The sequence below is a fragment of the Rhinichthys klamathensis genome, unplaced genomic scaffold, assembly GCF_029890125.1.
Source record: "Rhinichthys klamathensis goyatoka isolate OS25496 unplaced genomic scaffold, OSU_Roscu_1.1 h1tg000784l_1, whole genome shotgun sequence".
NCBI lineage: Eukaryota > Metazoa > Chordata > Actinopteri > Cypriniformes > Leuciscidae > Rhinichthys > Rhinichthys klamathensis.
The window spans coordinates 353,892-478,119 of NW_026607181.1; the positions used below are offsets into that span (position 1 = coordinate 353,892).

Here is a 124,228-nt window from a genome sequence, read left to right on the forward strand (position 1 = left end):
GCTTAACTAATCAGTAAGTAATGTAGGACTAAGATAGTTTCTTATTAGGTAATCAATAATTACTTAATGAGATTGGCATCATTAAGAACTCTTTATTAAGAATATTTTATTTATACTCTTTATTTATATTAATGAACTCTTACATTAAGAATCTCTTGAAGATTGTCTTTTTTTTACTCAGAACATGGTCATAAAATGCACCAGTAATACTCAAGTACCGACCTGGTAAGTAATGCATTTCATGACTATATTCAGAGTAAACATGATGACTGATTACGTCTCAGACACACACTTATGTTATTTATAATTTGTCAATAAGTTAATAGTTATTAATGAGGCTAATATCATGAAGTAATTATTTATTACCTAACAAGGAACTATCTCCTAAATTTGATATTACTTACTGATTAGTTAAGCTTGTTTCTATATTAGTTAATAGCTGAAGTGTTAATGTACTACTCATCAGTCCTGCATTACTTCCTGCATAGTTACTTATTAATGATGGATCATTATTATTATTATTATAAAGTGTTACCCAGAATAATCCAAAATATATATATATATATTTTACATTCTTTGTATTTTGTGCAGAACTGTATCAAGATTCTTAAATTACTCTAAGTAAATGCATACAGACAATTTCACTCAATTATTTACCAATGATTTTATTTATCAGAACAGAGTCATCTAGAATTATCACTTCATCATCACTGTTTTCAAGGAGAACAGAGGCGTCCATAAAACAGAATGACATTGGAGGGATTATGCCGGATGAAGAAAAGGAAAGGGTGGTCTGCAATAAAGGTTTTTGGGGGAGTGGATGAGGGCATTGAGGTTGTCATTGAGAGGACGACAGCGGTGGCTGCAGCCGCTTCGGTTCCTGCCTCGTTGACTTCAACAAAGGCTTTATGGATCACTTTCGACACCACCAGGTCTTTGTTGGAGGACATGCCTGAAAGATTCACCTTCCGCGGGTCAAACACATCCTCCATTCCCATGCTGATCAGAAAGCGTTCCATGTCGTAGGTTTCTAGCACCTTAAATTTGGGCAGAGACACTTCAACCTCCTGTAGGATCATCTTGCTGGGTTTGGTCCACTCCATGAGCTTCTCGTAGGTCAGTGCCTTTTCAAGCTGGATAATAAAGTGAGATATTGTTAATGTGTGTCTATTTGCATAAACTGGGGTCTGTTTGTACAGCGTCAATTATGTGACAATTGCAATGCAAGTCATGGAAACAGTAACTTGAATAAACCTCATCAATGGCTTGGATATTATGCAGTATTAACCCTGTAAAACCTGATATATTAAATCATGTATATTGCAATTGGAACAGTTTATTAACATTTGCACAAAACATTTGTAAAAAAAATTGCATCTAAAAATCTACAAAAAAAGGTACAGTATCATATTTGATCTACCAGGCTTTTATGGCTATATAGTATGATATAGTGAGAATATGGAGGAAAAAACAGCTAAATTATATTCACAGGCCAAAACTGAGCAAATATATGCAATTTGGTGCAGATGCTGATATTTATATGGCCAAAAAGTAAGATGAAATTCTGATAGCTTGTAATGTAAATAAATTAGATATCTTTATGAGATCTTTCTCACGGTATATAGCAGACTACTGACATAAAGTGCATTTAAAGGGCACCTATTATGCCCCTTTTCACAACATGTCCCCAGAGTGTGTAAGTGAAGTTTTAGCTAAAAATTTCCAACAGATACTTTTTTACAGCATGTTTAAATTGTCACTTTTTTGGGCTCAGAAAAACACACCGTTTTAAGGGCCGTACACACCGGGACGAATATCAGCGCGCGTTATTCGCCAGCGTTTTTCAACGGGTTTTTTGTGTTCACACCCAAGCGATTTTCGCTGACGATGAGCCGAGTGAACATGCAAATTCATTCCCTGACATTAGATGGCGCTTAAAGGTATTGTAGGTAGGAATTTTTAAAAAAACTTTTTGCCAAATTTGTTTAAACTTTCTATATATATCAATGCATAATTAAAATATAAGTACTCTGGAAAAGAGAGTATAAAAATCGAGTGTCTGTAGTCCTCTCAGGGCTGTAATAAACACAGCTACTTATCTCCATTCACTTCCACCCCCTCCATTCTGGGCTCCTTCCAAAACCACGCCCCCAAAACACATGAACGCGCGATGCCGACAGCTCACAGCTGGAGGACGCGCTTACTAGCGCCCAGCGGAGAGGAGCAGTGCATGTAGTGACATCATGTCAGACTCACATGTAATAAAATACCTAACTTTATCATTATGAATATAAACAACTAACATGGCTATTAGTACTCACTATCAAGCTAGCATATCGATACTGGTAAAGTTTAAAATATATTGAGTTTGATTCGTTAACGAGCTAGTAACATAAAGCAAAGCTAAAAACAGGTTGCATTGATACACGTTTTCCCATTACAATCAGTTACACTGTGATGAAGGTGAATTTCGTGTAAGATTCATAACATATACGCCGTGTTTTGCATGTAATTGTGTCTCTTACTAGTCTCTTGCCCTCCTCGAGTCAAACGAGTGCGCGCATGTGGGCAGCGCATGTAGCAGCGTGGGTGTTGCCATGGTTGCGAGAGAGTGACAGTCGCCTAAGCCAATCCATTGTTTCGTCCCGGAAGGAAATAATGAGCTGTGTTTAGTGCAGATTAAACGGTCTAGAGTCACTCGATTTTTATACTCTTTTTATCAGAGTACTTACATTTTAATTATGCATTGATATATATAGAAAGTTTAAACAAATTTGGGAAAAAGTTTTTTAGACCAAAAACGACCTACCCTACCTTTAAAGTAACACTATGTAGTTTTTCAACCTTCATAATATATTTCCAAGACCCTTGTGATGGTACATCGACTTAAAATAAGTTAAATGACACGTCTGCCATAGCCTGACGTGGTCTGTATCGCTTTTACTGGCACTATGTAACTTCGGGTTTCGGGTAGGAACCCGTGCACAAAAAGAACTACAAAATTCGACTGCTTTACGGCATACGTCACTTCCCCCACCACTTCCTCAAATTGTCTGTGGCCATTGCAGACATCCCAAGTCTCCCGGGAGTCTCCTGCGTCTCCCTGATGCCCGCAAATTAGTTCAGATCTGCCGGAATCTAGAGCGCGCATGCGAGACAAAACATACTGCGCGCATAACATACATAGCGCGAGCACGGGAGAGAGAGAGAGAGCGAGACGAGAGACCTTGCGAGTGTGCCTCACGAAAGCTAGTCAACCCGCCACCAGCCCCCCCCCCCGTCAACAATCCAGTCACCAAGATATACCTCCCTGAAATGACTTCTTGCAGGTTGGATGTCTGCCATTGTTGATTCCAAAGCCGGTGCTGGATAAACAGCGAGCGTGCGCGTGCGACAGTAGGCTGCGGAACGCTAAATTATTTACGACAGCAGTAATGGACAATTCTGCTTCCAACCTGTAGGGCGACCGCTGAGGAAAAATCACATGGTGTTGCTTTAATGTAAAACAGAAATAGTCCTATTTTGTAGTCGCTGTCGCGTTTGTCATATAGTTCTTTATGTTCCGACACCAACGAGACCAGCAGCTCTACATTCATCTTGCCTCGCATCTTCCTCGTCTTATTTCTTCCCGGCAGTGTAGACCATAGATATCCATAATAAAGGCCATTGGCCAGCAGCGCGGATGAGACATCTAGCCTTTATTATGGATATCTATGGTGTTGACACTACTTGGCGCATCTTCTTCGCCATTACGTATGTGTGCTCGGCAAGACCATTTTGTGTTTGAGCGCCCCCAAGTTGTGTTTTACTGTTACTTCAGAAGCTCCAGACATGTGAGCAAAAGCGCCAATCTCATTGATCCGATCAATGACGTGACGCATCAAACCCAAAAAACGAACCCGAGGCGTTTTTTAAAAAATGACGCTTTTGCGCGTGGCGTTTTGCGCGTCGGTGGGCACACTCACATTGGCGCCCTTTGTTTAGTCACAAGGCGTTAAACGTCAGCGTCCTGGTTTGAACAGGCCTTTAGGCTACGTTTTCACATAGCCGGGTATTTAGAGAAACATATATCCCCCCCCCCTCCCCCCTCCCCCCGCCGTTTTCAATAATAACATCGTGCACACAACCTCCATAAATACGCCGCGAGCGCCATCATAACTATGCCAAACCTATGGGCGGCAGTGTAGGGAGAAGGATAAAGCCGTTTCTCCCAGTTGACACGGCAACACATAACCGGCATTTTCAGAAATCTCCACTTTGGCCGGAGTTTTTAGAAATAATCGTATTCTGTGATTAAAACGGGGTTTTCGTGTAAATGAGAGGCCAAACCGCAGGGAAATATCTGCGTTTTCCCTTCGTGTAAATGGGGCCTTAGTGTGTATCCCTTTAAATGCAAATGAGCAGCTGCTGCCGGCCGAGAGGGCGGAGCCTCATGAGGTCGCGCTCCGTGTCAGGACAATCTCATCTCAAGGAATGATTATCAAAACATAAACTCTCAGTAGCGGTGTTCATTTCGACCCAGAGTGGGACAATAATGCAAAGAGCCAGAGAATATGCTGTATGTAGAACAGATATAGTCTAGTTTACCGTAAAACTTCAAATAATAGCCGAGTCCCAAATAGACGCCTGTCTCTTTTACACGCCTGGTGTGGCTGCAGGTTTGGGTAAATAAAGGCCGGTCTCAAATAGAGGCCGGGTCTGTTTTTTAGTTTCGGGTTGTATTTAATCTTCTAAAACCGTCAGATCGTCCACTTTTTGGCGGCTGCCAAAGCAATTTTTTTGTCCCTCCAAAGCCTTTTTTGATCGGTGAGTGATGTAGAATAGAATATGCGCTTGACAGGCCGCTTGACAGGGCGTGTTACGAGAGAGAGAAAGAAAGAGAGAGAGAGAGAGAGAGAGCGCCCCGGCCGCGCGCGCGCACTCTCACGTCTTCAAACAACACGAGCGCTGTCTTCTCTCTCCCTCGCGCATATTAATCAAAATCAATTGACGCGATAGTTAAAGGTCGGAAGACCGCAGTTTCACGTGGAGCATTTGGAGATTTTTAGAGATTAGAGACAGGCCTATACACTCAATGAACAACATCTCAACACTAAATTATAAAGGCCTGTCTCATATAGAGCTGGTAAGTCCCGCCCCTTCCGCTTACCCCGCTGGACCTCTAGGTTGAAAAAATCGTCAATGCAAGTGAATGAGAGAAAATAATTATTTTCTAATCCCGTTTGAATTTTGCAATGAATGTGAACATACACTCACCGGCCACTTTATTAGGTACCCCATGCTAGTAACGGGTTGGACCCCCTTTTGCCTTCAGAACTGCCTCAATTCTTCGTGGCATAGATTCAACAAGGTGCTGGAAGCATTCCTCAGGGAGTTTGGTCCATATTGACATGATGGCATCACACAGTTGCCGCAGATTTGTCGGCTGCACATCCATGATGCGAATCTCCCGTTCCACCACATCCCAAATATGCTCTATTGGGTTGAGATCTGGTGACTGTGGAGGCCATTTTAGTACAGTGAACTCATTGTCATGTTCAAGAAACCAATTTGAAATGATTAGAGCTTTGTGACATGGTGGAAGTAGCCATCAGAGGATGGGTACATGGTGGCCATAAAGGGATGGACATGGTCAGAAACAATGCTCAGGTAGGCCGTGGCATTTAAACGATGCCCAATTGGCACTAAGGGGCCTAAAGTGTGCCAGGAAAACATCCCCCACACCATTACACCACCACCACCAGCCTGCACAGTGGTAACAAGGCATGATGGTTCCATGTTCTCATTCTGTTTACGCCAAATTCTGACTCTAACATCTGAATGTCTCAACAGAAATCGAGACTCATCAGACCAGGCAACATTTTTGCCTCTTTTTCCTATTTGTAGTGGAGATGAGTGGTACCCGGTGGAGTCTTCTGCTGTTGTAGCCCATCCGCCTCAAGGTTGTGCGTGTTGTGGCTTCACAAATGCTTTGCTGCATACCTCGGTTGTAACGAGTGGTTATTTCAGTCACTGTTGCCCTTCTATCAGCTCGAACCAGTCTGGCCATTCTCCTCTGACCTCTGGCATCAACAAGGCATTTCCGCCCACAGAACTGCCGCTCACTGGATGTTTTTTTCTTTTTCGGACCATTCTCTGTAAACCCTAGAGATGGTTGTGCGTGAAAATCCCAGTAGATTAGCAGTTTCTGAAATACTCAGACCAGCCCTTCTGGCACCAACAATCATGCCACGTTCAAAGTCACTCAAATCACCTTTCTTCCCCATACTGATGCTCGGTTTGAACTGCAGGAGATTGTCTTGACCATGTCTACATGCCTAAATGCACTGAGTTGCCGCCATGTGATTGGCTGCTTAGAAATTAAGTGTTAACGAGCAGTTGGACAGGTGTACCTAATAAAGTGGCCGGTGAGTGTATGTTGTGTGTGAATTTTTTATATAAATTTTCGTGTAGCCTAAAGAATGCTACAATTTAGCGGGTAGAATTTTCATACGGTTAGACTTTGTGTGAGAGCACTTTGTGGACTACAACTCTTCGCTGCTTTCGACGCGTTTGATATACGTCACCACCACTAGCACACGGATCCCGCTAAACATGCCTTTGTTTGAATGGTGACATTTGGGTACAAAACACACAGGCATCTCGATCTAATTCCTTAGATTATCGCACCGTGATTTGTGGAGGGAAAATGTGTTATGCGGTGACATCACATGTGCGACGTGTAGTCTTTCTCGTTATGTCTATTCCACAACTGCTAGCCAAAGAATCATACAATATACTGTCAAACTCATTACATGAGAAATTATATAAAAAAAATTCACAGACAACATATGTTCACATTCATGGCACAATTCAAACGGGATCAGAAAATAATTATTTTCTCTCATTCACTTGCATTGATGCTTTTTTAACCTAGAGGTCCACTTGGAGTTTTACGGATGGGCGGGACTTACCAGCTCTATAGACGCCTGTCTCAAATACAAGCCGGTTGAGTTCGACGATTTGGGAAAATAAAAGCCCGGGCTACTATTTGAAGTTTTACGGTAATTACGGTGATAACTTATTTTTCCATCTTGCTTTTATACACTATTAGTACAAGCCTGTTGTAGCAGACCGCGTCCGAATATGGCCAAAAATATACTGATGAGTTCAATGAAGTGTATTGTAACTTACATCACACAAAAGTTGAAGTGCAAGTTTTTCTCCAGAAAATCACTGTAAGAGCTGAATAAGAGTAAATGAAGACTACTATGTCCAAAAACAAAACACCTCAATCGCTTTAGAAGACATTCTTGTCTACAGGCTGCTCCGGCCAAGGAGGCAGCGATTGAAGACTCTGCTTGCCTTGCCACAGACATCACTCTTAAATGTCCTACATGCCGTGTAATGGCCACTGAGGCCATTGCTGAACTCCCTGCCTGTTTTGACACGGCCCTAGAGGCCAACCCTGACCTTATGCTCTTTGTTCCAGTTCTGTCTGATTTGTTCTGGTGGTCTTCTGCTCTGCCGTGGTGGTCAACAGCTCCACCGTTACCGCTGTGGTGGTCTTCAGCACCGCCAGCTCTGCCGTGGAGGTTACCAGCCCCGTCTGTCCTGCTGTGGTGGTCTTCTGCTCCACTGTGGGAGTCACACCTATGTCACACCTGTCAGCTGAAGCACCAGTGATAGCCACAAGAGGCCACTCTTACTGTCTCCTTGATCATATCATGAACCACAATTCCCATAACCCCTTGCCTGGACTAATCGTGTTCTGATTACTTGCACCTGTGTGTTATTATCTCGTTTATCTCGCTTTTCTGGTTTCCTGTGTAATAGTTTTAGATCTTCTGGTTTTCTGGATGTTCCTGTTTGCCTGTGTTTTCTTCCCTGTTGTTATCTGGATTGTTTGCCTTGTGGTTTCAATCATTTGCCTGTCTTATGGATTGCGATTCTGGATTGCCCCAATAAACAGCTGCATTTGAATCCTCAACCTTTGTGTCTCTGAGCAGTTTGTGACAACAGCACTCTTTATAGGGTTAAACGGCAATTCGAAATAATGAAACAATGCACCATACTAGCAGAATCTGTGCTGTCTCACCTTCTGAAGGCCAGTGGTGTCGTCTTCAATTTTATTAGGAAGGATGATCAACATACTGAGATTCTTCCCGACATACGGCAGCTCCAGAACCTGACTGTTGATCTCTGGGATGGAGGCCAGAGGAAACTTCTCCTCTTGATGCATCATCTTCACTGGTTTAGTTCGATTCTGCCAGTTATCAGTGAAAACACATTATAACCTCTCATATTCCCTGACTGTTACTGCACAAACAATTTAAAATACGGCAGAAAAAAACAAGAGCATGAAATAAACTTTGACTTCTGTTGCAGAATTTTCACTGGTTTAGTTTGAATCTGCCAAACATCAGTGGAAACACTTTAATTCTCACCTTGTTCAGCTTAAACTGCCCATCTCTGGTGGATTCCTTTGAGAATTTCTTTTCCCAGTTTCCCTTGAAGTAGATGGCATTAACCAAAACCAGTTTCGTCATCTCATTAATGATTCGCGGTGGAACCAAGTCCTTGATCTTCTCTAAAATACAAATGGACAAATTGTTTACTTCGATCAGTGATTTAATTGATTTTCATAGGCCCACGTGAATTGACTGAATCTCTAACACTCTATTGTTATTTAAGTCTAAATAAAAATAAAACACCATTAAAGCATCTGTCTCAAAGTTCTTATGGAATAAAGTTCTTATGACCTTAATGGCCAAATAAAAACCGCATTAAAGTCAAAACTTTAACCTCCAAATAACTTTATAGCTCAACTCAGGAACCCATAAAGCTGAATATGGTCTTTAAAATAACATTTTGCTGAACATAAAAAGAAGCCAAAATACATCAAAGAATTATTTGTAGAGTAAGTTCATGCTGGATTTCACCTTGTGTTTTTTTCTCCACCCATTTGTTGATGTTGACACGAGCAGCCTCTGGTTTGCTCTTGAAGTCCACCTTCTCCAGTCCGGCTTCATAGTAGCTTTTTGCGTCATTGAGGAATTTCTGTAACACAGCAAACCGATTGAGGTGCAAACGATATTAGAGCCGAGAACATTTCCAGAACCTCCAGTGAATAAACCGATTCTTACCTCAACAAACTGGTAGGATTGCTCTCCGTAGAGGCGGTTGGCAAGACTCAACGCATACGGGACTCCTGGTTTGTTCAGCTCACTCATGAACTTTTTGAAGCTGGAATGAATTTGGTCCACTGAATCATGATGTCCTGGAGTCGCGGCATTGGGTTTTAGAGGGTTTTTAAAGCCCAAGACCTACACAGCATTATTATGGGTATAGAATGAATATATGTTTATCATATGAACTCTAAATGCTGGGTTGTTTCAACCCATGTTTGGGTCAAATATAGACAACCCCAACTATTTTAAAAATGTTTAAATTTAGATCCAAATTCAAACCCATTTTTTTAAATTCAGTTTTTAACCCAACAGTTAGCTTTGTCCATATTTTATACAAACATGGGTAGAAACAACCCAGAATTTTTAGAGTTAGTATTAAAAACAAGATATAATAGTTTAAAATACTGAACATGATGATGCATCAAACACACACATATAGCCTATATATTCACTTTGAATTACTGGTCATAAAACATACATAAGTGTGAGATCACCTTAATCATCTGAGCTGCTGTGTTTTCTCTTGCACCGAGCGACACCATGGCCAGAGCCGAGGAGATACTGACAGGAGAGTAGAACACATTTCCTGATGCGTTTCCTCCGCTGATCTTCTTGAACAGGTCGAGGGAGAACTGTGTGTTTGCAGCAGACAAATGCTCCATATTCACAAGCTGAGCAAGAAAAAGCAGTAGTTTTATCAACAGCAGATTTGAAGGTCTTTTTCATCATGACACATAATCTGTTTTAATCAAATGGTATGACTGTGTGGGCTACCAAACATAAAAGTACCCTCAAAAGAGCATTACCTAGAGTAGTCGGCAGAAATGATGAAGTGTCCCAGCGTGTCTGAGGAGAATGAATCTCTGGTTATGGATTTCATTCTAATAAATGATGTCTCACCCTAAAACGCCCAGGTTTTAAGCCCAATCAGTTTGTAACATTCCCAGTAATTATTAAACTGGTGTTAATCCACCTGGATCAGCATAAGACTTAGATTGTGTGATTCATTCTTCATTTGTTTATCATAAGCAAAATATAAGTGTAATTAAAGTGTAAGAAACTAACCTGAACTTAAGAAATATAAATGATAATTGTATTAGTCATTCTTAATCATAATGTGTGTACAACCCCATAATGGATTAGCTGATGACGGTTGGAAGTAAGTGTCACTGTGAGACCTTTAAAAAAAAACATAATAAAAACTAAAGTAATTAAAAATAATGATCCTCATCACCACACTCCCAAAGTATAATGCTTGTCTAAACAACGTTTGAGTTACAATTATTAGCACTTAATGATTGTGATCTTAGTCTTTACTAAGGTGTTCGTGTCAGTTGGTTGGTAAAACAAGGTCATGTGTTGTGCATATGTGTATCATGAAATGCCTTTTCTTAATCATAATATAAATATAAACCAAGTTTAATAATTAATGTGATTGTGTATTTATTTATCAGCTAATATGTGAATTATATATATGATAGAAAGGTAACATTTCAAAATAGACTTTAATGGAAACAGAAGTAGAAATACACATACACGAAACAATAACCGACAAAGGACTGAACAGATCAGGGAGTAAATGTACATGGGCTGCATCTGAAAACTGATAAGTGCTGCCTTCAGAGGACACATCCCAAGGTCGGAAGGCCTTTTAGCCGGTTAGTTTCACTTCCTGTCTCCTGAGATCCCTTCCTCTGATCGATTTTTGAAGGCAGCATAGATGTATCCTTCATCGCCTTGATATCCCAGAATCCTGTGCTTTCCAGTCTGTATCTGCCTATTTATACCTTGTCTGTTTCATTCACTGTCATGGAATCCTTGTTTAATGTCAGCTGCACTTCAGAGATCTATTCCTGTTTATTTTCTTGTTTAGGATGGCTTTTGTATGGATTTTGACCCTTTGCCTGTATGACCTATGATTACGGATTACCCTATTATATTGCACTTGGATCTATCTGTTTGTGTGTGTCTCGTGACAGAAGGATTCCATTAAGATGATGTACAGATCCAGCAGTACAGGTATTCGTTTTCTTCCCCCTAGAACTGGAGAGGAGAGGAGGGGACGACTCAGTAATCTGACGAATCGGGCCGCAAACTAGCTTTATGCTATATGCCCTATGTACACAGCATCGGTTGTCTATGTGTAACAATGCTTAGTGTATTGTCCCTGTTAAATAAACAAATAAAATAAAATAAATAAATAAAAATCTACGTCAGCAGGGCCAGTCGGTGGGTGGTCTATCTCAGCTATTTTGGACTCTCTCAAGAGGCATGGGGTATAATGATGCAGTATTGAAGGATCTTCTTAATAACTGCCTTGATGAACCTTTGCCTCAGTGGGATATGAAGGGACTTGAAATCCTGGACTATTGGGGTTTCACTAGCTACCTACACCATCGCAGTCAATGGGCAACACCAGCTACGCCCGTCTCTCCAGGCAAGATGGACGCCATGCCCTTGCAAGAGACTGTAGCACCTCCAGAGGTTGGTCGAAGACGCTGCAGCGCTCCCAGAGGTGGAGATCATGATGCCACCGTCCAGCCATCAGAAACGGAGGAGGAGGAGGAAGCAAGCATCCACTGTCTCTCAAGGCCCGGAGAACATCACCGAGCAGTCCGCTGTGGTTCCGGAGGCCGTCCCCGAGCAGCCTGCTATCGTCCACGAGGGCCCGACTTCTGGGATCTCCAGTCCAGTGGCCCAGGAGGACCCAACTTCGGGGGTCTCAAGTCCGGTGGTCCGGGAGGACCCAACTTCGGGGGTCTCAAGTCTGGTGGTCCGGGAGGACCCGACTTCGGGGGTCTCAAGTCCGGTGGTCTGGGAGGACCCGACTTTGGGGTTCTAAAGTCCGGTGGTCTGGGAGGACCCAACTTCGGGGGTCTCAAGTCCGGTGGTCCAGGAGGACCCAACTTCGGGTGTTTCAAGTCCGGTGGTCCAGGAGGACCCGAGTTCGGGGATCTCAAGTCCGGTGGTCTGGGAGGACCCGACTTCGGGGGTCTCAAGTCCGGTGGTCCAGGAGGACCCAACTTCGGGTGTCTCAAGTCCGGTGGTCCAGGAGGACCCGACTTCGGGGGTCTCAAGTGCGGTGGTCTGGGAGGATCCAACTTCGGTTGTTCCAGAGCTGTCCACTCTCCCTGTTGCAACCCCAGTGGGGGCCAAAGAGACTGCCACACCGCCACACTCTCGTAAGCGGAGGAGGAAGGCGTCTCCTATTCCACTCCACTCCTATTCCCCAAGGGCGTCGCCCTGCCGGCTCCGCTCCAGTGTCTCGCCCTGCCGGCGCCGCCCCAGCACCTCGCCCTGCTGGCACCACCCCAGCACCTCGTCCAGCAGGCGCCGCCCCAGCGCCTCGCTCTTCCAGCGCCGCCCCAGCGCATCGCCCTGCCGGCACCGTGTAATGTGTAATGGCAGTAATGTCACCGTGTCTGGTTGGTGTTCCCTGGGTGTCCACTAGTGGTCTCTTCCCCTTACCGTCACCACCACATCAGGAACTGCATTTCCCATAATCCTTTGTCTGTACTTATTACTGTTCATTGCACACAGCTGTTCCCACTCACATTGTTTGTATCTGCCTATTTATACCATGTCTGTTTTATTCACTGTCATGAAATCCTTGTTTAATGTCAGCTGAGATCTATTCCTGTTTGTTTTCATGTTTTGGACTGCTTTTGTATGGATTTTGACCCTTTGCCTGGATGACCTATGATTATGGATTACCCTATTAAATTGCACTTGGATCTATCTCTTTGTGTGCGTGTCATGACAGTTTTCCACATATGATGTCATTTCTACCGAGAAATTACTATTGTAGTCATTTAGTATTAGTTTTCACCAAAGCTCGCTCTATTTTGCTGTAGATCATTAAGGCGAGACACTACAGGTGAATAGGGTAAAATTTTAATATAATAGATATCACCATGAAACTTCCTCAGTTGATTACTTACACAAGTATATAAAAAAAATGTATTACAAGTTTGTGAAATTTGTATGTTTAATTTAGCAAATTAGGCATTATCTCATTAAATATGTGGGATTTTGCATATATTTTCGGTAGAAAGATCTGAATATTATGATAAAGCCAAGGTGCAAAATTCTTTTTTCATTTGTTTACACACAAGATGAAAAAAAAAGTTCAGAGGGATTTCAGGATATATGCTTTCATTACCTAGGAAATCAAAATATACTGTCCATAGCCTTAAATCGATTTTCGCCAATTTTTTTTATTAAAATGTCACATAAATCAGGCCAGGAATGATTTATTAACAAATCCCTCTGAAAATATCTTCAGAATACTGCTAAGTGTATAACTGAAAACTAAGTTTGGTGTACATAGGTGCTACATAGGCTGAGATGTTTGTACTGGAGAATGACAAACTCATTTTGAGAAAAAGGCATTTAAAGATTTAAGTAGGGAATTTAATACATTTCTATTGGAAAAAAAAATGCTCAAAAACAGAATAAATGATCAGGCCCTTAGTAATAATATAATATATTATATTTCAAGCTCATGAAAACTGATTACTTAATAACATGGGAGGCATATAAGGCCTACAACTGCAGTAACTCAATGAATAGGCTATATGCACGCATAAGTTCCGCATTTGACGCAAGGATGCTCGTCAGTTTCCGGTTGGGGAGATTAAAGCGGAGGAAAACCAAGGAAAATGGGATTATGGCAGAGTCTTCAAAATTTACTGTCCTCCCGTCTTTGAAACGAAACTTTCATACGTTTAGATGTAATTTTATATATAGTTATGTTTATTTAATATAATTTTAAAAAGAAGCATAAACACAACGAGGTGTATCTGTTTTGTCAGTTTTTGTGACTAACGCTTCTTTAGTATAACCATGGAGTATACAATTCAATATAAATTCTCGGTATTGCATTGGACTCTATGATCGGCGGAAGTTATCGAGCATCCTTGACCTTCACCGGAAATACCGCCGTGCATAGAGCCCATTAACATCAAGGGGGTAATCCATCGACCAGAAGTTGAAGCCGGCCGGGTGCCGCCATGTTGTAGCAGAACTTCACTTGTGTTAGCATTTCCATTGACTCCCATTCATTTTGGCGTCACTTTGACAGCGAATAACTTTACATCTGAGGCGTTTAAAGACTCCATTTGTCCATTATTTATTTCTAAAGAAACACGACAATGTATAAAGGGCTCCATTACCTTCTATGTTACATTATGGCCCTGTAGAAACAGATTTAGTAAAAATAGGCTAACGATTGCGTCATAACCACTCGACTCTCTGTCGCGCTGTACAGAAATGACCGTACAGACAGGAGGAGAAGCTCGCAGGCAATCGGGGGGACGTCCCGTCAAGGGAGAAGCCCATAGATAATGAGTCCATAAAAGCAACGGAATACTTACTCCTGCTCACTCACGCCAAAGAACTCTTTGCTCAAGTTCCCCGTCTCTGCAAGATTAACGTTGGCAATTTTCACGCACAGCTACTAGAAGATTAACGTCTGTCAGACAGGTTGCTCACGTCATCAAGCTTAGTTTGAGTCGGTTTGAGTCTGCGCGTCAGGAACGGAAGTGCTCAGAAATCGCTAAAAATGGGCTTCAACTGTCTCAACTGAGTTCCAATGAGATGGCTCTGTCCACTTCTTATACTGTCTATGATTAACATTGGCAGAGTAAACCACGTGATGCGTCTGAGCGAATCACGTTAGCAGAAACCAGCAGTAGCCAATGAGATTTCGTCATTAGCTTTAAATCACCCTTTGGACATTCACGATTGGTTACTGATATAAAGGAAATCCCCATATTTGGGTTACATAGCGTTGTGCAGGAGACTTAGAGCTTTACAACGATACCGGTCATGACAGACTTCAGTAAACAGACGGAAAGCGGCATGACGCGTTGGAATGCTAACTTCTTGGTAAATTCGGGAGAAACTTACTGCCGCAAGTAAACAAAATGTAATAAAATAAACATCTTAATGTATATTTTCAACGTTTTCTTTATAGCAGCTTGAAAGAACACATATTGAAGGAGTAAACTAGCCCAAAATCTCAAAACTGATCACTCCATGAAAATTCGATGTTTTTGCCTGCCGTGTCTCGCCTTAAACCATAACACAGCCTCAGAAGTCTGTGCGAAATCAGTTTCGTGAGGTACCTTCGTATGCAAACGCTGCCTGCAAAGTCATTGCCTGATAGGGCAGCAAGGCAACAAGTCAGCTGCCTACGTTTTCGGATGCAGCTGTAAGGCCTGCTAATTCGATCCAAGGGCGGCATTCAAATTAGCGGTGAAGGTCACATGCGCGTTCCGTCTCTTCCAATGGCAAAGGGATATTTAATTAAATGCAATACTTTTTATCTAATGTATTAACTCGTTTCATCTGACTCCATAGAATGAAAGTGTTTTAATGATATCTGTGCATCATTAAGTATACGTTAATGTTTGACTATTCGTTTTAACTCCAATGAAAATAAAGTCAAAGTCTGTTAGAATAATCAAATATAACAATTTATTATGTCAGGTAAAAGTATTATGCCAATTTCATAATCAGTTCAAATATCATCAATACAAAACATCAAATACCCTGGAATACAGAGAATAGATGCAAACCCAACATATTAAGAAATAGACTACATGAGCTAATGGTCTCGGTGACCCTCATCTCACGGGCTATCTGCAATACAGAAAAAGCCACGACTCCTTGCTGCATTCCATTAAATAGCCAGAACTTCTTTTCAATGGTAATTTGCATTCAGGTTACACCTTATTTGGGGGGTAGGGGAGAAAGGCCATTTGTTCACCTTCTTTGTGCCAGTTTCTCTAAACTTCTAAAAAACCTTATTACCTTTTGTTTTACTTATTTGGAATGAGACATTTGTACCACTCATTCCTGAGACATTTCAAATGATACCAAACATAATACTCAATGATAATCATTCACATCAAACCATACATATATTCTTATGTGTGTTTTAGGTGATCTGTATGAAGGGGAAGGAGTGGGGGATGAGGGGAAGAAATGTAGATTAGGATGATTCAGAGGTGAGACCTTTGTCTCCGGGGAAGAGGGGGGAAGCCAAATGTTAATTTGCCAAGGTCCTTTGTCTCAATAGACCATGTGGTCAGATATTTTCTCTTCAACAAGTTTTACGGTCTTACACAGCCATGGTGTGCTTCTCAATATCCCTCCTCGTCTCCTCTCACCTCCGTCCTCCATCCTATGACCCGGAAACCAATCAAGCTCAGCCATCTTGAAGGACATCTCAACTCTCTAATTGGACCACAAGGATCGAGGAGTCTTCCTGAGGAGTCATGAGCGAGGATACACAGCTGTATCATATGCGGAAGTGTGTTATCAACTAAACGTGATGCACGTATGTATTCTCCTCCCTCTTCACATCGATCACAATCATTTTAATTTATACTTTGCCTTTGCAGTTTATATAAACCACACATCTCACACTGTGGCGGAGCCAGGGGGTGGCCAGGGGTGGCCATGGCCACCCTTGGCTTAAGCTTGGCCACCCCTTTGGCCACCCCTCTCACAACTGCTGTTTCTGTCTCGCTCTAATTTTTACAAGAATTTTGTTTTTAAAACACAGAACCGTCGCTTTAAGACCACAAAAAACGTGAGACTTTTCAGACGCGCACTCCAACTTCACCTCAGCGCCAGGCGCAAGTCAAACGAGTGCGGAGATGTACGGGTACCGAATGAGCTTGAGCAGTGATCGGAGCATAGTAAATATAGATTCGATGTTTCTCAACTGGTGGGTTGTGAGACCGTTTTGAGTGAGTCGCATATGTCCAGTCAAAGAAACAACAACGTAATTCTCTTTCTACTTTTATTATGAAAGATCTGTGTGAAAGCTTGTGACACTTCTGTCAGATGCGGAGAAAAGCGCGTTGTCCTGAATCAGTAACTGTGGTAAGATGAGATGTTGTAAGGTCAACAAATGTCAGTAAAACTAACTTTCCTGTCCTGACAGCCGTTGTACTGTACTTGCACATCACGCGCAATGTGGCGTGCTGTAGCAGTAATTCTGTCGTCAATTAGCTAACTCAATAAATAATCAAAAAGGCGATCAAATCTGTGTCAAAACTGCATGCATGCATGTATTTGTTATATATGCGTCACATATGTCTCGACTAAAATATTCTGCCATGTGAAATCACAATTTAAGGCACAAACTGACAGGCTATGTGATTTTTTTTAATGTTCAATTAAATGTGAGCACTGTGCATTTGTAAGCCACTAGAAGATAGGCGGTAATTTTGCGTTAATTTGTAAAGGCAAAACAAAAAATTATCATTTTTAAATACATAAAATAACTAATTTTACATTCTGGTATTTATGTGCTGTTTACTTACGCCTTGTTCACATTCTTGGACATAGAGATTCAAAAGAGATGTTTTCCCCCCTTTTTAATTTAGGTATGATAGAACGGATTAGATTCTTTATTTTGACAACTAATATAGAAAGTTGAAGAGTTAATTGATTATATAAAATTCAATGAAGGTTAAATAATCTTCGAACTACAGTAGTTATCTGCATGTCTCATCCATGAAGGTGCAACTGAGCAAGTTGAACTTTATCTATAGTGTGTTTACTCTTTATTAATATGCCTGGAGGTAGTAAGTAGCTAATAATAATAATAAAAAAGATCAAATTCACTCAGTATTCCATGATTCCTTCACTACTATCTCAATTACAATTAAGTACAAATGAACTGTATTCAGTTGTGTAGGAAGGCACTAAAACAGTCCAATACATTATTTAAACTAATTTTTATGTTAAAATAATTAAGATTTATATGCCACCCCAGACTGTTCGCTGGCCCTTGCCTGGCCACCCCTATGAAAAAATCCTGGCTCCGCCACTGATCTCACATATTTCAACAGGGTATCTTTCTTTATTATTTATTATGAATTTCTTAAATAAACAAACTTTTAGCTGCCTTGTCTTGGTCCCTCTCTCGGTTCGAGGGAAGCAGTTGTTAGAATAAATATGGGTTGATTCTGTCCGTAAAATTTTGCTGCAGTTGATCGTCCTGGTTCTCGTCGTTGTCGTCGGGCTCCTCAATAAAAAATCATACATGGGAGGGTGCTGGCGGTGAGTCCGGTGGAGAGTAATCCTCCACAACTGAGTTCAAACTGACATTAAGATCTGCCTCCATATTGTTAGCAACACTTCCAACGATCCAATCTATTACAGATGGCCGAAATCAAGGCCGCCCAATTATTTTTTCTCATTTCAGAAGCCGTTTCAATCAGATTTACGTCACAACAGGGAAAAAAGGATAATCGCAACTTCCGTTTCATGCCGACATTAAGCTTTCATCTCACACTGCAAGACGCAACGTGCAGAAGTGAAATGCATTGATCTAACAGCATCTAAAATGTATAAAATTGCAAGGGGAAGGAGTACAGTGAGAAGTGTCTGCTCTCCGCTTACTCATTTTCCACCATAATGGTTCACGTTCTGGAGCCAGAGCCTGTTCTCAGGCCTGTTGCGTGTTTCCACAGACTTGACCAACGAATGTTGATGTAACGCTGCCAGTGCTACGCGTTGTTTACCTGAAAACAGTATTGTTGAATTTTTCAGTAATAGAACATTTCTTATAAAGGCGTGAATAAGTGCTGAAGTAGTGGGAGAGTTTTTCTTAATAAATATGTCATGAATTCACACACCATTGAATTTATGTAGGCTAATACAAAATCTTTTTCAACATGATAATAACACTATACATTCTCTCATGGTTAAAATGCTTCAGTCGACAAGTATTTCACCGGACCTCAACACTTTTGAGCACCTGTGTGGGAATTTGTAGAGACAAGGTCATCATCCAAGAGTAAACAGAATAGATGTGAAAATTTGTTGTGAACTTGTACACTCAATGCCAAGAAAATTATGGAGGACAGAACTATATATAAGTGGCATACAAAAAAAAACTAAATGTTGAACAGATTAATAAAAAAAAAAAAGATCGTTCTTTGTATCTTGTACAGAACTGTCTCAAGATTCTGAAATGACCCTGTGAAAGTAAATGCATACAGACAATTTCACTCAATTATTTACTAATGCCTTTTTTATTTGAAGAACAGAGTCATCTAGAATTATGTCATCATCACTATCTTCAAGGAGAACAGAGGCGTCCATAAAACAGAATGACATTGGAGGGATTATGTCGGATGAAGAAAAGGAAAGGGTGATCTGCAATAAAGGTTTTTGGGGGAGTGGATGGGGGCCTTGCGCATCCAAAAGACACGACGGTGGCGGTGGCAGCAGCCGCTTCAGTTCCTTTCTCATTTACTTCAACAAAGGCTTTATGGATCACGTCCGACAGCACCAGGTCGTTGTTGGAGGACATGCCTGAAAGATTCACCTTCTCCTCGTCAAACACATCCTCCATTCCCATGCTGATCAGAAGACTCTTCATGTCGTAGGTTTCCTCCATCTTAAATTTGGGCAGATACACTTGAACTTCCTGTAGGATCATCTTGCTGGGTTTGGTCCACTCCATGAGCTTCTCGTAGGTCAGTGCCTTTTCAAGCTGGATAATAAAGTGAGATATTGTTAATGTGTGTCTATTTGCATAAACTGGGGTCTGTTTGTACAGCATCAATGATGTGATGATTTTTTTCTTTGTGTTTGGAAAGTTTGGCAACAAAATGCAAGTTATGGAGACAGTTTATTGACAGGCTAAGCAAAAATATGTAATTTGATGCAGATGCTGCAATTTATATGGCCAAAAGGCAAAATTAAATTCTGATAGCTTGTACTGTAAATCAATTAAATCTTTATAACTGTATAGCAGATGACATACAACACATATAATATCAGCTATATCTGCCAATAATATGTCTTAGTAAGATGCTATTTAAGTGCTTAGTTTTATGATCAAAGCTCTGTAGTTTTAAAACAGATAATGCAATACAATGATGATTGAGATCAACAAATAAACACTCATCAAAAGCCTGATAGATCATATTTTATACTAAAATATGATTTTTCAAAAATATTATTCATGGATAATCAAGTAAACCTAAGTTGCTTCAGTCCAGTAAGTGTTCATCAAAATAATGTAAAAGTTATTCTTACGTGTACTTTATAAATATCAGAAACGATTTCACAGTAAAAACACATGTGAAGCACGAGCAAAGGTGGACGTCTTTACAAAAAGGCCTTTAACTTGCTAAAAAAATAAAATAAAATAAAAACTATCAATCTGTGCTGTCTCACCTTCTGAAGGCCAGTGGTGTCGTCTTCCATCTCGTTAGGAAGGATGATCAACATACTGAGATTCTTCCCGTCATACGGCAGCTCCAGAACCTGACTGTTGATCTCTGGGATGAAGGCCAGAGGAAACTTCTCCTCCTGATGCATCATCTTCACTGGCTTAGTTTGATTCTGCCAAACATCAATGGAAACACTTTTTAACTGCTCTTTTCGTGACTGTATATATATATATATATATATATATATAAGCATGAAATCCCACCTTGTTCAGCTTAAACTGCCCATCTCTGGTGAATTCTTTTTTGAATTTCTTCTCCCAGTTTCCTTTGAAGTAAATGGCGTTCACCAAGACTATTCTCGTCATCTCATCAATGACTCCCTTTGGCACCAAGTCCTTGATCTTCTCTAAAATACAAATACAAAGTTCTGGGATGAAACTCTATATGGCGCAGGCTAATAGGTCCTTTATCTCACCTGTTCATAATCATATCGCTATCTATAGGGCGCAGCTGATTGGTTCCTGCTGTATCAGTAGCCAATGAGCTCTCTACTTAACCATCAAATCCTTGGGTAGCATTTGCCTTAGCAGTGCAGTGCACTTTCAGAAACCTCCACCTTCCCCAGCTCCACCTGTATTGATCTGCTACGGGTAATTCATGTACACTATATTGTACAGAAGCAGCATGTCTTACTTGCTCACAGCAGCGTGTCGTGTGTGTATGGCAGTAGCAAGTCCCGTACTTGCTCTGCCGCAGAAATACATACCAAACATAAAGCATTGTCATTCCCATTAGCATGCTAATCACTCCGAGAGTTGTCATGACAGAAATGGAAATTGTCCGCTTTGAGCAGTGATTTGAATTGATTCTCATAGGTCTAAATTAGTAACAAAGTTCGGAAGAAGCACGTTCAGATCATCTACTCAATGAGCGCGAGAGGAGGCTTATATATACAGAGCCGACTTACCTCTGTTCCACAACAGACTCAGTTTTGCCAGCGTCCCTCTTCCACCCCAAACTCCTCACTCATGATTATTCCCATCCCAGCCAGGGATGAGTGGGAGTGCTCTGAGTTTGGGCCAATTTAGGAGGTCGGAGCCCTCTCCTTGGACAGCACTCCAAATACGCATATTTTATACTACACTACCGTTCAAAAGTTTGGGGTCAGTGAGAATTTTATTTTTATTTTTTGGAGGAAAGAAATCAATACTTTTATTTATCAAGGACAGTAAAGACATTTATAATGTTACAAAAGATTCTATTTCAAACAAATGCTGTTCTTTTGAACTTCCTATTCATCAAAGAATCCTAAAAAAACTGTTTCAACATTGATAATAATAATAAATGTTTCTTGAGCATCAAATCCTCATATTATACTGATTTGTGAAGGATCATTTGACACTGAAGACACTGACACTGGTGATGCTGAAAATTCAGCTTTGATCACAGGAATAAATTACACTTTACTATATATTCACACAGAAAACAGCTGATTTACACTGGAATAATATTTAATACTATAACTGATTTTTGTTGTATTTTTAATCAAATAAGCGCAGCCATGGTTAGCAGAAGAGAATTCTTTTAAAAGTATTTAAAATCGTACCGACCCCAAACTTTTGAACGGTAGTGTATATCTTTTTATATGTAATTGTGAACACTGTATTGTTAACTAAGTATAAATCAAAAAACACTATTAAAGTGTTTGTCTCAAAGTTCTTATGGAAATGTAAACTTTACGGCCAAAAAAAAAAAAAGTCCACTAAAGTTCAAACTTTAACCTCCAAAAAAACTAAATAGCTCAACTTAATATCTCATGCTGAACATGGTCCTTAAAAAAACATTTAGCTGAACTTAAAAAGCAGCAAAAACACAGAAAATTATTTGTAGAGTAAGTTTATGCTGGATTTCACCTTGTGTTTTTTTCTCCACCCATTTGTTGATGTTGACACGAGCAGCCTCTGGTTTGCTCTTGAAGTCCACCTTCTCCAGTCCGGCTTCATAGTAGCTTTTTGCGTCATTGAGGAATTTCTGTTACACAGCAAACCGATTGAGGTACAAATGATATTAGAGTTGAGAACATTTCCAGAAACTTGTCCTTTAATAACAAAACAAAACTTTGGATCATTTGGTTCGATTCTTACCTCAACAAACTGGTAGGATTGCTCTCCGTAGAGGCGGTTGGCAAGACTCAACGCATACGGGACTCCTGGTTTGTTCAGCTCACTCATGAACTTTTTGAAGCTGGAATGAATTTGGTCCACTGAATCATGATGTCCTGGAGTCGCGGCATCAGGTTTGAGAGGGTTTTTAAAGCACAAGACCTACACAGCATTATTATGGGTAGAATTAATAAAGATAACCTCACTATTCTGATAAATTAATTCAGCAGTAAAATACAGCATATAATAGTTTAAAATACTGAGCATGATGTTGCATCAAACACACATATAGCCTAAAATATACATTTTAAATTCTGAACTACTGGTCATAAAACATATACCTAAGTGTGAGATCACCTTAATCATCTGAGCTGCTGTGTTTCCTCTTGCACCGAGCGACACCATGGCCAGAGCCGAGGAGATGCTGACAGGAGAGTAGAACACATTTCCTGATGCGTTTCCTCCGCTGATCTTCTTGAACAGGTCGAGGGAGAACTGTGTGTTTGCTGCAGTCAAATGTTCCATTTTCACAAGCTGAGCAAGAAATAGCAATAGTTTTATCAACAGCAGATTTGATAATCTACTTCACACGATCTAGTTCTATTAGATCTGTTTTAATCAAATGTTATTACTGTGTTGGTTACCATTTAAATCGCATATATAAAAGTAAAGCATTACCTAGAGTAGTCTGCAGAAATGATGAAGTTGCCCAGCGTGTCTGACGAGAATGAATCTCTGGTTATGGGTGTCGTTCTAATAAATACTGGCTCACCCTAAAACACCCAGGCTTTAAGCCAATCAGGAAATCAGCTTGTAACATACCCTTTAATTATTCAACTGATGTTTGTGGATGTTTATCCACCTGGAACAGCATCAGACTTAAATTGAGTGATTCATTCTGATTTGTTTATCATAAGTAAAAAAATAAAGCTGTGTGTATAGCTGAAGAAACTAAACCGAACACAAGAAAAATTAATGATAATTGTATTAATCAAAATGTGTGTACAACTCAATAATGGATTAGCTGATGACAGTTGGAAGTAGGTGTCACTGTGAGACTTTTACAAAACAATAAAAATATAATAGAAATAATGATCCTTATCACCACACAGTACAAGTACAAATGCTTGTCTTAACAACATTTGAGTTACAATTATAAATATTACAAATATTAATTCATTTAGTGATTGTGATCTGTGATTTTACTAAGGTATTCATAAAAATAATAATTCATCACATTTATATAGCGCTTTTCTGGACACTCAAAGCGCTTCACATAGAAGGGGGAATCTCCTCAACCACCACCAATGTGCAGCATCCACCTGGATGACCTTTATAAATTAAATAGATAAGATAAAGAGATTAGATAAAATACATTTAATTAAAAATAGTTTTTCATTGTCATAATTCACAATTTGAATTTATGTATACAGTGCAACAGCAAAAACGAAAAACTAAATGTTACATTAGTTTAGAGTTTTATATACATATAAATAACTACAGAACACTAAACCAGCTGATTTAACCTCTTAACCTGTCATTTGCCATTGCATGTTTAAAACAATAATATCTTAGTAAAAACCTAAAGTAATATTGCCAAACTATATATCATTTGAAAGCTTAAAATCTCTAGTTTTCATATTTGGTGGCTGTTATCTAAAATAATTTACAGAGGAGCAGAAATTTATAAATTTGCAACAAGAATATTTCATATTAATTAGGAGTATTTAGCCCTTTTTTTGAAATAACAATAAATATGAAAAATCATGAAAGATTGGTAGAAACCTCAGTTTGTTTTCATGCCATGAGTTCAAAAGATAACACCAATTCCATTTTATGAGAAAAAAATGTCTGAAAATACTTTAAATATAAAGAAAAATTTATGGATTCTCGATTTGTGATGCGGCTGCGAGCTATAACGCTATAACGTAGTCTTTATGCATTTATTAGAGGTTTAATTCCAATCAAATACTGCCAAACCACCCATACTACTTCTGAATAGGATGTCTACTTCATAAATTGTATGAAAATTATGGAAATACATGGTTCAGATCACTCAAAACATATGAAAATGGAGGCGCCCTTATATGGGCAGTAATGGAGTCTGGTGTTCACCTAGTGAAAAAGTTGGGTACTGCGCCCGAATAAAATCTTACTGAAAGCTCATTTTTTGAGATATCAACCTAAAATTTGGAATACAACATTGTCTTTAATTTTCTTGCAGTTTTAGAGTAAATTATATTTTGTAATATATTTTATATAAAATATTAATCATTATATTTTTACATTACACAATTTCATAAACTCAAACTTATATAACTTTTTTTCTGTTTCATTTTTTATAATTTCTAGACTTCTACAATAATCTGGAAAATGTCTTCTTTAAAACAAGACCAGCCATAGGTCTATATTCCAAAGCATTCCTGAATTACAACCATTTAAGTTTGGATAGTGATTTTTATGTCTATGCAAAAAAAAGGGGGGTGACATTAACCTTACAGCTTACAGAAAAACAGATCCATTCAGAATGTAAAACAATCGTTCACTTTGAAATAAATTGTTGGTATGTTTTAGCTTACCTCAAGGGCATCCAAGATGTAGGTGTCTTTGTTTCCGCAGTAGTTTCAATTTTGATAATTTTTGGTCAAACCGTTCTTGTCTGTCAGTCATATAATGCAGGTCTATGGTCACCACCTCAAAGGGCATGCACAGAGAAGTCCAAATTAAACATGATTTAATGACTCGTAAATGTAAGTACACATTGATGGCCTAAGACACGAAACGAGCGGTTTGTGTGAGAAAACGAACAGTATTTATATCGTTTTTACCTCTTGTCCAAGTGATCTGAGGGCGCGGGCGCTTCGGTCTGCGCAAGCGCCGGAAAGCGACGGAAGTGATCTCTCCCATAAATTGGGAATTTGTGAAAACTCACCACTCCCGGATGAGTTCGCGTGAGCATACGTAATTGTTTTCTTTTACGACGGTTTAAACATCCCGGATAAGCGCAAATAAGTACCATTTTAATTAGCCGTCTTACCTACATAGACAGTAAAAGAAATGGACACAGCGACCCCATAGACTTCAACGGAGAAAAGTGAAGTCAATTAGAAGCACTCACTTCCTGATTGCCAAGTGCACTGCGCAGGCTCAAACTGTCACGATACAAAAGGGGAGAGAGAACTCAAATGCAGCATAAGGATTTATTTAACAAAAGAAAACAAAACACAAAGCAAAAACCCACAAGGGGGAAAAAACATAATCGAAGAAACATGAACAAAAACTGAATACGCAAAACAAACACCGACTAAAAACACGCAGACCAAACCAGGAAACATCTGACAATGAACCGACAAAGACTGCAAACAAGAGGAGACTTAAAAAGGGAACAAATCAAGAGGGGACAGGTGGAACAACTCAAACACTAATCAGATAACGAGGGGGAGGGATCAACAATCAAAACAGCACATGGCACAACATAACAAACACCCATGTGCAACACAAGACAGGACAGGCATGTGACATAACCCCCTCCCTACGGAGCGGCTACCAGACGCTCCATCAGGCTAGGGCGGGGCAGGAAGGAAACATCAGGGTGGAACGGAAGGGACTGATTGGAGGGACTGAAGGGATAGACCAGGGCGGGACGGGAGGAACAGACCAGGGCGGGACAGGAACATCGGGCGGCCAGGGCGAAAAAGAGAGTCCATAGGGCGGTGAGGGAGAAACACAGAGTCCATCGGGCGGCCAGGGCGGCGAAGAGCCCTCGGGCGGCCAGGGCGGCGAAGAGCCCTCGGGCGGCCAGGGCGGCGAAGAGCCCTCGGGCGGCCAGGGCGGCGAAGAGCCCTCGGGCGGCCAGGGCGGCGAAGAGCCCTCGGGCGGCCAGGGCGGCGAAGAGCCCTCGGGCGGCCAGGGCGGCGAAGAGCCCTCGGGCGGCCAGGGCGGCGAAGAGCCCTCGGGCGGCCAGGGCGGCGAAGAGCCCTCGGGCGGCCAGGGCGGCGAAGAGCCCTCGGGCGGCCAGGGCGGCGAAGAGCCCTCGGGCGGCCAGGGCGGAGAAGAGCCCTCGGGCGGCCAGGGCGGCGAAGACCCCTCGGGCGGCCAGGGCGGAGCAGACCCCTCGGGCGGCCAGGGCGGAGCAGACCCCTCGGGCGGCCAGGGTGGAGCAGACCCCTCGGGTGGCCAGGGCGGAGCAGATCTTTCAGGAACAGACACCGGCTCGGGAACAGACACTAGAACAAAAACAGTCACAAAGACAGACACAAACACAGACACAAAAACTGGGTCCGGAACCGACATGAGCTCCGGCTCAGGAACAGGCACTGGCTCTGCCTCCGGCTCAGGAACAGGCACTGGCTCTGCCTCCGGCTCCGGCTCAGGAACAGGCACTGGCTCTGCCTCCGGCTCAGGAACAGGCACTGGCTCTGCCTCCGGCTCAGGAACAGGCACTGGCTCAGGAACAGACACTAGGTTCAGCTCCGAAACACCGGACACCGGCTTCTCCAATATCCGAGCCAGCCGCTCCAGATAGTCCTGGCTCAGGAAGGCAGACGGGATGTGGACAGTCTCTCGCTGGGCAGACGGGACGTGGACAGTCTCTCGCTGGGCAGACGGGACGTGGACAGTCTCTCGCTGGGCAGACGGGACGTGGACAGTCTCTCGCTGGGCAGACGGGACGTGGACAGTCTCTCGCTGGGCAGACGGGACGTGGACAGTCTCTCGCTGCGCAGACGGGACGTGGACGGTCTCTGGATTGGCCTCCAGGAGAATGGCGGGCTGCTGAGGACCGGCTTCCGGGCACTCAGGGAGGTTGGAGATCTTTCCCCTACTCCGCCGTCTCTGATGGCGACGTGCCGATTTGGTGCTGGATGAGATCGTCGGTGGATGATCGAGGAGTGACCGAAGCGGAGAGTGGTTCTGGAGCTCACCTCTGGCACCTTCCCTCCTGCGACCTCCACGGTTCCCCCCCGAAACCTTGGCCAAACGCTCCGACTCCTCCCTTTGACTGGCCATAAAAGCGAGAGCCTGAAAAATGTTCATTCTACCGGGTCCGTTGGAGGCCGGAGTCATTCCGTCATGCCAGATCCTGGAAAATTGAGTAGATCCAAAAGTTGCGATGGTATAGTCCGGGCAGTCCAAAAGATCGTCATCCATGCAATCGTCGACCTCCATCTCTGTCCCAGTGTGATACCCATACTGCTGAGTCCTCCAAAGTGGTCGGTTCATTCTGTCACGATACAAAAGGGGAGAGAGAATTCAAATGCAACATAAGGATTTATTTAACAAAACAAAACAAAACACAAAGCAAAAACCCACAAGGGGGAAAAACCATAATCGAAGAAACATGAACAAAAACTGATTACGCAAAACAAACACCGACTAAAAACACGCAGACCAAACCAGGAAACATCTGACAATGAACCAACAAAGACTGCAAACAAGAGGAGACTTAAAAAGGGAACAAATCAAGAGGGGACAGGTGGAACAACTCAAACACTAATCAGATAACGAGGGGGAGGGATCAACAATCAAAACAGCACATGGCACAACATAACAAACACCCATGTGCAACACAAGACAGGACAGGCATGTGACACAAACTGAGCTTGACGACGTAGATGTGACGTGAGCAACCTGTCTCACAGTTGTACGTCTTCTAGTAGCTGTGCCAAGAGGAATCTGAATCATTCCCTTCCGAATCTTGCAGAGCCGGAGAGCGTGAGTATTAGCTGTCCATGAGCAGCAGGAGCAACTTTATGACTCTCTATGGGCTTCTCCCTTGACTTTATGCCTCCACATCCCTCCGATTGCCTGCGAGCTTCTCCTCCTGTCTATACGGAAAATGTTCTACTGCGCGATAGAGAGTCGCGTGTTATGACGCAATCGTTAGCCTATTTTTACAAAAACTGCTTCAACGGGGCCACAACGTAAGATACAAGGTAATGGAGCCTTTTATACATTTTCGTGTTTCTTTAGAAATAAACAATGGACAAATGGAGTCTTTAAACGGCTCAGATGTAAAGTTATTCGCTGTCAAAGTGACTCCAAAATGAATGGGAGTCAATGGAGTGCTAACAGCAGGTGAAGGCTTGTTAGCCAATGGCGGCCCCTGGGGAGACTTGAGTTTCCGGCTGGTGGATTACCCCCTTGCTTACCTACAATCTCTGTTCTGTGTCATTGGGACTTCCGGCAAGATGGCGAGCTAGGCGCAGATGTTTTGCTGAGCTCTGGCAGAACTATTTCAATTTATACTTTTTATTGCCACCTTCTCATTAACCAGTCTCAGAAACTTAAGTGACCAATTAAACACATTACTATTGCATTAATTTGTTTTTGATACGCTCTAAATTGAAAGAGTAAACTTTGACGGGAACATGGCCCATTCAGCAAACAGAGCCCAAAGTGTACCCATGGAAATGGATCATAATCACGGACGAGAGAACCCAAAGGAAAGACGACGGGATGCTTCTCACATTACTCCAACCAAAACTCCTCAAAAAAAGGTAAAACCAGACGAGTGTGAAATCTCCAATGCAGCTTTGCTGCAGGCGATTAACTCCTTAAAGACCAGATTCGAATCTCAAGATAGAACGCTGGAAGACATCGCAGACAAAATGAGACAAAACAGCGTCATGATTGTGAACATCTCCAAATCAGTAGAGTTTAATGCAGCGGAGATTAAGGAATACAAGCAAAAATATGTCGTCTTGGAAAAGAAAACCGCAGTTCTCAAAAAGTCTAATGAGGATTTAAGGTTGAAAACGTCCAAGCTTGAGCGTTATAAGCAGAGATGGAATTTTCATATTAAAGGGATGAAAGAGCATGTTGACGAGGATGCACGGAAAGAGGTGACTGAACTCTTGAGTACCATAGCCCCACATCTGGCACAGAAGCTGGAAGATGTCGTTGACTCAGTTCACCGGATTGGAAAAAAAGAGAGTGGAAGACACCGTCAAATGATTGTTCAGTTCACCATGCATAAATATAGAGACGAATTCTGGAAGATTACAAAGAACTCGCAGTTGTGCACTGAACGTGGAATCAGGTTCGCGGAGGATCTGTCAGCCGAGGACCGGAGTTCTCGTGCAGCTCTTTGGTCGCTCATCCAAGAAGCCAGAAGCGCCGGAAAGAAGGCGTACTATCGCGGTCCTTTGGGATACATCGTCGGCCGTTTAATCTCAACTACAAATCAAAGCGTGGGCTGATTACTGCCATGAAACAATGAAGAGGCTGTAAGTTATAAGAACTGGATATGAAACTTATCTGCCAGAGCATCAGTTAATTTTTTTATTTTTTTTTTATTTAGTGTTAAATTCTAATAACCAGTTATTCTATCCCCAATAGGGTTTGTTGTTTTTTCTTGTTCTATGTTTAAACTTAATAGCTGCATTTCTTTTCTTCCACTAAATGTTAGAGGTCTAAGAGACAGTACAAAAAGAAAAGCTACATTTTTGTTTTGTAAAGAAAGAAAAGCTCAATGTGTTCTTTTACAGGAAACTCATTCATGTGGCAGTGATCGTACTTTTTGGTCTAATCAGTGGGGTGAACCAGTTTTATTTGCTCAGGGCACAGCTCGCTCAGGAGGTGTCGCTTTTCTGTTTAACAACTTTCCTGGGAAACTTGTTGAGTCAAGATCTAGCTTGAATGGACATTGGTTATTTTGCATTCAAAAAATTGAAAATTGTTACATTGTCTTAGGAAATGTGTATGGTTATAATAATTTATCCCAAAACAAATCTTTAATTTCAGAAATGACACTGATGTTAGAGGAAATGAAAACAAAGTATGCTACTGATTTTATTATATTGGGTGGTGACTTTTATATGGTGTATGATGAGTGGTTAGATAGGTCGCCAACTAAATATAATGTAAATCATTACAATTTATTATTATCAAACTTTTGTTATAATCAAGGTTTAATAGATCCCTGGCGTGAGTCAAACCCCTATCTAAGACAGTTTTCTTGGTTTAAACCTGATGCTTCTTGCAAGTCCCGAATTGATTTTTGGTTAATTTCTCATAGTTTTTTGCCTTATCAAACTATATCTAGTATATCGGCAGCTCCCCTAACAGATCACTGTTCAATTAAATTGATGATATATCATAAAATAAACCTTTCCGTAACAAGGGTTATTGGAAGTTTAACTCTAACCTTCTCGGAAATTAAGATTATATGAAATTGGTTAAAGATACTGTTTTAAATATTTTGAATGATAATAGCCTGGTTTCCTGGACAAGTAAATGGGAATTCTTTAAATACAAAGTTCGACAGTTATCTATCTCTTATAGTAAACAGCTAAACAAATTGTATACTTTAAAAGAGAACTCTGTTTTTAAAGACATAAATGAATATTCTAACAAAACAATTTTAACGGTGGATGATAGATCAAGATTGTTATTTTTGCAATCACAGTTGGATGAAATCTATATGAGAAAAGCTAAGGGAGCATACATTAGATCAAGAGCTAAGTGGATGGAAAAAGGGGAGAAAAGCGGCAAGAAAGAAACTCTGTTAAAACTTTAATTATTAATGGGACAGAGTGTTCTAATTATTAATGGGACAGAGTGTTCTAATTATTAATGGGACAGAGTGTTCTAATTCACAACTGATAGCTAAAGAAATCACCAACTTTTATCAGGATTTATATTCTTCATCCTCTTCAATATTAGACCCTAATTCCCTCTTTGAAAAAAATTGGAGAATTTGTCCCTCATATAGATGATCAATTCAAAATGATATGTGATGCAGATTTAACAATTAAAGAGCTTGATTCTGCTGTTACGTGTCTGTCATTGGATAAATCACCTGGCCCAGATGGTATTACGTCTAATTTTTATCGCCATTTTTGGGATTTATTAAGGGAATTTCTTTTTGCAGTTTTTCAGGAAATTACTAAAACCGTGGTTTTGCCTAATTCAATGAGACAAGGCCTAATCACAATTATTCCCAAACCAGGGAAAGACTCTAGATTGTTGGACAATTTGCAACCTATAACTTTGCTAAACACTGACTATAAATTACTAACCCACATATATAATAATCGCTTGAAACTTGGTTTATCCAAAATTATTGGGGAGACACAAACTGGATTCATTAGAGGCCGATCTATACAGAACAACATCCGTTTGGTTTTGGAATTGCTGGAATATAATCAAGAAATATGGATGATGGGGTTATTTTATTTTTAGATTTTTATAAAGCCTTTGATATGTTAGAACATTCGTTTATTTTTAAATATTTGAAAATGTATGGGTTTGGTGAAATTTTTTGTAATATTATTCAGTTATTTTACACAAATACCAATAGTTCAGTGGCCCTACCAACAGGTACTTCACCCAGATTTGACATCAAGAGAGGAGTTAAACAAGGTCGCCCCGTATCACCCTCATTGTTTATTCTGGCCACAGAGATGTTGGCTCTCTTAATTAAAACTTCAAGTATTGAAAAATTAAATGTATTTGGAAAGGAAATTATACTTAGTCAATTGGCTGACTATACAACATTATTTTTAAAAGGTCTTGACCAGGTTCCTAAAGTAATTGAGATAGTTAGCTATTTTTCTAAATTCTCAGGTTTAAAGCTTAATATTGCCAAATGTGAAATTATTACCATACGTGAATGCCCTCTTAAAAGTGGATATAATATTCCGATCAAGTCGACTGTCAAATATTTAGGCATAAACATTTCTAAGGATGAAGTCATAATGGAAAAGCAAAACGTCTGGAACAGATGGAATGAATGCAAAGGCAGGCTTGATGCATAGATGCAAAGGGATTTGTCTATCTTTGGAAGGATTTATTTAACTAAAATGGAAAGTCTTTCTAGGTGTATCTATCCTGCATCTTGTTTCTCTATTTCTAATAGAGCTATTAAGACCATTAATGAAATGAATTTCAATTATATATGGAGAAAACGTGTGCACCAGGCACGTGCACACATAGACATCAAAGGGGGCTTGAGCACCTGCCCTTTTTATTCCTGGAGAGAAAGTGCCCTTTTTTCTGAGGTGCTTTTTAAAAAAAAATTAAAATAATATATATTATTGTTGGTCGTCGCTAGGCCCAACTTCTGCCTAGCCCCCCTAAAAATTTGTGATTAAAATAGGCTACAGAAATTCATGTTCGCTTCAGTCTTGTTATTATCAGATTCAGCGCGTTCTTCATCTTCATTCCTCATCTTCATTCCGCAGCGGCACAGAGCAGAGAGCACGTCAGAAACAGAGGACAGGGTGTGTGTGTTCATCTGAGCCTCATTGGTCTGTCACTGCTCGTCAATGTCAGAATATTTGAGATGACCAATCAAATCAAAGTAGGCGGGCTTAATGTTCACAGACGCTGCTGCGCGCGAATTTTAACCATTTTAACAGTGCAACTCGACGCGGACGGTCAAGTGCGAGATAAGTAAGTAGCTAAACTTAACATTTCATATTTTACATTTTTTTAGGTCGTAAATGTTAAACGAATGACTAAAAATAATCAGGCAAACTAATATAGTTTTGTCTAATTTCGCCATTTTGAACTGAAAATAGGCCTATGTAACGTGACTCATGTAATGTAATAATTAGTTTACTGTCATTGTGAGGGGACAAGACACATTAACAAAGCCATTTTCATCATGTTAGGCACAAGATTAATAATGAATGTGTACATATTGAGAATATAATACAAATTGTAGCCTTTGGTAAATTAAAAAAAAAGCTCAGCTTTAGGAGGGGAAGAGAAAGTGATGAAGAGACTGAGAAAAAAAGAAAGCGTGATGGAGATGAGAAGAGAGCAGGTATTGACAAATAATCTACTGCCCACTGACATGGTTTTAAAGCTATTTCTTATCCCTTTTTAGGGTCTTCAAACGTCTTGAAATGCACATATCAGACAAATAAAAAATTTGAACCCCCTACCAACCTCAAATTTAGGACCTCTTTGATTATAAAGCCCTGTCTACGGCCCTGTATTAGGCATAAGATCAATAATGAATGTGTAGCCTACATATTGTGAATGCATTTAATTAACTTAATTACCTTTAGTAGCTTTCAGTAAATAAACCCTTCTGAGAAAAGGATTCATAGGCAAAATCAACTTATCAGTTGACCCTATGTTTACTTTCTTCAATGACAGACAAAAAATGAAAAGCCTATCAGTCAAAGCTCAGCTTTAGGAGGGGAAGAGACAGGGCAAGATAAAAACAAAGAGAAAAAGAGTGTGATGATGATGAGGATAGAAAAATAATCAGCTGCCCACTTACATGGTTTTAAAGCTGTTATCCAATTTTTTTGGCCTTCAAAACATCTTAAAATGCACATATGTAGATCAGAGAAATCAAAATTTTCTCGGGGAAACACCGAACCCTCTTCCGTACTTCACATTTGGGACAACAGTGATTATAAAACCCTGACTTTGCATGGTAATGAAACTGATTAATAGTGAGCATTAGATCCTAAACTAGTGTTACCTTTTTTTTATTTAAAAAAAAAAAATATATATATATATACCCTCATTGGGGGCTTAGCCCCCCTAAAATGAAAATCCTAGTGACACCCCTGCTACAGATGCAAACAGATGGAGGATAAAACAAACTCCATCTAATTGTGAATTTTGAAGGTTTTATTTGATGATGATACAGTCATGCGTGAAACAATTGTGTGAGTTTGAGGAAGATAAAATTAATTAACTTTTAAAAAAAAAAATTTTTTAAAGTCAGAGTTGAGTTAATATATATACTTTTTTGTTTAAAAAAAGTAAAAAAAAAAAACGTAATTATGAGAAGTGCCCTTTTTTTCACTTGAGCCCCTGCCCCTCAAATTGTCTGTGCACGTCCCTGGTGTGCACTAAAGAGGGCACAACTTATACAAGATTATGAAAATGGTGGATTACAAGCCTTTTGACTTTCTATTGTATAAATGGTATTTTGAAGGTCTAATATGGAGCCAGATAAGACTCATTAATAATTCACGCAAAAAATACGATTCACACATGCGTAGACAATTTCACATGCGTGAAACCTAATTCACGTACACACAAAAAAAATTCACGTGCGTGAAAAAAATATATATTCACAAAAAGCAATTCACATGCGCAAAATAAAATTATATATTCATAAAATACATTTCACAAATGCAAAACACAATTCGTAGATTTACAACTGTGCACAAAAACCTTTGAATCTTTAAAATGTACGAGTGTGTCCTTGAATTTGAATGTGCAAATCGTCATTCACATACGAATCGCCTTGGATGTGTGTGTGTGTGTATTTTTGAGTGTACTTTCCTGGCAGCGCTTACTCGTAAAACAGAGCAGTCCTACTCTTCAGCCAATCAGATTTAAGCTTATCAATCGACCAATCAGTATCACATGAGGGCGGGCCTATCTGTATGTTACGTCATCAGCTTTCGACCAGTTCATGGCTGAGCAGAGGTAAGTGCAGTTACTCGTTCATTTCTGTGTTAACTGAAGTTAAAGAAGCTTGAGATCAGTTGATGCAATAGTTTATTAACTGCTGTTTAGTCCACATGTGAACATAAACATTTATTTTTAGTATTGATGGATTTTCATGTCCTGTCCACCACACATTCAACTGATGATAATGTATGTAATGACGTGCATATATGAGACATGTTTTGTTTTAAGCATCATATATTATGTAGTTTTATTGTTTCAGATTTCCGAGACAGATGATGTATGAAGTTGCAGACAACCAGAACTGTGATCTTACCATTCCTACTGTAAATCTTTGAAAACAGTCATGTTGCAAGCCAACCATTTTGACAGTTGTTTCAACAAGAGGTTGAAAGTGATGCATTGTTACTGTATTCATTTGTCTCCTGCGGACTATATGTACACGCTTTAGGAATACAGCCTTGCTATGCATGCATTATTAAATGTTCTTGTCAGAATGAAAAGATTCAAAGACATAGTTCAATTTGATGTACACGTTTTATTAATTTTAACGTTTCCGAAATTCTTTGGGAATAAAATATTGTTGGGGAATGTATGGATTTTAATGAACTTACAAAAACACTTACAGATACATACGCACACACACACTCAAGAAAAACCCCAAAACCACGCAATAACCGTAAAGGAAGAAAAAATGCACACGCATGGAGGATAGTGCCTACTCCGGAAGCCTCCCCATCGGAAGCAACAGAGACCTGATCATAAGATGTATGTGGCAAGAGGTTGTTCTCACATGATATACTTCCTCTGGAAAAAAAACTAAATTGCTTAAGGAACAATGTAACCCAGTTCCGTATAAATATGACTGCTTTTCAATGCTAAGGTGTTGCATCTCAGATTTTGATTTTTGTGCATCCCTGAAGAGAATTGCTCTTCAGTCTAGTTTCTTAATTGAAACTCTTTTTTGATTCATTTGCTCTGCTGTAACATTTTAATTTGAAATGCTCAAGATGAGACCAAGTTATTTCTTTTGATTGCTTGAACTGCATACAAGGTAAACAGCCTTTGTAATTTCTCCACTCATACAGGACTGCCCTGTTGAGATTGGATAAGCTGAAGTATTATAACCTGTAACCTTTTATTATTTTGCTACAAATATTAATCATTGTATAACCAGTACTTTATCTTTTGTTCAAATAAATTTTTATTTTATAAAGACAAATATTGTTCAGTTTTTTACTTCAGCTTATAAAGACAGTTCTATAAGTAATAGACAGAGCATTAAAGTAATTCTTGCAAGACCAGGACTTCACGGAAGCTTCATCTTCTAGGAGGGTAAGCATGAATTTGATTAATGATGGTTGATGATAAATTATTGTTTCACGTGAGTGTAGAGGTACACCTAGATCTACTGGTATGTGTTAAATGAGCTAGTAAGGATCTCTATCCAAGCATTCTGACCTGACAGCAAAAGGCTACCTGGCTACTTCGATACCAGGGGCTCTCAGGAGTTGAGAGTAATACCAGATCTCACCACATGGGGGCTCGTCCGGGATTCCATTATTATTAATTTAATAAGATGAATCCGAGTGAAAAATAATTATCAGACTTGAAACGCCATTAAAATCCGCAAAACAGTGTCTCCATAGTGCAGAGAGGAAGTTACTGAGAGGGTAACTTCCTCATGTTAACTGTAGAAAATCTTCAGGGACGCCTGAGAGAAAATTCTACCGTTAAGCACGAGAAGTGGTAATAAATCTTGAGGACAGCGCGGTGGGACCACAAGAGTACCCAAAACTATAGAACCTCAAAAACAAAGAGATAATTACCAAAACTCTCTAGGAAACAGACACACAGTCATGGACAAAATAACTCATATCGCTTTGCTCCCGCAAGATAAACTGACTAGGCGACTGAGAGAAGCAGGGCTAGAAGAGAATGAAGAACTACTAGCTATTGATTGCACGTTGTACACAGCTACTGTTGAAGGATTAGGAAAACTAGTCCAGGTTGTTAGTGAAAAAACTCAAAGTGATAAAATTACTGTAGAAATTGGGGACAGTGATGTTACCATACCAATAGTTCAAGGTAAAGACATACAGGTAACTAGAGACGGGATTCCAGACCAAAGAGCTCGAGGCTCAGCTGGATCTCCATCCCCATCAGTTCATACTGACAGGGAGGGGGCAGCTGAGTGTGAATACAGCCGCATTGACAGAGCTAGTGAAATAACACCAATCGAGTCAGGAACAATTCCTAAACACCAGAATTTCATAACCGGGTTCTATCCACTGAAATGGGAAGGAGAATCATGGGGAACGAAAAAGTCAACGTTTAGGCCGTGTCAGACTTCTACCGAGAAAAAAGATAAACATAGAAAGCCGGTGAAGGAGGAGTCATGTGATAGTTCTAGTTCAGACTATAGCGAGGATGAAATGTTGCCTAAAAGAAAGAAAATTAACTATAAGAGATCTAAAAGCCAATCTTGTGAGAGGCGAAGCAGTTCTCTACAAAGAGACCATGACAGCCTAGGGGGTAGAACGTTTCTAACCTGCCCTGGTCTGGTGTTCGATCCGCAAGATTCGTATTTAGCCACTCTTACCGGGGTACAACAAAAAATTGCTAAACTGGCCAGTGGACCAACCTCAGATGAAATCTTAGATATGCCAGGAACTAGCTTCAAGGCCAAGGTTGACATGCTGGCCGAACAGTTAGATTGTATGCAAAAGTCATTATGTTACTTGTTATTAGATGAGAAAAAAAAGGAAAAACGAGAACCGACAATTAATGATGTAAGAAAAATGAGAAAGGCCACGCATAGGGAGCCAACACCTAATAGGGGTAAGGCTCAGAGAAACAAAGAAACAATTAAACGAAACAACAAATCACCTAAAATAATTGTTAGAGGAAATAGCGAGAAGGAGCGTGGTAGGGAATCATATGGACAAAGTGTAGAAAATGAAGGAGAATCTTTAGATTCTCAGTCTGAATATGATTATTTAAATTCTGACACAGAGAGAGAGTACAGAAGTAATGAAAAGCTCTCTCCTCTAAAACCAATGGTAGATTTATCTCTTGCAGCCGCAATGGCAAGACAAGAAAAGGGAAGAAGAGACTCTAATTCAGAAGAGGAAGGAGACAGTCCTCAACCTAGGCGAGGTCCGTCGAGACGGGCCAAAGGTGACAGGGTTTCCTCAATTCAGCTGCTACAAAACATGAGATTTCCAGGGGTGAAAGATAACATGAAAAAGGCAAAAATGGTAGCTGATTTAGGAAAATCCCTAAATGCATCAACAAGCCTTATAGAGCAAATGATCAGACATCACATGGGAGTATCATTAAAATTAGAAACCATAGAATCCCATTACATACATGTGATAGGGACAGACGAAAAAGCGGAGCTGAGAAAAGAAGTAGAAGTTGTGAAAACTACAGGATTGTGGTCATATCTTTCCGAAAGAGCCAACAAAGGTTGGACTGAAACAAAAATGTTAGCTCAATTAAAAAAGCTGGCCGTAGAACTGCCAGGATGCAAAGAAATAGCAAGGTGGGGGTCAGAAACTGACTGGTCTGAAATGTCAAAATTCGCAGTAAGGTATGACAGAGATACTAAGCGGATAAGGGAAGAAAACTCGGGTCAAGGCAGGAATAGACCGCAAGAGGGGGTTAGATTAAAACAGAAAGCTAGCTTTAAAACATCAAAAAACAGAGTGAATGATAATGATAGAATAAAGCCAAGTAGAAACGCACCCTCAAAAAATCCCGTATATCAAAAGCCTAAACAACAGACCAGACCAGTACAGAAACAAATGTCTGAGAAGAAAAACAGCTACATAGACAAAGAAACATGGGCAAAAATGTCAGATGAACAGAGAAAAGCCCAGATAGACAAGCGGAACAAAAAAGCGGAACCAAAAACAGAGAGAGCTCGCGCAGTCAAATCTAACAAAGCAGAAAGAGAAGCGGAACAATAGGACAAAAAAGCTCCAGGAAAAGCGACCATTGCTTCTGAATTAGTTGAAGAAACCAAAGAACAAGATTTGTTTATTAATTATAAGGGTATTAGGTTCCTCTTGGACACCGGCGCAGAGTTAACCTCGGTAACCAGATTGCCTTCTAGTGCCGTTAAATTAAATGGGAAATACAGAGTATATGGTTTTAGCAAGGAGATGAAGCCAGTATCCAGAGATAGGTATCTCTGGGAGGGATTACACTGTATAGTGGATAGTTCAAATTTGATGAGTCTAAAAGATGCAATTTATATTAAGGAAATGAATGACAAAAATCCTGATAATGATAAACAAGTCAGATGGCTTAAAAAGGTCGACCTGGAGTATGAGATTAATAGAGTCGTAAAAGAGACCCTATTGCCAAAAGATGAATTGCGAAAATTGCTTGAGAAATATAAGAATAACTGCGCAAAGAGTAAAAATGATTGTGGAAAGTTAGACGCAAAATATGAGTACACCATAATGGGAGGAATCCCAGCGCCACAAAGGCAGTATCCGCTGAATAACGCCGCTTATGCTGAAATAAAAGAGACAATCAATGAATTATGTCGTAAAGGGGTCATAAGTGTACAAGAAAATTGTCCGACAAACTCCCCAATCCAAGCCGTATGCAAGTCGGACAATTCGTGGCGTCTCGTGTGTAATTTTAAATCTTTAAACAAACTTACTGTGCCTGACACGAGATATTTAATTAATGCAAGGGACGCGACAAATGGGTTGAATGAGGGTAAAATACTTTCAAAAATCGACTTAGCTAATGGATTTTGGTCAGTGCCATTAGCTAAGGACAGTCGTCCAAGGACAGCCTTCACATTTGAAGGGAAACAATATGTTTATAACAGATTACCACAGGGTTTTTGTAACTCTCCAAATATATTCCAGGCAATCATACTGGAAATATTGGAAGGATTACCAATTACGGTTTACATTGATGATGTGTTGATAGCTACGCAAACGATAGACGAACACATGAAAGTTTTGGCAGAAACAATTAGAAGATTAGCGGACGCTGGTTTTCTTTTAACCTGTTAAGCTTCAAGCCCACTTTTGAAAAATCCCCAGAAATGACATACACAAACTGAAACAGATACAGTTCATGAACCCTTTGCACTAAAAGCACAAGTATGATCTCATTTGAAAGCTGACACCTGGTTGTTTATTGTAAATGTAGAATTAATTATTGTCATAATGAAAAAAACCATTTTAAATAGCTTCAAAGTTTTGTAAAGTTATTAGAAATTTATTTTTATGAAACATCTTCATGAAAATAAAATTGAAGTTGGCCCTGGAGCAATCTAGAAATGCACTGCAGCTAAAGCCACATGTCTGACCATTTTATATTTAAAATCTGAAAATGATAAGTATAAAGCTCTGTATTTAGTTAAATGTTTTTCAAGATCATGTCAAATTACTTTATTTTGATTAGACTCTATTAGCAAACTGATGTTTAGTCATCTTCTGAGTCATCTATTCAGTCTATTGTCTCTATTGTTTTGTGGTGCCCCATTCAGTCTCAGTCTCCCCTGCACACATTTACACCTCTCCAGACTGGTTATTATGGCTCTCAATATGCATTTCTTTTGTCTGCATTATAGCTACTAACGACTGGCTATTCACAAGCTATTCATAGGGTTTCAAACCCTAATTTCTTTTATCAAAGTTCTCACTAAATATTTGAAACTGGTATCAAATGCACTGAAACATTTCAGTAAGCATTCCTATTTAGAAAAAAATCATAAAACAATAACTGCTCGTGGCAGGTGCGCCTGGGCTCGCTAGCATGTTAGCTTAGCACACCATCAATACACGACCATTTATGAGATTAAAACTATGTTTGCGCTCCAAACTCACTATATAACGCAAGTCTAGTGTTTTAAATAATCTTCTGTGATCTAACTTGGCTTCAGATAAAAAAAAAATCAGACAGAAAATGTATTATTTAGTGTTCTGAACGATGATGAAATCTATATCGATTAGCATTACATTATAAATATAATCTATTATTATGAAATACCTGGCATGGCTTGAAGAACACAGGTAACTCAAATATCATTGCAATCATGTTTATTGTCTTCAAAACATCTTTATCTGCATGTTACAGCGATCTCTGTACTTTCTGTATCACTCAGTGACGTCCTGGAATGTCACATGACTATGGGTCTTCTTCATGATCCATATATGGACTTTTATTGGACATAATAGCGCCCCCATGCTATTGGTATGAATGGAAAACACAGCACATCTCAGTAAGAAGCGATCATTATGATTACATCGACGCATTTGGGTATAAATTCAATAAATATTATTCCTGTCTATAGAAATATGATGTGAATCTATGAGAATATATCAATATTTCTCCACATCTGCACATTGTTGAGTTAAAAGCCCTCAGGGACGTTGTTTTGTGAATCGCTGTCATGACGACAGCACGGAGTGTTTTTTATGAATGGACCGGCTGACGCTCATAATTCATATTAAAGGTATCGACTCATTTTTTTCATTTCATAACTCCTGACACAAATTAAGACATAACTGTCACTATAAGTTTCTCAGAATACAATAGTGGTCAAATACTGAATCTTGAGTCTTATATCTTTTTAATGATGTATAGTTTGTCAAGGTATAACATTAAATCTGATAGTATATTTGAACTAAATAAAAAAAAAAACGCTTCAGTGCGCCGACGCTCTGGAGAAGGTTAAGAGGTTAAACCTGAAAAAACTGGAATTAGGAAAAGAGAAAGTTGATTTTCTAGGATTTGAAATTTCAGGAACTGACAGGGGCATAGCAAAATCAACGCAAGATAGGTTGGAAGAATTGAAAAATGAACAAATAACAAGCTTAAAACAGTTACAAAGCCTGTTAGGGAGATTAAATTTTGTGAGAGATTTAATTCCAGGGTACAGTGCTAAAGCAAAAATACTGTATAAAGCTACAGCAGGAAATTATTTTAATTGGAATGAAAAACTTGAAAAAATCAAACGTGATATAATTGACATGGCTTTGTGCTCAGGACGAATTATCAGGAGAAATCCTGATAAAAACCTTGTAGTCAAAATTGATAATACGACTGAAGAAATGGAAGTTATAGTATATGTGACCGATCACGGAAACTAGGGACACAAGTCGGTTCTTCGGCATTTTGAGTTATTCATAGATTCTGAAAGTGTAGTCTCCAAGCTTTCCAACGATGTGTAACACGTGGAAATCTGATAATATTTGGAGAAGTTGTGGCCATTTGAAGGTAGGAACTCAAAAAAGGTAAAATGGGAGAAAACGGCCTCAAAAGATTGTGCATTCTCACCTCTCTCTCCTGCTGGGAGTGACAATAGGGCTCATTTACATCTCATTTAGATAAGCCATACCCCCTGTAAAGCTCCCCCTGTGCTTTACAGCTTTTTTTTCTTTCCTGAGCTAGCTAATAACAATAGGTAGGTATGGGAAGGTCTAAACAGACTAAACATGAGATAACATGTACGTGTTCTTAGAATTAAAACAAAACGACAAACTTTAATGCTTAATGCAAACTCACCCCCAGGACCGGCGAATGCACTTCTGCCGCTCTAGGCGAAAAACAATTGTGCTGCCCCTCTATTTGCAACGTTTACCAGCAACAACACACAAAGACCAATATGCCATATACATATAACGCAAAACCAGCAACAACACACAAAGACCAATAAGCCATAGGCCTACATATAACGCAAATAGTGCGCAACGCGCGTGTGCCCAAAATGTCAACAATATTAAAGTTTATGCAGGAGGTAAATGCCTGCTGGCATTTTTCTTTAAGCAGTCATGACAGGAATTTTCCAAATAATCATATTTCCTCCTCAGATTACTGTTGCAAATCTCTTTACACCACTTTCTTATGTGCGTATACACACACAAATGAAATGTCCGCAAGCACATTATATCATCAGCAGGTTCAGCATCTTAAATAACGACTAGAGAGCAAATGAAGCTTAACTTACGTTTCAGAAACGCGCACGGCAGGCCTTCATCGCAGCAAAGGTCTTAACTGCATCCTCTATTTCGATTCTCTGTGCCAGTTCATGTTCTATGGAGATTGTTGCCAGTCCATTAAGTCTGTTCCCTGTTCACAAAACGTTCCCCATTCAAAGCAATCGGGACATCACATATGAAACAGTTAGCCACCGCTGTCAGCGAGCCGAGCCGCCGTATTCAAGCACCGAGGGCGCGCGCGCCGCGCCCATACCTCCGGTTCAGTTTCCCGAGCCCACAAAGTGCGGCGAAAACATTTTCGGTGTAACTGCCACGCTTCAGCTCGTCTGCGACAATCTTTGCGGCGTCCATCTTCATTGAATTTTGATATCAGATAGAGCCGGCCAGAGCGCTGCATATTAAGTAGCCACGCTGTTGGGGGGCGGGGGCAAAAGCGCCGGCGGCTATTCAGTATGGAAATACACACAGACAATGACACGCCCCTACTGCATGCTAGAATCTCCGAAAAACAAGCCGATTTCAACCTCAAAATGTACGCTTTTAAATATACCAATACTGTTATCTCAAACATGTAGAGGCTTCTTCATGATCTCAACTAACAGATTCTGCAAAAAAGCGGAAATCACCAATTTTGGAAAAAAACGCTTCTTTCTCATTTTGCTCGCAAGTTGTGCTGCCGACTTGTGTCCCTGGTTTCCGTGACGGGTCACATATAACGAAGGAAATTCAAAATCTCCTGTGATGTTCATTTCACACGAAAAGCCAGCTAACCAAAGAAAGCATGTGAATATGTCACCGGCAGATATTTTGGCCACAATTGCCAAAAATCTGCTCACAATTAAATCATTAGCTGCTGAAAAATTAATCATTATTGTTGCTAAAGGTGAAGGAATCGACGTTTTAGCAAGGGAAGCAAAGAACTTGATTAATGAGAGTAAACGAATTCATGTGTTTACTTGGTCAAAATGGAAAAAAATTATCAGCGATACGCAATTCGAGTTTAGGAATGAAAAAACCCCGAAGAAGGACAAAAAGACCGACATAAACCCTGATCAGATTTGTTACTTCACTGACGGCAGCTCAGAAAAAGGAGAAACATGGTGGGGATTTATGGTCAAATTGAAAGGTAAAATTATTCACAAAGAAAAAGGCAGGCTAGACAATGACAAAAGTGCACAAGAAGCTGAGGTTACAGCTGTAGCAAAAGCCATAATGCATATGAAAGATAACAACCGGAAAAATTGTGTGTTAGTAACCGATAGCGAATATGTGTATCTGGGTATTGTTCAAAACCTGTCCACATGGGAACAGAATGAATTTTTTAATGCTAAGGGTAAACCGTTGGCGCAAGCTGAGTTGTGGAAAAGTATAAACAAAAATGCCAAGATTGTGAAACCGAGGGTGTTGCACCAATCGAGCCATACGATTCAGAAAACGCCGGCAGCCGTTGGGAATAGGGAAGTTGACCAATATGTTAGGATACGTGCGATTACCAAAGCGAGTGAAGGGAACTTTCTGCAAGAATTGCATGACAAACTGAATCATCCGTCCACTGCGTATGTTGTGAAATACTGCAAGCAGATGGGTCTGCATGTGCAGAATTTGAAGACAACATATCAGAAAATTAAGCTTAAGTGTCCTGATTGCAGAAAAGTGATGTCAAGTGTACATCATGATTTTGGACATATCAAAACTGACAGAGAACATGAAGAAATAAGTTTAGATTTCGCCGGACCGATCTTCCCTAAAACAAAAAGAAAGAATGTTTATTTCTTAGTGATTGTGGACAACTGTACCAATTTCATACAAATATATCCATGTTCACAGGCGACAAGCGCGGTAGTTGTTAATAGTCTCAAAGAATGGATTAAATATCGGGGGAAACCAGAGCGGGTCCGTGGGGACAACGCCCATAATTTAACTGGGACTGAAGTGGAAACATTTTGTAGAGAAAATGCAATAACTTTAGTTAAAGTAGTTAAATACCAACCGGCATCGAACGGATTAGCGGAACGTGCTGTTCGTTTGGTAAAAGAGTTTTTTGTGAAAAATCAAAGCTTAGGTGACTGGGATTCACTCGTTAATCTTTGTGCGCATTATCTTAATTACAGGGTCGACAAGCCTAACCAAAAGTCCGAACCAACTGATACAAGCAAAAACCCGTTTAAGGTAGGACAGATAGTTTACATCCTACTAAAACACAAAGACAAAAGGTTCAGGGCAAAAACAGGAACTGAAGACAGGGTAGTTGAGTTAACATCTAACACGACGGTTAGACTTGAAGCGAACGGGATTTGGTCAATCAGAAATCTGGTGGGGAGCAAAGATTGATAAATAGACTATGAATAAAATAAATACAGCCAAAGTGTCTTTTCAGCAGGGCATCATGTGCCCAGCAGAAGGGATTGTTGTGGTTTGTAAAGATTTTAGTGATTCATTTCTAGTGAAAACATGGCACAAGGACTGTCGAGAAGGAACTCCATCAGCCCGGAAAAATGCCTACCGACTGTGTGTTCTGTAGCAAACAAGAAGTTTGCAGCCTGATCTGGGAGGGGCCAAGAGAGATAAGAGAAAGTCAAGCTTGGCTAAGAGCACAACTGACAATCTTACCAAAATGGTTCAGCACAGATAAGTCCATTGGGGCTTGTGCGTTGGGAGACGTTACTGTTTGCGGAAAATGCCGGACACAAAGGCAACTTTGGAATGTGTGGCAATACGAACTAACCGCAGGAAATTGTGGATGTAAAAACTGCACAGATTGTAGATTGAAATGCAATCTTCGTGGTCAAGAATGTAAATGTACATTAAATGACCAATGTCAGCTTGTTAAGTGTGTCAGATGCAAGCTGCTCTTGAAAAAACGCTGGATGGTAGTGACCAGCCAGAAAGGGGTGTGGCAAACTAGAAAGAGTGAGACTAGCTTAGGTTGCCTAGCCGATGACAAAATCATGAGGGAATGGGAGGTGAATCCTCTGGCCTTGGCCTCTGACACAGAAAAGGCTTTCTTGTGGGATAGATTATTGTGTTCAGGAGGCCCGGTTCCGATGGACTCAGACCCATTAGTGAAGGGTGGAGTGTTAGATAAAACACTGACCAGAGACAGTGACCTGGACCTCTGGAAAGAGGTCATAAGGGATTCATTGTATGAGGGTGACTACTCGATGAGCTATAAAGTCAATGGGGTATATAAAGAGGCAGTTTTGCAGGATGTGATTACTGACTTAATGAAAGACATGTCTTTTCAGGAAGAATATCCAATTTATATGCCAAGAGAATATACCCAGTAAACAATTACCGTCTTTCAACGTTGAAATATGGTTGAAAAATAGTCGGTCCACCTTGGATTGGTTTACGACGTGATTTCAACTAAGTAGTTTCGGCTGGACTGTTTGACTACGTGTTTTCAACTGATAATCTAAGACAGGATAAGTCTGTTATATACAGTGCTATGCATACGTTTAGACACCGATGAACTGTATGCTAAAATAAAATTAATTAATTAATAAATTAAATTTGACGTCTTTTCAATTTTCATTTTCAACCTTCAGTGGACCATAATAAGACGTTGATTTACGATAGATTTACGTCTATTCAACGTCTAATAGATGACTTTTTGCTAGCTGGGTAGCCATTACGTCAGGGAAACATCTCTGACTGTTAGAGCTAGATCACAACAAACTTTTGTAGGGACAGACAGTGTGAAAGTTAAAATTGGCCCGGACAACAGAAGTGAACTATGGCAGTTTCAGATTCATTTGACAACTACAACTGATTTCCTAGGAGTAGGGAAAGCCATAGAGGGGGTCAAAATAATCAGATCAATCATTGCTAAACCAAGCTCACTGGGCAGAGTGACTATCTGGATTAGAAAAAAGATAGGGAAAGTTTAGGTTGATGTATGTCTCTGTGTTTTTGTTTGTGTGTTACAGAAGCAGGATGGCGAAAGAAGGGAAACATCTGAAAAGGAAGTACATGAAGTTGCGAAGGGATCGGAGCAACCTAGGGCTGTTTCTATTGTCATCACTAGCTGTTTTGGTGATGACAGTATTGATAATATGTTTTGGATTATCAGTTGACAATGAAACTGAGGTGGTTGGAGTAGCCTCCTGTTCTGTTATTGAAAAATTGGTTCTAAAAATTTGTTACAAACAAACGGTGAGTATCGGTGGTGTACAATATGGCTCAAAAATGATAAGAGATATGTTTAAAGGAATGATAGAAAATATAGATAAATCATTTTGGAACTGTACTGGTTCTAGCAGGGTTAGTGCTACCAAGGGACCAACTCTTTATGGAGGAAGACTTGTAAAAAATAAAACCAGGCTAAGATGGAATGTTCTTGATGGCTACAACCAGACACATGTTAAGTTAAGGGGCTTGGCCTATAATCTTTCTGATATCACTAATCTGACATCTAGCAAACATGTGTATAAAATATGGAATAGCCCTATTCTAGAAATAACAGGAGTACAAGACTGGGATTGCTTGACCAAACAAGTGGTTCTTGTGTTCGATAAAAAATTGTTCGGAAAAAGTGGTGAGGTGAAGCCCGTTCAGATTAAAATTGATGACGTCTCACCAGCCAAGAACCGTGTTGGTAGGTCTGCCCCAGAGGGCAGAAGATACCATATTACGGACCAGACATGGAATAATGAAGATAATTTAAACCCAGTACAGAAAAGTTATTGGCCTAAAGGACTGAACTCGTTTGTGTTAATAATAGGGATTTTTAAAAATAAACCAAGACCGGCCTATGTGGAATTGAATTGGGTAACATGCGAAAACATGGTCATGCCAATCGAAATGTGTGAAAAACACAACAACTGCCCATTTTTGACCAAAATCAAGTTTCTGAGTAGTAAACCGGAAAATCAGTTTTGGTACAATATTGACAGACATTGTAGGGCCGACTATGGGAAAACTACCGCGTGGGTATGTTACTTGAATAGCACCTCAAAATGGGACGATAAAGAATTTGAACATCATGGCATTAATATCATTCGACTAATATCAAATGACTTCATCATGATTAATGTTCCTGTTACATATGAAGATCATGAACATTCAGTACAGAGAAATATACATCTCTTCCAGAGTTGTGAGATCCAGTCAGAGTCTACTTTGCTTTTAAAGTATATAAATATAAGTGCAATACATCAAGTGAAAAGTGAACAAATGAATTGTGTTCAATCCAGTCATCAGTAGACCTCTCTGTTAGGACATATCAGATTTTGTCCTGATATTTAAAATAGTAAAAACCTATAGTACGAGAGGTGCAGGCAGAGGACGTGGGAAATTAAGTGATGGTATTTGAATAGAGTTTACTGAGTAATCTTAGTCGCATAATCTTAATTGCCTCTCTATGATAAGTACCTTTGTCTTATCAGCACAAAATCAGATTTGCCTATTTTACTAAGCAAAGTAAAATTAAAGCTTCACAATATTGTCCTGTGAGACCTTAAGATGACAATAAAAAACCTTATTTAAAAACCTTAAGATGACAATACAGCACAAAACATAAGGAAATGCATGTTGAATATTGGTAACACTACAATATGGTACAATAACATTACTTAATGTATATTAACTAACCATGAGCAATACATTTGTTGCGGTGTTTGATAATCTTTGTTAACGTTAGTTAAAAATATAGCTGTTTATTGTTACTTTACAGTGCATTAACTAATGTTAACAAGATTTTTTATTGGTATTAGTAAATGCTTAGTATTAGAAGTATTAGTAAATGCTTAAATTAACATTAACAAAAAATAATTAAAGGCTGTTTACGTGCAGTTCATTATTAGTTCATGTTAACTAATGAAACGTTATAGTAAAGTGTTACCAATTAAGACATAAAAACAAAAGTATAAAAGAGAATAAAGAAACAACATGGATTAAGATGTTTGTGACTGCTATCCAGATGTCACACCAAAGGTGAGTAATCCTGAAAAATGCAGGGAAACAAGTGTTAATAATAATTTAACAACATACACAAATAGCAAATAAACACTGGGTGCTCATTAAAAAGGTCTATTCACCATTATAAGAACAATCTCGATGAGGCCAGTGCTGAGAGAGCTAGGGTGGGTATTGACCACAGATGATTGTTTTGCAATCATTAGCGTGATGATTGTAGCTGAGAGCTGTCTAAAATACAACAAAACAAGCATCATCCTTCTTCATTTTTGACACGATATGGGACATCTGATTACAACAACACTTGCTTACATCAGTTAATAGTTCATAAACTATTGCTTCAACTGATCTCTAACTTCAGTTAACACAGAAATGAACGAGTAACTGCACTTACCTCTGCTCAGCCATGAACTGGTCGAAAGCTGATGACGTAACATACAGATAGGCCCGCCCTCACGTGATACTGATTGGTCGATTGATGAGCTTAAATCTGATTGGCTGAAGAGTACGACTGCTCTGTTTTACGAGTAAGCGCTGCCAGGAAAGTCTCAAAAATACACACACACACATCCAAGGCGATTCGTACGTGAATGACGATTTGCACATTCAAATTCAAGGACACACTCGTACATTTTAAAGATTCAAAGGTTTTTGTGCACAGTTGTATATCTACGAATTGTGTTTTGCATTTGTGAAATTTATTTTATGAATATATAATTTTATTTTGTGCATGTGAATTGCTTTTTGTGAATATGTTTTTTTTTTCACGCACGTGAATTTTTTTTGTGTGTACGTGAATTAGGTTTCACGCATGTGAAATTGTCTACGCATGTGTGAATCGTATTTTTTGCGTGAATTATTAATGAGTCTGATCTGGCTCCATAGTCAAATGGCTTAAACATTTTATAACAAATGAAATTATTTGGTCAGTTCTTCCTTTGATAGATGAAGATGGGAGATTGTTAACTTTTAAAGACTTTTGTGCTAAATATAATTTACAATGTGAACGCAAACCTTTTGAGCGTGTCTTAAATGCCATTCCAAAAAGTTTTATAAATCTTGTACAAAACACTTCTGTCAACATACCTGATGGACCTTGTGAACTTCCATCCCTTCTCTTCAATGGTAATGATCTCAGAGCAATGATTCCCAACAAACTTATCCGCTCTTGTTTCAATTCTATATTATATCCAACACTTCTGTATAATAACTGTGTTTTGCAATCTTATGATAAACAAACTATTAAAAAAATGCGAACACAGTATATTAGCTTTCCAGTGGCTCCTAAAGCTATAAGGAAACTCATTTTAAAATATATAAATGGGGTATACCCGTCAAGTGAATTTTTAAGACAACGGTTTAATTTTGAAGAAAATGCCGGAACTTTTTGTCAAGTTGACATAGAGACAACTGATCATCTTTTTTTTTTTCTTGTGTTTCTTCAAATACTTTTTGGGAAGTCTTATTGGTTGGAATCAATGATTCACTCACAGCCTACTTTTGCTAGGAAACATATTATGTTTGGAATGCTGTTGGACAAGAAAATAAATGAATTTCTTATTAATGTAATGTTGATACTGGGCAATTTTTTCATTCATAAGTCCAAATGTATGAAGACAAAACCTTTTTTTTCTGTATTTAAAAGAGACTTGATTTGTAATTTCTTTCCAGCGTTGGAATGTATGAAAAGTAAAAAGGCCCAGAAATTGGCTGGAATAATAAGAGACCTTGAGCTCTTAAAAGAGGAATAAAGAGACCCCTTTATATTTGTATTTTTATTTTATATTAATATATTTATTTTTTTATATATTATTATTATTATTTTATTTTATTATAATTTTATTTTACTTTAACTGATATGTGCCTTGCTTAAAGGTGCTCAACGTAACTTTTAGCGGCCTCTAGTGGTGACGTTTCAGATTGCAACCAAATTTTACAAGAGCGCTCCTGCTCGAACTCCTAGAAAATACCGTCTATTACGCAAATATCTCGGCGAATACTTGACGGATTCGGCGAGCACCGAGCTCGGTGGGACCATCTAGTCGAGCTGAAAAGAACCATATAAGTTCCATAGTTTTTGGTGGTGTTTTCGCGGAGATATTAGCAGAAAACCATCGGGCGCGCTGCAAAATTGCGGACGCCGGTGACGTCACGATCTCAGAAGAAAATCGCATCGTATCTCTGGAACGCAAAGACCCAGAGAGCTCAAATTCGGGGGAGGAGGTCCCAGGGGAACCCTTGCCCGAACGCTAGAGTGGCGGGCCTCGGGGATGCCCCCTACCGGATCGCCGTTCGCTGGGACCCCCGATTTCGAACGGCTATAACTCGGGGAGCCGGGCGAGTTGGACCTCGGAGGTGGGCTCGTTCGAAAGGCCCCGTCCAGCACTACGAACGATTAGAGTCTTGGGAATTAGAGTCTATGATCAAAGATTGACTGAGATATAAGCCGAAAAACGTGCGCCTTTAACCGGACGTAACTCCCTGACCGTCTACAATAGACTGTATAAAGCCTAGTTCACACTACATGATTTTAAAACGTCGGGCTGAACTGTGCGGTTCACACTACATGACTTGCTCTCTGTGAAATCAGGAGTGTTCAAGTTGTTGAGCTGTTCACACCACACGACACAACGTGATTGATCCGCAACAGGAGGGGTAACGCACTACACGAGTTGACAACAACTCTGTCACCCAACGATTCTATCTTGTCTACAAACCACGTTTTGTCACAAAAAATCACGCGATAAAACGAGCCGGAAATGACGCGAAACAGCACACGCGCTAATATCCAGCGAAGAAGACGAAGACCCATGCCTTGCTCTGATTGGAGCAACCCATGCCTTGCTCTGATTGGCTGTAGCTCATGACATCACTGAGGTTGAGTCGGGCGATAGCTCTGGATATCTAGCATGCTAGATATTTTTCTGGGCTCGGCGACGCGTCTGCGAGGCGTCTGCGAGCGTCTTTGATGCGTTGTTGGCTCTTTCATACTAACAGATTGGCGAGCGTCCCCCGTAATCCCCCGCGATTTGCACGCGATAACACCCTGACCTGTCGGCGAGCTCAACGATTTGCAAATCGGGCTTAAATCGGGCTTATAATCCTGTAGTGTGAACTAGGCTTAAGGAGAGAGGCTCGGGAGCGCACATGCACGTCACATCCGTTGGATTTCGCGGTAAATCCGACCCGGAGACTTCACATAGAAATAGGAATACTGGCCTTCAGAGGTAATAGCAAAACTCGACAAGTGGATCATTTTAATTTGTGATTACAACCCCTTCACACACAGGCAATAAAAAAAGGATTCATTTTAGTAGAAAAGTTACATAGAGCACCTTTAATACTCATTTACCTGTATTTACCAGTGCCATTGTAGATGTATATTATGTTTTTGTTCTGTTCTTGGTGTTCAATAAAAAAAAAAAAAAACTTTTTTTTTTATCTCAGTTCTGTGTAAACAATGAGTGACTTACACGCGAGAGAGATCACTTCCGGCACTTTCCGGCCAGTGGCGTAACGAGCCAACACCGGGCCCTTATGCAGGATTATCAAGGCGGGCCCCCTACTACAACACGTGATGACGCAATGTCCACGAGTAGGCTTTTGCATGCAATACGCAAGGAACTGTTTACACCTGGCCACTTCATGCTTTTTCTGTGATCGTATAGCTATCCGATCGTGAAAAGACCAGGTGTAAATTCCCTTCGAAACGCATTCGAGACGGATTTGAATCCGGTCGCTCAAACCACTTCAGGAGGTGGTCTGGGCCGCATTCCAGACGACACTGGACAAGTGTAAATACATCTGGTTGTTGAAACCACATATGTCAATTTTACTCCTCTAAAAATGCTAAAAAAATAAACGTGTGAGAGCGTGTTATAAGCTATATGTCATAGTCAGATATGACGACGCTTCTGCAACAACACGCATCACCGCAGATGAGCATCTATTCATCAAGCCAACGCACAAACTATCGCAAATCAAAGTGAAAGTAAGTTGCAGACGCTCGCTTAACACACAATCATCTTCATTAAAAGTAAAGAAACGACTTGATCTTACCAGTAGGCTACTGTTGCCGCTCTCTCTAATTGCGGTCTTCGATTTAGACATTTTAGCTGATGATCAATAAAATGCAGCTTATCTGTTGCTTTCGGTGACGTGAACTCTATTAGATCTGCATATAGCGCGGAAATTGAAGATCGGATTTATATCTGTTTTGCAAAAACACATTTATGTGACCAGCTGTAAATGGAATCGTTTTGATAAATCAGTAGCTATCCGATCTGAGAAAACGCATGAAGTGGCGCGTGTAACATTAAACAGCCGACCCGGGGATTCCCCAGTCCCAGCTCAAAACAAATTACACCAAAATCCATGATTGTTCGTTTCACACATATATTTAATGATCTGTAAAATATGTTGTTGTCATTATTTATTTAAAACAAAATCGTGATAAATTAAAATGAGATCAAACTAAAAGTAGTAATATGCGATAGGGGGCCCCGGCTGTCAATCAATATCTTCCAGTCAAGCGGGCCCCTGATTGGTCCGGGCCCGTAAGCAACCGCGTACCCTGCTTACCGATAGTTACGCCACTGTTTCCGGCGCTTGTGCAGACCGAGGTGCCAGCGCCCTCAGATCACTTGGACGTGGCTGTGGTTGCAAGAGGTAACAACGATATAAATACTGTTCGTTTTCTCACACAAACCGCTCGTTTCGTGTCTTAGGCCATCAATGTGTACTTATATTTACGAGTCATTAAATCATGTTTAATTTGGACTTCTCTGTGCTGCTCTTTGAGGTGGTGACCATAGACCTGCATTATATGACTGACAGACAAGAACGGTTTGACCTAAAATTATCAAAATTGAAACTACTGCGGAAACAAAGACACCTACATCTTGGATGCCCTTGAGGTAAGCTAAAACATACCAAAAATTAATTTCAAAGTGAACTATCCTTTTAATCAAACAGTTAATAGTATAAATTGACTTCCATAGTAGGAAAAAAATACTATGGAAGTCAATGCTATCATCATATGTCTGGTTACCTACATTCTATAAAATTTCTTCTTTTCTGTTCAACAGAAGAAAGAAACTCGTACAGGTTTGGAACAACATGACGGTGAGTAAATTTTGACAGAATTTTAATTTTTGGGTGAAATATTCCTTTCAAAACAAATGTTGCATCAATAAATTATAACAATTTATTCTCATTAAAAACACCCAATAACTGTGAACATACTTGTGTCACCATAATTATAAAGACTATTTTTTATTTAATAAAATGTAACATCAGAACACCAAATATAGTTCAGAGAAAATTAGTATTGTAGATTCTGAAGAGTTGCTGGATTCATTGCAGCAGGAAGTAGTAGAGCAGAGAACAGCAGAAGAAGCCGTTAAGCGTGTTCTGGGTGAAACTCGTGTTGGCAGCACCGTTACACAGGTTCCCCTCACAACATTTGATGACTGTAACATTACTATTCAATGTCATGGAATCACAAAACGATTTAGAGGCACATCCTTTTACCATAACAAATGACTCGTTTCTGGAAGTCCGCCCTGATGAAAAGAAAGAAACAAAGGTTAGTCTAAGCTTTACTGGTCTTCTTCATTTTTCCAACCTTCTTCCTTTTCCAGATAAGCCTAATAATAAGACATTATTTTTTTGTGGAGTCAAATGAAATATGTATAAATATTATTTTTTTAAACTTAATGATTTAAGGCAATCAGTTTCCACAAATTAAATGAGTTAACTTCCATGGTATTATTACAGTAACATTACAGTAAAAATTACAGTAGGATATCTATAAAATAACAGTAAAGGGAACTTACTGTTAACCAATACATTTTTTTCTGTAGCATTTTACAGGCTTTTACAGTTAAAATTACAATATTTTTTAAAGTATTGTAAATATGTTCTATAAATATATTATAAATTTAGCATTTTTCTCATTTCAAACTATTTTTTAACACAAATACTGCTGATAGCATAACAATCTGACAGCAAAACAATTCAAAAACAGTAATACAGTATAGAATATTCTGTGATGGATTTTTTTTAATTATGTTATTTAATTATGTCACATGTACAATTATGTGACAAGTAAAATGTCCACCAGTAAAGAATACCAAGTACCGTTCAGACTGTCAGTACCAGTAAATAATACCAGCCTCTCCATCAGTCAAATATATCAGTACATTTGAATCTATCATACTGGACTTACCATATTGTGACACTGAGTTATTCATACCTGTATAACAATAAGAGGTTCCGTTGGTGCATGTTTCTACCGTTTGATTTGCACAAGTAACGCTGTGGCTGCAGTTAAAACAGCTGAGAGAGTGTCCTTTAGTAATAAAACAGAGAGAGAGTGAAAGAGATACATGATCTGCCGTACTTTACTTTAAACATTACACACACTATTTGTCTTTGTACCTGCAGTGAAAAGAATGAACAGAAGAAAAACTGAGATTTGCAGATCCATCTTTGATGAGGAGGTGAATAAAATGATTTTTTTGTTTCAGTGCTCATTTTATAGCTTATCAGAAGGGGAGGGTCTTAATGAGAAAATGAAACTCAGACATTTCTTGAAACAGAAATATCAGGTTACATAATTTACTTGCCAGTTAATGATAAAGGAAGGTTGAATAAGGAAATTATACATTTCCAATCTTCTTAAAGTGGCAGTTTTCCAAAAAAATTCACTTTTAATCACCCTCATGTTATTCAAAATCTGCATGACTTTCTTTTTTCTGTATACACAAAAGTAGATATTTTGAATAATGTCTTTGTGGTTTTTTTTTCTGCATGTGTTTTTGTCCACAAAATGAAAGCCGATGGGGTTCAATGTTGTTTGGGCGTAAATATTGTGTTCTGCAGAAGAAAGAAAACCATACATACTTCAGTTTAAGAATGCTTTAGCCAGTGCTCAACATTAATGCTAGTCTGCTTGTCTGGGACAAGTGGAATTTTTTAAAGGGCAAGTGAAAGAGAATTATACCTGATTAAAACAACTAACCTGATTAAAACTTCAGTGACAAAAAATAACAAGGGAAGCATCAAAACGAGAGAATGTTTCTGATTTTATTACATTCAGTGTAAACAGCGATTAATAATGGATTGTGTATTTCTGTTAACAAGGTCGCACTGTTGAGGCTTGCGCTACCAGTCTCAGCCTCAGATGTCATGCCCACGTCATTCCAGATGTCATGTCACGCCCACGGACCGTTGACTGAACGTCTGATGCATATGGCATACTTTTCTGGAAACACTTCAGGAGTTTCGAAGTCGCGATGTGATTGGATGAATTCTGCAGGATGTCCGGGAGACGTTTGTGTCGCGTTCTCTATCGGTCAACTGTGATTGGTTGCATTACATGTCAGTCAAACGTCCTATTGGGCGGTCCTTTGCCAAAAAAAGCAGCGAGAGCAGCGCCGCCGCTCCCACCACGCGCATCACGCGCTGTGCGTAGGGCACCAAGTGCTGAGGGGGCACCAAAAATAGCCTAATGAAAAACCAATCATCAAACTTCTTGTTATAATCAGATTCAGCGCGTTCTTCCTCTTCATTCCGCAGCGGCGCCGAGCAGAGACAGCACGTCAGAAACACAGGACAGGGTGTGTGTGTGTGTGTGTGTAAATGTGTGTGTTCATCTGAGCCTCATTGGTCTGTCACTGCTCGTCAATGTCAGAATATTTGAGATGACCAATCAAATCAAAGTAGGCGGGCTTTATGTTCACAGACGCTGAGCGCGAATTTTAACAGTGAAACTCGACGCTTCAGTGTACGGTCAAGTGCGAGATAAGATGTAAGTAGCTAAACTTAACTTTATTTGACAGTTTTTTTAGGTCATAAATGTTAAACGAATGACAAAAAATAATTAGCCAAACTAATATAGTTTTGTCTAATTTCGCCATTTTGAACTGAAAATAGGCCTATGTAACATGTAGCCTAGTGTAATAGTTTAGGCTACTGTCATTGTGAGGGGACAAGAAACATGAACAAAGCCGTTTTCATCATGTTAGGCACAGGATTTATAATGAATGTGTACATATTGAGAATAAAATACAAATTGTAACCTTTAGTAAATTAAAAAAGCCAACTTTAGGAGGGGAAGAGACAGGGCAAGATAAAAACAAAGAGAAAAAGAGTGTGATGCTGATGAGGAGAGAAAAATAATCAGCTGCCCACTGACATGGTTTTAAAGCTGTTGTTATCAAAAAAATTTTTTTTTTTTTTTGCCTTCACAACATCTTAAAATGCACATCTGTAGTTCAGAAAAATCCAAAATTTCCCCCGAACACCCCTAACTAACCTGCCTCAAATTCGGGATCCCAGTGATTATAAAACCATGCCATTGCATGGTAATGAAACTAGTTAATAGTAAGCATTAGACCCTAATCTAAAGTGTTACTTTTTAGCTTTTTAATTTTTTTATAAATCATACCCTCATTGGGGGCTTAGCCCCCCTAAATTAAAATGTTTTTTTTTTAGGGGGGGCGGGGGGGCATCATAAAGGAATTATGCTTAGGGCACCAAAATGGCTAGCAGCGGCACTGAGCGAGAGTCCAGACCTTCTGCTGTCAGTCTGAAGGTCTGGCTACGCGAGACTACGCGCTACCTGTCTCTTACCCTTTTCCACCTAGAGTTTCAAATCAGTTCTTTGTCTTTCGACACCCAAAGCACCAGCTCTGAACCAGGAAAAGTGGTTCGTAAGTAGCAGCAAAACATTGCTGATCTAGAAGGAAGATCCGCAGTTCGTTTTCAAAACTGTGCAACTCACCGAGTGGTTAGTGGTGTTCGTTGATGTTCCAAAACAAGTAGCGTAGCGAAATACAGTTTCTGTCGTGTTTTATTTGGCATTTAAAAAAATCGCATTTATTACTGTTGGAGGACTCATTGCTCATTGGTATTACTGCGCTACCGGAAACGGAAAATGGGTCTGTTTACATTTGGTTGTAGTCTTTTCGCTCGGTTCTCCGTCTCTCAGAAGGTCTATGCGCTAGACACCGTGTTCCGTACAGCGTCCTTGTACGGCAAAGTGGTTGTCGCCATCAAGTGGTCGGGAGTGTGCTAACGCTTCAGACTCAAATATCGAGCGGAAGTTTATACGCGGTTGTGAGGTACCTGACAAAATAGTTCCACTATAGCAAAAAACATGGATTGAAATCATACATTACGCCGATATATTTGTTTTTAATCATCAACAAACACCACTAACCACTTGGTGAGTTGCAAAGTTTTGAAAACGAACGTTAAGGGTTGTTTTAATGACATGTTTGTGGATGCCCATAGACAGCCACTCTGAAGCGGTCAGAGGCGGTTCTAAAAGAGTCAAAAAGTCGAGACAGGACCCATCGTCAAAATTTCTGTGTCCACCACTCTAGTTCATCCAAAACAAACTAGAAAAAAGACTCAACGTGCTAAATACCGGAATTATCCTTTAAGTGACTTGCCGCCACCTACTGGCAGTTTAGTTTTGTTTAAAAGTATCATTGCATTTTTTTCCTCAACATCTCTCATTTGTAAATTAAAAAAAATATTTAAAACTTTAATCTCATAACATTATTTATTGCAGTTGTAATTTTTGAGTGTAAATTATTTAATTTGATTGGTAACAGCCCTATAGCGTCTTTTTATTATAACTGAATTTATTGATCAAATGTAAGAATTTGACATGAAAGATAACACAAACATTTAATAAAAAATGTTATTAAATAGCCTGGGGTAAATATAAAAAATGTGCAGATTTTCAAGGCTTAATGTCGAGCCCTGCTTAAGGTATTACCTACATTCAGTGGTGAGTTACTGAAAAAACTTTCAATATTTTCAATATAATATATATATATATTTTTTTTACTGAGTGCATGTTTTCCTAATTTCTAATTTCCATAGGTTGTCCTTTGTCCAGTTGTTAAAATGATACATAAATACAAGCAAAATACAAACAAACTGTACAGACAAAAAGAGAAAATAAAATAATTTTTATCATCTTTTTGCTTACTTACAATGTATCGTTGCAACTACCTAAAATATTTTTGGTATGACCGACACCTAAACAGTGGGTGGAACATTAAATATCCTGTTTAAACAACCCAGATCCGGCCCACGCCTGACTCACGTGTAATGACCCGGGCCTCATGCCACGTGGAATGATGGCATTTGGGCGCTCCTCTCCTGTTGAGAGGCTGTTCACTGCAGAGCCAATGGCTAGAGCTAGATGTTCATCTCCTCTCTTTGGACATAATGGATGGAGCTTGAGGGTCCAACCACACCCTAAATCTATAACCCATTAGATCCACTGAGGTGGAGCTGGACTAGATCAAACTCCATCCATTACGTCCAGAGAGGGGGAGCTGGATGTCATTTGGCTCTGCAGTGAGCACCACTTGCTCCTGTTTGCCAGATCTGGACCACAAGCAGGCCATAGCAATGCCTCTTGTCAGTGAAAAGCAAAGCAAATAAGAGCCACAAAATCTGTGAATATTATCAAGTAATCTCAGCCTTTACAAGCCTGTTAACAAACAGACTCAGTGAAGGAAAGAAGAGATCAGAAAAAAGAGACAACCAGAAGCACAAACAACTTCCAGCCACATAGCCTTAGATGAAATCAACTGCAAATAAAACACATCTCTCAAGATCTCAGCAGAGGATGATTAAACATCTGTTAAGTTTGCAGCCTGCAGAATGCCTGTAAGATCACGCAACATCCTAAAATATTGAAGTCACTGTTCGTTATTTCAAAGAAAACAAAGTCCTATTTAGGTCAGATTTAATCATTTAACAATCAACACTAGAGAATTTATGTGCAAATAGAAGGAAAAGCCTGACTTCTCAAGAACTCCACAAGTCAACATATCATGTGGGCTGTAAGGTTGACACTGTAAATATGTACACAAATAAATATATTTCAACAAGTCGTCTATTTCATTATTGATCTTTATTAATTTCCTGTTCAGGCTGGATTTTGGTGGTGGTACTGGTTTGATGCTGGTCTTGCTGGTGGATCAGTAAAGCCATGCTATTTACCAGTTTAAAGCTAATGTGTTCAAGTAATGATCTTAATCTAAAACATAAACTAATAAACATTTTGTTTTTTAAATTGATCCAAAAGTTGCCCTACATCACACTTTAAAATGAGCACTAAACAGGCATGTCATTTCATTCACCTCCTGATTAAAGATGGATCTGCAAATCTTAGTTTTTCTTCTGTTCATTTTTTAATTGCATCAAGTACGAAAGTTTCTGTAACACGAGGGAGCAAGGAAGGCAGGGAGGGACAAGAAACTAAATGCAGGATTTTTAAAACAAACAGGAACCAAGCAACAAGAGGGACAAGAACATAGACAAACTAACACAGCAAACAGTGAGGCTTATATACACAGAGAAAACTAGATGAGCAAGATACAGGTGCAAACAATCAGGGAGTAATTAAAAGGAAACCAAAAGAACTACAAAGGCTCCATCCGAAAACTTAGGCAGCCGACCTGTTGCCTCGCTGCCTTATAGGAAATGACTTTGCAGGTTTGTCACTAAACTCATTTGGGACAGACTTCTGAGGCAATGGGAAGCACGGGATTGTGGGATATCAAAGGCAGTGAAGGATACATCTATGCTGTCTTCTATGCTGAGAAGTGCCGGTATTTCAGAAAAAGTGACGGTGCGCTAAAGGTTAATGTATAGAAGTGCCTGTAATGCGGCCCACTTCAAGCACTGAATACAGATAATTTTATGTTCTCTCTGACTATCTTTCATATTGAGAAACTCTCTCAGCTGTTAAGAGTGCATGTGTCTGATGGATTCTTGAGAGAGAAACAGGTTATACAGTATGTCCCATTAGAGAAGTAAAGTGCATGAGTTCAACAGTGGTAACACAAGCTGGTGAGTCTGTTGACTACAAGCAACGTTGCACCTACAGTACATGTCTACTAACTCTCATTAGAGTGATTGTAGAGTATTAGTCGTATTAGAGTATAAGTATTTTTGTTTACTTCAATGACATCCTTATCTTCTCCCAGAACGAGCTCGACCATGTCCAGCAAGTCAGGTGAGTGTTACAGCGGCTACTCAAGCTTATTTTGTACATAAAATAAAATAAAAGAAGGTAGTGGGAGGGAGTGTCTGATGTGAGTTTAGGGGCACGCGTCAGCCAGAGATGTGCGTGTGTGTGAGTGAGTGAGAGAGTGAGACGGTCGCCGAAAGAAGTATCTGAAGTGCCGGTGTTTCGGCTACAAAAACCCACCGAACTGATCCGAAACCAGCCCAATTTTTATCCACCCGCCCAAACCCATTTTTGCCCGCAAAATAGATTGCAAAACCGCCCAACCTGCAGGCTGCGCCGCTTAACTGGATGTTGCAGCAAGGGAAATGCTAATATTCAAGCAGGTATCGGATCATATTTTTTCCTCCCCTCCGATCTCCGATCTAGCGTTCTGGGCCAGTATCGGTACGATACCGATGCTGTGGATCGGATCGGGACATCCCTACCAGCCACCATAGTCACATGTTTGCCGGGAGCCAAAGCTCCTGACATCAAAGCAAATTTAAAAGTGCTGGCTAATGCTAATCGTAAATTCTCTAAGATTATTATTCACGTCGGCACAAATGATGTTCGATTTCGCCAGTCGGAGATCACTAAAATTAATGTTAAAGAGGTGTGTGAACTCGCAAGTACAATGTCAGGTACTGTAATTTGCTCTGGCCCCCTTCCTGTTCGCAGGAGTGATGAGATAGTTAGACTGTCCTCACTGAATGGTTGGTTGTCTAAGTGGTGCCCGCAAAATAACATAAAATTCATAGACAATTGGAAAAGTTTTTGGGGGAGACCTGACCTGTTGAAAAGAGATGGTATTCTTCCCTCCTGGGATGGTGCTGCTCTTCTCTCTAGTAATATGGCACATAGTCTTAAGGCCCGTTCACACCAAGCACGATAACTAGCAAGATAACGTTAAAGATAACTATATATGTGTCCTCACCAACGACTGATAACGGTCTTTTTATTCTAAGCACGCGCGCTTGCGCCCGCGCTACGGTTTCAAATTAGTGAAAATGGATGACCTGCTGCTGCTGCTTTACATTACAAAAAAATATCAAAAGAAAAACAGGTGCTTTTGGGTACACACTATCCTTAAAAGATGTTATAGATTACATTGTATTATAATTGTTGTTTACAACATGTCATTGAATATGTTTTTGCTGTTCTTATCGCCTTTACACGTCTTTGCCAGTAGATGTTCCGAGCGCATCTAAACAGTGAATCTAGCAAGTCTAGTGTAATCGATCTAATATAAGCAGTGAATTTAGCTGACGAAGTCAATGATGGGATAAAAACATTTCCTAGTCAACACCTTTATGTATACAACGCCTTTTTCACTGCAACTTCAGCAATGTTGTCAAAATTAGCGCTGGATAGGTTACCTGAGGTAATTTTGTTACACTATGCTAAACTGCATAATATCTCATCGTTAATACTTCTCACCATTTATTCCCAGGATACGACCGATTGCTTTCCATATATCCATCTTTTTTAACGTATTCTTGAAAAGGGGGTTTGACTTGTCAAACAGTGGAGGATTTTTTTGTACCTCGACGATTAACTTCTCTGCAATGTCATCTGCCATTTTAAATGCGCGAGACCTTTAAATTAGAATGGATTTTGATTGGCTGTCAGTGTTTTATCGTTCGACAGCTGGAAAAAATTGTTCTGAAAGTGATCCCAACGATATCGTTCCTCGTATCTTTATCGTTGTAGTTGTGGTGTGAACTCTGTTATTCTTTAATATGGAGAACGATTTTTAGAATTATATCTTTATCGTTATCTTTATAGTTATCGTGCTTGGTGTGAACGGGCCTTTAGAGCTCAAACATGACAATATGGGACTCAGGTCAGGAAGCAGACAAACTGGCGAAGCCGACCGTCTGCTAGCGGCCTCACGTCACCAAGGTCAGATAAATCCCATCACATAGAGCCTCTTTCACCTAGATATCATAATATAGACTGTGTCTGTTCCCCGAATTAGGAAATACAAAAAACTTCCAAACCCATCTAAGGTTAAAAAAACAGATTTAATACAAATGAACAAATGATAAAGCTTGGGTTGCTGAATATTCAATCTCTTATTTCAACAATCAGGTGTTCACTTTAAGCTTTCGTTTTGTGACGAGTGATTTTTGGAGAGTGACTCTTTCATCTCACTGCAAGACACAAGGTGCAGAAGTGAAATGCATTGATCTAACAGCATCTAAAATGTAGGCCTATGGCATTGCCAGGGGAAGGAGTACAGTGAGAAGTGTCTGGTCTCCGCTTACTCCTTTCCACCAGAATGGTTCTGGAGCCAGAGCCTGTTCTCAGCCAGTCATAAGCCTGTCGTGTGTTTCCACAGACTTGACCAACTAACATTAACATACCGCTGCCAGTGCTATGTGTTCTTTACCTGACTATAAGCAGTTTAAAATCAAACAGTTTGTGTGCATGTTCTGTTTTACTGTTCACACAGAGTGCCGGGAGTGATTCTAGTGAACGGCAGCTCGCATAAACCCCCTGTACTCTCATCTGTCCTTTTTCTGAAGGTATATTGATATCGGTGGTAGTATATTTCTTATATAGGGATGAATAAGTGCTAAATAGTGGCAGAGTATTTCTTAATAAATATATTATGAATTCACACATCATTGTGTCATGTAGGCTAAATACAAAATCCTTTTCAACTCTATATATTCTCCCATTCCCATGGTCAAAATCCTTAAATTGACAAGTATTTCACCCGAACTTAACACTTTTGAGCACCTGTGGGGGATTTTGTAGAGACAAGGTCATCATCTAAGAGGTAAACAGAAAAGATTTGAAAACTTATTGTGAACTTGCACACTCAATGCCAAGAATGGTCATAGCCGTAAAGTTATGGAGGACAGAACTATATATAAGTAGCATACAAAAAAAAAAAAAAAAAATTGTTGAACAGATTGATCCAAAATACTGTTTTTTAGATTCTTTGTATCTTGTACAGAACTATATCAAGACTCAGTTAAAGTAAATGCATACAGACAATTTCACTCAATTATTTTCTAATTTTTATTTTATTTATCAGAGGAACACAGTCATCTAGAATTATCATGTCTTCATCACTATCTTCAAGGAGAACAGATGCGTCCATAAAACAGAATGACATTAGAGGGATTATGTCGGATGAAGAAAAGGAAAGGGTGATCTGCAATAAAGGTTTTTGGGGGTGAGGATGAGGGCATTGCACATCCAAAAGTAGCGACAACGACAGTGGCCAGAGCCGAGGAGATACTGACAGGAGAGTAGAACACATTTCCTAATGTGTTTTTCTTCGCTGATCTTTTGAACAGGTTGAGGGCGAACTGTGTGTTTGCAGCAGACAAAGGCTCCATTTTCACAAACTGAGCAAAAAATAGCAATAGTTTTATCAACAGCAGATTTGAAGGTCTTCTTCATCATGTCACAATCTGTTTTAATCAAATGTTATTACTGTGTGGGTTACCATTTAAATTGCAAACATAAAAGTACCTCTAAAAGCATTACCTAGAGTAGTCGGCAGAAATGATGAAGTTTTCCAGCGTGTCTGAGGTGAATTAATCTCTTGTCCGGCAGATGTATTTTGAACCTGAAGCTGTCAGAACTTGTGCACCACTGCACGCCTAATGCCCGTTCCACTGGTAACTCATCGAGATCTTTGACTTCAGCCGCTCGTTCATGGTCAGGAATGGAGCCCAGCAGGGCTCTGCTGTTGCTGACCCACTTGGTCAAATGGAAACCACCACCACTGGCGCACAATGTCATCAGCTCCCTCACAAGAGCAACGGCTTTGTCTTCTGTGGCTACCGACTTCAAGCAGTCGTCCACATAGAAGTTCTTGAGGACTGTCTGTGTGGCTTCTGGGGTACTCTTTGATGCTGCATCCTCCGCTGTTCTTCTCAATGCAAATGACGCACAACTAGGGGATGATGTAGCACTGAACAGATGCACACACATTCTGTACTCTTCTGGTTCCACATTCAGATTACCGCTTGACCACCAGAGAAAGCGTAGCATGTCTGTGTCTGGAATCAACACCTGGTAAAACATGGACTCGATATCTGCCATCATGGCGACAGGCTCCTGTCTGAATCTCAGCAACACTCCGATGAGCGTGTTAGTTAGGTCAGGCTCTTGCAACAACTGGTTATTTAGCGACACACCTTGGTAAGTTGCCGCACAGTCAAAGACGACTCAGAGTTTCCTCTTTTTTCGGATGGTACACCCCATGGTGTGGAATGAACCATACTCTTCCATCACTGCGAATCAACTGTTCTTCTGGAATCCTTACTGCGTAACCTTTTTCCAGTATGTTGTCCATAAAAGCCCTTTACTCTTGAAAGAAGTCTGTATTCCAACTGAACTTCCTCTTCAAAGGGTTAAGCCACTGTTCAGCAATACCACGGTTGCATGGCATCTTCACCTTGTCATCCTTTAAAGGTAACTTGATGCGGAAGTGACCATCCACGAGCTGGGCTGATGTTGTCACCGTATGCATGAACTGCTTGTCATGTTGAGACTGTTCTCGTCTGTCATCACATCTTTTTTTCTGGAAAATCTGCATTGTATCGCTGTACTTCCTTGAACCAGAAAAGCATAGGTCTTGATTATCTTTGTGTCTTTCTTGTGTTTTATCTGCACAGGTACGATGGAAAGAATACACTCACTGTTCCCGGCCCCAGTATGGTCACCTCTTCTGCACCCTGCAGACACGAGAGCACTTGTGACTTCACTTGTGCTTTGTGAGCGGTCATCTGCACTGTTGTTCTTTAATGAAGCATCTTCCTTAACAACGTGCAAGATAGCTGGGTGCTTGAGTGAACAATCTGGACAAGTAGGGATGGCCCGATACCGATACTGGCATCGGGGATCAGGCCGATACTGTCCTAATATACTCGTACTCGTACTCATAAAAATTCGCCGATACCACGCACCGATACCACGTACATTTTGCAAAACGAAACTGGCCGCCGCGAGTGCTTTGTCGAGGTGAACTGAGGCATAGGAAAGTATAATGTCGGCGGTTTGGGCTCATTTCAAGATAAGGGATGATGACAACAGCAAGGCAGACTGTGAGTTATGTTCAGCTAAGGTGTCGAGAGGAGGGAAAGAAAGTACATCGTTTAACACCAGCAATCTAATTAAACATCTGAAGACGCATCATAGATCTGATGGCCGAGCGCGCGCGCGGGCGGTAATGCACTCACTCTGTGTGTGCGGGTTACGGGAGAATAAAACGATTCGCGGGACTCCCGCAAACTAGAAATATCTATGAATAAAACATAAAAACTAATAGTTTTTTATTCATCTCTTGCAGAAAAGCAACAAGAACAACTACAACAAAATAGAAACGATTTACAGGACAGAGTTTCTATTCATAACATGGTTACAGCGTTGAGCGATGTAGCCAATCACAGACATATGTGTTGATTTCTGGAACGCAATGGCCAATCAGAAGCATTTAAGATAGACTCCCCTCAACGCTCAAAACGGACTTTTTTGTTCAGTGTTGAATTCTGTATGCTGGCAAATCCTCTAATTATAACAAACAAAGTGTGGATATTATGAAAGATTGATTGTGCAGTCAGCTTCATTGATAATAACAGAGATGTGTGAGATCGCGATGAACTGTCAGCTTTTAGGATTTATTAAGGGAGCGCACTTTGCGCGCATTCAGTCATGCCAGACCATGCACGCAGTAGCCTGCTTGCTTTTATGTTAAATTAACAGTGGTTTGTGTGTTAATACATTTATTATTTTACTAATTTTTATTTATTTTTAGACTTGTTAAAACAAGCAGAGAAGAAAATAAAAACAGTCTTCTGACCTGTGTTCTAAAATAGTCGTCTTCTCTTCTGGGAGCCTATTACTTTTGCGGTAGAAATATCGGTATCGGTACTCGGTATCGGCAAGTACACAAATGTAAATACTCGTACTCGTATCGGTTTGAAAAAAAATGCTATCGGGCCATCCCTATGGACAAGAGGCCCTTTTTTTTTACAGTCCTTGACATATGACCTGCCATCAGACACCCAAAACAAAGGCCGTTCGTTTTCAAGAACTGAATTCTTTCTTTCAGAGGCTGTTCTCGAATCTTGTTGCACACGTTCAGTGTATGGTTCTTCTGGCAGTAAAGACAGGGACTTTGAAAGACACTTGCTGACTTGACTGCAAAAGGTGTCTTCTCAGGTTGGCTTTTATTTTGTTGACATTATTTTCGGTAGTAGACACATGCACAGCAAAGCTGGTTCTTTTAGAATCACTTTTTCTAATGCTTGGTTGCTTTTTTGAGATGTTCTGATTACTTGAAGTGGAGTCCAGGATATCTCCAAACAGCGGGTCATTGGCAACCTTTGCTTGGCGGTACACAAATTCCACCAAATCAGGAAACCTGGCTCTTTTTCTTGTTCTTTCATGAATCAGTGTGATCATGATGATTAAGATGCGGCATGCTGCTGACAGCATCAAACCTTAACGATGATTTTCTTCTATCTGAAGCATCAACTTGAGTGGCTGGCTTTGGATTGAATGTAAGGGATGGCTCCACGACACACATAATCGTCTACATTGTGTTTTTCTTGTCTACGCATCAGGGATTCAAATCTGGGTCCTGAAGGTGGCTCTAATAAATCATAGTTAGATTCATGAGCATCTTCAAATTCTTCATACACCTTTAATTTAGCAGCAAGCTCAGTTTTAAGCTCCAATTGCTCTTTTCTAATTCTCAAGCGAATTTCTTTTTGTTCTATTGCTTCTTTCTTTTTCATTGCTGCAGCTCTTGCCAACAGCGCTTCACGTTCAGCTTTAATTCTCAGCATTGCAGAATCAGTGCTGGAAGTGTGGCTTACAATGAAGTTAGCTTTGGATACACTATCATGTGGCCTAATATCATCTTCCTCATCTTTTAAGACATCTGTAATCCATTTGTTTGCGTCTTCTATAAACAGCTCAAATTCCAAATATTTGTTTTCATAATCGTCTTGAACCGCTTTCTTACCATCTTCATCTATTAACTCACACAACTCTTCATTAATCCATTCATAGTGTCTTAAGCATCTTTCAAACCTTAGCAATGCTTCATCTTTAATGAAATTAACTTTGTGTTCATTTTCCTTCAGTTTGGCTAAATCATTCTTCTGTTTGGTTATTTGTGCCAACTTTTCCTTGCGTTCTCCTCTCAGCCTTTGTATTTTCTCCTCTACAGCCTTTTCTGTGTGTTTTGGCGACCTCTTTTGGTCAACACACGCAGCTGCGTTTTCATCTGCCATGTCATGTCACTTTAAAATCTTCACACAAAACTATCACAATTTCTGGTATTGTCCACAGCTTCTACTCTTCTTATGTCTTCACAAACACTCGTAAAAAAGAGTCACTGTAGTGTAGGATTTCTTTAAATAAAGCTCTATGACTTTCAGAACGAAATATCCAGCGAACACTTACTGTCACCAGAGAATGTCTAATATGGGGAGAACTTTCACTCTCAGTAAACTTCCGGGTTCTGAACTGGTTGCAGTTCCACTCTGGTTCCATGTGAGGGCCATGAATGGAGGTCTATGGAGATATACCCCATAAAATCAACTTTTCTCAGGATATAATTTTTTGTCTAGAAATTTGAATGTTGTTTTCGAAAGGAGATGCAAAGAAATGACAGATTACTGGGTGTTAGATTTTTTAGAGTCACTTATTTGCTTTAAAAAGTCTTTTAAAATGTCAATGACGTCATACCATCGTACAACCAGAGATACTGCTTTACGGCAATCCTTCAGTCACTTTGGTGCTTTCGCGCTCTGCACTTTCCTTTCTCTCGGGGCATCGACAAGCAACACAGCTGACACAGGTAAATACACGTGCTAGAAGAGTTAAGTCCGCCTTGACATTCTGGTCCCGCTTCGGATGCCACGATGCCATCAAGCGGGATCTTTGGTCGTAATCAGTCCTTCACTGACCAATCAACGTTCATTAGCAGAATGCTGGCGTGTTATGGGCAACAACAACTCAACCTGTAAGAAATCGAAAGGACATAAGTACTCGTTCATTCAACTTTCGACCTATAACCCATGTTGAACTTGCAAAACCTACATTCAAATCTGAGATTTCTCAACGGCATTCGGGTGAAAGAGAGTGTGTTGCTCCAAAATCCAGTGGCTTCTGGCTGTTTCGCAGGGTTCTATTTCTTTCATACTAAATCTAATAACCAATCAAATTACATTATACTAGATCACTAATCAACTGTTTACATTCCAATTTCTACGTTCCATTTGCAACATAGGTTTTCTCAGGTTTTACAAAATAAACTCAAAATATTATTACTTCCATTGAAATGGCTTCAACAGATCGTTCTCGACGTTGTAATCCTCCATAATGAGAGTAATCCTCCACAACTGAGTTCAAACTGACATTAAGATCTGCCTCCATATTGTTAGCAACACCCAATTTCCACCTGTGGGGGATTTTGCAGAGACAAGGTCATCATCCAAGAGGTAAACAGAAAAGATGTGAAACTTTGTTGTGAACTTTTACAGTCAATGTCAAGAAAATTATGGAGGACAGAACTATATATAAGTAGCATACAAAAAAACTAAATGTTGAACAGATTAATCAAAAAATTCTTACGTTCTTTGTATCTTGTACAGACCTGTATCTAGGGCGGCAGTGGCTCAGTGGTTCATGTGGGTTGTCTACAAACCGGAAGGTTGGTGGTTCAATCCTCGGTTCCACCTGACCAAGTGTCGAGGTGTCCATGAGCAAGACACCTAACCCCGGCTGCTCCCGACGAGCTGGATGGCGCCTTGCATGGCTGCCGTCGCCCGTCGGTGTATGAATGAGTGAGTGAATGGGTGAATGTGAGGCAAATTGTAAAGCGCTTTGGTGGCCATTGGGTCTGTGAAAGCGCTATATAAATGCAGTCCATTTACCATTTACCTGTATCAAGATTCTGAAATGACTCTGTGAAAGTAAATGCATACAGACTCACTCAATTTCACTCAATTATTTACTAGTAACTTTTTTTATTTGAAGAACAGAGTCATCTAGAATTATGTCATCATCACTATCTTTAAGGAGAACAGAGGCGTCCATAAAACAGAATGACATTGGAGGGATTATGTCGGATGAAGAAAAGGAAAGGGTGATCTGCAGTAAAGTTTTTTGGGATAGAGAATGGGGGTATTGCACATCCCAAAGACATGACGATGGCGGTGGCAGCAGCCGCTTCAGTTCCTTCCTCGTTGACTTCAACAAAGGCTTTATGGATCACCTTCGAAAGCACCAGGTCGCTGTTGCAGGACATGCCTGAAAGATTCACCTTCTTCTTGTCAAACACATCCTCCATTCCCATGCGGATCAGAAGACTCTTCATGTCGTAGGTTTCCTCCATCTTAAATTTGGGCAGATACACTTGAACTTGCTCTAGGATCATCTTGCTGGGTTTGGTCCACTCCATGAGCTTCTCGTAGGTCAGTGCATTTTCAAGCTGGATAATAAAGTGAGATATTGTTAATGTGTGTCTATTTGCATAAACTGGGGTCTGTTTGTATAGCGTCAATGATTTTGTTATGTGGGTGAGGAAGGATGAACCCAATAGCAGACAGTATTCAAGGCAACACGATTTATTAAACAAATAACAGGGAAAACAAAGCCCACGAGGGGGCAAAACAAGACAGGACTACGGTGACTAAATAGACAACGACACTGACAAAACACTAGAAAACAAACAACACTTCAAGAGAAACTAACAATGACTAGACTTTCAATGACTTTCAATGACTTTCAAAGACAAGACTTTCACAGGGTACTCACAAGTAACATTTGGCAATGAACCGACAAGAGACAGTGAAACACAAGGGGATAAAATAGGGAGACTAATCATGACATGACAGGTGATACAGATAAAGCAATAATGACTAAATCAGGATAACAAGGGGGCGGGGTAAAGAGACGAGACAACGCAAGCACATGGCCCAAACAAATGGCCATGTGCTGCACATGAAACATGGGTCTGCCATGATCCTGCCACAAGACCAGTGAAATCAAAGACAAGATGGCAGAATCATGACAGATTTGATGATTTTTTCTTTGTGTTTGGATCGGCCATTTCATTCAAACAAAATGCAAGTCATGGAGACAGTAACTTGATTATATATGATTTTATTGACAGGCTAAGCAAAAATATGTAATTTGATGCAGATGCTGCAATTTATATGGCCAAAAGGCAAAATTAAATTCTGATAGCTTGTACTGTAAATCAATGAAATCTTTATAACTGTACAGCAGACGACATACATTACATATAATTTCAGTAGTCCCGCTATATCTGCCAATAATGTCTTAGTAAGATGCTATTTAAGTGCTTAGTTTTATGACAAAGCTCTGTAGTTTAAAAACATATATAATGCAATGCAATACAATGATGATTGAGATGAAAAGCCTGATAGATCATATTTTATACTAAAATATGATTTTTCAACAAAAAAAAAATTATGGATAATCAAGTAAACCTAAGTTGCTTCAGTCCAGTAAGTGTTCATCAAAATAATTTAAAAGTTATTATTACGTGTACTTTATAAATATCAGAAACGATTTCACAGTAGAACACATGTGAAGCACGAGCGAAGGTGCGTCTTTACAAAAAGGCCTTTTACTTGCTAAAAAAAACCCAAACAACTATCAAACTGTGCTGTCTTACCTTCTGAAGGCCAGTGGTGTCGTCTTCCATCTCGTTAGGAAGGATGATCAACATACTGAGATTCTTCCCGTCATACGGCAGCTCCAGAACCTGACTGTTGATCTCTGGGATGAAGGCCAGAGCAAACTTCTCCTCTTGATGCATCATCTTCACTAGCTTAGTTTGATTCTGCCAAACATCAATGGAAACACTTTATAACTGCTCTTTTCGTGACTGTCGAATATATATATATATATTAAAAAAAGCATGAAATCCCACCTTGTTCAGCTTAAACTCCACATCTCTGGTGGCTTCTTTTATGAATTTCTTCTCCCAGTTTCCTTTGAAGTAAATGGCGTTCACCAAGACTAGTCTCGTCATCCCATCGATGACTCCCTTTGGCACCAAGTCCTTGATCATCTCTAAAATACAGACACAAAGTTCTGGGATGAAACTCTAGATGGCACAGGCTAATGGGTCCTTTATCTCACCTGTTCATAATCATATCGCTATCTATAGGGCGCAGCTGATTGGTTCCTGCTGTATCAGTAGCCAATGAGCTCTCTACTTAACCATCAAATCCTTGGGTAGCATTTGCCTTAGCAGTGCAGTGCGCTTTCAGAAACCTCCACCTTCCCCAGCTCCACCTGTATTGATCTGCTACGGGTAATTCATGTACACTATATTGTACGGAAGCAGCATGTCTTACTTGCTCACAGCAGCAATTAAAGCAACAGCAGCAGCAGCGTAGCAGATCTCTTCCACCAAGACCAAAGATACAACATTGCCATTACCATGCTAATCACTCCGAGAGTTATGACAGGAATGGACATTGTCCGCTTTGAGCAGTGATTTGAATTGATTCTTATAGGTCTAAATTAGTTGATTGAATCTCTAAATTGTGTTTTATTAACAAAGTTCGGGAGAAGCACGTTCAGATAATCTACTCAATCAGTGCGAGAGGAGGCTTATATATAGAGAGAGCCGACTTACCTCTGTTACCTCAGATTATAAATCAAAAAACAATCAAAACAATCCATCTGTCTCAAAGTTCTTATGGAAATGTAAACTTTAAGGCCAAATAAAAAGTGCATTAAAGTTCAAACTAACCTCCAAAAAACTAAATAGCTCAACTCAATATCTCATAAAGCTGAACATGGTCCATAGAAAACATTTTGCTGAACTTAAAAAGCAGCAAAAACACAGAGAATTATTTGTAGAGTAAGTTTATGCTGGATTTCACCTTGTGTTTTTTTCTCCACCCATTTGTTGATGTTGACACGAGCAGCCTCTGATTTGTTCTTGAAGTCCACCTTCTCCAGTCCGGCTTCATAGTAGCTTTTTGCGTCATTGAGGAATTTCTGTAACATAGCAAACGATATTAGAGTTGAGAACATTTCCAGAAACTTGTCCTTTAATAACAAAACTTTGGATTATTTGGTTCGAGTCTTACCTCAACAAACTGGTGGGATTGCTCTCCGTAGAGGCGGTTGGCAAGACTCAACACATACGGGACTCCTGGTTTGTTCAGCTCAGTCATGAACTTTTTGAAGATGGAATGAATTTGGTCCACTGAATCATGATGTCCTGGAGTCGCGGCTTTGGGTTTGAGAGGGTTTTTAAAGCACAAGACCTACACAGCATTATTATGGGTAGAATTAATAAAGATAACCTCACTATTCTGATAATTTCAGCATATAGAAAAATACAGCATATAATAGTTTAAAATACTGAGCATGATGATGCATCAAACACACACATATAGCCCAAATATACATTTTGAATTCTGAACTACCGGTCATAAAACTGTAGAGTCTGGACCAATCAGACACACACAAATTATTAATTATATTTAATGAATAATCCAGCAAACTCACTATCCCAACAAAGACCTGTGAAACTTCCCCCAAATCAAGCTAACACTGGCAGAACTCGGTGTCCTGTTACAGGACACAGTAAGACTGATAAGTTTTACGACCCAAAAGAATGTCCAGAGAATTGTGACTTAATTCTTGCTGAGAAGGAGAAATTACCTAGCCTGGGAAAACCCAGACAACTTCCGGCAAATTTAGATTTGCCCTGCAAGTTAGTCTGGCAAAGAGCTTATTCAAGCCCATTTCCAATCCGTCAAAATCGAGGCACCAATCAGAAACGTTGGGGCGGGCTTTACACGATGACGACAGTGCAGCGACAGTGAAGCAGATTTTGTAGCCTACATTACAAAGATGGATGCCGCCATGGAACATCACTCGTTCGATTCAGCCTTCGCGTCTGTTTTAAGCGGTTTGAACGTTTCCTTTCTGTTAAAAGCAAAGAACAACACTCGGAGATGTTTCATCCGCCGCTCTGCATACGTCATCTCCTTCATCGCTCTGATTGGGTTTAGGTCTATCCGCGACGTCCGTTGGTGACGCCCCTCTGGAAATGATTTGTCTATGAAGCTTTGCCAGACCATAACTCAGTTACTACTGAGAATGGTCTGGTTTTAACCAGGCTAGAAATTAACCCTTTTAATCCTATATATTCTATATATATAACCATGTGATAAATGTCTTAACATTAGTGGAGTAACGATTCACTCGTTTTCTCGATGCATCGATTACAAATCCTGACGATGCATATGCATCGATCCTGAAACATGTATTTTGAATCGTGAATCGCTTATTTATGTGAATAATCGATTTATAAGGCTAAGAATCGAATTAATCGCGATTCTATAGCGATTCAGTGGTTTAAAATATATAAACACAACCTTAAAGTGTTCCTGGTACATTAAACATCCTTCCATGATGAGACTAAAAATTCCATACCAACTTTCCCAACTAAACCTTAACTAACTTTTCCTCATGGAATAGTAAGAAAAGTACTCTTTTTTTTTTTCTCTTTATACTGAACATTTTCGTTATGATTCTGAAAGAAAACACGCCGGGTGTCTACTTTTGCTATATTAACGAACGCAACTTTAATGCGCATCTAATTGATCCATGCGCTCTTATTTCAGTGTTATTAATGTTGTAGTTATTTCAGCCATTTCCGTCGTATATTCAGTTTAACGACATTAAGTTAAATTTCATTTATCATTCATGATTCATCGGAATTGTGCGTATGCATTTTTGACACCCTTGAATAAGTGGGCTTTTACTTCACTGCTCAGGATGGGTAATGTCAATGGTATGACCCATTTCAGTAAAACTTCAGTATCTTATCTTAAAGAAAATAAAGGCAACGTTTTCACTCAATGAAAGTGTTTTATTTCATAGTGCCCACGCAATGACATGGCAGCTTTATCAATGGCTTGAGCGGTTTGACTCAAGACTATTGCTTTCTCGATAGAGAGCTGTCATCTGCTCATGTGAACAGCAGTGGCTGTTCTGACTGAGAAGAGCTCAAACATGGACTGCTCAAAAATCTGTAAATGACAGCTATTTGGGACCGAGCGCGAGCGAAATCCAGTGAAAGATGTTAAAGAGTGCAGCGAGTATCTGTGAAGGAGAGCTGGGAGGATGCGAAATGACGTCTCCATTAATTTGCGCATGTAGTCATTTAATGCAATACTTTTAAAGCCTTTTTAAGGCTTGTTACTTTTATATACGTTTCTACAAATGTTAATTTATAGGCTATTGAAATATTTTTTTATAATAATAGATTCATAAAAAAAAAACATGAACTAACATTAACAATGGACAAAATGTCGTTGTTGTTTTTTTTGTGTGTAATTCACACCCTGACAAAGACCCATTGGGGGAAGCATTGAAATAATACTATGACTGCATATTAAAAATTAAGAATCGAATCGAATTAATCGAACACTCAAAAAAATGAACTAGGAAGGTTGTGCACTTTACATAACATATTTATATTTAGTTTACTTATAATAATTGTGTTTTTTGACTTGAAATGTTTTTTTCTAGTAAGGTCCACGTAATTATGTCTCAACTTAACAGTACAAAATCCTAATGCGTTGCCTAAACACAAACCATTTATGTTAAGTGAAAAATTCTTGCATCCAGAGGGTGGCAGTATAGTGCGAGCCAACTGCCATTTTGCCCGAACTTAATTTGATTGTGTTCAATCTGCTTAAATATATTTAACATTTAAGTTTACTTAATCCACTTGTGTTGGATTACATGATTGATTTGTGTTGCATTAACTAAAACTGGGCGGTGCTTGTTAGTGCCCAGCATGCTTTGCATATGGTTGAATTAAGAGAGAATAAATGTTAAAATTAAGTGTTATTTTATGTTTTTTTGAGAAAATGACAAAAGGGGAAGACTTGATAGTGTGTAATTGTGTTTAATGTTCAATTACATTTGAATTATTAGAACCTTTTAAATTACAGTGGGTTACCATTGTGGAGAAGAGTGGAGCATTTTGTTTGGGTGTGGACTGATTTAATTATTTCAACAATTTGGTTGACTGAGCATGTTAATCTTAGCATTTAAGATGCTAATATGTGCTACTGCTAGCAAATAGCTAGTTATAGTCTAACAATTTAATAATGTGTTACTAAAATAAATGAAATATTAATGAATGAATGAATATAAAAAATACCCGAATCATGTCAGGAAGCCTTTAAAAAATCACTTTGAGACTACTTTAATAGGGTTGCTTAAAATGACCTAATTCCATGATGTTGAAGTTACATGAACAAATTATGTTGAAGTTAAGTGAACAAATTATGTTGAAGTTACATAACAAATTATGTTTGTTTAACATAACCTAGTTATGTGGAACCTGTTGACGAAATAAAATTAATTAAAGCCAACATATAATTTTTTTGAGTGAATCGCCAATCTATGTCCCCCATTTGTTCATTTACATTACATTTTGCTAACTTTATAATGCATTAGTATTATAAGAATCTTGTATTTTCTTAGACCCCATCCACACTACTACGTTTTAGTTTAGAAATGGAGCCCTTTTGCTACGTTTGCACCTCCCGTCCAGACTAAAACGGCAAAAACAAAGACCTAAAACGGAGAAGTTTAGAAATGCTGCCGTTTTGCGTTTAGAATCTCCGGAAGGCGTTTTAGTGAAGACGGGTCGAAACGGAGGACTTTAGAAACGATGACGCAGAGTCTCACGCTCAGCTCTCTGATTGGGTGTCATACCATACATACCTTTAGTGATTTCGTCCTTATTGTGGGGTACACCTTTCCCATTGTTGTGGCTTGCTTTGGCGATGGATAATGCTCCCGGTACCTTTCCAATATGTCCCCGTATTTGGTTTGCGATGACTCCCAGTCTGTGTTTTCTGCCGCCATGGCTGTTTTGTATTCCCCTGTAACTTTAAGTAAAAGCCTCGTCGTCGGTCCATGAAAAGAAATCTCTGGTCTTCGACATTGCTAATCTTTGCAGAGGTAACTTAGCTACTTCGTCAAATCTGAGGAATAGTCAATCTGTTTTCTGTTTACACCGGCACCCACATGCCCAGTTTAGGTGAATGGTCACGTGATCCGCGTTTTCAGTCGTTTTAATGTGAAGGAAGATCAATTCTAATACGCAGCTAAAACGCTGGTGTGGATGGAGATCGTATTCGTTCTAATTCTCAGTTTCTAAACTAAAATGCAGTAGTGTGGATGGGGCCTTAAACACCCAATAAAATTACACATTCTTTACGCTTTAAAAATCACTGATCACAAGATTAGCCCTCTTGTCCTCTTGCCCTCTCTTAGCTCTCTTAGCCCCTTGCTCTCTTACTCTCCTGGTCCCTTTTGAGAAGTCTTAATGTGAAGATGATACTGAACTAGAAGTCCACCAAGGACCCCCAAGTTTGCGGCCTTGTCTTTCCATTCACCAAAGATCCTCAGACTCCCACTAGTTCTCTCTCATTAAGACAACATCAGCAAAGCTCAACTGGAGCCTCAACAAATTGCATCAGGACAGTTTAATTCAAATGGGCGAGACATGCAAGTATCAAACTTAGTCTCTCATTATTTGATACATTAGATATCCTTACCCCTTTCTAAGAAGGGCGTGTTAGAACTAAACTGATGGTTTGCTCAAGGCTGTTGATCTGCTGAACTTCATACAATGCTTTAACTTCCTGCTTTCCTGCATTCTTCTTCAGCTCTCTTTCCCTGGGTAAACTCTATGTATGTGTATGTTAGAGTAAAGTTTAAATGTTTAGTCTAGTTAATAAAATCTTTTACATGTCACACGTAAAGTTGTCCGTGTCTCAAGCTAATATCTGGAGTCACTAATCATAGATCTTGACTACTTGCTCTTAGTAGTACTTAGTAAGAAAGACATTTCCCATGCCCCAGAAATGTACATTTCTATTAATCAATTAATATCCAATATTAAGTGTTCACGGGATGAACCGAGTAATTGGTTGTAATGTTAATGTAGCTACATCAAGTTAACCCGATTAACTGATCCAAATATTCATAATCGATTATAACAAGTTATGATTGATTATTAATATTTCATAGAGCTAATTTGCTACAAAAAATACTACATAAGTGTGAGATCACCTTAATCATCTGAGCTGCTGTGTTTCCTCTTGCACCGAGCGACACCATGGCCAGAGCCGAGGAGATGCTGACAGGAGAGAAGAACACATTTCCTGATGCGTTTCCTCCGCTGATCTTCTTGAACAGGTCGAGGGAGAACTGTGTGTTTGCAGCAGACAAAGACTCCATTTTCACAAGCTGAGCAAGAAATAGCAATAGTTTTATCAACAGCAGATTTGAAAATCTTCTTCACACTATAGTTCTATTAGATCTGTTTTAATCAAATGTTCTTACTGTGTTGGTTACCATTTAAATCGCATACATAAAAGTAAAGCATTACCTAGTCTGCAGAAATGATGAAGTGTCCCAGCGTGTCTGAGGTGAATGAATCGTCAGTTATGGATCTCGTTCCAATAAAAACTGCCTCACCCTAAAACGCCCAGGCTTTAAGCCAATCAGGAAATCAGCTTGTAACATACCCTGTAATAACTCAACTGATGTTTGTGGATGTTTATCCACCTGGAACAGCATCAGACTTAAATTGAGTGATTCATTCTGATTTGTTTATCATAAGTAAAAAAAATTAAACAATAAAGCTGTGTGAATAGCTGAAAAAACTAACATGAACACAAGAAAGATAAATTATAATTGTATTAATCATAATGTTTGTACAACTCAATAATGGATTAGCTGATGACAGTTGGAAGTAGGTGTCACTGTGAGACTTTTACAAAACAATAAAAACATATTAGAAATAATGATCCTTAACAACATTTGAGTTACAATTATTAGCACTTCCTTTAGTGATTGTGATCTGTGATTTTACTAAGGTATTCATGTCAGTTGGTTATGTAAAACAAGGTCATGTGTTGTGCATGCCATATACGTATGTATCATGAAATACATTTTCATATGTGATATAATTATTAAATAAATATAACCCAAGTGTAATAATTAATGTGATTATGTATTTATTTAAAAGGCTAGGTAATATATAGATTTATGTATACAGTGCAACAGCAAAAATTAAAAACTAAATGTTACATTAGTTTAGAGTTTTATATACATATACAGAACACTAAACCAGCTGATTTAACCTTACATCTTACAGAAATACAGATCCATTCAGCATGTTAAAGAATGTTGGTAATCAAACAGTTAATAGTAGAAATTGACTTCCATAGTAGGAAAAAAATACTATGGAAGTCAATGCTATCATCAACTGTCTGGTTACCTACATTATATAAAATATATTATTTTCTGTTCAACAGAAGAAAGAAACTCGTACAGGTTTGGAACAACATGACGGTGAGTAAATTATGACAGAATTTTAATTTTGGGGTGAAATATTCCTTTAAAAACAAATGTTGCATCAATAAATTATAACAATTTATTCTCATTAAAACACCCAATAACTGTGAATATACTTGTGTCACCATAATCATAAAGACTGTAGTTTTTAAAACACACAACAATTGGGCGGTTAAGGTTACAGATGCTCTTAAACGGTCTCTGATGATTTGCCCTTTTTTGGCACCCGACAACTCACACATTTCACACACAGCTTGTACTAAACACTACCGAAAACCCAGGGCCGGCGATTGCTATTGAGAGTGAGGAGTCACGTGCCGATTTGGGCGGGGTCTGAGCCGGTCGGCCATGATGGTAGGAGACGCTATCGGTTGCCAGGGGCAACGCCTTCAGAACTTCAGAGTCGCGACTAAACATTCCAGAAATAGCGAAAGAGAGACAGCGCAGCTTAGTATTTGTTTACATTTTACCGATACGCCGCAGTTTCTTTGGAAGATATGGAGAAGGAAGAGAAATGAAAGGGGTTCTATCGGGAGAGACTAAATAACAATGCTAGCCAGCTTAGAGAAACTGCTTGTCAATAAACTGACAGCAGCAACAGCGAGCAAAGCCTGCTTTCAAAAGCAACACATTTCAGCACAGTTCGCCTTTTATTTAACACAAACGAACGAAATTAATACTCTGTTATTCAACTAGAGTTGTTTCATTTGTTATAGATATATCTGTACCGTGAAATGTTTTAAAAATACACTTTTTTTAATGACGTAAGATTCGCATTGACAGGGGAATGTCCGATCTGTTCGCTTAACGTTGCACGGCAGGTGCAAATGCACGTATCTGATTCATATCAAATTTATTTCCACATATGAATGAGGCCTGAATGAAACATCAAGTATGACTGAACTCTCGCAGTTTAACGTTACAGGTTTGGGGGTTTCTAAGTCTTGCACCCAGCCGCAGCAGACTTGTTCAGCTTATAATGACTTAAAGCTTCTGAACTCTTGCATTGTGTAGGCAGTAACGTTAGTCAGATACCATAAACAAACCAGGTAATTAACTTTGTCAGCGTATGTAAAAGGTGGCAGTGCTTTCAGGGGCGATTCTAGGATTTTTTTAACTGGGGGGCACAAGAGGGGCCACAATTATTACAGAGGGGCCATTCTTATGTTGTGTATTTATGTAGAACTGTAGATATCCAAATCATTTCAAGTTAAGTAAAGTTTAAAATCAGCAATAAACAGTGATACCCTATTATCTTTTAATAGCAGTTATTCACTGCTCAAAATCAAAACAATAAAATGCAATTTATATTAACTTTTCACTTTACAAAAGTGAAACAAAAACTGTAATAAATAAAATAATCCAATGTATTAGTGTACAACTCACAAATAATAATAGAACAGCCTTATTTATATAAATGCATAATTATATTAATCATTCATATAATAAATACACAATTAATGAATTCATATAACTGTAATAAAATTGTAATAAATCTTTTTTAAATCCTTGATTATGCGGCGATGGAATATGCATGATATTTATGCAGTTTTATGTGATGAAATTGCGGGAACTTGCAAAAACTGCGGTTTGATGAAAAAGAGAGAAAAAGTGATTCCCTAACACCCTGTTCTCACTAGGCTACTATCTTAATGTAAAGAGCTATTTCTTATTACTTCCTATGATAAGCAAGCATACTACATCACAGAAAGTGCTGGAATATTTAATCTTGTTTTATTTCAGACCTTAATAAACACATGGCTCAAACTTACAAAACATTGATGAGTCAAACAAGTTCTGTAGCTTTACAAAAGGAATATGCTACAACTTCTGTAAAAATTAATAAATAAAATATGAAAAATGTTTCCTGTTTTACAGCTTTTCAATGATGTTCATGTCGCGTAATTACGTCACTTCATAACGTTCCCATGGCAACAGGGGGAAATGGCTGCTCTTGTGTGAAGTAAACGCAACATTTTTTAACTTTCTGCTAAGATATATGTGACTTTCTTTTTTGCAACAAAAATGCGGGGATTATGAAATCATACAAGCCCCGCATATTTTGCGTAGAAATCGGCAATTTATACGGCAAAAGTGCGGCGTATTTGAAAAAATGCCCCCGCATAAATGACTTTGGCTGATTATGCATTGAATCATGCGATCGCATAATCGCGTTTTTCTGGAGGGACTGAAAGGTGATTTTCATAATAATAAATTCTAGATGGAATAGCAATTGGCATTTTACAGCACCCTATGCCAATTTTGGGAACATGCCATGATAGCTTACAGCAACCTATTTTTGTGAATTCATACTCGAAATAAAAAAATATTGCAGGACTTGGGACTTTCAGACAACTGTGGACATCTATACTTTATTTTTATGAAATAAAGATATTTTATGATATTTACAATATTTCAGTTAAACTGCACTTGAACAATAACTTTTATCTTACTTCTTAACAGTTGGACAAAACAAAGTGTTCAATGAGTAGTATACAGATTACATCTAGCCTACAGTAATTTTATACAACAGACATTTTATAAAAAATATATCAATAAAACGTAAAAATGTATTCGGTATTGGACATCAATTTAACATTGACATTAGATGTTGAATTTACATTGAATTTTGGTCACCCGACGTCGCAACTAAAATTTAACCAAATATCAACGTCTTATGACGTTGTGTGCCTGCTGGGAATAATCTGTTATGTCTCATTTAACAGACGCTTTTATCCAAAGCAACAAGTAAGAGAGCATTTAACACACACTCGACACAATCCGGCGCGACGAGGTCCATACGGGTTCTGTTGTCTTACACGTCTTATTGCGTTACAGTAGGTTAAATCATAACAAGGAAACTTTACGTGTGATTCATGTCATCGCGACATACTGTAACACATTATACTTACAGTGTGTGTCAAAAAAATGATGTAATCGTCCTCTGCTTTTTTTCTGGGGTGCATGCATGGAATAGATTAGACGGCCAAACAGAATAGATTAGACGGCCAAACAAACTGCAACTAAACGAACACGAAAATTCGCAAGAGCAACAAGAGATTTGAAGCATATTGCAGACGCGCCCAATAGATGCTTCGCGCTGTGATTGGCTGAATGTTAGTTCACTCAAGTCTAAGTAACAAATCATAGAACACGGGCGGAAATATTGGCGCTGGGTCAAAAAAAAATGAAAAAGAAATAGAAAAAGCTCTAGCTCGCTATTCTTGGTCCTCGTTGAGAAGCATCGCGACGCGGAATCATGAATTATTCTACTACAAACTGAAAGATTATGATTTGAATTTTTGAATGACAGACAAGTAGAAGGGTGGGGGCACACCGGGGGGCCAATCAGTTTTCAGGAGGGGCCAGTGCCCCCATGGCCCCTCCCCTGTCTACGCCACTGAGTGCTTTGGTCTTTCGTCCATTCTGTAGCAGGTCGTACGGGTCCATGTTGATGTCAAGTAGTTTCTCTAAATAACGCTGCTTTGTGTTGTTATTTAGTCTCTCCCGATAGAGCCCCTTTCCTTTTGCTTCCCCCTTCTTCATTTATTCCCAAGAAACTGTGCCTTATCGCAAAAATGCAAACAAATATCAAGCTGCTCTCTCTCTACAGTCGCTATTTCTCTCGGTCTCACGGTCGAAGTAACCATGACAACGGATAGCGTATCCTTCCAAGATGGCGAATCCTTCCCACAATGCAACACGGAGTGATACGCGTGACGTCACCTTCTCATTCTCGATCGAACTAGGCGGTTGCCTAGGGCGACAAATGTGTTGGGGGCGCGGGCGCCCTCTAGTGTCGCCCCTGGCCTACTTCCCATTAATCATAGAATTAGAATGACAAGCAAAACAAAAACATGTTTATTAAACATGATCATCCTAAGGCGCCCCTTAGCCATACGTTTAATTACTTGTCAACCTGATTATTAGATTGAATGGATGATTATTGTCGATCCTTTCCTAAAGGGGCGGCGAGGGTTAGTTCCGTTACGTTACGTTCTATGGTTACGTTAGGCAAGTGCTCAGCTGCTGGCGCTTGATCGAAAATGAAGCGGTCTAAACCCTCTGGTGGCGCACAGGGACGAAAACGGAGAAAGCAACAAGATAAAAAGAAAGCCCATTATAGAGGTAAGTCTTCTCATCTCAGCCATTAAGGTGTCAAATGTTCTGGCCATCGGGACTACCGGGAGATTCCCGCGGGCCGACGTGCTTTTTGGGCCGATACATATCTCATACTTTTATTTTTCTATTTTTGTCTTAACGGCCCATAAAACTCGTACATCGGTGGCCCATTCGTTTTGTTTTGCTTAATTGGCGGCGCTGGGTTACTTCCAAATATACAACTTACTTTCAAGTATAGACATTTGTAGCCTACAATACTCATGAAAGTTTCCTTTATTTTTCAGTGCATTTGTTTTACAATATAGCCTATGGAAATTACTGTCATGGGATTAATATTATATCTATTATTATGTAGTAGTGTAATGTAGACAGACACTGTAATTAAAAGAGGTTTGAATTTTTCTTTGTTCAATTTGCACACTTAATATGGGTTGGAGCTTTTAGTTTTGAACTCTCAAAGTGCACCAGATTGATGAATTTAACATTAAAATGCACAAAAATTTCTTAAGGGGAAATACCCCCGAAACCACCTTAACCTTGTAGTAGCCCAATAGATTGTAATAATAGTAGGCCTAGTGGTGGTAGTAGATGTAGGGTAAGTGTACCCATGCATTAAGCCCACCAAAATCTAAGTCTAGGTTTTTTAATAGATAACGACAAGATTTATAAGGAAAATAATTAGTTAAAATGCAAGATTTATCTCTCATTTGAAAATGTATTAATTAGTTGATGTACATTTTTGAATATAAAATTAAGATAATTTATGAATAAAGTCAGAAGTCTGGCATGGGCTTAATTGGTACTTTTGGCACCATTTAAGCCCGCATGTGTTCCAAATAAGCCCACATCATCATTTATTCACAAAATATAAAAAATGTACTGATTTTAAAGAAGTAAAACATCAATATATTTATTCAGTGACAGGGAAGTATTAAAAAAGTTCCTTTTGCTAATGTTTGATTAGAGCCCTGGGTGGGATGGGTTGGTGTTAGTGGACGGTGGTCTGGAGCCTAAAGTCGGCTTGACTGGAGTTGTAGCTGGAGTCAAGCTGGAAGTTTGAATGGGTGTATCTCAGGAGCAAAGCCGAGTTAGGGCTCCATACTCTGGGCTTAGAGGGGCCTCCTAGTGGGCCCCAGACACTGGGAGTCTGGAGCCTTAACTCGGCTTGGCTCCCAAATTATGCCCGGTTATACATAAACAACTTTAGGACAAAACGGGCTCTATCTCATTTGAATGAATGTGTGTAATTTGTAGGCCTATCTAAATATAGTTGTAAATTAAGGTAGTAAGTAAGGTAAGGTTAAAAGGTTAGTAAGGTAACAAGTACACAAAGAAATGTTATCATTAAACACTTTCAGAAAATGTATCAAAGTTTGCAATTAGAGGGATTCCTCATTGAAACACATAAGGTGGGCTTAAATGGTTCCACAGTGAGTGAAAAAAGATGGTGAAAAAAGACAATGTTTTCCTTTAAAAATGTAAGATATGTTCACAAATACATGCATGGAGCTTAAATATACTGTGGACTAATTATCATAGTAATTTTCATTGTGCCCACATTGAGAAATGTTAGGGTTTTTTCATTCTAGGTTAGCTTGTGTTGGCTGTAGCTTGCATGCGTTTTTTGGCACTGTACCATTTAAGCCCATCTTTAAAAAAAGTTAATTTATGAAAATAATCTTCTCTACAAAACAATTTATGATGCATTTATTTGTAAATTAATGTAAAATGAATCACAAAACATTTATTGTTTGCAGTTCACATTCTTAATTCTTTGGCAGTCTATCTTTCTGTAAGGCTAATGGATTGACCTAGAGATTAGCTTTGAACTGAAGCTAATAAAACTCATCTTTCCATTTAAAGGAAAACTATATAAAATGCTAAAGTACTATTTGTTCATACACAAAAAACAACACATTTATCTCTTATTTGACATAATATCAATGTAGTTACCAAATAAATGGCTGAAAATTGCAGAAATGTATTGATTTCTGAAGGGTCCCGAAACACCAATGTTTTGGGGTGACTTTGTGTGAGGTGCCCTGAGACAGCTTGCACATGGGTGGGGCTAACTCAACATTGCCAAATGTGATTGGTATACAATAGAAAATGCCAGGGAAGTTACAACTCACTGGATTGATTAAAATAATGAGCAGCATAAAATATGATTTACTCTTTTTTTTTTTTGACTTCAAAGTTGAAAGTGGGCTTAAAGGGTATATGGGCTTAATGGGTACACTTACCCTAATTTATCTACTAAAAGTTATTTATGGTCAGATAAAATATAGTTGTACAATGCAACTATGATACTATGATATAAATATCCTTGAACGTTCTTTGTAGCATTTGTATGAACAATTTATTGTTTAAGTTTTTGAGTAACTATAAGAGCATGTTTAGTTCGGGGGGGGGGGGTCGCAAAACTCAATATCGCCTAGGGCAACCAAAGGGTTAGAGCCGGCCCTGCGAAAACCACATATACTGCATTGATATACAAAGTAGATAATTAAAACAACAAAAAATAAATGATAATCGCAATGTTTTTTTTTTCACTGTAGCCTATACACAAAAGATATTAACCCCTATAATAACAGGTGTCCATATTATTTTGTCCAACTCCTGTATTTTATTTAATTAAATGTCACATCAGAACACCAAATCTAGTTTGGAGAAAATTAGCATTGTAGAATCTGTAGAGTTGCTGGTTTCAGTGCAGCAGGAAGTAGAGCAGAGAACAGCAGAAGAACAGGAAGCTCAGGGTAACATTGTTAGCACCGTTATAAGTGGAGTTAGTGACGCTGTTAGTACCGTTATACGTGGAGTTAGTGACACTGTTATTACCGTTATACGTGGAGTTAGTGACACTGTTATTACCGTTATACGTGGAGTTAGTGACGCTGTTATTACCGTTATACGTGGAGTTAGTGACACTGTTATTACCGTTATACGTGGAGTTAGTGACACTGTTATTACCGTTATACGTGGAGTTAGTGACGCTGTTATTACCGTTATACGTGGAGTTAGTGACGCTGTTATTACCGTTATACGTGGAGTTAGTGACACTGTTATTACCGTTATACGTGGAGTTAGTGACACTGTTATTACCGTTATACGTGGAGTTAGTGACGCTGTTATTACCGTTATACGTGGAGTTAGTGACGCTGTTATTACCGTTATACGTGGTGTTCTGGGTGAAACTCGTGTTGGCAGCACCGTTACACAGGTTCCCCTCACAACATTTGATGACTTTTACATTACTATTCACTGCTATGGAATCACAAACAGATTTAGAGATACAGCCTTTTACATCAAATGACTCGTTTCTGGAAGTCCCTGATGAAAAGAAAGAAACAAAGGTTAGTCTAAGCTTTACTGGTCTTCTTCATTTTTCCAACCCTTTTCCTTTTCCAGATTCTCACCTGCACCTACAAAGTGGCAGCGGTCTTCACTCCCTGAACAGTTCAATATGTTTGTGCAGTCCTTCCCATCACAAGAGAAACATTTCCTTCCATTGGGGATGTTAAAAGCATCTACAGAAAGGGGTGAGTGTGGGGGGGGGGGGGGGGGGGGGGGGGTATTCTTTTATGTTATTTTCTGTACAAAAAATAAAATATATCTATTGAAACAGCACTCATTTAGCTGCCTGCTCCATTCAATCAATTCACGGCAAACAATACACACTATGTATTTTATTTCCTGATTGTAACTTTAGTGTTGACTTTACAGAAGATCATTTGCTTAGGAAAGTACAATACCTGGAACATCTTGGACATTACATAGGTCTGTGTTACAGCAGGAAGAAGTTGTCTTTGAAATGCCTATGTTCACAGACCCATGTTGACAGTCAGTAGTACAACCTTTAAACTTCATTGAAGATATTTTGCCAAAAACTGGAATAAAACAGGAAAGATCGGTTTAACTCAACAAGTCCTCCAACCCATACGACCATTTAGGTCGTTTGTGACTACCTTCAAATACGACACATAAGAGCGTTTCCTAAATTTGCGCCCCTACCGGCAGCTGGAGATATGGAGAAATGCATTATAAACCTCGATGCATTATGGGTTATTTTTATCTACCTGCTAACGTTACAGTTTACGTCAAACTCTCCCAGCTATTCAAAGTAGTTTATTGCTATAAAAATATATCTTTTTGATGACTTCATCACACGTACAGGTAGGGTTTCCATCCGTATATAGTCCCGTGTTTATGAATTAAATGATGTCGTGTTTCAAATCGGTATTTATATTTCAAGCTGTGTGACGTTCATTCAAACGCACGCCAGCATTATAAAGTTAGTTTTCATTGTGACATTCAAACATTGAAATTTGCCTGTGTTGGGAAAGGTATCATGCAAAAAGTCCACACATTTACTATGTTTTACCAGTAACTGTCGATCCTATGTCATGTGTAGTAAAAGCACAGTAACGTTATACCATGCTTCTTCCACCGTAACTGTAACCACGGTAACCACACTTACAATGCTTTTACCACAGTAACTGTGTTTGTATTGTGTACTATTGTAGTTAAAGCACAGTAACACAAGACTTAACATGTTTTTTTTACCAGTTACTGTAGTTGTAATGTGGTATTTGTAATTAAACACAGTAATTTACCATGATTTTACCACAGTCTGTGTTTTTACTGTCTACTATTTGTAGGTAAAGCACAGTAACCACAGCACTTGCCATGGTTTTACCACAGTAACCACAGTTTTACTGTGGTATTTGTAGTTGAAACAGTAACACAACACTTACCATGGTTTTACCACAGTAACCATAGTTTTACTGTGGTATTTGTAGTTGAAACAGTAACACAACACTTACCATGGTTTTACCACAGTAACCATAGTTTTACTGTGGTGTTTATAGTTGAAACAGTAACACAACACTTGCCATGGTTTTACCACAGTAACCATAGTTTTACTGTGGTGTTTATAGTTGAAACAGTAACACAACACTTGCCATGGTTTTACCACAATAATCACAACACTGGCCATGCATTTAATACCTTTTTGTAATGTAATTGTAATTCAATATTCTTTTTCTGTCTTGCAGTTACTTCAGATCACATACTCCTCCATCTCCATCTCCCACAACAACCTTTAATCCAACAGCTCTTTTAAGAGGCCATCTCTCGCAAAAACTCACTTTCTGTCTCTCTCTCTCTCTCTCTCTCTCTCTCTCTCTCTCTCTCTCTCTCTCTCTCTCTCTCTCTCTCTCTCTCTCTCTCTCTCTCTCTCTCTCTCTCTCTCTCTCTCTCTCTCTCTCAGTTTTTTTTAACTGTAATTAATTTATACATTTTTTTTTGCTCTCTTTCTTTCTCTTCTTCATCATGGAATATTTTTAAAAATCAAAATTTGATCAATTCTGTCAGAAAGCTGCTATTAACAGGGAACTTGAACTCAAAGCTCCCAGTGCTGATCTTGAAGAAGCTGCCAGGGAGGCTGAACAGGTCCTTCAAATTAGGTAATGTTGAACACATTTAGTTATAGCTGATTTGCTTTAATGAATGTATCCTTATTTTATGTTTTATTAACTTTCCTTAAAGTCCTTCCTCTCAAATAATTTGGTCACGGATCATTTTTAACACACTGTCTCAACATGTATATATTTCTCTTTGTTTCAGCTGAAAAGGAAGTGCTGTCAAGGGCTTGGTAAACCTGTTTTCGTGGAGAGGGATGAATTCGGCCATCTTGTGTGTTTATGGAGAAGGAAAAAAGCGGCAAAGGCAAATGTTTCCAATGGTATGTCTGTGTTGGTCTTAACCCTTGATTGAATATTACTGCAGTTACATTTTGCACAGCATTTGATGTTTCTTAAACTTTGTTTTACATACTACACTACCCCATCAGTAAGAACCCACAATGAAGCGTCATGTTGATGTAGTAATAGTTCATACAATTGACCAAGTCAGCAAATTCATATGATATTATGCAAGTGCACTCGTACAAAATTCTATGACTTTTACTCCAGCTGCTGTCATTGGCCATTGCCTCAACTCTCTTGCAGATTGTAAGTAGTTGGACCGTTTATATCAGAAAGTTCATATCAAGTCCATTGTATTCTTTATTAACCTTTACATATTGGCGCCGTCTCTTCTCGTACCAACAGTACATGATATCTTTCCACATGTTGATTTTTATTGACCACATCTGTTTAAGAAGCAAGAGTCTGGAAATGCTAGTTTAACAAGTTACGTGACACATCAGATCTTCAAAGAACTTGTCCTAATCAGATCACTTAAACAATTAGTTCACCCAAAAATGAAAATTCTGTCAGTAATTGCTCACCCTCATGTTGTTCCAACCCGTAAGACTTTCATTCATCTTCAGAACACAAATTAAGATATTTTTGATTAAATCTGAGAGCTGTCTCACTCCTCCATAGAAGCTAAGGGATCGAAACTTGCCGGCCTAGAAAGTTAGAAAAGACTATGTTTAAAATAGTCCAAGTGACTACAGTGGCTCAACCTTGAGTTTATCCAGCGACGAGAATACTTTTTGTGCGCAAAAATAACGACTCATTTAATTCTTCATTTTCTTCTCTGTGGGCCTCTGAGTGAGTTTACGTAGTGTAACAGCGCAGCGCTTCTGTGTTGTACGTCAGAACGTAGGCTCGCTATTGGCCGACGCAGGTCATGTGTGTGATGCGTGTGACGTACAACACAGAAGCGCTGCGCTGTTACACTACGTGGCTCACTCAGAGGCCCACAGAAGAAAATGAAGAGTTGAATAAAGTCATTATTTTTGCTTGTTTTTGCACACAAAAAGTATTCTTGTGGCTTGATAAACTTATGGTTGATTGACGAAAGTCTTACGGGGTTGGAACTTGGAACAACATGAGATTGAGTAATTACTGACAGAATTGTCATTTTTGGGTGAACTAACCCTTTAAGTTCGTTCATAACACCAATAACAATAACTATAATGATAAATATTCTAACATCCACAACAAACGGACGATAAAGTTCTGTTTATTATCAAAAGTGCGTGCTGTGGTAATGTTGTCTGCCATTTTAAGTGCTTAAGCTTTTTAAAGTCGAGTAGATTCTGATTGGCTGTCAAAATTTTTATAGTTCATCAGCTGGAAAAAAACAACATTTCTGAAAGTCATTCCAACGAAATTGTTCCTCTGTGTCGTTATATGTTAAATAGCTGCAGTGTGGGCTCATCCTTTGTGTGAAGAGGCCTTTAAACTGCTTACAACAATACTGGCAGCAAGTAATCATGTTTAAAGGAATTCATTTATTAATATAGCTTGCTATTGAAGATACAGCTTTTTCTAGTACCACCTTTCTCTCATTATTAAAACTTACACCCAAAATTCTGCCCATCTCAGTTCCTGTCTTAATGTACATGTTTAAACAACAATAGTATTTAAACATGGGTTCAATAGACATTTCTTGTTTTACAGCTGAAAAAGAGCAAGCCAGGCAAACCAGTATTCACCAGGACAACCAGTTCTGTTGGGGATGAGAAATGAACATGGCCTTCTCATGTATTCATAGATACTCATACATACATGTTTATAGCTGGAAACTACTTTATATGGTGAGTACTGACAGTTTTTCTGGAGTTATTATTAAATTGTTGTTTTGTCTGATTGTTTGAAGGAGGATGAAGCCAGTTGATGAAGAAATAGGCATGTTGCACTAGTTTTAAATACATTATTAATTTGTTATGACTGCTTGTATTATGTTCTCATTTTCTACTTGTACAGAAAGACTACATCAAGAGGTAGAGGAGCCGATAGCTGGCACTGAACACACTCAATGCTCAGGTCCGTCTTCACGCAGTTGGTCAGTTCACATGGTCCAGACTAAGGAGAAATGGGTCTGAGGCCAGAGATGGAGTTTTTGTTGACAGGAGACGATTCTGTGGCCACCAAGTGCAGCACTGCATCAGTTATCCACTGTGAAGAATACATTCCAGCTCTACATTGACAGGTCAGAGTTACGGCCCATGGAATCAATGGTAAGTCTAGTGCAGGGGTAGGCAAGTTCGGTCCTAGAGAGCCGCTGTCCTGCAGAGTTTGGCTCCAACACTCAGAAAAACCTCACCTGCCTATAGCCTTAGTAATCCTGAAGACATTGATTAGCTTGTTCAGGTGTGTTTGATTAGGGTTGGAACTAAATTCTGCAGGACAGTGGCTCTCTAGGACCGAACTTGCCTACCCCTGGTCTAGTGCAACAATTTTAAATAATACTATTATATATGGTTTGCTGATTTACCACCTCCTAAATACATATTTTCTTTGGTTAGAACTTCACCCATCCACCCTGATGCTGTGCTGAAGAAGGCTCATCAGTGTCTTTTCTTCCTCAGACAGCTGAGGAAGTTCAGTGTGAGCACCAAAACCCTCAAATCAACCCTCAATTTTACACTGTGGAGAGGATCCTGACTGGCTGCATCACTGCAAAGCTCTACGAACTGCACAGAACACTGTTGGAGGTGAGCTTCCCTCCCTCCAGGACAAGGGAGTGTGTGAGGAAACTTCCCTTCCTACAGGTGTGTGTGAGGAAAGCACGGAGAATCCAGACACCCGAGCCATGGACTGCTCTCACCGTTACCATCAGGCAGAGGTTATCGTAGAACCCGCACCAGCAGACTGGACTCATACCAGTAAAACACACAGCAACCCCCACCCCCCAACCTCATATGCTCTACATTTTTTCAATTACACTGACTGGACTCTTACTCAGTATTATTCTGGACCCTGACATTCTATTTTCACTCATTCATACCGTACTGCACTGTATATGTATACTGTGATTATTTTGTTTGTTATTTTTTTCATTTTTCAATCTGTGTATAGTATAATATTGTACCATATATTGTTCTCTACTTGTATTGAGTCCCTAACATATACTGTGTATATTAATACTGTATGTGTTGTGTAAATATTCTATACTTGTCATCCATACTGTCATTCTGCAGAGTTTGCAAAAAAGAATTTCATCACCTGTACACACTTGGGTTCATGGTTTTGTGACAATAAAATTATTTGATTTGATCACATCTTTTGTCCATCATTTGTACTGTACTGTGCTCGATAACAATTGCAAATTGCTTATATACATGGAAGAATATTTTGATGGGGAGATAAATATCATGATTATAACAACCCTTTTTTATTTCTCTCAAATATCATAAGTCTTTATATGCTACTTTAGCTGTATTTCTGCTGTATTATCCAGTAAAGTTTTGTACATGGTGTTGGATAAAAACATATGGTGAATATTATTTATATACATGGAAGAAGATTTTGATAGGGAGATAAATATCATGATTATAACAACCCTTTTTTATTTCTCTCAAATATCATAAGTCTTTATATGCTACTTTAGCTGTATTTATGCTGTATTATCCAGTATAGTTTTGTACATGGTGTTGGATAACAACATATGGTGAATATTATTTATTAAGGATTGTGTTTGGTAAATATACAATTAGATTTTGTAATAAGACATAATAACCATGATTGTTTTAATTGAGACATGAAGATTTTTCATATTAATGACATTTGGGACAATCATTTGCTAGAATGTTACCATTGTATATGTTTTAGGACTTAGATGTTGTGTCAAATACAGTAAATATGCCAAATTTCAGTTACATGAAGTGAAAGGCTGAAAGATGCATCACAAGAGACTGCTTGGGCTGTATTGTAATGGGCACTTCAGGCACACTGAGGATGATGTACCAGGGAAAGATCAACATGGATCCTGTACTATAAGCAGGATGAGCATTCAAATTTCTGATGTCCAGAACTTTTACATTATGATGCTTTGCAGTGCATTCATTTTTTGTTAAGACTTTTGAGCCATAAGTTACACACTGTGTGTGTACTTGGACAGTATGCCATTCAGTAAAACAATGTTGTACAATGAAGTGTCACAAGTGTATTGGTTGTTTAAATTGATGTCTTTGTTTATTGTCAACACTTCTTATGCTATGTTTACATAATGATGTTGACTTCACTTTAAAAAAAAATCATATATATATATATGAAAAGGTGGTATAAAGGCGTTTTAAAAAGTGCTTATAGTAAAATACCAAATTTTAGCCTGCCTCTCAAATATGTCTTAGAGGTTTTCACAATGACCATGATTAGATATCCCTATGTTCAGTAAAGATAGTATTTTTTAAAAATGTCTTTATTAAACGTTTTAAACTACATTACCCATGAGCCTCTATCATTATAAGCTATTTGGCAATAGTCTTTGTTTGTAGTTCAGTTAACTTATACTTAGGGTTAGGGTTAGGATCTCGGTAAAGGGGTAATTTCTCACAACAAATCAACACCACATTGTTAACTTTATGTATTACTGACGTAATTATAACAGCAAAACGTACTTTGCAACATTAAACGTTTAGTAATATGGGTTTAAAGATTGTCCAACCACAGCCAGTCCTGTAGGTGCCAAGGAAATGTCAAAGCCAATGACAACCCAGTTGAGCAGATGCGTCACACTTACTTGTCCATATATGGTCATTTATGACAGGATCTTCCAGGTTCTTGTGGTGAATGGACAAATTAAACATTTATTTGTCCCCATTAAATATAAAACTAAAATGACAGATTGCATTGCATAACCAGATGCACCAATAGATTACACGCAATAGAAAAATGTTGCAGTTGGATACTGTATGACAAATAAGTATTAAAATAATTCAAAAAGTTTCATTTGCTTACAAAAAACTAATCCTCTGATAATTATTCAAGCATTCAGTATTTCTTAAACAAAGATAAGTTCAGCTACTATTCAAATGAAGTAATTCTATAACATTTACAATGTATTAAAGGTATATAATTATTTAATCACTTCTGTGTTTCCAGGAAATGGACCCCATTACCATTATTAGCTAGTATAAATATAGGAATAAAAAAAAAAAGCTCAAAAAAAGCATAATGAATGGACACATTTTGTAGTAATTTCCCAATGTTTATTTATATGTCAAACTGTTTAAATACAAAGATAAGCGCCCAGCACAGCATCCTCTGTCACACAGGTACTTCTCCAGTTTGCGCCACTATGTAGAAAAGAAAACAAAAAAATAGGTTGGTTATATAAAAAAATATCTGCATTGAGGTAATCAATTATAGTGAAAAATAGAAAACTCTTAAAAAAAAACACTGATTGATAAAGTAACTGATATGTAACCGAAACCCCTTTAAAACAACAATGAATAGTATTTAACATGTAATTTTGATTGGCATTTCAGATGGATGGAGAAAACTGAACTGGAATGATATATGTAAGGGATAATGTGTAAGGGACATTATCCCGCTTATTACATGGCTACATACCAAATATATCAATAATTTGACTCAAAATATTGATTTAAAAAGGAGTTTATTGATTTAAAAATGATTGTATTGCTTCCGCTAAAGAAAATAGCGTTTAGCGCTACGTCTCTACGGTTAGAATCCATTGCAACGCTCTGTTTTTCATGGCAACGGTGTGTTATACTTAGCAGCGGTCTGTTTTCAAGAAACAACAGACCGCATTCTACATTAGAATTCAACCAAGCCATGTAATAAATTTATATATATATATATATATATATATATATATATATTTATATAATTACATATTATGCAATTCAATAACATTAAGTTGAAACAATTAAGGAAATAATATTAAAAAGAAAGAAAATAGGTTATTTTTACATTACCATTCCCGCCCTCTTTCTCTGTGTTGGCAAGTAGAATACAGTGGGAGGGATGGTGACAGGAGTGCTCACAGTAGAATCTGAGTGTTCACTGTAGAAAAGAAATTATTACAAGTAGACATGGTCAGAGTGGAAATTAGCAATAAGAGTGAAGAAGGGCTGAGAGCAGATGTGCCACACAAGACAGAGAGCGATGTGGAAGCTTTTGGATGGGTTGGGTCTTAAAAGAGCCATTGGGCTTGATATTGTAGAGAGCTGAAGGAGTTTGATATTGTAGAGAGCTGAAGGAGTTTGATATTGTTGAGAGCTGATGGAGTTTGATATTGTAGAGAGCTGAAGGAGTTTGATATTGTAGAGAGCTGATCGAGCAGGACTAAGTAATTTGTGACAAATCCTGCAAAAAAGGACAAAAGAGAATTTTATTAAATCACATGATGAACTATAAAAACACTGACAACCAATCAGGATCTATCCAACTTTAACCGTTTGTTGTGGATGTTAAAATAGTTATCATTATAGTTATTGTTATTGGTGTTATGAACGAACTTAAAGGGTTAGTTGACCCAAAAATGACAATTCTGTCAGTAATTACTCACTCTCATGTTGTTCCAAGTTCCAACCCCGTAAGACTTTCGTCAATCAACCATAAGTTTATCAAGCCACAAGAATACTTTTTGTGTGCAAAAACAAGCAAAAATAATGACTTTATTCAACTCTTCATTTTCTTCTGTGTGGGCCTCTGAGTGAGCCACGTAGTGTAACAGCGCAGCGCTTCTGTGTTGTACGTCACACGCATCACACACATGACCTGCGTCGGCCAATAGCGAGCCTACGTTCTGACGTACAACACAGAAGCGCTGCGCTGTTACACTACGTAAACTCACTCAGAGGCCCACAGAGAAGAAAATGAAGAATTAAATGAGTCGTTATTTTTGCGCACAAAAAGTATTCTCGTCGCTGGATAAACTCAAGGTTGAGCTACTGTAGTCACTTGGACTATTTTAAACATTGTCTTTTCTAACTTTCTAGGCCGGCAAGTTTCGATCCCTTAGCTTCTATGGAGGAGTGAGACAGCTCTCAGATTTAATCAAAAATATCTTAATTTGTGTTCTGAAGATGAATGAAAGTCTTACGGGTTGGAACAACATGAGGGTGAGCAATTACTGACAGAATTTTCATTTTTGGGTGAACTAATTGTTTAAGTGATCTGATTAGGACAAGTTCTTTGAAGATCTGATGTGTCACGTAACTTGTTAAACTAGCATTTCCAGACTCTTGCTTCTTAAACAGATGTGGTCAATAAAAATCAACATGTGGAAAGATATCATGTACTGTTGGTACGAGAAGAGACGGCGCCAATATGTAAAGGTTAATAAAGAATACAATGGACTTGATATGAACTTTCTGATATAAACGGTCCAACTACTCACAATCTGCAAGAGAGTTGAGGCAATGGCCAATGACAGCAGCTGGAGTAAAAGTCATAGAATTTTGTACGAGTGCACTTGCATAATATCATATGAATTTGCTGACTTGGTCAATTGTATGAACTATTACTACATCAACATGACGCTTCATTGTGGGTTCTTACTGATGGGGTAGTGTAGTATGTAAAACAAAGTTTAAGAAACATCAAATGCTGTGCAAAATGTAACTGCAGTAATATTCAATCAAGGGTTAAGACCAACACAGACATACCATTGGAAACATTTGCCTTTGCCGCTTTTTTCCATCTCCATAAACACACAAGATGGCCGAATTCATCCCTCTCCACGAAAACAGGTTTACCAAGCCCTTGACAGCACTTCCTTTTCAGCTGAAACAAAGAGAAATATATACATGTTGAGACAGTGTGTTAAAAATGATCCGTGACCAAATTATTTGGGAGGAAGGACTTTAAGGAAAGTTAATAAAACATAAAATAAGGATACATTCATTAAAGCAAATCAGCTATAACTAAATGTGTTCAACATTACCTAATTTGAAGGACCTGTTCAGCCTCCCTGGCAGCTTCTTCAAGATCAGCACTGGGAGCTTTGAGTTCAAGTTCCCTGTTAATAGCAGCTTTCTGACAGAATTGATCAAATTTTGATTTTTAAAAATATTCCATGATGAAGAAGAGAAAGAAAGAGAGCAAAAAAATGTGTAAATTAATTACAGTTAAAAAAACTGAGAGAGAGAGAGAGAGAGAGAGAGAGAGAGAGAGAGAGAGAGAGAGAGAGAGAGAGAGAGAGAGAGAGAGACAGAAAGTGAGTTTTTGCGAGAGATGGCCTCTTAAAAGAGCTGTTGGATTAAAGGTTGTTGTGGGAGATGGAGATGGAGGAGTATGTGATCTGAAGTAACTGCAAGACAGAAAAAGAATATTGATTTACAATTACATTACAAAAAGGTATTAAAGGCATGGCCAGTGTTGTGATTATTGTGGTAAAACCATGGCAAGTGTTGTGTAACTGTTTCAACTATAAACACCACAGTAAAACTATGGTTACTGTGGTAAAACCATGGCAAGTGTTGTGTTACTGTTTCAACTACAAACACCACAGTAAAACTATGGTTACTGTAGTAAAACCATGGCAAGTGATTTGTTACTGTTTCAACTACAAATACCACAGTAAAACGACAGTTACTCTGGTAAAACCATGGTAAGTGCTGTGGTTACTCATGTGCTCTAACTACAAATAGTAGACAGTAAAAACAGTTATTGTGGTAAAAGCATGCAAGTTACTGTGCTTTAACTACAAATACCACAGTAAATTTAACGTTACAGTTACTGTGTTAAATCCAAGGTATGTGTTGTGGTACTGTGCTTTAACTACAAATACCACAGTCAAACCACAGTCTTAAAAGCATGGCGTTGTCTTATTTAACTAAAAATACCACAGTAAAACTAATTACTATGGTAAAAATGTATGGGCACTGTGCTTTAACTAGCAGGATCGAGCTAATATACTGTGGTAAAATCACATTCATTCAGTGGCAATCGCAACCCATTTGTAAAGAAAAAACATCAAACTACACTTATACTTACACATGAATTGCCGACAGTCACAACGATACATTAAATAGATCTTTAAATAAAATAAAACAGATATTGATTACTGCGGTCAGGGACATTCTTTTTCTTGCCGCATTTTGTTTTTATTGGTAACGACAGTCAAAGGTCATTTGATGACGACACACCCGATAAACGAGACTGTCATATATAAGACTGCTAGAGGGCGCTTCATTTTAAAACGCCACTATAGGTCGTAATACGCTGCATGTACAAACGACATATGGGGTCGTTTTTCGGAGGAGGACAGTCTCGTTTAACTGCACATTATTTTAATGGACAATTAATTATATAAATAATAATATATAAATTATTATTTATATTATTTATATAATTATTAATTATTTAAATAAATAATTATATAAATTGTAAAAAAAAAAAAAAAAAAAAAAAAACAACAACTGGTAAATCCCATTCTTCTGAATTAGCAAGGCCACTTTGCTTTGGACGCAGTTTTCGAAATGAGACACAGCCTCTGTCTCTGATATTCTCCGCTGTACTTGTGTGGGAGGAGCAAGCTGAGAGTCTAAAGCAGTCAAGTGGAAAGAAGTTGCTTATGCGCAGGTGAGATTCACCATTTATATATTTTTTACTAATACCGTAGATAAGCAAATGTGCACGATATGATAATCGTACGTGGAATACCGTTACAACCTCAACAGCAACTGGGGTGCTCTTACTTTTTGTTTGAGAATACCTGGAAAACAGCCAGACACGCTCTAGGTAGGTTGAAATAATTAATTTTCATTCTTGCGTGACAGCAGTGAATACTTACCTTAAAGGGATAGTTCACCTCAAAATGAAAATTCTGTCAGTAATTACTCACCCTCATGTTGTTTCAACCCCGTAAGACTTTCGTTCATCTTCGGAACACAAATTAAGATATTTTTGATTAAATCTGAGAGCTGGATCACTCCTCCATAGGCTTCTAAGGGATTGAAACTTGCCGGCCCAAAAACGTAATTAAAGAAATCGTTAAAATAGTCCGAGTGACAGTGGCTCAATCTTAACTTTATCAAGCAACGAGAATACTTTTTGAGCGCAAAAAAAAACCAAACAAATATAACGACTTTATTCAAGTATTCACTTCCTTCTCTTCTTCTTCTTGTATTTCCGGCAGGCTAGACGCAACTATGGCGTATTGCTGCCCTCCTCTGTTCTCTAATCGCTATATACAACTTTAATACTGTTTATCTATATCTTTTTATATACTCCAATATTTCGCAAATACTCCATCAATTTTTTTACTTTTTCCCAACTGTCCAAATTCAATAAAGAGCATAAATTAAAAACAGTTTCTCCTGTTGCTCCCAATTCCCTAAACAATTTCTTCCTTTGCTGAGAGTACCTCCTGCACTGCATTAATATATGCACCACTGTTTCCTTTTCTCCACATTCACACTGTCCATCAGGATGTTTACCAATCAGAGCCAGCCCACCCCTCAGCCCACAATGCCCAAACCTCAATCTAGATAACACTACTGCATCTCTTCTCTGATATCTATAATTACATCTGTCGTTCTCTACCATTTTTTGTACTGAGTAATACGCTCTCCCATTCTTTTCACAATCCCATGACCTTTGCCACATTTCTTTTACTGACCTATTTATTATTTCCGTGTAATCTGGTAACCCATGCTGCAAATCAAGTTGAACTCTTTCCTCCTTCACTGCTTTCTTTGCCACCTCATCTGCCTCCTCATTACCCTCCACACCCATGTGTGCCGGCACCCACAAAAACCCCACCTCATTCCCTGCTTTATGAATTCTATACAACACTTGCAAAATTTCCACAAGTAAGTCAGGTCTAGACTTAGTTTTAATATTTTTAATTGTATTTAGGGTTGCAGCTGAATCACTACATATGACAGAATACTCCCTTTTATGATCTTCTACCCACCTTACTGCCCATAAAACTGCCATCAACTCTGCAGTAAATACTGACAAATGATCTGGGATCCTACATCCTTTTTTATAACCTAATTCGGGTATACTTATACCAAAGGCCACTTTCCCACTCTCACGATCCTTTGATCCATCAGTATAAATTTGTAGGTGGCCTCCCCATATTTGACATTGCCGGGATTTTATCTCCTCCACTACAACCTCTGACATCTTTCTTTTGCTTGTTTTCAAAAAATATAAATCAACATTAGGATCTGGAATCAACCACAAAGGTACTTCTGACCGACACACTGGTGGACATACATTCAAATTCACAATACCAATTTCACCTGCCATGGATTTGATTGTTTCTATAAAGTTTGTTTTAACCAATCTTGTTGTTCCCATAAACTCCCAATGCTGATTCAACAGGTTTTTTGTTGGTAACTTTCCAGTCTGTCCTTTTAGTTTCATTAAATACTTCAAACCAAGTTTACGTCTTCTTATTTCTAATGGCATCTCCCCTGTTTCTATTAATAGCGCAGGTATTGGTGTTGTATGAAATGCCCCACTACACACTCTAAGAGCTTTTGCTTGAACTATATCAAGCTTTCTAATAACTGAAGGGGCTGCTGCCCCATAAACCACACAGCCATAATCGATAGTCGATCTTATCATTGCTCTATAAATCATCATCATAGTTTCACTATCAGCTCCCCAATCTGACCCAGCCACACACCTTAGGACGTTAATTATTTTACCACATTTAAGAGAAACCATCTCAATATGTTTTTTCCATGTCATTCTTTCATCTAACCACATTCCTAAAAATTTAAAATGTTTAACTTTTTCAATATTCGTATTATTTATTTGTAACATCTGTGTTGGCATTTTCTTCTTACATCCAAATACCATATACTTAGTTTTTTCTGTTGATATTTTGAACCCCCAATCATCAGCCCATTCAGATACTCTCTTTAAAGCAATTTGAATTTGGCCAAACATATAAGAAAGATTCCTCCCACGCTTCCAGAGGGCCCCATCATCTGCAAATAATGAAAAACGAAATTCTTTTCCCACTCTACTAAACATACCATTGACTAATATATTAAAAAGAACTGGGCTTATAACGCTACCTTGAGGTGTTCCATTCTCTATCTCAAGTTCCTCTGATAATTCACTTCCCACCCTTACCTGAATTGTCCTATTACTCAAAAAATTCTTAATCCAGTTAAACATTCTTCCTCGGATTCCCGCATCATAGAGTGCAACGAGCAACCCCTCCCTCCAAAGCATATCGTACGCTTTTTCAATGTCCAAAAACACTGCAACAATAGCTTCTTTATTTGCGATAGCTTTTTTGATGTCAATATCTATGTCTAAAACAGCATCCATTGTTGACCGCCCCTGCCTGAAGCCACTCTGATACTCCACAAAATACCCACTTTTCTCAAGTTTATCCACAAGTCTATCAGTTACCATACGCTCCATAATCTTACACAAAACAGCGGTTAATGCAATTGGTCTATAAGAAGTAGGATTATCTGTTTTTTTCCCCGGTTTCACAATTGGAATGATTACAGCATGTTTCCACTCTTTAGGAAGAATTCCACTTTTCCATACCTTATTAATTAGTTCAAGAACTTTTCCTCCAAACAATTCTCCTGAATTTTTAAACAATTGATATCCCAACCCATCCCTGCCAGGTGAGGTATCTTTCCCCTGAGTAATAGCTTTTTCCAGCTCTTTTATTGAGAAAATTACATTAACATCATCAGAGTTATCATAATTAATTAACAATTTTTCCATATTATCTCTTGATATTTGACATCTCCTTTTCCTATTTAAATCATCCACATTTTTGGAGCTATGAACTTTTTTGAATTGCTTGACCAACATGCTTGCTTTCGCTTTACTATTTACAGCTTCTTCCCCATCACAGTGAAGGACAGGGATTACCGTCTGTCGAAAAACACTCGTCATTCTATGAACTAAATTCCAAATCTTTTTTAAGGGCGTGTCCGGTCCTAACTTACTACAAAAAGTCTTCCAACTGTGCTTCTTTGCGTCCTTGATTACACGTCTAGCCTTAGCTCTAAACCTCTTATATTCAATTGCATACTCCTCTAATAAATGTTTCTTTAAGTTTTTATATGCCCTATTCCTATCTCTAACTGCAGAATCACATTCTTCAGTCCACCATGGTACCATTGCTCCTCTTACTGGTATTTTTTTCTTTGATATATTCTGAACTGCTGCTGACCACATCAATTTGCTAAGGGAATTATTCCATTCATTTATTCCTTTTCCACTATCTATTTGTGATAGTCCCATATTCAGTTGTTCCTCAAACTTGATCCAGTTAGCTCTTTTATAATTCAGCCGCAGGGAACACTGAACTGGCTCCTCAATCAAACACCTACCAAATGTACTAATTATTGGCACATGATCACTTCCCATTAAGCAAGTATCCATTGTCTCCCACCTACTAATCAATGCTAATTCTGCCGACACAATTGTAATATCTATGGAGGATGACATCATTGATCGACCTGCACTAAACCAGGTAGGTCGACCATCATTTAACACAACTAAATTATTTTTGTCTATAAAATCTTCTACTATTTCACCATTTCTGTCTCTCTTCTCACCTCCCCACATTTCATTATGAGCGTTAAAATCCCCAACCCAAATCCCCTGAGCATTAATCTTATCTACAATTTCCTGAAAATGACTCTCCTCTAACTTAATGCACGGATTATACACATTTACAATATAAATTTTCCCTCGGTCCGTCCAAATTTCTGTAATGACACACTCTAAAACCGTTTTAATTTCTATTCTTCTATATTGAACTCCATTTTTAATAAAAGTGGCACAACCCCCTCCTGATGTATTCTCCCTATCTTTCCTTTCACACTTATACCCTGGTATAATAAAATCTAATCTTGGCTTTAACCAAGTTTCCTCGATACAAATAATTTCTGGTTTTTCTCCAAGACCGTCTATAAAACGTTTAAACTCTTGCCCATTCGCAATAAGGCTCCTTGCATTCCATTGCATTATGTAAAACATAATACAAAGGACACTAATCACCATCATATTCTTCATGTCTGCTGTCCATTCCTTCTTCCTCATTATCTTCCATCTCTATCTGTTGACTTCCATTTATTCTATGATCTACACTGTCCTGAGTATAAGTAAATTCCCATAATTCCTTTGGGTTGATCCCCTTAAATCCTAAAAGTTTTTCTGCTGCAGAAGCAATTTCACGAGCCACATCTGACTTTTTATTTGCCACCATTTTTACTCTCCACATTGTTTCAACCATGAATGCCAGTAAACCTTTTTTGTTAATCGTAACAAAATCATCATTACAAACCTTTCCCTTTTCTAGATCTCTTGCCATGGCCTCCCCTTGATCTTGACTTTCCCCACCATTTTTTTCCACCCTTCTCACTGCCTCTGCATAAGATATTTTCCTCTCTTTTTTTATTCTCTCCACATTTTCTGCTTTGACATAATTATGACATCCCCTGAAAGAGGCTGGATGTTCTCCCCCACAATTACAACATTTCACAGGTCCTGTACATTCCTTTCCATCATGTTCCTCACTACATCGTCTACATCTTCTCTTTCCATTACACACAGCTGCCACATGACCATATCTTTGGCACTTAAAGCACCTCAGAGGTGGTCTTTCATACTCTTTTACAGGGTAGCTCATGAATCCCAACATGACCCTCTTTGGTAGCACATTATCTTTGAAGGACAAAAGGATGGGGATGGTTCCTTTACCATTCTCCTTATTACCCATGCGTTTTACAGCTACAACATTTCCTCCTTTCAAGCTAGTCAATATTTCTTGCTCGGTTACATCCACTGGCACATTATACATCACTCCTTTTACCTCTGTGTTTGCTTGTGGTTTAAACACCTCCACTCCCTTACCAAGCACAGCTTTAATCTTGAAAGCCTTAGTCTGTTGCATTTCCGACTTACATGTGATTGAAATCATTCCATTCTGCAAAATAGAGGCATGTAAAATATCCCCGATCCCTTTTTTTAGTTCATTCGTTAGTTTAAGGGGACTAACTGTAGAAAATCCAACCCCTCCCTTCACTTTGATCAGAACTCTAAATCCCTCATCACTATTTGGATTTGGTCTTATTGTTTTAATCTGAGGGTTTTCCATATCACTATCCTGAGAATTGTATCCTCGCTCTCTTTTGCGATTTAACTTATTTACTGTGATCCATTCATCTCCATCCCCACCCGCTCCCTTGAGCATGGGCTGACTCTGATTTTAAACTTATCCCCAACTGTGTGAGATTTTAACTTTGTACCAAAGTACAACAGAGGTTTCTGAGTTCCTTTGCAGATGATTCACCACACTATTATTACCTAACGTTACTTCGTTTGCAACTTCTAAATTTGCTGAGACCTGCTCAGGAATATCGTTCCCGGACCTATACAGGCCGTCGGGCAATACCCCTTCAAACAGGACCTCACCGAACCCACAATATCCGATCCAAAATCACACTTAATCACGTAAACACCAAACAGACCTCAGTTATGTTGCTTATTGTAGCTTCCTGATTCCGCCAGCTAAGCTACCTGACCCTTCGGCGATCTCAACTCCGACTGTCACAGAACAGGCAACACAAGCAAAGTCTCTACCCACTTCCTTCTCGGTGGGCTAAGAGATATTTCACATAGCTTCTGGTTGAACGTCACACGCATCAAACACACATGACCAGCGTCGGCCAATAGTGAGGCTACGTGTGAAGTACAACACAGAAGCAGTACGCAATTATACTACGTGAACTATCTCTTGGCCCACAGAGAAGGAAATTAAATACTTGAATAAAGTCGTTATTTTTGTTGTTGTTTTGCGCTCAAAATGTATTCCTGTCGCTTTCTGTGTTCCGAAGATGAACGAAAGTCTTACGGGGTTGGAACAACATGAGGGTGAGTAATTACTGACAGAATTTTCATTTTGGGGTGAACTATCCCTTTAAGCCTAATATGCTGATGATAATATGCTGATGATAAAGTAACCAACATTAGCATTCATTTCTGTTCTTCTTGTAGTAGTGAAATAGTAAACGACATGTCCAAAATCCAATTCTGCTGGATATTCCCATTTTGTGCACAAGTTAAATTTGCAACTTTGGATGGAAACATATAGCTATTGCTCATATAGCTCATGTCTAAGTCATCTGCTTAGAGACGCAAAAATATTTTCTCAGAACATGAGTTCTGATATTTGAAACACAATTTAAAGCAGAATTATCATGCGTCAAGCAATCCTCGCTGTAGTTAAAACATTAAAACACAGCATGCCACAGGAAAAGTGTTCAAAAGCAGCACATCCACTACAAATATATATATATATATATATTCATTTATCTTCTGGATAATAAATTCTAGGGCTGTTTTCGACTAAGGATTTTCATAGTCGAATCTGATTCGTTAGATTTTGCCATAGTCGACTGACAGTCGAGCCTTTTTTTTTTTTTTTTAGATAGCAGCTAGACGTTCGGTTGAATAACTGTTCGTCTGTTATAGGACAACTCGCTCTACGTTTATTTAAAATGAACAGCAAGACAACTAGAAGTGAATGTGCTTTCCATTAAATGAATCCTTAACACACACAAAAAAAACGTTGCAATGAACGTGCTTTGTTTTAAATAAATCACACACAGTAAATAAAACCTTAACAACAAAACTTTGCAATGAACTTTGCAATTTAGACGCGCAAACTGCGTGCCGGTGCGGTGAGACGTATAGCCTACGTGCTTGCGCACCCAACGCGTCATTTTTTTGCCGTCCGCACCTTCGCGCTCGTGCGGACGCGTCGAGTATAAACAAGGTCAGCGCGCGCTCTGATCGGTAAAGGTGCACAGACCTCTCCCGAATCATCTCCAGCAGTAGCAGCCTCCGATCGCACCACTAACTCCGCCTCCGTTTCCCTCGTAAGATGATATTAGTATTTAAACATTCTCTATGATAAAAAATGTTTGTAAAAAATATTTTAATAGCATGGTTTTGGCGGTTATAGAGTTCTAATGACGGTGTTCACCTATAAGCGTCGGTCTCACGGTTATATAACGTCACACCCCTCATAACACTTGCCTACTATTCGACTATGAGGTTCATAGTCGAATCAGACCTCTCCGAATCGAATCGTCGAATCCTCGACTATTAGAAGTCAGCCCTAATAAATTCATGGAATTTCAGTGCTTAACTCCATTAATGAGAGTGGCATATTTATTCTAAATGTGTATATCAGATGTTAAACCGAGTTTAAATCATTCTGTTTACTTCATTACTTCACTCACTCCTCTAAAGGAGTGCGTAAGCACTATAAATCCCGATGTGTATGTGGAAAATTGTGTATGCACATTTCTATGCCCATTTTGTGCGTATACCCAACATGTAGCCCAAGATGATTTTTTTGCACAAGATGATAGAGTAGATCTAGTGTTTAATGTTCTGTTGGGATTTTTTTCAGTTGTCTGAGTTCTGTGGTTTACCTCTGTGCTGAAAAGTAGAGCCTGTGGTTAGGTTGAATATGAGCCGAGAAACATTGACGCCTCTCATTTCAAACTATTTTATAACACAAATACTGCTGATAGCATAACAATCTGACTGCAAAACAATTCAAAAACAGTAATGCAGTATATAATATTCTGTGATTGAAATTTTTTAATTATGTTACTGCGTGACAAGTTAAATTTCCACTGTGTCAGCACCAGTAAATAATACCAGCCTCTCCATCAGTCAAATATAATAGTACATTTGAATCTCTCATACTGGACTTACCATATTCTGACACTGAGATATATGCATAACTCCAACAATAAGAGGCTCCATTGGTGCATGTTTCTACCGTTTGATCTGCACAAGTACCGTTGTGACTCCTGCACTTATAACAGCTGAGAGAGTGTCCTTTAGTAATAAAACAGAGAGACAGTGAAAGACATAAGTGATCTGCATTTGTACTTAAAAACATTACAAACACTATTTGTCTTTGTACCTGCAGTGAAAAGAATGAACAGAAGAAAAACTGAGATTTGCAGATCCATCTTTGATGAGGAGGTGAATAAAATGAATTTTTTGTTTCAGTGCTCATTTTATAGCTTATCAGAAGGGGAGGGTCTTAATGAGAAAATGAAAGTCAGACATTTCTTGAAACAGAAATATCAGCTTACAAAATGTACTTGCCAGTTAATGATAAAGGAAGGTTGAATAAGGAAATTATAAATTTCCAACCTTTTTAAAGTGACCGTTCACCCAAAAATTTAAATTCTGTCATCTTCTGGAAACACTTCAGGAGTTTCGAAGTCGCGATCTGATTGGGTGAATTCTGCAGGATGTCCGAGAGACATTTATGTCGCGTTCTCTATCGGTCCACTAGAAAACAAATGCTGTGACGCCTAAACGACCTCGTGGAAGAAGAAAGCCGTTGTGTTTACAACTGTGACAATGAGCGCTTAGGAACAACTGAACATGACGCAAAACAAACAAATGAAACAAAATGAACTGGTATTGGTTGCGTTACATGTCAGTCAAACGTCCTATTGGGCGGTCCTTGGCCAAAAAAAGCCGTGAGAGTCCAGACCTTCTGCTGTCAGTCTGAAGGTCTGGCTTCGCGAGACTACGAGTAGAGTTTTAAATCAGTTCTTTGTCTTTCGACACCCAAAGCATCAGTTCTGAACCAGGAAAAGTGGTTCGTAAGTAGCAGCAAAACATTGCTGATCTAGAAGGAAGATCCACTTGCATCAGGGGCTGGGGAAGGGGTTACCGTGACCAACAAGGCGAACAAACATTTTTGAAATAGTAGCTAAATACGATAGCCTGGTTAAAACCAGACCATTCTCAGTTGTAACTGTAACAAAGCGTCATAGACAAATCGTTTCCAGAGGGGCGTCACCAACGGACGTCGCGGATAGACCTAAACCCAATCAGACAGATGAAGGAGATGACGTATGCAGAGCGGCAGAAACATCTCCGAGTGTTGTTCTTTGCTCGGTTTTTAACTAAAAGGAAACGTTCAAATCGCTTAAAACAGACGCGATAGCTGATTCGAACGAGTGATGTTCGACGGCGGCATCCATCTTTGTAATGTAGGCTATAAAATCTGCTTCAAAATCCCAGCGCTGTCGTCATCGTGTAAAGCCCGCCCCAACGTTTCTGATTGGTGCCTCGATTTCGACGGATTGGAAATGGGCTTGAATGAGCTCTTTGCCAGACTAACTTTCAGAGCAAATCTAAATTTGCCGGAAGTTGTCTGGGTTTTCCCAGGCTACGCAGGTTTTAGTACTGAATGATTTAGCGCTTTGAACGAATCAGTCGAATGAATGACTCAATGACTCACTCATTAAGTGACTTGCCGCCACCTACTGGCAGTTTAGTTTTGTTTAAAAGTATCATTGCATGTTTTCCCCCAACATCTCTTATTTGTAAATTTAAAAAAAATATTTAAAACTTTAATCTCATAACATTATTTATTGCAGTTGTAATTTTTGAGTGTAAATTATTTAATTTGATTGGTAACAGCCCTATAGCATCTTATTATTATAATTTAATTTATTGATCAAATGTAAGAATTTGACATGAAAGACAACACAAACTGGCCTTTACAAAGGAAAAAAATACCCTGGGGTAAATATACTGAAAAATATTCAGTACTGAAAAAACTTCCAATATTATTTTTTTATTTTTTTTGAGTGAGTAAGTGCATATTTTCATAATTTCCTTAGGTTGTCCTTTGTCCAGTTGTTAAAATTATACATAAATACAAGCAAAATACAAATAAACTGTACAGACAAAAAAAAAAAAAAGAGAGAGAAAATAAAATAGTTTTCAATCATCTTTTTGCTTACTTACAATGTATCGTTGCAACTACCTAAAATATTTAGGTATGACCGACACCTAAACACTGGGTGGGACATTAAATATCCTGTTTAAACAACCCAGATCCGGCCCACGCCTGACTCACGTGTAATGACCATAGACTGTAAAGGTAATGACCCAGGCCTCATGCCACGTGGAATGATGGCATTTGGGCGCTCCTCTCCTGTTGAGAGGCTGTTCACTGCAGAGCCAATGGCTAGAGCTAGATGTTCATCTCCTCTCTTTGGACATAATGGATGGAGCTTGAGGGTCTAACCACACCCTAAATCTATAACCCATTAGATCCACTGAGGTGAAGCTGGACTAGATCAAACTCCATCCATTACGTCCAGAGAGGGGGAGCTGGATGTCATTTGGCTCTGCAGTGAGCACCACTTGCTCCTGTTTGCCAGATCTGGACCACAAGCAGGCCATAGCAATGCCTCTCGTCAGTGAAAAGCAAAGCAAATAAGAACCACAAAATCTGTGAATATTATCAAGTAATCTCAGCCTTTACAAGCCTGTTAACAAACAGACTCAGTGAAGGAAAGAAGAGAACAGAAAAAAGAGACAACCAGAAGCACAAACAACTTCCAGCCACATAGCCTTAGATGAAATCAACTGCAAATAAAACACATCTCTCAAGATCTCAGCAGAGGATGATTAAACATCTGTTAAGTTTGCAGCCTGTAGAATGCCTGTAAGAGGAAGGTAGGCAGGGACAAGAAACTAAATGCAGGATATTTAAAACAAACAGGAACCAAGCAACAAAAAGGACAAGAACAAAGACAAACTAACACAGCAAACATTGAGGCTTATCCACCTTATTCCTCCATGACGCTTTGCGCGAATTATGTGTGTTAAGCTTCCGTTAAGCTGTAAACAATCAGTGAAAGGCTTGCTCTGTAAACGCAATAGGTTAAAAAATCACAATGTCACAATGAGATGACATTAATCGACTCGCCCTTCAGCCATCGAATATTAAAAGGACATTTAAAAGTGTAAAAGCATCAACAAGGTACTTTCAACAGACCATGAATAACCCCAAAAGAGCGAGTCTTTGTAGGCTCATGTAGGCTAATATATCTGTATTATGTAACTTATGTTGTCTTCGTCAAAAATGTTCATTAACTTCAGCATTGCGTGATACTATTTCAAAGTGATTTCCATCATTTTGACAGATTATAAATTGTATTTACCTGTGAAAACAAACCTGGAAAGGGACATTAGGATTTGAGGAGAATAACGAGGGATTCTTTGTGCATTCCAGTGAATTATTAATGGATATCGTAAATTAAATTCGGGAGAACGGACCACAAATGTGCAGTATATGTTGTCCTTTTTCATACTTTTACAGCTGATTGCAAAGGGGGAAAAGAAGAAAATAATCATAAGGAAAAGAAAGCAGCGACTGAAAAGAGCTTTTGCCATAGATATTCTTGTTATAACATGTTGATTTAAAATACCAAGTATAACGTAATTCTCATGATGTCTGAAAATAAATCATGAAGGAGAATTGACACCTCATCCAGTCAAACTGATGGATCAGCTTTATTTGAAGGACAACCATAAGATTTGAAATGATTAGTTTCAGCCTTTTTAAATGGAAGTTCCCCAAACCGGAAGTGCCACCCATAATTCAAAACGCAGTAAACGCGTCAGGAATAAGGTGGATATACACAGAGAAAACTAGATGAGCAAGATACAGGTGCAAACAATCGGGGAGTAATGAAAGGGAAACCAAAAGAACTACAAAGGCTCCGTCCGAAAACTTTGGCAGCCGATATGTTGCCTCGCTGCCTTGTAGGAAATGACTTTGCAGGTTTGTCACTAAACTCATTTGGGACAGACTTCTGAGGCAACGGGAAGCACGGGATTGTGGGATATCAAAGGCGGCGAAGGATACATCTATGCAGTCTTCTATGCTGAGAAGTGCCGGTATTTCAGAAAAAGTGACTGTGCGCAGAAAGTTAATGTATAGAAGTGCCTGTAATGCGGCCCACTTCAAGCACTGAATACAGATCATTTGATGTTCTCTCTGACTATCTTTCATATTGAGATACTCTCTCAGCTGTTAAGAGTGCATGTGTCTGATGGATTCTTGTGTAGAGAAACAGGTCATACAGTATGTCCCATTAGAGAAGTCAAGTGCATGCGTTCAATAGTGGTAACACAAGCTGGTGAGTCCTTGAAATTGATATCACTTTATTCTGATGGTCCCTTTAACACATTCTGTTGACTGTCTAAAAGCAACGTTGCACCTACAGTACATGTCTACTCTCATTAGAGTCTATTCTCATTTGCACCTACAGTACATGTCAACTCTCATTAGAGTGTTTGTAGAGTATTAGTCGTATTAGAGTATTAGTATTTTTGTTTACTTCAATGACAATTATAATCTTCTCCCAGAACAAGCTCAATTTTCCAGCAAGTCATGTGAGTGTTACAGCGGCTACTCGAGTATTGTTTGTTTGCTGAGGTGGAAAAGTGCAAGTTTCACGCACTGTCGGTTCCTTTCCTGGGCTTCGTCGCCCGAAGGCATCCGAATGGATCCTGCCAAAAAGTGGTTGCTGATTGGCCCACCCCAGATAGTCGTAAGGCGGTCCAGCGATTTCTGGGGTTGGTCAAATTAAACAGGCGATTCATTCAGAGTTTTAGTCAGGTCGTCCTGCCGCTGACGAATCTCACCTCCACACAAATGCGTTCCCATTTGAACGGTCACTTCGTATTGCGTAGCTATACGCAGTGGGAAAACTCCTTTTCCTCGATTTACTGAACCTATATGTAAAACACATTTGCAGCTGCACAGCTCGCGCATTGAGCGTCTAGCTCGCTCATAGGCTGTGCTGCAGCAACTGCACATCCAATGGCGATCCAATGAGAGCATGCCCATCTCCTCTCTGCGGACTCGGCTAGCTCTCGCCAGGGAAGAAGACGCTGCTTCGCCCGCGCCTCCTCCCGCGGCCCTACTTCAGCCGAGGAAGAAAAAGCGCCGCAGCCAACGGCAGCCCGAGAGCATGGATGTGTGTGTGATCGCACGCCGGCCACGTCCCCGCATGCCTCACTCTCTCCTGCTCGATCTTCTCCGGTCCGGTTTGAACTGAGCTGAAACACCGGGTGCCAACACATGCATGCCAGTCAGGCAGCCTATGCATCAGAGTGAATCACGGTTGTTTAAGGACCCTGGTTCCCTTGCGGGCTCAGGACTGGTACCAAGAGGGTGTGACAATAGGGACAATTTCCAGAAGGAAAGTGGTCTTTACAGATGCGTCCAACCTGGGTTGGGGGGCATTACACGAGGGCGCGCCTGCATCCGGCCTCTGGTCGAGCGCAGAGCAGAGCTTACACATCAACTGTCTGGAAATGAAAGCAGTTGGTTTGGCCCTGAAGGCATTTCTGTCGAACCTCAGGGGTCATCACGTCTTAGTCCGTACAGACAACATGTCAGTGGTGGCCTACATAAATCGCCAGGGGGGCGTCAGGTCAGGCGACCTGCATGCTATGGCGAGAGATCTCCTCTTATGGGCACAGACCAATCTGAGCTCTTTGAGGGCTGCACATATCCCTGCGTCCAGAATTTGGGAGCAGATATGCTCTCACGGGGCAACACTCCCCTCAGCGAGTGGTCCCTGAACCCACAGACGGTCAGTCTAATATGGGAGGTGTTTGGCAGGGCCGAAATCGACCTGTTCGCCTCGAAAAACAACACCCATTGCAAAATGTTCTTCTCGAAGGACAGGGACGCGTTGGCCCACGTCTGACCCAACCGCCCCCTGTTTGCTTTTCCCCCCGTCTCGATGATTCCGCAAGTCATCAAACGGGTCAGAGAGTGAGAGTGCCCAGTCCTTCTGGTGGCTCCTCTTTGGAAATCCAAGCCGTGGTTTCCGGAGCTGGTTCAGTTATCGGACACAGCTCCATGGCCTGTCCCGATGAGGAAAGACCTCCTCACACAGGCGAAGGGAACGTTGTCGCATCCACGACCCGACTTATGGGCCCTCCATGTGTGGCCCTTGAACGGTTATCCGGGGACCTTCCTGTGAAGGTGCTGAACACTATGGGCTCTATCTTGCACCCGGCGCAAATGACTTTGTACACCGACGCATGTATCATTCCTATTTTGCACCCGCGCAAAGCGGGCTTTTCCCTCCACAGACGCACGTCGGTAAACTAGGAAATGAACTTGCGCTCCCTGGGCGGGTCGGCGCAAAAAGGAGGCGTGTTCCCGCGCAAACAATCCCTGATACTATTTTGCAGTTCCAGAAAACAATTGCGCCACTGACCAGAAAAAACCTAGTCTAAAGTCAGTGGCGCGTTGCGCGTACATTCAGATGCTATTTTAAGCGCGCATGCTTGGCCACAATATGGAGTGTGAACAACGCGCATACACTGTAGATGATTCTCTCATCCACACAGATGCATTTTACTTTTTGCAAATGATACATTATTATAAGGAAAAATATTAAAACACGTGGGAAATCATTGTTGTGTCCATGACGAGGGGAAAAATAGGCATAAAGCTTACACATTTACCCAAATTATTTTATGCATGTTTAACCGAAGCTAATTTGGGTGGGTTTGTCCCATCCCTAATGTCACTTCTCTTTCTTTTACGGCCCCGACGAGAACATGGATCTCCTCGGCTGTGAACCGATTCTGAAGCGCGCCTGGTAAATGCGCCGTTATAATAGTATTGCGCCATGGAACAAGCGCACCTCGTTCATCATGCTCCTAAGAGCCAAAAACATTAAAGAGGAGATTCACTGTTTATTGGTAATAGCCAAAGCCCGTGTTTCTCCTACCAAGCTGACTACAATCCCCAGACTCGAGCTAACTGCAGCTGTAGTTTCAGTCTCAGTTAGTAACATGATGAGAGAGGAACTCTGCTACGCTCAAGTCAAAGAGTTTTTCTGGACTGATTCAAAGGTAGTTTTGGGCTATGTAAACAATGAGGCACGTCGTTTCCATACTTTTGTAGCGAATAGAGTCCAAAAGATTCGCCAAAGTACAAACCCTCAGCAATGGTTTTATGTGCCATCTGAAGAGAACCCAGCCGATAGTGCATCTAGGGGTAAATCGGTCACTGAGCTTCTCTCATCCAACTGGTTCACCGGACCCTCCTTTCTCTGGGAGAGGGACCTGCCCACAACTCAAAGTGTAGAGCTGAAACCGTCTCTTGGAGATCCACAAGTCAGAAAAACACAGACAATGTTAACCAAAGTTACAGAGACATTCAGCCTTGCAAAACGTTTGTCCATGTTCTCGTCATGGTCCAAAGCAGTCAAAGCTGTAGCACGTCTCATAAGAAGGGCCAAGAAAGTCAAATCAGATGCGCTGGCTACAGTAAGTGAACAAGAAAGTGCAGTACGTGTCATCATTCAGGATGTACAAAAACAAGCATATGGAGAAGAGATAAAACTATTAAACAAAGGCAACCAGCTCCCACATCACAACAAACTGTTCCACTTAGACGTTTTCAGGGACACGGACGGTCTCTTTCAAACACCCTATTGTGATTTCAAAGGAACATCATGTGACCAAACTCATAATAGCTCACTGTCATGATAAAGTAAAACACCAAGGAAAAGGCTTCACCATAAACGAAATCAGATCCAGTGGCTACTGGATCCCAGGGATGAGCAGAACCGTTGCTTCTTTCATCCGCCAGTGTGTCATCTAACGCAGACTCCGCAAAGCTCCGGAGGGTCAGAGATTGATCGACCTACCTGCAGAATGCTTAGAGCCCTCTTCGCCCTTCACATGCTGCGGTATGGACTGTTTTGGCCCTTTTGTAACTACAGAAGGCCGAAAACAACATAAGCGGTATGGACTTTTATTCACTTGCTTTTGCTCCCGCGCCATTCACATTGAGCTATTAGAGGACTTATCCACTGACACATTCATTAATGCATTAAGGTATTTCATTGCTATCAGCGGTGCAATTTGCCAAATCCAATGTGATCTGGGAACAAACTTTGTTGGCGCAAAGAATGAGTTTAAAAAAGTGAACTGGACACCCAAAGACAGTACTTATCTGTCCCAAAAACGACTTTGTGATGAATGCACCTCACTCCAGTCACGCAGGTGGAGTGTGGGAACGCCAGATAAGAACTGTCAGAAGTGTATTGAATACTACTCTGTCACTTGCACATGGTAGACTTAATGATGCTTCATTAAGGACTTTGTTTTATGAAGCTATGGCCATAGCCAATAGTCGCCCACTGACTGTAGACAACCTTAACAACCCTGACAGCTTGGAACCACTTACCCCTAACCACCTGCTCCACATGAAATCTGGCACAGCACTGCCCCCACCCGGTGCCTTCCCAAAGGAGGACCTCTATGGAGCAAAGAGATGGCATTGTGTGCAGTTTTTAACTGAGCAGTTCTGGTGCAGGTGGAGGCGTGAGTATCTGCACAACATTATTGCTAGGCAGCGCTGGCACTCACCAAAAAGGAATCTAAGAGTAGGTGATGTTGTGTTGGACATTGATGAACTGTCACCCAGAGGTGAATGGAGACTTGCCAGAGTCATGGAGACTGTTAGCGGCAAGGACGGACTTGTGTGAAGAGTGAAAATCTCCTTTGGAGATAAGAGACTGAATAACAAAGGTCAACGCATTAATAAGCTTTCTGTTGTAGAGCGTCCTGTGCAAAAGCTAATTCTGATATTAGAATGTCCATAAGCTAATTAAGAGAAATGGTTATTTTATGTTGAAAATTCTTCGTTGTTGTTATCCTTAACAAACTCTCATAATTTGGTGGGAGTGTAAATAACCATAAGTATATTTTGTTACAGAAAAGGTGATTGTCTTTTATTTTGAAATTATTGTATTGAATTGGTTGACTTCTGGTCTTCCGCTACGCGTTTTTGTTTTTCTTTTGGAAGCGCGCACGGCCTGGCTAGCGCAGTTTATACCATATAGCTTGTTACCCCAAATACGGCAATATTCGACACGGAGCCGTGGTAAACGTCGAATTTATACTTGCAGCCCCTCTGATATTTTCTATCACCTAAAATTGATAAAATCCTTAAATTAACAAGTATTTCACCCGAACTTAACACTTTTGAGCACCTGTGGGGGATTTTGTAGAGACAAGGTCATCCAAGAGGTAAACAGAAAAGATTTGAAAACTTGTTGTGAACTTGTACACCCAATGCCAAGAACGGCCATAGCGTAAAGTTATGGAGGACAGACCTATGTAGGGACGTCCCGCGTGACGTCACGCCATTTGGAGCAGCCATCTTGACGGAATAGAAAATGCTAAACCGCCGGTGATAATACAGCTCGTCGCGAAATATTCCTATAATGCCCGAGCGATGCTGTGCATTTGGATGCGATCAGATCCGTGATCATACAAAAGGAATATTTTTATACCGTATCCCAAAAGAAACAAAACGGAGAAAAGAGGTTGGCAGCAATAAACAGGCAAAACGCATACATACATTCCTAGATCAGTTAATTCGTTAGGCGTATTATCACATTACAGTCTTTAGTTTTCAAATACCAAAAGCTGATCTTGTATTTTATTTGACACTTCTTATAAATCGTTAGAAACACAGGTTGAGACAACAGTCTCAATGACAGTTTATCATACTACAGTGACAGTCAGTGATAAGTATAAAAAAAGTATATAAGCATAGGCTATTATTTCGTTTTTCTTGGATCAAACTAGATTAAACAAATTCATTAAAGATGCACTTAATCGTGTTGGTTATTTTGTTTTGTGTTTCCCCCTGTAAACTCAGTTTAAAAATTATTAGGCCTACAGGTATAATTTGGTGATAAAAATACATTGACCAACCTTTGCGGTGATGATTGAAAAATCATTTTCTTTTAATGAAACCCCGGTGTAGCGTGATGGGAAGTGAATAATGTAGCTGTAATGTCACCGAACTCAATGTCAGGAAGTTTTTCTACACATTTAATGCCTGTAAAAAAAACTTGTGGTGCTTTATATGGATATATGATTCCTAATTCCTTTATCTTCCTCTTGTATATTTATTTTTGTGATGCTAATAATAAGTGCGATGACATGACGTGGTGGGGGAAAAAATCGATTCTGTTCAGTATGGAGATATTTTGCACCATGATTTTGCGCATGCAATTATATCAATACTGTAGCGCAAAGTATTGCAATATTTAAGCTAATTATACTAATAATTATATTATTAGTATAATAATACTAATAATTATATTATTAGTATAATATACTAATAATATATATTACCCCACGGCAATGGATCTATGAGTAGCCGACGGATGTATTCCGTCAAAATGGCTGACACGCGGCTAGGGGTCACGTGACTGGGAGATCCCTATATGAGCAGCATACAAAAAAACCTAAATGTTAAACAGATTAATCCAAAATACTGTTTTTTACATTCTTTGTATCTTGAAGTTGTACAGAACTGTATCAAGACTCCGTTAAATTATATGCATACAAACAATTTCACAAAAACATTTTCTAATGATTTTATTTATCAGAGGAACACAGTCATCTAGAATTATCATGTCATCATCACTACCTTCAAGGAGAACAGAGGCGTCCATAAAACAGAATGACATTGGAGGGATTGTGCCGGATGAAGTAAAGGAACGGGTGGTCTGCAATAAAGGTTTTTGCGGGAGATAATGAGATGATTCCGGATGTACTTATGAAGATGACGGTGGCGGTGGCAGCAGCCGCTTCAGTTCCTTTCTCATTTACTTCAACAAAGGCTTTATGGATCACGTTCGACAGCACCAGGTCGTTGTTGGAAGACATGCCTGAAAGATTCACCTTCTCCTCGTCAAACACATCCTCCATTCCCATGCTGATCAGAAGACTCTTCATGTCATAAGTTTCCTCCATCTTAAATTTGGGCAGAGACACTTCAACTTCCTGTAGGATCATCTTGCTGGGTTTGGTCCACTCCATGAGCTTCTCGTAGGTCAGTGCCCTTTCAAGCTGGATAATAAGAGAGACATGTTAATGTGTGTCTATTTGCATAAACTGGGGTCTGTTTGTACAGCATCAATGATGTGACGTTTATTTTTTTGAGTTTGGATTGGCCAACGGAGTCATGGAGACAGTAACTTTATTTTATATGATTTTATTCACAGGCCCAAACTGAGCAAAAATATTTGGAAATTTATATGGCCAAAAGGCAAGATAAAATTCTGATAGCTTGTAATCTAAATCATTGAGATATTTATAACAATATAGCAGACAACATAAAATACATATAATATCAATCGTCACTCTATATCTGCTAACAATATGTCTTTGTAAGATGATATTTAAGTGCATAACATATAATGCAACGCAATACAATCATGATTGAGATGAACAAATAAATGGGTAACGCTTTAGATTACAGCCCGGAAAGTACTGCGTAATTAAAGCGATTTTACAGCGTAACCTTCGGTAATTATAGTGTACCTATAACGTACTTACAATATAAGTATAAGGGAACAATATTTTAAGTTTGGGGAATAAAGGGGTAACAAGCAGGAGTATACATACTGTATAGCCTTTTTTTTATAATTACAGGGTACATATCTATTAGGGCTGGGTATCGATTCAGATGTTCAAATTAGATTCGATTTCGATTCTCGATTCAATTTTCGATTTCGATTCCTGATTCGACTATAATGAATATACGTAGATGTAATACAAATCCTTTATTTATAAAAAAGAACAGTGGACATAAGTTTACAAGTGGTTAATTAATACAAAGAAATTAAGAGCCACAAACCTGTATATAAAACTCTTTTTATTTTAGGTACACTATACACTAAATGCCTACAATGAATAGACAGGATTTTGATGCAAGATGCAAAATTGATGCTGAAAATTGGTCAGTCTTAAGTCAGAACAGTCGCACGCCTTGATCAAACAGGATCAGGTTATTTTATGTTTAAGATAGATAGATAGATAAATATCAGTTATCATTTTTAGACAATTTTTTATTACATTGATCTCACCTAAATGTTTGTTTTTACAATGGGGTATATTTTTTTTTTAAGAGTTTATGCAACACATGGAAGCTTGATTTCAATCTTTGAATTAAATTGAAAAAAGTAGCACACATAAATACAATAGAATAAAGACACAAATAAAGAGACATAAAAAGAAAAGTTTTTGGGTAGGTCAGAAATACTACAGAAACTGAATAGGGGAGCGCGGGGCACAACCTAACGCGGGGTTAAATGTAACACGGACCTTTTACATAGTTAGTCAGGATCAAGCCGGTTGTGTTTCCGCTCTTTTTCTCTCGCTGCCAGAAGACGGTCTCCCGCGAATTTGTGGAAAGTTTTGATAATATTTCGTGAAGATACTGGACAAAGAGTGTTTTGACACCATGCAAGTACATTTTTTCATCACAGGTTTTTTTCGGTTTCTGAGTTGGGTGTGTACGTTTTCAAATCTAACTTTATATTGCCTTAATCACTGTCTTGTTTGCTAAAACATAGCACCGTTTTGAAACATGTCAGCAACCCCTAGCAACTGTTAGCCTGGCTTAAAATATGCTTTACACAGCGGGGTTAGTTGTAGCACAGTGTTACAACTAAGCCGCCAAGTGTACAATGATAATCAAATGAAAACAGGGAGCCACACAACTTTTCAGGTTTGAGTATTTATTTATATATTTAACGTTGTTGGACTTTTACAAACAATGTTGGAATTTAAAATGTTTAAAATTTATTTTACCATGCATTGATCACTTGTTTATTTATTAAAAATATGGCCTGTTTTTAATGCAATAAACCCTTTAAATTTTGATTTTAAGCTCATTTGTATTATTATTACTGTTATTATAATTAATAATAATAATTTTACATGCAACTGCCACACACAAATCTAATTCAATTGCAATTACAATTTGATTATTTATTTATTTATTGCAAAACTGTGCTGCCCTTTTCTATGTCTCTATCATAGACTGTAAGGTCTCTATCCATGATATTGATCCATAATAGAAGGATGATTGGATGAGGGATGGATGTATGGATATCTATCTAAACAGATGCACAAACAATATCAAACTATACAAATAAAATAGTACTGAATTATGTGTGTTACACACAAGTGTTACAACTAACCCCTCTGTCTGTTACAATTAACCCCGCATTTGGGGTAAGTTGTAACATTTGCACTTCTGTCACTTTCAGTGCAACAGTACGAAAATGGTAGGTCCTAGAAAAAAACTTTAAGTGTTCATTTGTAGCAGAGATGTGTATGTTGCTTGTGTAAAAAAAAGTTGAATCTAACTTAATAATTTTTTTAATAATTGAGCCAAAACCAAAATGCGTTAGGTTGTGCCCCGCTCTCCCCTAAAGAAATCCAATGTAAAATAACACTGGATAGTCTTTTAGTCCTGACTGAATTAAATACATAGGCTATTAATTCTGATTCCTTACAATTAATGATATATTATGTTGTTTTGACAACAAAATGAATGACAGACACATATGGCTGCGTTCACTTTAAGAACTAGTGCACGGATCCATTACTGTTTCATTCTACTGTCTGTCACACGCGTTTTATGCTTATTTAAGACATAACCGACTGTCTTTACGAGGTTACTAACCAAGACGAGCACTGGATAGTTTAAAATTGCTTGAATGTTTAAACTGGTAAAACTTAAAAAGACGTGAAAATGATAAACGTTAGTTACGATGCAATGCTCGTCATGTCCCGACTTCTAAACACGAGTGTGTATCGACGCTTGCCTTGTACAGAGTGAGAAGATGCAGCACCGCGAGCCCTGAATATGGAAAAAATCGATTCGTGGCCGTTGAGAATCGATTTTGAATCGACCACATTTTAAAAAACGATTAATCGAAAAATCGATTTTTTTTGCCCAGCAAAATACATATCTATGCATTTATAAAGTAATCTTTTTAACAAAAGTGCACTGAAAACGAAAACTATTGCAACTTTTGCTTAAATATTGGGGAAAGATACTCTTGTTTCATGTAGTGGTGCTGGTTACCCCCTTGTTCCATGTAGTTACAGGGTAAGTGTGACATTGCGGGCCGTAAATTAAAGTGGTGCTTGTTACCCTCTTCTTCCATGTAGTTACAGGGTAAGTACAATACAAATGTATGCATTTTCACAATCTTATAGGCCTATCACTGACTCGGAAACCTTTATTTATTATACAAGCACCACTTACCCTGTAACCACAAACAATATATATTTCCCAGTATTTAAAAAAATTGCAATAGTCTTAGCTTTTCTTGCCTTGAAACATGTTAGCCCAAACTTAAACCTTAAACCTCTGCACTTTTCCTATCAAAAAATAGTTTTTTTTTTTTTAAATAAATGCATAGATATGTACCCTGTCATTTTTAAAAAGCCTATACAGTATGTAATACAGTATGTATTGGTACAACATTATTACAAAAAAGTATGCAGTGTACTGTATGTTCTCGCTAAATTGCTCCCAAATGTAAGATTGTTGTATCATAATAGTAGAATAAGTACCCCTTAGTACTTACAGTATAAATATTTTTTTAATTATCCTGGTTGTTACCCCTTTATTCCCCAAACTTTACATATTGTTTCCTTATACTTACATGCAAGTACTTTATAGGTACACTATAATTACAGAAAGTTACACTGTAAATTCCTCTTAATTATACAGTACTTTCCGGGCTGTAATCTAAAACGTTACCAATAAATGCTCATCAAAAGTATGGCTGCACGATTAATCGCAATTTCCATGTAATCGCACTTTAAACCGATTTGGCTTATCACGATTTTGATATCGCAAAGGCTGCGATTGTTTTTTATGCGCAGATTGTCATTGATGTACGGCTCTTAAACGCTGCTCCATCTGAAAGCACTGTGAGTTTGAGTCACTTATAGTGTGCATTTGAAAAAGCAACACACATCAAACATCTTTTCAAACATGAGAATCATTTATGAACCTCCTGTCCAACAAAAGACAACATTTAATAACATGCTTTACTCCAAACTCACTTTATAACGACAGTTGAGCATCCTTCTGTTAGATGATGTGGCTTCTTACACAGAATAAGGCAGTCGTGTATTTATAAGTCATGTTTAATCAACAATCAAAGCGTTTAAATCTTCTGTTTATTCAGCTACAGCGGATTTCCCATAGACAGTATAAGAAGTGGACAGAGCCATCTCATTGGAACTCAGTTGAGACAGTTGAAGCCCATTTTTAGCGATTTCTGAGCACTTCCGTTCCTGACGCGCAGACTCAAACCGACTCAAACTAAGCTTGATGACGTGAGCAACCTGTCTGACAGACGTTAATCTTCTAGTAGCTGTGCGTGAAAATTGCCAACGTTAATCTTACAGAGACGGGGAACTTGAGCAAAGAGTTCTTTGGCGTGAGTGAGCAGGAGTAAGTATTCCGTTGCTTTTATGGACTCATTATCTATGGGCTTCTCCCTTGACGGGACGCCCCCCCGATTGCCTGCGAGCTTCTCCTCCTGTCTGTACGGTCATTTCTGTACAGCGCGACAGAGAGTCGAGTGGTTATGACGCAATCGTTAGCCTGTTTTTACAAAATCTGTTTCTACGGGGCCATAATGTAACATAGAAGGTAATGGAGCTCTGTATACATTGTCGTGTTTCTTTAGAAATAAATAATGGACAAATGGAGTCTTTAAACGCCTCAGATGTAAAGTTATTCGCTGTCAAAGTGACGCCAAAATGAATGGGAGTCAATGGAAATGCTAACGCAAGTGAAGTTCTGCTACAACATGGCGGCACCCGGCCGGCTTCAACTTCCGGTCGATGGATTACCCCCTTGGGATTTCCTGTAATGATGTATCTTATTGTACTTCTGTGGCGGGGCATATTTGGCGTGTCTGCGTGAGAGCACCCTCTGGCGTTCAGATGAAGCAGCATTTTCTACCGATCAGCCACACTGCACTGACAAGCTGCGCATACAATAATCGCAAATCGCGTTGCGGTTTCGTTACAATTAATCGTGCAGCCCTAATCAAAAGCCTGATAAACCAGTAAACCTAAGTTGCTTCAGTCCAGTAGTGTTAATCAAAATAATTAAAAAGTTATTATTTTGTGTACTTTATAAATATTAGTAAAGATTTCACTGTAAAAACACACGTGAAGCACGAGAGAAGGTAAACATCTTTACAAAAAAACGTACTTGCTAATAAAATAAAAATGATCAATCTGTGCTGTCTCACCTTCTGAAGGCCAGTGGTGTCGTCTTCCATCTCGTTAGGAAGGATGATCAACATACTGAGATTCTTCCCGTCATACGGCAGCTCCAGAACCTGACTGTTGATCTCTGGGATGAAGGCCAGAGGAAACATTGCCTTTTGATACATCATCTTCACTGGTTTATTTTGAATCTGCCAAACATAAGTTGAAACACTTTAGAACTGTTCTTTTAGTGACAGTTAAAAAATGTTTTAAAAGAGCATGAAATCCCACCTTGTTCAGCTTAAACTGCCCATCACTGGTGTCTTCTTTTTTGAATGTATTCTCCCAGTCTCCTTTGAAGTAAATGGCATTCACCAAGACTAGTCTCGTCATCTCATCGACGACTCCCTTTGGCACCAAGTCCTTGATCTTCTCTAAAATACAAATACAAAGTTCTGGCATGAAACTCTAGATGGCGCAGGCTAATAGGTCCTTTATCTCACCTGTTCATAATCACATCGCTATCTATTAGGGGTGGAACGGTACACAGAAGTCACGGTTCGGTTCAGACATCACGGTTCGGTACGATTTCAGTACAATGGAGGGAAAAGCAAAACAAAAATGCAGAAGGCATTGTATTTTTTAAATAAGTTTTTTTAATAAAGGCATAGAACCAGTTTATTTGTAGTGCCCTGACAATAGTTTTATATAATTAGTTTATTAATTAAATTAATAAAAAGACAAAAAGACCTTGCGATATGTTTGGTAATTGTACCTGAATTAATTTAAAATTATTTTGCTATATTTCAGATCAATATATTTGTTTTCCTTAATTTTAATTAACATTATTAATTGACAATGTAACATTATTCTCATCTGAATTATAAATAATTGATTTCTGTATAAAATAATACCATTAAAAACACATTCGATTTTCTTTTTTTAATCAATGTAGAATGTGTAAGATTAGTGCTCCGAGGACAAGAAATGGAAACCAATGCAATATGATGAATGTCCAAAAGATGGAACACACAGACTGTTTTGAAATGGAGTTGGATAAATAGGCTATGTTTTGCTTTTAAAACAGTGTGTGTGTGATTTTGGTTGTGTGACAGTTGCAGGTTACAGTTTGACAACTGTAACAATGTTGTAAAAATGTTGTGTTT

The 124,228-nt window shown here is 39.1% G+C and overlaps 3 protein-coding genes across 6 annotated transcripts; all 3 read right to left on the reverse strand.

Annotated features, from left to right (window-relative positions):
* Nucleotides 1-681: 681 nt before the first annotated feature.
* On the reverse strand, nt 682-64,424 carry LOC130077878 (leukocyte elastase inhibitor-like). Of its 4 annotated transcripts, none has more exons than XM_056243292.1 (7): nt 64,369-64,424; nt 22,897-23,073; nt 9,126-9,305; nt 8,922-9,039; nt 8,427-8,569; nt 8,078-8,245; nt 682-1,133 (listed from the first exon to the last, which is right to left on the reverse strand). In XM_056243292.1, exons 2-7 carry the CDS (start codon nt 23,062-23,064, stop codon nt 717-719), a joined length of 1,194 nt encoding a protein of 397 aa, XP_056099267.1. In that variant the 5' UTR covers nt 23,065-23,073; nt 64,369-64,424; the 3' UTR covers nt 682-716. The 4 variants fall into 4 exon arrangements, with proteins under 4 accessions (XP_056099267.1, XP_056099264.1, XP_056099265.1 ...); XM_056243289.1 differs by lacking the exons at nt 22,897-23,073; nt 64,369-64,424 and adding exons at nt 9,665-9,841; nt 9,977-10,017; XM_056243290.1 differs by lacking the exons at nt 682-1,133; nt 8,078-8,245; nt 8,427-8,569; nt 8,922-9,039; nt 9,126-9,305 and adding exons at nt 19,140-19,692; nt 20,382-20,549; nt 20,641-20,783; nt 22,291-22,408; nt 22,522-22,701.
* A 5,421-nt stretch (nt 64,425-69,845) lies between these two features.
* On the reverse strand, nt 69,846-78,211 carry LOC130077882 (leukocyte elastase inhibitor-like). Its single transcript, XM_056243297.1, has 6 exons — nt 78,001-78,211; nt 72,978-73,157; nt 72,768-72,885; nt 71,804-71,946; nt 71,546-71,713; nt 69,846-70,333 (listed from the first exon to the last, which is right to left on the reverse strand). Exons 1-6 carry the CDS (start codon nt 78,166-78,168, stop codon nt 69,917-69,919), a joined length of 1,194 nt encoding a protein of 397 aa, XP_056099272.1. The 5' UTR covers nt 78,169-78,211; the 3' UTR covers nt 69,846-69,916.
* A 39,176-nt stretch (nt 78,212-117,387) lies between these two features.
* Nucleotides 117,388-123,575, reverse strand: LOC130077880 (leukocyte elastase inhibitor-like). The gene is made up of 3 exons (XM_056243294.1): nt 123,354-123,575; nt 123,104-123,271; nt 117,388-117,875 (listed from the first exon to the last, which is right to left on the reverse strand). Exons 1-3 carry the CDS (start codon nt 123,522-123,524, stop codon nt 117,456-117,458), a joined length of 759 nt encoding a protein of 252 aa, XP_056099269.1. The 5' UTR covers nt 123,525-123,575; the 3' UTR covers nt 117,388-117,455.
* Between the last annotated feature and the right edge of the window lie 653 nt (nt 123,576-124,228).

Coding starts and splice junctions, on each gene's coding strand:
- LOC130077878 (XM_056243292.1), bottom strand. CDS start 23,064: ATGGAACATTTGACTGCAGCAAACACACAGTTCTCCCTCGACCTGTTC. Junction 8,570..8,921: donor GGTGGAGAAAAAAACACAAG/GTGAAATCCAGC, acceptor TTTGTATTTTAG/AGAAGATCAAGGACTTGGTT. Junction 1,134..8,077: donor ACACCACTGGCCTTCAGAAG/GTGAGACAGCAC, acceptor TTTATTATCCAG/CTTGAAAAGGCACTGACCTA.
- LOC130077882 (XM_056243297.1), bottom strand. CDS start 78,168: ATGGAGTCTTTGTCTGCTGCAAACACACAGTTCTCCCTCGACCTGTTC. Junction 72,886..72,977: donor AATCCCACCAGTTTGTTGAG/GTAAGACTCGAA, acceptor GCTATGTTACAG/AAATTCCTCAATGACGCAAA. Junction 71,714..71,803: donor TGGAGTTTAAGCTGAACAAG/GTGGGATTTCAT, acceptor GATGTTTGGCAG/AATCAAACTAAGCTAGTGAA.
- LOC130077880 (XM_056243294.1), bottom strand. CDS start 123,524: ATGCCAGAACTTTGTATTTGTATTTTAGAGAAGATCAAGGACTTGGTG. Junction 123,272..123,353: donor GGCAGTTTAAGCTGAACAAG/GTGGGATTTCAT, acceptor TATGTTTGGCAG/ATTCAAAATAAACCAGTGAA. Junction 117,876..123,103: donor ACACCACTGGCCTTCAGAAG/GTGAGACAGCAC, acceptor CTTATTATCCAG/CTTGAAAGGGCACTGACCTA.